The sequence below is a fragment of the Homo sapiens genome, chromosome 20, assembly GCF_000001405.40.
Source record: "Homo sapiens chromosome 20, GRCh38.p14 Primary Assembly".
Lineage (NCBI taxonomy): Eukaryota > Metazoa > Chordata > Mammalia > Primates > Hominidae > Homo > Homo sapiens.
The window spans coordinates 30,462,667-30,604,246 of NC_000020.11; the positions used below are offsets into that span (position 1 = coordinate 30,462,667).

The window sequence follows — 141,580 nt, forward strand, 5'->3', positions numbered from 1 at the left end:
CCTCAAAGGGCTCACAAATATCCCATTTCAGATTCTGCAAAAACACTGTTTGCAAACTGCTTAATGAAAACAAAAGTTAATCTCTGTGAGATGAATGCACACATCACAAAGAACTTTCTCAGAATGCTTCTCTCTAGTCTTTATGTGAAGATAGTTCCTTTTTCACCATAGGCCTCAAACTGCTCAAAAATATCCCTCTGTAGATCCTACAAAAAAATTGTTTCCAAACTGCTCAATCTAAAGAAAGTTTCAACTCTGTGAGATGAATGTACACATCAGAAAGAAGTTTGTCAGAAAGCTTCTGTCTAGTTTTTATTTGAAGACACTTCCTATTTCACCTTAGGATCAAATTGCTCCAAATATCCATTTGCATTTTCTACAAAAAAGAGTGTTTCCAAACTGCTCTATCAAAAGAAAGGTTCAACTCTGTGAGATGAATGCACACATCACAAAGAAGTTTCTCAGAATGCTTCTGTCTAGTTTTTATGTGAGCACATTTCCTTTTTCAACATAGGCCTTAAACTACTTACAAATATCTCTCTGCAGATACTCAAAACAGACTGTTTCCAAACTGCTCAATCAAAATAAATGTTCAACTCTGTGAGATGAATGCACACACAACACAGAAGTTTCTCGGAAGACTTCTGTCTAGTTTTTATGTGAAGATATTTCCTGTTTCAACAGAGGCTTCAATTGGTTCAGAAATATCTTTTTGCAGGTTATACAAAAGGATTGTTTCCAAACAGCTCAATCAAAAGAAAGGTTCAAATCCGTGTGATGAATAAACACATTACGAAATTTTCAGAATGCTTCTGTCTAGTTTTTATGTGATGATATTTCTTCATCTCCATAGGCCTCAAAATGCTCAGATATATACCACTGCAGATACTACAAAAAGACTGTTTCCAATCTGCTAAATCAAAAGAAAAGTTCTGCTCTGTGAGATGAAAGCACACATCATAAGGAAGTTTCCCAGAATGCTTCTGTCTAGTTTTCTGTGAAGATATTTCCTTTTTCACCATAGGCTGCAAACCATTCACAAATATCCCTATGCAGTTAGTACAAAAAGACTGTTTCTGAATTGTGCATTCATAAGAAAGGTTCTACACTGTGAGAGTAATACACATGTCAGAAAGAAGTTTCTCAGAATGTTCTGTCTAGTTTTTATGTGAAGATATTTCCTATTTCACCTTAGTCCTCAAAGGGCTGACAAATACCCCTTTGCAGATTCTACAATAAGACTTTTTCCAAACTGATCAACGAAAAGAAAGGTTCAACTCTGATCAAGGAATGGACACCACACAAAGAAGTTTCTCAGAGTGCATCTGTCTAGTTATTATGTGAAGACATTTGTTTTTCACCATAGGCCTCAAACAGCTCAGAAATATCCCGTTGCAGATTGTACAAAAAGACTGTTTCCAAACTGCTCAATCAAAACAAAGGTTTGACACTGTGAAATGAATACACTCATCACAAAGACGTTTCTCAGAATGCTTCTGTTTAGTTTTTATGTGAAGATATTTCCTTTTTCACCATAGGCCTCAAAGCACTCCAAATATCCATTTGTAGATTCTACAAAAAGAGTGTTTCTAAACTGCTCAATCAAAAGGAAGATTCAACTCTGTGAGATGAATGCAAACATCATAAAGTAGTTTCTCAGAATGCTTCTGTCTAGTTTTTATGTGAAGATATTTCCTTTTTCACCATAGGCCTTAAACTGCTCACAAATATGCCTCTGCAGATACTACAAAAAGACTGTTTCCAAACTGCTCAATCAAAAGAAAGGTTCGACTCTGTGAGATGAAAGCACAAATCACAAAGAAGTTACTCAGAATGCTTCTTTTTAGTTTTTCTGTGAAGGTATTTCCTATTACACCATGGGCCTCAAAGGGCTCACAAATATCCCTTTGCAGATTCTACAAAAAGACTGTTACAGAACTGCTCAATGAAAACTAAGTTTCAACTCTGTGAGATAAATGCACACCTAAAAAAGAAGTTTCTCAGAATGCTTCTGTCTAGTTTTTATGTGAAGATATTTCTTTTTCATCATAGGCCTCAAACCGCTCAGAAATATCCCTATGCAGATTTTACAAAAAGACTGTTTCCAAACTGTTTAATGAAAAGAAAGATTATACTCTGTAAGATGAAAGCACACATTAAAAAGAATTGTCTCAGAAAGTTTCTATCTAGTTTATATGTGAAGATATTTCCTCTTTCATCATAGGCCTCAAAGGGCTCAAAAATATCCCTTTTCAGATACTACAAAAGGCCTCTTTCCAAACTGCTCAATCAAAAGAAAGTTTCAACTCTGTGAGATGAAAGCACACATCACAAATAAGTTTCTCAGAATGTTTGTCTAGTTGTTAAGTGAAGATATTTCCTATTTCACTATAGGCCATAAAGGGATCACAAATATCCCTTTGCAGAATCTACAAAAAGACTGTTTCCAAACAGCTCAATTAAAACAAAGGTTCAACTGTATGAGATGAATGGACACATCACAAAGTAGTTTCTCAGAAAGCTTCTGTCTAGTTTTTATGGGAAGATATGTCTTTTTCACCATAAGCCTCAGATGGCTAAGGAATATCCCTTTACAGATTGCACAAAAAGACTGTTTCCAAATTGCTCAATGAAAAGAAAGGTTCAAATGTGTGAGATGAATGCACACATCATAAAGAAGTTTCTCAGAATGGTTCTGTCTAGTTTTTATGTGAAGATATTTTCTTTTTCACCATAGGCCTTAAACCGCTCCCAAATATCCCTCTGCAGATACTACAAAAAGGCTGCTTGAAAACTGCTCAATCAAAAGAAACTTTCAACTCTGTGAGATGACTGCACACGTCACAAAGAAGTTTCTCAAAATGCTTTTGTCTAGTTTTTATGTGAAGAGATTTCCTTTTTCACCACAGGCCTCAAAGTGCTCCAAATATCCATTTGCAGATTCTACAAAAAGACTGTTTCCGAACAGCTACATGAAAAGAAAGGTTCAACTCTGTGAGATAAATGCACACATGAAAAAGAGGTTTCTCAGAATGCTTCTGGCTAGTTTTTATCTGTCATATTTGTTTTTCTCCATAGGCCTCAAACCATTCAGAAATATCCCTTTACATATTGTACAAAAAGACTGTTTCCAAACTGTCAAATGAAAAGAAAGGTTCAACTCTATGAGATGAACGCAAACATCACAAAGAAGTTTCTCAGAAAGTTTCTATCTAGTTTTTATGTGAAGATAGTTCCTTCTTCACAATAGGCTCAAAGCGCCTCAAATATCAATTTGCAGATTCTACAAAAAGACTGTTTCCAAACCGCTCAATCAAAAGAAAGGTTCAACTCTGTGAGATGAATGCACACATCACAAAGAAGTTTTTCAGAAAGGTTCTGTTTAGTTTTATGTGAAGATATTTCCTTTTTCAACATAGGCTTCAAAGCACTCCACACATCCATTTGCAGATTCTACAAAAAGAGTGTTTCCAAACTGCTCAATCAAAAATAATGTTCAACTCTGTGAGATGAAAACACACATCATAAAGAAGTTTCTCATAATGCTTCTGTCTAGTTTTTATGTGAAGATATTTCGTATTTCACCATAGGCATCAAAGAGCTCACAAATATCCCCTTGCAGACTCTACAAAAAGACTGTTTTTGAACTGCTCCATGCAAAGAAAGTTTCAACTCTGTGAGACAAATGTACACATAAAAAAGCAGTTTGTCAGAATGCTTCTGTCTAGTATTTATATGTAGATATTTCTTTTTCAACATAGGCATCAAACCGTTCAGAAATATCCCTTTGTAGATTGTACAAAAAGACTGTTTCCAAACTGCTCAATTAAAAGAAATGTTCAACACTGTGAGATGAATGCACACATCACAAAGAAGTTTCTCAGAATGCTTCTGTCTAGTTTTTATATGAAGATATTTCTTTATCACCATAGGCCTCAAACCCCTCAGAAATATCCCTTTTCAGATTGTAGAAAAAGACTGTTTCCTAACTGCTCAATCTAAAGGATGGTTCAACTCTGTGAGATGAAAGCACACATCACAAAGAAGTTTCTCAGAAAGCTTCTGTCTAGTTTTTATGTGAAGATACTTCCCTTCTAACAATAGGCCTCAGAGTGATCCAAATATCGATTTGCAGATTCTACAAAAGACTGTTTCCAAACTGCTCAATAAAAAGAAATTTTTAACTCTGTGAGATGAAAGCATACATCACAAAGAAGTTACTCAGACAGCTTCTGTCTAGTTTTTATGTGAAGATATTTCCTATTTCATCTGAGGCCACAAAGGACTCACAAATATCACTTTGCAGATTCTATAAAAAGACTTTTTCCAAATTGCTCAATCAAAAGAAAGGTTCAACTCTGTGAGATGAATGGACACATCACAAAGAAGTTTCTCATAATGCTACTGTCTACTTTTCATGTGAAGATATTTCTCTTTCACCATAGGACTCTAATGGCTCTGAAATATCCCTTTCCATATTGTACAATAATACTCTTTCCAAAATGCTCAATCAAAAGTAACATTCAACTCTGTCAGATGAATGTAGACATCACAAACAAGTTTCTCAGAAAGTTTCTGTTTAGTTTTTATGTGAAGATATTTCTTTTTTCACCATGGGCCTCAAAGTGCTCCAAATATCCATTTACGGATTCTACAAAAAGAGTCTTTCTAAACTGCTCAAATAAAAGACACTTTCAACTTTGTGAAATGAAAGCACACATCACAAAGAAGTTTCTTAGAAAGCTTCTGTCTAGTTATTATGTGAAGATATTTTGTATTTCACCATTGGCCTCAATGGGCTCAGAAATATCCCTTTTCATATTCTACAAAAGGACTGTTTCCAAACTGCTCAAACTAAAGAAAGATTCAACTCTGTGAGATGAATGCACACATCACAAAAGTTTCTCAGAATGCTTCTGTCTAGTTTTCATGTGAAGATATTTCCTTTTTCACCATAGGCCTCAAACTGCTCACAAATATCCCCCTGCAGATACTACAAAAAAGACTGTTTCCAAACTGCTCAATCAAAATAAATGTTCAACTCTGTGAGACGAATGCACACGTCACAAAGAAGTTTCAGAGAATGCTTCTGTCTACTTCTTATGTGAATATAATTCATTTTTCACGATAGGCCTCAAAACTCTCCAAATATCTATTTGCAGATTCCAGAAAACGAATGCTTCCAAACTGCTCAATCAAAAGAAAGTTTCAACTCTTTGAGATGAAAGCACACATCACAAAGAAGTTTCTTAGAAAGATTCTGTCTAGTTGTTATGTGAAGATATTTCATATTTCACCATAGGCCTCAATGGTTCAGAAATATCCCTTTGCAGGTTCTACAAAAGGACTCTTTCCAAACTGCTCACTCCAAAGAAATTTTCAACTCTGTTATATGAATTCACACATCACAAAATTTCTCAGAATGCTTCTGCCTAGATTTTATGTGTAGATATTTCCTTTCTCACCATAGGTGTCAAACTGCTCACAAATATCCCTCTGCAGATACTATAAAAAGACTGTTTCCAACCTGCTCAATCAAAAGAAAGATTCAACTATGTGAGACAAATGCACACGACACAAAGAAGTTTCTCAGAAAGCTTCTGTCTACTTTTTATGTGAATATAATTCCTTTTTCAACATAGGGCTGAAAGCTCTCCAAATATCCCTTTGCAGATTCTACAAAAAGACTTTTTCCAAACTACTCAATCAAAACAAAGATTCAACCCAGTGAGATGAATGCACACATCACAAAGTAGTTTATCAGAATGCTTCTGTCTAGTTTTTATGTGAAGATATTTCTTTTTCAACACAGGCCTCAAATGACTCAGAAATATCCCTTTGCAGATTGTCCAAAAAGACTCTTTCCAAACTGCTCAATCAAAGAAAAGGTTCAACATGTGAAATGAAAGTGCACATCACAAAGAAGTTTCTCAGATGGTTTCTTTGTAGTTTTAATGTGAAGATATTTCCTTTTTCACCATACGCCTCAGTGGATTCAAAAATATCCCTTTGGAGATCCTACAAAAGGCTTCTTTCCAAACTGTTCTAACAAAGGAAAATTTTAACTCTGTGAGGTGAAAGGACACATCACAAATAAGTTTCTCAGAAAGCTTCCGTCTAGTTTTTATGTGAAGATATTTCGTATTTCACCTTAGGCCATAAAGGGATCACAAATATCCCTTTACAGAATATACAAAAAGACTGTTTCCAAGCTGCTCCATCAAAAGAAAATTTCAACTGTATGAGATGAATGAACACATCACAAAGATGTTTCTCAGAAAGCTTCTGTCTAGTTTTTATGTGAAGATATTTCTTTTTCACCATAGGCCTCAAACATCTAAGAAGTATCCCTTTGCAGATTGGACAAAAAGACTGTTTCAAAACTGCTCAATCAAAAGAAATTTTCAACTTTGTGTGATGAATGTACACATCACAAAGAACTTTCTCAGAATGCTTCTATCTAGTTTTTATCTGAAGATATTTACTTTTTCACCATAGGCCTTAAACCGCTCCCAAATATCCCTCTGCATATACTTCAAAAAGACTGCTTCCAAACTGCTCAATGAAAAGAAAGGTTCAAGTCTGTGAGATAAAAGCACACATCACAAAGAAGTTCTTCAGAAAGTTTCTCACTAGATTTTATATGAAGATATTTAGTTTTTCACCACAAGCCACAGAGCGCTCCAAATATCCATTTGCAGATATATCAAAAAGACTGCTTCCAAACTGCTCAATCAAAATAAAGTTTCAACTCTCTGAGATGAATGCAAACATCACAAAGACGTTTCTCAGAATGCTTCTGTCTAGTTTTTCTGTGAAGATATTTCCTATTTCACCGTGGGCCTCAATGGGCTCACATAGATCCTTTGGCAGATTCTACAAAAAGACTGTTTCCGAAGTTCTCAATGAAAAGAAAGGTTCAACTCTGGGAGATGAATGCACACATGAAAAAGAAGTTTCTCAGAATGCCTCTGTCTGGTTTTTATGTGAAGTTATTTCTTTTTCACCATAGGCCTGAATCAGCTAAGAAATTTCCCTTTGCACCTTCTACAAAAGACTGTTTCCAAACTGCTCAATCGAAAGAAAGGTTGAATTCTGTGACATGAATTCACACATCACAAAGAAGTTTCTCAGAAATCTTCTGTCTAGTTTTTATGTGAAGATACTTCCTTTTTCACCATGGGCCTCAAATAACTCCAAATATCCATTTGCAGATTCTACAAAAAGACTTTCCAAACTGCTCAATCAAAAGAAACGTTCAACACTGTGAGATGAAAGCACACATCACAAAGAAGTTTCTCAGAAATCTTCTGTCTAGTTTTTATGTGAAGATATTTCGTATTTCACCACAGGCCATAAAGGGCTCACAAATATCCCTTTGCAGATTCTACAAAACGACTGTTTCCAAACTGCTCAATCAAAAGAAAGGTTCAACTCTGTGACATGAATGGACACATCACAAAGAAGTTTCTCATGAATGCTTCTGTCTAGTTTTTATGTGCAGATGTTTTGTTTTCACCATAGGCCTCAAATGGCTCAGAAATATCCCTTTGCAGATTGTACAAAAAGACTGTTTCTAAACTGCTCAATCAAGGCAAAGTTTCAACTCTGTGAAATGAAAGCCCACATCACAAAGAAGTTTCACAAAATGTTTTTGTCTAGTTTTTATGTGAGTATATTTCCTTTTTGACTGTAGGCCTCAAAGCTCTCCAAATATCCATTTGTAGATTCTTCAAAAAGACTGTTTCCAAAGTGATCAATCAAAAGAAAGTTTCAACTCTGTAGGATGAAAGCACACATCACAAAGTAGTTTCTCAGAAAGCTGCTGTCTAGTATTTATATGAAGATATTTCCTATTTCACCATAGGCCTCAAAGGGATCACAAATATCCCTTTGCAGATTCTACAAAAAGACTGTTTCCAAACTGCTAAATGACAAAAAATTTCAACTCTGTGAGGTGAATGCACATATAAAAAAGAAGTTTCTCAGAATGCTTCTGTCTAGTTTTTATGTGAGGATATTTCTTTTTCACCACAGGCCTGAAACTACTCAGAAATATTCCTTTGCAGATTGCACAAAAAGAATGTTTCCAAACTCCTCAATGAACAGAAAGGTTCAACTCTTTGAGATGAATGCAAACATCACAAAGAGTTATCTCAAAAACTTCTGCCTGGTTTTTATGTGAAGATATTTAGTTTTTCACCATAGGCCTCAAACTGCTCAAAAATATACCTTTGCAGATTCTATACAATGACTTGTTCCCAAACTGCTCAATGGAAAGAAAGGTTCAAATCTGTGATATGAAAGCACGCATCACAAAGAAGTTTCTCAGAATGCTTCTGTCCAGTTATTATGTGAAGATATTTCCTATTTTGCTATAGGACTCAAAGGGCTCAGAAATATCCCTTTGCAGATTCTACAAAAGGACTGTCTCCAAACTGCTCAATCAAAAAAAAAGGTTCAACTCTGTGAGATGAAAGCACACATCACAAAGAAGTTTCTCAAAAACTTCTGTCTAGTTTTTATGTGAAGATATTTCCTATTTCACCATAGTCCTCAAAGGGCTCAGAAATGTCCCTTTGCAGATTCTTTGAAAAGACTGTTTCCAAACTACTGAATGCAATGAAAGGTTTAACTCTGTGGGATGAAGGCACATATCACAGAGAAGTTTCCCAGAATGCTTCTGTCTAATTTTATGTGAAGATATTTCTTTTTCACCATAGGCCTCAAATCACTCAGAAATATCCCTTTACAGATTGTGCAAAAAGACGGTTTTCAAACAGCTCAATGAAAAGGAAGATTCAACTCTGGGAGATGAATGCAAATATCACAAAGAGGTTTCTCAAAAATCTTCTGTCTGGTTTTTACGTGAAGGTATTGCCTTTTTCACCATAGGCCTCAAACCACTCATAAATATCCCTATTCAGATTCTACAAAAAGACTGTTTTCAAACTGCTCAATGAAAGAAAGGTTAAACTCTGAGATGAAAGCACACGTCACAAAGAAGTTTCTCAGAATGCTTTTGTCTAGTTTTATGTGAAGAAGTTTCCTTTTTTCACCATAGGCCTCAAAGAGCTCCAAATATCCACCTGCAGATTCCATGAAAAGACTGTTTCCAAATTGCTCAATCAAAAGAACTGTTCAACTCTGTGAGATGAATGCACACATAACAAAGAAGTTTCTCAAAAAACTTCTGTTTACTTTTTATGTGAAGATATTTCCTTTTTCACCATGGGCCTCAAAGCACTCCAAATATCCACTTGCAGATTCTACAAAAAGAGTGTTTCCAATCTGCTCAATCAAAAGAAAGGTTCCACTCTGTGAGATGAAAGCACACATCACAAAGAACTTTCTTAGAAACCTTCTATCTAGTTTTTATGTGAAGATATTTCATATTTCAAAGTAGGCCTCAATGGGCTCAGAAGTATACCCTTGCAGATACTACAAAAAAAGTGTTTCCAAACAGCTCAATCAAAAGAAAGGTTTAACTCTGTGAGATGAATGCACACATCACAAAGAACTTTCTCAGAATGCTTCTGTCTAGTTTTTCTGAGAAGCCATTTCCTCTTTCACTATAGGCCTCGGTCCACTCACTAATAGCCCTCTGCAGATACTACAAAAAGTCTCTTTCCCAACTGCTGAATCAAAATAAAGGTTCAAATCTGTGAGATGAAAGCCCACATCACAAAAAGTTTCTCAGAAAGTTTCTGTCTAGTTTTTATGTGAAGATATTTCCTATTTCACCTTTGGCCTCAAAGGGATCACAAATATCCCTTTTCAGATTCTACAAAAAACTGTTTCTGAACTACTTCATAAACAGAAAGGTACAACTCTGTGAGATGAATGCACACATAAAAAATTAGTTTCTCAGAATGCTTCTGTCCAGTTTTTATGTGAAGATATTACTTTTTCACCAGAGGTCTCAAACCGCAAACAAATATTCATTTGCAGATTGCACAAAAAGTATGTTTCCACACTGCTCAGTAAACAGAAAGGTTCAACTCAGTGAGATGAATGCAAACATCACAATGAGTTTTCTCAAAATGCTTCTGTCTAGGTTTTATGTGAAGATATTACTTTTTCACCATAGGCCTCAAGCTGCTCACAAATATCCCTTTGCAGATTCTACAAAATGACTTATTGCCAAACTGCTCAATGAAAAGGAAGGTCCAAATATGTGAGATGAAAGCACACATCACAAAGAAGTTTCTCAAAAAGTTTCTGTCTAGTTTTTATCTGCAGATATTTCCTTTTTCACCATAGGCCTCAAAACACTCCAAGTATCCATTTGCAGGCTCTACAAAAAGAGTGTTTCCAAAGTGCTCAATCAAAAGAGAGGTTGAACTCTGTGAGGTGAAAGCATACAGCACAAAGAAGTTTTTCAGAAAGCTTCTGTCAAGTTTTTATGTGAAGATATTTCTTATTTCACCATAGGCCTCAATGGGCTCACAAATATCCCTTTGCAGATTCTACAAAAGACTCTTTCCAAACTGCTCAATCAAAGGAAAGTTTCAGCTCTGTGACATGAATGCACACACCACAAAGAAGTTTCTCAGAATGCTTCTGTCTAGTTTTTATATGAAGATATTTCCTGTTCATAATAGGCCTAAAATGCTGCAAATATCCATTTGCAGATTCTACTAAAAGACTGCTTCTAACCTGCTCAATCAAAAGGAAAGTTCAACTCTGTGAGGTGAAAGCACACATCACAAAGAAGTTTCTCAGAAAGCTTCTGTCTAGTTTTTATGTGAAGATATTTCCTATTTCACCACAGGCCTCAATGGACTCACAAATATCCCTTTCCAGATCCTACAAAAAGACTGTTTCCAAACTGCTCAATGAAAAGAAAGTTTCAACTCTGTGAGGTGAATGCACACATCATAAAGAAGTTTCTCAGAATTTTTTTGTCTTGTTTTTATCTGAAGATATTTCTCTTGCACTGTAGGCCTCAAATAGCTCAGAAATATCCCTTTGCAGATTGTACAAAAAGACTGTTTCCAAACTGCTCAATCAAAAGAAAGTTTCAACACTGTGAGATGAATGCACACATCACAAAGAAGTTTCTCAGAAAGCTTCTGTTTAGCTTTCATGTGAAGATATTTCTGTTTTCACCATAGGCCTCAATGGGCTCAGAAATATCCCTTTGCAGATTCTACAAAAGGACTGTTTAGAAAACTGCTCAATCCAAAGAAAGTTTCAACTCTGTGAGATGAATGCACACATCTCAAAGAAGTTCCTCACAATGGATCTGTCGAGCTTTTATGTGAAGATATATCCTTTTTAACCATAGGCCTTAAACTGCTCACAAATATCCCTCTGCAGATACTACAAAAAGACTGTTTCCAAACTGCTGCATCCAAAGAAATGTTCAACTCTGTGAGATGAATACACACATCACAAAGAAGTTTCTCAGAATGCTTCTGTCTGGTTTTTATGTGAAGATATTTCCTTTTTCACCATAGGCCTCAAAGTGCTCCAAATATCCATTTACAGACTCTACAAAAAGAGTGTTTCCAAACTGCTCATTCAAAAGAAATGTTCAAATCTGTGAGATGAAAGCACACATCGCAAACTGGTTTCTCAGAAAGTTTCTGTCTAGTTTTTATGTGAAGATATTTCCTATTTCACCGTAGGCCATAAAGGGCTCACAAATATTTTTTGCAGATTCTTCAAAAAGACTGTTTCCAAACTGCTCTATCCAAAGAAAGGTCCAACTCTGTGAGATGAATGGACACATCACAAAAAAATTTCTCAGAATGCGTCTGTTCAGTTTTTTTGTGAAGATATTTGTTTTTCACCCTAGGCCTCAATGGGCTCAGAAATATCCCTTTGCAGATTCTCAAAAAAGACTGTTTCCAAACTTCTCAATCTAAAGAAAGGTTCACCTGTGTGAATTGAATGCATACATCACAGAGAAGTTTCCCAGAATGCTTCTGTCTAGTTTTTATGTGAAGGTATTTCCTTTTTCACCATAGGCCTCAAACCACTCACAAATATCCCTCTGCAGATACAACAAAGGACTGTTTCCAATCTGCTAAAACAAAAGATAGGCTCAACAACATGAGATGAATGCACACATCACAAAGAAGTTTCTCAGAATGTTTCTGTCTAGTTTTAATGTGAAGATATTTACTTTTTCACCATAGGCCTCAAAGCACTCCAAACATCCATTTGCAGATTCCACAAAAAGACTGTTTCCAAACTGCTCAATCAAAAGAAAGGTTCAACTCTGTGTGATGAAAGCACACATCACAAAGAAGTTTCTCAGAAAGCTTCTGTCTAGTTTTGTGTGAGGATATTTCCTATTTCCCCACAGGCCTCAATGAACCCACAAATATCCTTTTGCAGATTCTACAAAACGACTGTTTCCGAACTGCTCAATGAAAAGAAAGTTTCAACTCTGTGATGTGAAAGCACACATAAAACAGAAGTTTCTCAGATTCCTTCTGTATAGTTTTTATGTGAAGATATTACTTTTTCACCATAGGCCCCAAACGGCTCAGAAATATCCCTTTGCAGATTGTACAAAAAGACGGTTTCCAAACTGCTCAATGAAAAGGAAGATTCATCTCTGTGAGATGAATGCACACATGAAAAAGAAGTTTCTCAGAATGCTTCTGTCTAGTATTTATGTTAAGATATTTCCTTTTTCACCATAGGCTTTAAACTGCTCACAAATATCCCTCTGCAGATACCACAAGAAGACTGTTTCCAAACTGCTCCATGAAAACAATGGCTCAACTCTGTGAGATTAATGTACACATCACACAGAAGTTTCTCAGAATGATTCTTTTTAGTTTTTATGTGAAGATATTTCCTATTTCATCATAGGCTGTAAAGGGTTCACCAATATCTGTTTGCACATTCTAAAAAAAGACTGTTTCCAAACTGCTCAAACAAAAGAAAGGTTCAACTCTGTGAGATGAATGCACACATCAGAAAGAAGTTTCTCAGAATGCTTCTGTCTAGTTTTTATGTGAAGATATTTGTTTTTCACCATAGGCCTCAAACAGCTCAGAAATATCCTTTTGCAGATTTTACAAAAAGACTGTTTCCAAACTGCTCAATCAAAAGAAAGGTCCAACACTCTGAGATGAATGCACACATCACAAAGAAGTTTCTCAGAGAGCTTCTATTTTGTTTTTATTTAAAGATGTTTCCTTTTCACCATAGGCCTCAATGGGCTAAGAAATATCCCTTTGCAGATGCTACAAAAGGACTGTTTAGAAAACTGCTGAATCCAAAGAAAGATTCAACTCTGTGAGATGAATGCACACGTCACAAAGAAGTTTCTCAGAATGCATCTGTCCAGTATTTTCTATGTGAATATGTTTCCTTTTTCACCATAGGCCTCAAAGCAGTCCAAATACCCATTTGCAGATTCTACAAAAAGAGTGTTTCCAAACTGCTCAATCAAAAGAAAGGTTCAACTCTGTGACATGAAAGCACACATCACAAAGAAGTTTCTCAGAAAGTTTCTGTCTAGTTTTTTTGTGAAGATATTTCCTATTTCACCACAGGCCATATAGGGCTCACAAATATTTTTTGCAGATTCTACAAAAAGACTGTTTCCAAACTGCTCAATCCAAAGAAAGTTTCAACTCTGTGAGATGAATGGACACATCACAAAAAAGTTTACTAGAATGCTTCTGTCTAGTTTTTATGTGAAGATATTACTTTTTCACCCTATGCTTCAATGGGCTCAGAAATATCCCTTTGCAGATTCTACAAAAGGACTGTTTCCAAACTGCTCAGTCAAAGAAAGATTCACCTCTATGAGATGAATGCACACATCACAGAGATGTTTCTCAGAATGCTTCTGCCTAGTTTCTATGTGAAGGTATTTCCTTTTTCACCATAGGCCTCAAAGCGCTCCAAACATCCATTTGCAGATTCCACAAAAAGACTGTTTCCAAACTGCTCAATCAAAAGAAAGGTACAACTCTGTGAGTTGAAAGCACACATCACAAAGAAGTTTCTCAGAAAGCTTCTGTCTAGTTTTTCTGTGAGGATAATTCCTGTTAAACCATGGGCCATAAAGGGCTCACAAATATTTTTTGCAGATTCTAGAAAAAGATTGTTTCCAAACTGCTCAATACAAAGAAAGGTTCAACTCTGTGAGATGAATGGACACAACACAAAAAAGTTTCTCAGAATGCTTCTGTCTAGTGTTTATGTGAGATATTTCCTTTTTCACCATAGGCCTCAAAGCACTCCAAATATCCATTTGCAGATTCCACAAAAAGACTGTTTCCAAATTGCTCAATGAAAAGAAAGTTTCAACTCTGTGAGGTGAAAGCACACATCACAAAGAAGTTTCTCAGAATGTATCTTCCTAGTTTTTTTTGTGAGGATCTTTTCCCTTTCACCATAGGCCTCAAACCACTCCAAGTATCCATTTGGAGATTCTACCAAAAGACTGTTTACAAACTGCTAAATCAAAAGAAAGGTTCAGCTCTGTGATATGAATGCACATATCACAAGGAAGTTTCTCAGAAAGTTTCTGTTTAGTGTTTATCTGAAGATATTTCCTTTTTCACCATAGGCCTCAAAGTACTCTCAATGTGCATTTCCAGATTCTACAAAAAGTCTGTTTCCAAACTGCTCAGTGAAAAGAAAGGTTCAACTTTGGGAGATGAAAGCACACATCACAAAGAAGTTTCTCAGAATGTTTCTTTCTAGTTTTTTTTGTGAAGATATTTCCTTTTTCACCATAGGCCTCAAAGCACTCCTAATATCCATTTGCAGATTCTACAAAAAGACTGTTTACAAACTGCTCAATCAAAAGAAAGTTTCAAAGCTGTGAGATTAATGCACGCATTACAAAGCAGTTTCTCAGAAATCTTTTGTTTAGTTTTTATGTGAAGATATTTCCTTTTTCACCATAGGCCTCAAAGAACTCCAATTATCCATTTGCAGATTCTGCAAAAAGGGTGTTTCCAAACTGCTCAGTCAAAAGAAACCCTCAATTCTTTGAGATGAAAGCACTCATTAAAAGAAGTTTCTCAGAAAGCTTCTGTCTAGCTTTTATGTGAAGATATTTTCTATATCACCAAAGGCCTCAATGAGCTCAGAAATATCCCTTTGGGGATTCTACAAAGGACTGCTTCCAAACTGCTCTAGGAAAAGAAAGCTTCAACTGTGTGAGACGAATGCACCCATCACAAAAAAGTTTTTCAGAATGTTTCTGTGTAATTTTTATATGAAGATATTTCCTACTTCACAATAGGCCTCAAAGGGTTCACAATTATCCCTTTGTAGATTTTACAAAAAAAACTGTTTCCAAATCTTCAATCAAAGAAATGTTCAACAGTGTGAGATGAATGCAAATGACAGAAAGAAGTTTTTCAGAATGCTTTCATCTAATTTTTATGTGAAGATATTTCCTTTTTCACCATAGGCTTCAAAGCGATCCCAATATCCATTTGCAGGTTGTACAAAAAGACTGTTTCCAATCTGCACAATTGAAAGACATTTTCAAATCTGTGAGATGAAAGTACACATCACAGAGAAGTTTCTCAAAAAGCTACTGTCTAGTTTTTATGTGAAGATATTTCCTATTTCACCATAGGCCATAAAGGGCTCACAAATATACGTTTGCATATGCTACAAAAATACTGTTACCAAATTGCTCAGTCAAAAGAAAGTTTCAACTCTGTGAGATGAATGGACACATCACAAAGTAGTTTCTAAGAATGCTTCTGTCTAGTTTTTTTGGAAGATATTTCTTTTTCATCATAGGCCTCAAACGGCTCAGAAATATCCCTTTGCAGATTGTACAAAAAGACTGTCTCCAAACTGTTCAATCAAAAGAAAGGTTCAACTCTGTGAGATGAATTCAAACATCACAAAGAGGTTTCTCAAAATACTTCTGTCTAGTTTTTATGTGAAGGTATTTCCTTTTTCACCACATGCCTCAAACGGCTCACAAATATCCCTTAGCAGATTCTACAAAAAGACTGTTTCCAAACTGCTCAATGAAAAGAAAGGTTAAACTCTGTGAAATGAAATCTCTCATCACAAAGAAGTTTCTCAGAATGCTTCTGTCTCGTTTTTATGTGGAGAAGTTTCCTTTTTCACCATAGGCCTCAAACCGCTCCAAATACCCATTTGCGGATTCTACAAAAAGACTGTTTCCGACTGCTCAAACAAAAGAACGGTTCAACTCTGGGAGATGAATGCACACATCATAAAAAAGTTTCTCAGAAAGCTTCCATTTAGTTTTTATGTGAAGATATTTCCTTTTTTACCATGGGCCTCAAAGTGCTCCAAATATCCATTTGCAGATTCTACAAAAAGAGTGTTTCCAAACTGCTCAATCAAAAGAAAGGTTCAACTCTGTGAGATGGAAGCACACATCACAAAGAAGTTTCTTAGAAACATTCTGTCTAGTTTTTACGGGAAGATATTTCATATTTCACCATAGGCCTCAATGGGCTCAGAAATATACCTTTGCAGATTCCACAAAAGGATTGTTTCCAACCTGCTCAATCCAACAAAAGGTTCAACACTGTGAGATGAATTCACACATCACAAAGAAGTTTCTCAGAAAGCTTCTGTCTAGTTTTTATGTGAAGATATTTCCTTTTTCACCATAGGCCTCAAACCACTTGCAAACATCCCTCGGGAGATACTACAAAAAGACTATTTCCAAACTGTTCAACCAAAAGAAAGCTTCAACTCTGTATGATAAATGCACACGTCACAAAGAAGTTTCTCAGAATGCTTCTGTCTAGTTTTTATGTGAGTATATTTCCTTTCTCAACAAGGCCTCAAACGTCTCCAAATGTCCATTTGCAGATTCTACAAAAAGATGGTTTCCAAACTGCTCAATGTATAGAAAGGTTCAACTCTGTGAAATGAAAACACACATCACAAAGAAGTTTCATAGAATGTTGCTTTCTAGGTTTTTGTGAAGATATTTCCTTTTTCACCACAGTCCTCAAAGTGCTCCAAATAGCAGATTCTACAAAAAATGTGTTTCAAAACTGCTCAATAAAAAGAAAGGTTCAACTCTGTGAGATGAAAGCATACATCACAAAGAAGTTTCTCAGAAATCCTCTGACTAGTTTTTATGTGAAGATATTTCCTATTTTACCATAGGCCTCAAAGGGCTCACAAATATCCCTTTGCAGATTCTACAAAAGGACTGTTTTGAAACTGCTCAATCAGAAGAAAGGTTCAACTCTGTGAGATGAATGCATACATCACAAAGAAGTTTCTAAGAATGCTTCTGGCTAGTTTTTATGTGAAGATATTTCCTTTTTCACCATAGGCCTCAAAGCGCTCCAAATATCCATTTGCATATTCTACAAAAAGACTGTTTCCAAACTCCTCAACGAAAAGAGAGCTTCAACTCTGTGAGATGAAAGCACACTTCACAAAAAAGTTTCTCAGAATGCTTCTGTCTAGTTTTTATGTGAAGATATTTCCTATTTCACCTTAGGCCATAAAGGACTCATAAATATCCCTCTGCATATTCTAGAAAAGGACTCTTTCCAAAGTGCTCAATCAAAAGAAAGGTTCAACTCTGTGAGATGAATGTGCACATCACAAAGAAGTTTCTCAGAAAGCTTCTGTCCAGTATTTTATATGAAGATATTTCCCTTTTCACCATACCTATCAAAGCGCTCAAAATATCCCTTTGCAGATTCTCTGAAAAGACTCTTTCCAAACTTCTCAATCAAAAGAATGGTTCAACTCTGTGAGATAAATGCACATATCACAAAGCAGTTTTTCTGAAATCTTCTGTCTAGTTTTTATGTGAAGATATTTCCTTTTTCACCATAGGCCTCAAGCCGCTCACAAATATCCCTTTGCAGAATTTACAAGAACAGAGTTTCCAGACTCATTAAGGAATAGAAACTTTTATCTCTGTGAGATGAATGCACACCTTGCAAAACAGCTTCTCAGAAACATTCTTTATAGTTTTTATTGAAGATATTTCCTTTTTCACCATAGGCCTCAGAGAGCTGACAAATATACCTTTGCCAATTCTACAAAAATACTGTCTCCAAACTGCTCAATCAAAAGAATGGTTCAACTCTGTGAGATGAATGCACACATAGCCATGAACTTTCTCAGAAACTTCGGTCAAGTTTTTATGCGATGATATTTCCTTTTTCACCATAGGCCTCGAACTGCTCACAAATATCCCTTTGCAGATTGCACAAGAAAAGAGTTTCCCATCTGCTCAATGAAAAGAAACGTTTACCTCTGTGAGATGAATGCACACATTAAAAAGCAGTTTCTCAGAAACCTTCTGTCTAGTTTTTATGTGAATTTATTTCGTTTTTCACCATAGGCCTCAAAGCGTTCACAAATATCCCTTTGCATATTCTACAAAAAGACTGTTTCCAAATTGCTCAATCAAAGGAATGGTTCAATTCTGTGAGATGAGTGCACACATTACACAGATGTCTCTCAGAAAGCTTCTGTCTAGTTTTCATGTGAAGATATTTCCTTTTTCACCATAAGCCTGAAAGTGTTCACAAATATCCATTTGCAGATTCTACAAAATACTGGTTCCAAAATGCTCAATCAATAGAAAGGTTCAACTCTGTGAGATGAATTCACACATCACAAATCAGTTTCTCAGAAACCTTCTTTCTAGTTTTTATGTGAAGACATTTCCTTTTTCAACATAAGCTTCAAAGCGCTCACAAATATCCCTTTGCAGATTCTACAAAAAGACTGTTACCAAACTGCTCAATCAAAAGAATGGTTCAACTCTGGGATGAATGTACAAATCACAAAAAAAGTTTCTCAGAAAGCTTCTGTCTAGTTTTTATGTGAAGAGATTTCCTTTTTCACCATTGGCCTCCAAGTGATCACAAATATCCCTTTGCCAATTCTACAAAAATACTGTTTCCAAACTGCTCAATCAAAAGAATGGTTCAACCCTGTGATATGAATGCACACATAACCAGGAAGTTTCTCAGAAACTTCTGTCAAGTTTTTATGCAATGATATTTCCTTTTTCGCCATAGGCCTCAAACTGCTCACAAATATCCCTTTGCAGATCCTACAAGAACAGAGTTTCCAATCTGCTCAATGAAAAGAATGATTTACCTCTGTGAGATGAACACACACATCACAAAGCAGTTTCTCATAAATCTTCTTTCTAGTTTTTATGTAAAGATATTTCCTTTTTCACCATAGGCCTCAAAGTGCTCACAAATATCCCTCTGCAGATTCTACAAAACACCATTTCCAAGCTTTTCAATCAAAAGAATGGTTTAACTTTGTGAGATGAATCCACACGTCAAAAAGTAGTTTCTCAGAAAGCGTCTGTCTAGTTTTTATGTGAAGATATTTCCTTTTTCACCATAGACATCAAAGTGCTCACAAATATCACTTTGCAGATTGCACAAGAACTGAGTTTCCAGACTGGTCAAGGGAATGAAACGTTTAACTCTGTGAGATGAATGCAGACATCACAAAGCAGTTTCTCAGAAACATTCTTTATAGTTTTTATGTAAAAGTATTTCCTTTTTCACCATGGTCTCAAAGCACTCACAGATATCCCTTTGCAGATTCTATAACAACAAAATTTCCAAACTGCTCATAATTAGTTTTTAGGACCAACATGAGCATTTAGAAACACTGCTTGTGGTGCAGCACACATGTGTTATCCACACTGAAATTAGGAATTCAACAGAAGTTCATGTAGAGCCGAAAATGTGAATATTTGGGGGACCTTGGAGATGATCTAGCTCACTTTATTTTGTAGAAAAGAAAACAGATTCAGGGAAAGGACATGCATTGCCTAAGGTGATTCCACAGCTTTGGTGCAGAAACAAAACACAGCTAAGGTGATTCATCAGGTTTGGAGCAGAAACGCAATACAATCTCTGTTCTTTTGCTTCTCAGATCCAGAATTTTTTCACAATACTGAACTGCTTATGTTTCTGATTCCTTATTTTTTCTTTTTAAATTTTGCCAGTATTGTCTTACAAAGATCCTATTCTTTACCCTAAATATTTAAATTGGTTACCACTATTGTCTCTTTATAAGTAAAATTACTAGTTGTTATTATAAATGATTATTCAATCACTTTTCATTTTTGGGGGTCCAGTACAAAGTTAGTAACAAATAAACACTATTGGCCTTGGCAACCCAAGAGGAGCTCAAGTCCTCCAGGGCACATCAGGAAAAGGCTAAATGACAGCTGTGCTGGGAGTGGACAGAATACAGCTCTCATACAGACTATTGAGTATTTGATGTTTTTCAACAATTTCATTAATCTTCAGTTTTTTTCCTCTTTGAAGTGAAAGTCTGCTATGACTTTCAACTTTCTTTTGAAATAATTATAGATTCACAGGAAGTTGCAAAAGGTACAGGGATGTCTTAGGTACTCTTCACTAATTCCAGTGGTGACATCTCACATAGCCATAGAGCATTATCAAAACCTGGAAACTGACATAGGTACAATTCAGAAAGCTTACTCAGATCGCAACCGTTTTGCATGCATTCATTTTTGTACGTGTGTATGTGTGTGCGTGTGTTCTGTTCATTTTTATGTGGTGTAGATCTCTGTAACTACCACTTCCAAAGTCAAGATGCAGAACTGTAGCCTCACCACCAGGCTCCAACTTGGGATCTTTGCTGACACTCTGACACGTTTTCTCCACCCCTTCCCCTTGGCAACCCCATAGTCTGTTCTCCATCTTTACAATTTTATTTCAATAATTTATATAAATGTAATTGTACAAAATCGTATTTTTAAAGGGAAAAAACAAGTCACAGATAGTTTTGTTAGCACTGTAAAACAGTCTTTAACATTCATCTGTTTTATGTTCTGTCTCAAAAAAATGTGCTTTGTTCTTTCCCATACTTTCTGATATCAGGATAGGAAATCAATACCAAACAAAACATTTCCATTCATTTTTTCCCACAGCTTGTTTTTCACTGTTGTTACCTAAAATTTATTGTTGCATTTACTCTTTCTCTCTGTTTTCCATCACATAAAAGTAACTTTGTGTTCTTTATCTCTTCTAAGAAAACTTGGTAATGAGCCTTTAATGTGACGCCTGGACAACCCTTGTTTTGATTTTGTGTTATGGGTGTTCTTTTGTGTGATCATTCTCATGGAGAGTCCTTGTGAAGCTGGGCTTTTCCAGTGGTTTGTCAAAATGGAAATAGATATTTAACAAACCAAACACAAAATGACCTTGTTCCAGGAATGCATCATTTCTGAGAAAACACTACCTCTTCCAACTAGATATTGTGAATATTACTCATATTATCCTTTGCTCCCTTTTATTAAAACTGTATTTTTTTACACATTTGTGTAACTCGGGTAATGAAATGTGAAACTAAGTGATTGCCTACCAATTACAATTAATGTTAACGATGCTACTGGGAGGACACCCTTACAGTGGCTGTGCCAAGTCTAGGGACATGCTAGCTTTGCTAAGTTACATGAGATTGCCTACGTACTAAATGGAGGTGGGGGACGGGTCCGAGGACACGGTGGCGCTGCCCTGCCCCGAAAGGCCCAGAGCTGGAGGCGGGCGCGCGATGGTGGATGACACCACAGCGTCCAGCGGATCACCACCAGGGGCAAGCGAACCATGGGACCAGACGGGCCGTGTGGCAGGCTTCCGGCCCCGGACACACCGTGACGTGCCGGGCGGGTGGGGGGTGGGCAGGGTGTGGGTGGGCGAGGAGGACGGTGCCTCGGAGGAGTGTTGGGGAGGAGGGGCACTGGAGCTGTGGTCGGCCAGTTGCTGGGCCGCCTCCAGGGGTGGACGGTGAACCGCGGCGACCGGGACGTGCTCCGCCACCCTCTCCCCGGTGGACCCTTCCTATTTGCGTTCCTCCCCGCCCCCAACAAGCCCCCACCACCGACGACGTGCGACGATGATGGCATGGGACCTTCCACCCTGCCAGGGCCAATGAACCCCACACCATGAGCTGCATGAGGCAAGAGGGAGCCCCCAAGGGAGGAACCCAGACCGTGATGGTGGCCACGGGAACTCGGCCGCAGCCGGCTATCTTCCCTCTCTTTTTTCACTGGTGGCGGTGCTGCCCTCTCTCTCTTCCTCACAGCCGGGAGCCCCCCTTCCCCACGCCACCCAATGCGTGACCACACAGGGCCTGTTGGGGGAGGGGGAAGGGGCGGGTACAGCAGGAGAGGAGGGCGGATGTCGCTGGTCTGCACTTGGGGGAACAGAGGGCCCCGTGGGCCATGCCATGGAACAGCCGTGCACCCCGAGGAGCCTGGAGGCAACCCCGGGGGATTTTGATCGGCAAGCGACGCTCAGACAGGCATAGCCCTAGGAGGAACCCGGGCCGCAAGTGCATTCGAAGTGTCAATGATCAATGTGTCCTGCGGTTCACATTAATTCTCCCAGCTAGCTGCATTCTTCATTGACGCAGCAGCCGAGTGATCCACCACTAAAAGTCATAAAAGGTTGATTTGGCGAGGGCACTCCCAAGAACGGGAGGCCCTCCTGGCACAGCACGTCCCCCAGAGGGATTACCTCAGGCCGGCCAGTCAGACAGCAATGGGACCAGACTCCAGAGAGGGGTTGGAAGGTTTCACAATACAGGGAGGCAGTGCCAACCATGGAGGGGGGGGCAAACGCTGACACCACCCCATGGGAGCCCAGGGGTTCCCGCCCCCACAGCGCGGGGCACAGGCCACACCCGTGGCATGTGTGCAACATCACGATGGCCGCTGGATAAAGCCCCCACCGGCATCAGCGGTGACACCAAAGTGTGGCGCGGCCCCGGCTGGCCGGGGAGACGGAGTCAGCAGGGGAGGCGAGGGAGGGGTGGGCCCCTCCTGAACGGACTCCACCGTGGGCCCACTGCACCTGACCCACAGGCGGACCGGCGACCCCCCAAGGGGTCCTTAAACCTCCACGCCAGAATGCGCTAGGTACCTGGATGGCAGGGGCGGATGAGGGGGGTGGGACCGGCGTCCAGCTCCCTACCCTCGAGACCCCCTAGCGGGAAGGCTGGGAAGAGAAAGTGGGCCGGGACGGGCCAGTGGTGTGGTTTGGCAGAGGCGATGATGGTGGCAGCGGCAGTGATGGGAACCTGGCCAGCCCTGACGGGAGCGGGCAGGATGGGGCCGAGACAGTGGGACACGGCAGGACGACGGCCCCAGTGGGGAGGGCACCGAGACCCCCACCCCACCATGATGCCGAGAAATACCTCCGTGCCCACCGATGCACACATGGGGGCCACGTCAGGTGACCACTCCCCGCTGCTCACCAGGCCGGCGAGCCATCCAGCCAGCCCCATGACACGCACACATGGTTTCATCCCCACATGCCTGTCTCTCTACCACCTCTCTCCCTCCGGAGTTCTCCGGCTCTGGGGGCAGGCGGGGCCATGCAACAAACAAAGGGCAAGACCCCGCCCATGCATGCGCCACAGGGGGAACACGGTCGGCCAAGGAGGAAGGACATGGCGGCGTCTCTGTGGCTTCGCTCTTCTCTGTTAATGATCCCTCCACAGGTTCACCTACCAAAACTTTGTTACGACTTTTACTTCCTCTAGATAGTCAAGTTCGACTGTCTTCTCAGTGTTCCGCCAGGGCAGTAGGCTGACCCAGCGGGGCTGATCCGAGGGCCTCACTAAACTATCCAATCAGGAGTAGTGACCTGCAGTGTGTACAAAGGGCAGGGACTTCACGCAAGCTTATGACCCGCATTTACTGGGAATTCCTCGTTCATGGGGAAAAATTGCAATCCCCGATCACCATCGCCAATGAGGTTCAACAGGTTACCCACATCTGCCACATAGGGTAGGCACACGCTGAGCCAGTCAGTGTAGCGCACGTGCAGCCCTGGACATTTAAGGGCATCACAGACCTGTTATTGCTCAATCTCAGGTGGCTGAACGCCACTTGTCCCTCTAAGAAGTTGGGGGATGCCGACCACTTGGGGGTCGCATAACTATTTGGCATGCCAGAATCTCGTTCGTTATCGGAATTAACCAGACAAATCACTCCACCAATTAAGGCCGTGCACCACAACTCATGGAATCGAGAAAGAGCTATCAATCTATCAATCCTGTCCCTGTCCAGGCCGGGTGAGTTTTCCCATGTTGAGTCAAATTAAGCCACAGGCTCCACTCCTGGTGGTGCCCTTCTGTCAATTCCTTTAAGTTTCAGCTTTGCAACCATACTCCCCTCGGAACTGAAAAACCCAAAGGCTGGTTTCTTGGAAGCTGCCCAGCGGGTCATGGGAATAACGCCGCCACATCGCCAGTCGGCATCGTTTATGGTCGGAACTACCACGGTATCTGATTGTCTTCGAACCTCCGACTTTCATTCTTGATTAATGAAAACATTCTTGGCAAATGCTTTTGCTCCAGTTCAAACTGTGCCAGTCCAGGCATTTCACCTCTAGCGGTGCAATATGAATGCCCCCGGCCATCCCTCTTAATCATGGCCTCAGTTCCGGAAACCAACAAAATAGAACCGCAGTCCCATTCCATTATTCCAAGCTGCAGTATCCAGGTGGCTTGGGCCTGCTTTGAACACTCTAATTTTTTCAAAGTAAACGCTTTGGGCCAGAGGACACTCAGCTAAGAGCATCCAGGGGGCACCGAGAGGCAAGAAGCAGGGATGGGCCGTGGCTCACCAGCCCACCTGCTCCCAAGATTCAACTACAAGCTTTTTAATTGCAACAACTTTAATATACGCTATTGGAGCTGGAATTACCATGGCTGCTGGCACCAGACTTGCCCTCCAATGGATCCTCATTAAAAGATTTAAAGTGGACTCATTCCAATTACAGGGCCTCGAAAGAGTCCTGTATTGTTATTTTTCGTCACTACCTCCCCGTGTCAGGAGTGGGTAATTTGCATGTCTGCTGCCTTCCTTGAATGTGGTAGCCGTTTCTCAGGCTCCCTCTCCAGAATCGAACCCTGATTCCCTGTCACCCGTGGTCACCATGGTAGGCACAGTGACTACCATAGAAAGTTGATAGGGCAGACGTTCGAATGGGTCATCGCTGCCACGGGGGGCGTGCGATTGGCCCGAGGTTATCCAGAGGCACCAAAGCTGGTGGTACCCGACCCCCCGGCCGGGGCCGGAGAGGGGCTGACTGGGTTGGTTTTAATCTGATAAATGCACGCATCTTCCCCGTGAAGGGGGTCAGTGCCCTTCGGCATGTAATAGCTCTAGAATTACCACAGTTTTCCAAGTAGGAGAGGAGCCAGCAACCAAAAGAACCATAACTGATTTAATGAGCCATTCACAGTTTCACTGTACTGGCCCTGCGTACTTAGACATGTATGGCTTAATCTTTGAGACAAGCATATGGTTCTGATAGGATCAACCAGGTAGGTAGAAAGCAGCCTCCGGGACTTGCGAGGATGAGCCCCGCGTCCCAGTTGTGAGATTGGGCGCGGCAGGGCAGGCGATGGGGCGTGGGGGAGGGAGGGAGCAGCTCGGGGTGGTGGGAGGGGGGTGGTGGGGCGGCGAACCGGACATCCCATCCATTCACACGACACAACACCCCCCGACGGGCTCACCACTCCCGACCCTTCGCGCCCATGTGCGAGAAGGCAGACCGCCCGACCCGTGTGCGGCAGCCGCGAGGGACCGGCGGCCACTCATGCACGGAGGGCACGGGGCGGCCCCGACGTTTGGGCAGCGAACGAGAGGCGGACCGCTGTGCCTGGGTTCTCACCGCCAGCGGCCTCCGAGCATGAAGGCGGCCCCGCGCGGCACCTGGAGCGGCTGACTGGCCTTCGGAGGGCCTGCGGCTCCCCCACCACCGCCACTGTCGCGGCCAGCCCCCGGAACCCTCTTCCCTGCACGCACTGCAGGCAGACCCCAAACCCTCCGGGTGCCCACCACGCCCACTCGGGGTGCCGCCGACCTGGTCCCAAAGGCGCACGCCCGGGGACACAGACAACGGGCCAACCAGTGGCCGGCGGCGGCGCCCCACAAGGCAGAGCCGGGTTTGGTCCCAGACGGGGCCACCACAGCCTAAGGCGGTGAGTCGCTCGGGGAGAGAGGATCCGCGGGCAGGGTGGGGGGCACAGACGGGCAAGGCCAGGGACCGCGACGGCAAGTGCACCCGGGAGCCCGCAGAGGGGCGGCTCGGGGAGAAACCTCAGGCACGGCCGGGCCACCAGGAAAACACGGCCACGGGATCCCACCGCCACAGACACGAGGGAGGTCCCGCAGCGACCCGCCTAGGATGCCGGACGGCCCTCGGCACCCACCGAGACCCGCCTCATGAGCCCCGGGTCCCGCCATCAGGACCCCGAGGCGACCTCAGCCACAAACCCAACGCCAGGGCCACGTTGCTCGTTTCTCACCCATCCTCCAACCCGGTCAAGCTCTGGGAGACCGGCATGCCCCCCACTTGGGACGCTTCCCAGGGCCAGGCGGCCCAAACCCCGTGCCACACAAACGCGGTCGTCTGCACCGGTCGCTGCTCTGCAGGGGAGCGGGCAGAGAGCCGGCTCACAGCGGAACATGTCACAAGCCGGAATGAAAGCCAGGCACAGCCACCGCTCGCGCAGCCTCCCAACCGCTAGGACGCCGGCCCGGCCCGGCGGGATCCTCCCCCGACTCGGAAGGGGGAGGCGTGGGCCACACAGTAGGCGACGAGCTGCCCTGGGTCCCCACCGCGGAGACTGGCGGAACCCTTGCTCTCCCCCCATCACCCCATCAAGGGGAAGCGGAGGAGGGTCCTCTGCAAGCCAGTCGCTACGCAGCGCTACCATAACGCAGGGAGAGGCGGCAGGCAGGGGGATCCGGTACCCCAAAGGCACACCTCTCGGATCGCTAGAGAAGGCTTTCTCACCGAGGGTGGGTCACACTCCCCACCCGCCAGTCGCCCCTCGTCGGGCCCGCAGAGGTGCTCAGGGACGCCTAGGGAAGGGAGAGGGCCTGCGGTACCAGGAAAAATCTGCGTGCGGCAACCTTGAGCCTTCCCGGTCTGGGTGGGGGGCCTGGCCGCTGCGCGTGCACGCAATCCCCCAAGGGCCCCCCCATCCACCAGCCTCCTTTCTCCTAGGCAAAGCACCTCCAAGTAAACCCACACACAACCTGTCGGAGGCAGAACGGTAGCCCCTCGGCGGGCGGCCGGCCGGCGCACGCGTCATCTGCCCCAGCCCACCGCAATAGCTCACACGGCCCGAGTGCACCCGCCAGAGGGGAGCACGGGAACTGCGCTTGTCAGATCAGGCGGCACCCTTCCCCGCGTGGGAGGGGCCCATCTCACTCAACCGCTTCGACCCCCACACCAACGAGCTCCCTCAGGACCCACTCGTGGACATCACGGCGGTGACCGGAGGAGGGGGCGCTGGGGGTGGGAACAACACACCACCACTGGACCTCGGGCACCTGAGGGATAAGCTGGGGGGTGAAGGGGAGGAGCCGGGCGTGGTAGGCTCACGCCTGTCATCCCCGCACTTTGGGAGGCGAGGGAAGGTGGATCCCTCGATCCAAGCCTTGGCAACATGGTGAAACCTCGTCTCTAAAAAAATACGAAAACTAACTGGTTTCATAAACTGGACTCAACATTAATAAATAGATAAGTAGGCCGGGCGCGGTGGCTCACGCCTGTAATCCCAGCACTTTGGAAGGCCGAGGCGGATGGATCACGATGGTCAGGAGATCGAGACCATCCTGGCTACCACAGTGAAACCCCGTCTCTACTCAAAATACCAAAAATTAGCCAGGCGCCATGGCGGGTGCCAGTAGTCCCAGCTACTTGGGAGGCTGAGACAGGAGAATGGCGTGAACCTGGGAGGCAGACCTTGCAGTGAGCTGATATCATGCCACTGCACTCCAGTCTGGGCAACAGAGTGAGACTCCGTCTAAAAAAAAAATAATAATAAATAGATTAAAATTGAAAATTTAAAAAAAACGTAGCTGGCGGGTCTCAAATGCTCACGCCTGTCATCCCAGCACTTTGGGAGGCTGAGGTGGGAGATCACCTGAGGGGGCCAGTTCGAGACCCGCCTGATCCACATGGAGAAATGCCGTCTCTACTAAGAATACAAAATCAGCTGGTTGTGGTGACACATGCCTGTAATCCCAGCTACTCAGGAGGCTGAGGCAGGAGAATCGCTTGAACACAGGAGGTGGAGGTTGCGGTGAGCCAAGATGGTGCCATTGCACTCCAGTGTGGGCAACAACAGTGAAACTCCGTATCAAAAAAAAAAAAAAAATTACGCACTGTATTCTGTTATTTTTACTTCCTACCCTGAGAAGAATATAATATAACTGTTGTCTGTCTGCCTGCCTGCCTGCCTGCCTGCCGGTGACAGGGCCTCACTCTGTCTTTCACCCAGACTGGAGTGCAGTGACACCATTATGGCTCACTCACTGCAGCCTCAACCTCCCCTGGGTTAGGCGATTCCTCAAGGGATCCTACGGCCTCAACCTCCCAAAGTGTTGGTGTTACAGGCGTGAGGCACCGGCACCCGACTTGAATTAATACATCTGGTCTCACTACGTCTTAACCACACACCCATGAAGAACTCAAGTCAAGAAAGAGTCGGTAAGAGACTCTCAGCATTCTCTCCCGAAAACAGTGAGGTGGATGGCGGCCGTGTGTCTTGAGCTCCTGTGGTTTTAGGTGGCCACACATAGAGGAGAGATTTCCAATGTTTCCAGTGATGCGCGAGCCACAGTCATTCGGGGCATCTGAGCATGAGATGGGGTTTCTGACAGCAACTTAAGGGCCAGGAAGGGCCAGAATCTGCCAAGGCCCGTGTCCCAGGGTGGGGCCGATGGAACCCAAGGTAGAGGGAGTCAGCGGTCCACACAGAGAGAGCTCCAGCCTTAGGCCCCACTGTGCAGACCGAATCCGAAGGAAGAGAGTCCTTCATCCTACATGCCACATCCCTCCACTGAACTTGGGAGCAAATCCATTTTCCAAACATGAGGTGACTCTCACTTTGCAATGGATCACAAGGGGCTGGGCTTTCCAGAGTCAGCAGGCTAAAGAAGTCATCCTGGCTCAGCCTCCCCCAACCCCTGGTAACTGGTGAGTTTATTTTTTATTTTTATTTTTATTATTATTATACTTTAAGTTTTAGGGTACATGTGCACAATGTGCAGGTTAGTTACATATGTATACATGTGCAATGCTGGTGTGCTGCACCTACTAACTAACTCGTCACCTAGCATTAGGTATATCTCCCAATGCTATCCCTCCCCCCTTCCCCCACCCCACAACAGTCCCCAGAGTGTGATGTTCCCCTTCCTGTGTCCATGTGTTCTCATTGCTCAATTCACACCTATGAGTGAGAATATGCGATGTTTGGTTTTTTATTCTTGCGATAGTTTACTGAGAATGATGATTTCCAATTTCATCCATGTCCCTACAAAGGACATGAACTCATCATTTTTATAGCTGCATAGTATTCCATGGTGTATATGTGCCACAGTTTCTTAATCGAGTCTATAATTGTTGGACATTTGGGTTGGTTCCAAGTCTTTGCTATTGTGAATAGTGCTGCAATAAACATACGTGTGCATAAGTCTTTATAGCAGCATGATTTATAGTCCTTTGGGTATATACCCAGTAGTGGGATGGCTGGGTCAAATCCTATTTCTAGTTCTAGATTCCTTTGCCATCCCCATCAAGCTACCAATGACTTTCTTCACAGAATTGGAAAAAGCTACTTTAAAGTTCATATGGAACCACAAAAGAGCCCGCATCGCCAAGTCAATCCTAAGCCAAAAGAACAAAGCTGGAGGCATCACACTATCTGACTTCAAACTATACTACAAGGCTACAGTAACCAAAACAGCATGGTACTGGTACCAAAACAGAGATGTAGATCAACGGAACAGAGCAGAGCCCTCAGAAATAATGCCGCATATCTACAACTATCTGATCTTTGACAAACCTGAGAAAAACAAGCAATAGGGAAAGGATTCCCTATTTAATAAATGATGCTGGGAAAACTGGCTAGCCATATGTAGAAAGCTGAAACTGGATCCCTTCCTTGCACCTTATACAAAAATCAATTCAAGAGGGATTAAAGACCTAAATGTTAGACCTAAAACCATAAAAACCCTAGAAGAAAACCTAGGCATTACCATTCAGGACATAGGCATGGGCAAGGACTTCATGTCTAAAACACCAAAAGCAATGGCAACAAAAGCCAAAATTGACAAATGGGATCTAATTAAACTAAAGAGCTTCTGCACAACAAAAGAAACTACCATCAGAGTGAACAGGCAACCTACAAAACTGGTGAGTTTAAATGAGCTGAGACTGGCAAGGCCGGAGACGCTATGGGGGGGAGGGGGGTGGGCGGGGTGGGGGGTGCCTGAGGCACTGCAGAAAGTGGGTCTGAGCCTCGAGGATGACGGTGCTGCAGGAAACTGTCCAGGCTGCTATATGGCAAGCACTAAACCACTATGCTTACAGAGATGGGGTTTTCCTCGCAGAACACCTTTATGCAGAAGTACACTCAGAAGAAGCCTTGTTTTTACTGGCGACCTGTTCTTACCGCCCAGGAAAGGCCTATAAAGAATATAGACTCTTGAAAGGACACAGTTGTCCTACACCACAATGCAAATACCTGCTTGCAAAATGTTGTGTTGATCTTAGCAAGCTTGCAGAAGGGGAACAAATCTTATCTGGTGGAGTGTTTAATAAGCAGAAAAGCCATGATGATATTGTTACTGAGTTTGATGATTCAGCTTGCTTTCCCCTTCCATTGTTGGAACATGTATATTGCAAGACAGATTGGCTTGCCAAAGGATCAGAATGTTACCAAAAGAGCCTTAGTTTAAATCCTTTCCTCTGGTATCCCTTCGAATCATTATGTGAAATAGGTGAAAAGCCAGATCCTGACCAAACATTTAAATTCGCATCTTCACAGAACTTTAGAAACTGTCTGCCCAACTCTTGCAAAGCACAAGTACCTAATCATAGTTTATGTCACAGACAGCCTGAGACCGTTCTTACGGAAACACCACAGGACACAACTGAATTAAACAGATTGAATTTAGAATCTTCCAATTCAAAGTACTCCTTGAATACAGATTCCCCAGTGTCTTCTATTGATTCAGCTGTAATTTCACCTGATACTGTCCCACTGGGAACAGGAACTTCCATATTTTCTAAACAGGTTCAAAATAAACCAAAAACTGGTCGAAGTTTATTAGGAGGACCAGCAGCTTTTAGTCCATTCACCCCAAGTTTTGGGATTTTGCCATTAGAAACCCCAAGTCCTGGAGATGGATCCTATTTACAAAACTACACTAATACACCTTCTGAAATTGATGTGCCATCCACCGGAGCCCCTTCAAAAAAGTCTGTTGCCAGAATCAGCCAAACTGGAGCAAAGTCTGTCTTCTCACAGGGTGGAGATAGCCAAGAGGTAACTCCAATTCTTGCACAAACAGAAAGTTCTGGTCCATAAATAAGTACAACACCTCAGGTATTGAGCCCCACTATGACATCTCCCCCAAATGCGCTGCATCGAAGAAGTTCACGACTCTTGACTAGTGACAGTTCCACAACCAAGAATAGGAAGAAATTAAAAATGAAGTTTCCACCTAAAATCCCAAACAGAAAAACAAAAAGTAAAACTAATAAAGGAGGAATAACTCAACCTAACATAAATGATAGCCTGGAAATTACAAAATTGGACTCTTTCATCATTTCAGAAGGGAAAATATCCACAATCACACCTCAGATTCAGGCTTTTAGTCTACAAAAAGCAGCAGCAGAAGGCTTGATGAGCCTTTTTCTTGAATGGGGGAAAGGTTATTTAGCTTTGTGTTCATACCACTGCAAAGAAGCTATAAATGTTTTGAGCCATCTACCTTCTCACCACTACAATACTGGTTGGGTACTGTGCCAAATTGGAAGGGCCTATTTTGAACTTTCAGAGTACATGCAAGCTGAAAGAATATTCTCAGAGGTTAGAAGGATTGAGAATTATAGAGTCGAAGGCATAGAAATCTACTCTACAACACTTTGGCATCTTCAAAAAGATGTTGCTCTTTCAGTTCTGTCAAAAGACTTAACAGATGTGGATAAAAATTTCCCAGAGGCCTGGTGTGTTGCAGGGAACTGTTTCAGTCTGCAACAGGAACACGATATTGCAATTAAATTCTTCCAGAGAGCTATCCAAGTGGATCCAAATTATGCTTATGCCTATAACTCTATTAAGGCGAGAGTTTGTCTTAACTGAAGAATTGGACAAAGCATTAGCTAGTTTTTGAAATGCTATCAGAGTCAATCCTAGACATTATAATGCATGGTAAGTGGCAATGAAGTGTAAAGACAAAGTCTTGTTGATGGTGCTGATAGTCACTAATTTTTCTTGTTAGATAGCTCTTTATTGTCATGAATTTGGTTACTAATACTTAGGGATGGTACATACTGGTCAATAACCTCAAACTAACATGTTTTCTTATGAAATGTGTGTCTTTAACAAACTCTTAAGTTAACTAATGATAGTAGAATACCAGATCCTTATACTCAACAGTTTCAGTCTTCTACCAAACTTTTGCAGATACTGTAGTTGTGTTTTGTTTGTTTGTTTGCTTGTTTAGTTTTGTTACTTGATTTGTTACTTTTTCTTGAAACACACAAATGGTGATTGGGACAAAAAGTGCTTGGGAAATTGGAAAGGAATAGCATAATTCATTTATTGGATAATAGAAAAAAACACTGAAAAAATTCACTAGTTGCTGCTTTTTGACAGTGTTCCAGTTTATTGAGTTACTATTAAGAATTTAGTGTACCCTTTTATTTAGCAGTATCTCTCTTTTACTCTTTTGTACTTGTGTATAAGTAGACACATAGGAAATTACTACCCAGGTCATATTGTTATCAACTGAATAACATATGAAAAAGTTTGGTTCTACTTCTGCCTCAACACCATACTTACTGTTGACATTTATTGTATTTTTCTGAACTGACTTAAAAGTCTAAATATCAAGAGAAGGCCAGGCACAGTGGCTCACGCCTGTCACCCCAGCACTTTGGGAGGCCGAGGCAGGCGGGTCACAAGGTCAAGAGATTGAGACCATCCTGGCCAACATGGTGAAACCCGGTCTCTATTAAAAGTATAAAAATTAGCTGGGCATGGTGGCGGGCGCCTGTAGTCCCAGCTACTCAGGAGGCTGAGGCAGGAGAATTGCTTGAACCTGGGAAATGGAGGTTTCAGTGAGCCAAGATTACGCCATTGCACTCCAGCCTGGGTGACAGAGCGAGACGCCGTCTCAAGAAAAAAAATAAAATAAAATAAATAAATAAATAAATAAATATCAACAGAAAGTATAATTCTGAAGTCATAACTCTGTGGAAGCTTTTTTGTCAGATATGGTTATCTTTGGGGTTAATTATTATAGCAGTTGAGTTTTAACACTTGATTTGCTTCTAAATCTGAAGCATTACATTACGAAAACATTTTTTGATTTGTGAATATGTTGTTTAATGGATTATATCTCATTTTGCAGTAGTAGTTGCAGTGCCTGAAAGATTGCCAAAAAAATAGTGCTAGCTTTTGCTGACACATGTAACAATCAACTTACCAATACTGCCTTCTCTTCCGATAGCTATGTTCTCCGTAATATTTTAAGAACTCAGTTCTTCATAAGACTTGTGTTGTTTTTGATTTTTTCCCAAGTCTGATTGACCCTTGTGTTGTTCTTTTTTAAATGTGTATTGTCTGTTCAGCTATTCTGCAGGAGTCACATTCTTAAAAACCTTAACCATATCAAAAATTGTGTTTAAAGGAGGATTATTCAGATTGGCAAGCTTTTACTAGGAGGAGTTTAAATGCTGATGTATTTCAGTAACTCTAAATACTGAGCAACTTTATTCTAACTACAAAATAGATAGCCTTTCTTTATTTTCACTTTCACTATTATTAGCACCGTGTTTAACACCTTTTCTTCATCTATAACACAATTATAACGATATACAAAGCCACTCAAATAAAGCAGATATATTGTGCTTTAAAAAAAGAAAAAAAAGAAGTCATTATGTGGCACACAGTGAGGTGTGATCGAATGTAGAATCTCCAGTGAAAACCAATGAAACAGGGTCAAACCCCGTGTCTACTAAAAATAAAAAAATGAGCCAAGCTTGGTGGCGCTGAGGCAGGAGAATCGCTACAACCCAGGAGGTAGAGGTTGCAGTGAGCTGAGATCACGCCACTGCACTCCAGCCGGGGCGGGGGACAGGGCAAGACTCCATCTCGGAAACAAACAAACACACAAAGCCAATAAAGGTGTTAAGGTGTTTAACTCAACGTGTCAGGCTCAGGTCTCTTGACAGGATACATCCAGCACCCGGGGAAACGGGAAACGTCGAGGGGTGGGGTGGAATCTATTTTGTGGCCTCAAGGAAGGGTTTGAAAGATAGTCCCGCAAACGTGACGGCCTAAGGAAGCCCCTCCACCCAAGAAGCGATATTCATTTGTATCCTGTAGCCACCCACGAGGGAGAATCGGGCTCTCTACAGACCCCCAACCCCCACCCCACCCCACCGCACCCCCCGGCCTCGTGAAATAAGCTCTCGCTCCGTCAGGCTGTATTCACGCCCTGTGGTTTTGTAACCTCCAGCGTGTGTGCGTGGGTTGCGGGGTGGGGTGGGGGCGGCTGTGGACAGAGGAGGGGATAAAGCGGCGGTGTCCTGCGGATGCCCGGGACATGGGATGTGAGTGGGGTGGCCAGAGCCTAGGGAACTCATCGCCTGTCAAGACGTCTCCCCTCCTGGTCCCCTCTCTGACCTACGCTCCACATCTTCACAGTTCACTGGGGACCTTGTGGGTGGAAGTCACCATCCCTTTGGACTTTAGCCGAGGAAGGCTGGGCTCCCAAGAGTCTCCCCGGAGTTGGGGTCTTGGGCAGGCTCACAAGGATGCTGACGGTGATGGTAACAGTGATGTAAGTTGGAGGCCTCTGGCCAATGCAGAGGTATCCATTTGATCTCGGTGGGACAGGTCAGCTTTGTGGACTCACGTGCGTCCTTCCAGAGACTCATCCAGCGCTAGCAAGCATGGTCTGGAGGATCCCAGCTCCCAGCAGAGGCACTTTTTTTCACACAGAATCCTGGGCAGGAAAGTTCTCAGCAGGTTTAGACCTCCTAGCCAAAAAGCCAAAGCCACTTCTGGGATTTTTTTTCAAAGAGCCAGTGGTTCCACAATGGGCCATGGGTAGTTGTGGAAATGGAGAGAAGTGTTTGCAGATACATATTTGAGACAGAACAGACAGGGCTCGGTCACAGGTCATGAAGGACACGAGCAGATGCACATTGAGAAAACCCAGCATCCTAGGTGAACAGAGGTATGATTTTTTGAGACGGTCAAGGGAGATGCAACCCCAGATTTTAGGGTTGGATCTTTATTAATATGTAGTATCTATGAGGTATCCAAGTCCAGAAATCAACTCACCAGTTCCGTACAGCATTCGGTAGGGAGATCAAATCTGGGATGTCTAAAGTTAAGAATTCAGGCCATGGTAATGGATTAGATTAGATGTACTTGAACTTATTTTGCAAAGAAAGAGAGGGTGGGAGATAGCGAGAGCCAGAGAGCGAGCGAGAGAGAGAGAAAGAGAGAGACAGACAGAGAGACAGACAGAGACACAAAGATACACAAAGAGAGAAAGACAGAAAGAGAGACAGACAGACAGATAAAGACACAGAGAAAGAGAGAGATGGACAGAGACAGAGAGAAACAGAAAGAGAGACAGAGACAGAAGGAGAGAGAGACAGACAGGCAGAGAGACAGGCAGAGAAAGAGAGTAAGACAGATGGCAGACACACAGAGAGAGACAGAGACAGATGGAGAGACAGAAAGAAAGAGAGAGACAGACAGAGGGAAAGAGACAGAGGGAGAGAGAGAATCAGACAGAGAGAGAGACAGACAGAGACAGAGAGAGAGAGAAACAGACAAGGAGGGAGAGACAGACAGGCAGAGAAAGAAAGAGAGAGACAGACATACAGGCAGACAGACAGGCAGAGAAAGAGAGTAAGACAGATGGCAGACACACACACAGAGAGAGAGACAGAGACAGATGGAGAGACAGAGAGAAAGAAAGAGAGAGACAGACAGAGGGAAAGAGACAGAGAGAGAAAGAGACAGACAGAGGGAGAGAGAGAACCAGACGGAAAGAGAGAGAGAAAGACAGAGACAGAGAGAGAGAGACAGACAGACAGGCAGAGAAAGACGGTAAGACAGAAGACAGACAAAGAGAGAGAGAGAGACAGGCAGAGAGAGAGAGACAGAGAGACAGAGACAGAGAAACAGACAGGCAAAGAGAGAGAAAAAAACAGACAGGGAGAGAGAGACAGGCAGAGAAAGAGTATAAGACAGAAGACAGACACAGTGAGAGACACAGAGAGAGAGAGAGAGAGACAGCGAGACAGAGAAAGAAAGAGAGATACAGACAGACAGACAGACAACGAGACAGACAGAGAAAGACAGAGACAGACAGAAACAAAGAGAGACAGAGAGAGAGAAAGGGAGAGAGACAGGCAGGCAGAGAAAGAAAGACAGAAGACAGAGACAGGCAGAGAGAGAGAGACACAGAGACAGAGAGACATAGAGAAAGAAAGAGAGAGAAAGACAGAGATGGACAGAGAGAAACAGAAAGAGAGAGAGACAGAGACAGAGAGAAAGAGACAGACAGGGAGAGAGAGAGAGAGAGACAGACAGGCAGAGAGAGAGAGATATAGGCAGAGAAAGGGAGTAAGACAGAAGACACACAGAGAGAGAGACAAGCAGAGAGAGAGAGAAATAAGACAGGCAGAGAGAGAGAGACAGAGTGAGAGAGAAAACAGAGAAAGAGAGAGACAGAGACAGAAAGAGAGACAGAGAGAGGAGGAGGAAGGGCATGCTCAGGAAATAATTACACATATTTTATAATGCTTTTGATCCGGTAAACAGTGGCCGGGGTGTGCTTTGAAAACAACAACAACAACAGCAACAAGAGCAGCAGCAGCATTCGATTACGGATTTCTAGAACATAAGATGTTCTGAAGTCTAGTAAACATCAGCCGGCTCTCACTACACGTTGAGAGATTCACAAAAGCACTAATTAACAGGAGAAAACAGCAGCTAACATGTCTTGGGGAAAATATACGTCTTCCTGAAAACTGGGGATTTCTACTTCACCTGAAAAGAAATACATACGAAAAAGGAAAAACATGAACAAAACAAAACAAGCCAACAAACACGGGCCAATGCACCGTCCCTGGAAATCTTAAGTGAGCAAAGTATTAGTTTTCAGAAAGCGTTTCTATTTTGGGAAAATGCTAAGAAGGCCCAGATTAGAGCTGTGATGCCCTTCCCATTGTGAAACTATGTTGGCCGGAGGGCGGAGAAACTAAAACATCATGATAAAAGGTGATTGAGACCCAGCCAGGGTGAAGCTTTCCTAGGGAGGGAGGCCTGAGGAGGGAAGCGGGGGAAAAAAACCACAACTGCAGACCCGCCCGCTTGCCCACGCGGGTCAAGGGCTATGCCATCGGCCCAAGCTGCCTCTGGGGAAGTGGGACCGTGCCACCCCCATCTTCAAAAACGGTGGCCACTGAGTGAGGCCTGAGGCCCACCGATGCAAATGTCAGCCTGGCAAGAATGAGATCGGCGGAAGAGGTGGGGGAAGGGGAGAGAAGACGGAGGCTCACCTGGGTGGCTCCGGAAGGTTTCCAAGCAGGGTGTCGGGAGGCGGGGGGTGGGGTTTGGGGGGAACCCACCTAACTGACTCACTAAATGAAGCTAAAGGGACGTGGGTAGTGGGGGGAGCCGAGGGGCGACTTGAAAATTAAACTGACCCCTCCTAAATCTCAAGTAGAAGAGTCTATGCGCATGAAAGAAACCAACACACAAAGAAAACTAAAGCGCTGATCAAAGAACAATAGGGCCCCCGCCAGGGCAGAGGTTCCCTAGGCAACTAGGGAGAGAGGGAGGGACCTCCAGAAGGGAGAGAGAGAAACCCGTTGCCCCAGGTTCGGTGAAGTCAGGGAGACCTCCCTCCGTGTGACCTCAACTTTCAATAACAGTGGCCGCTAGGTGATGCCCGAAGACAACCGATGCCTGCAAATGTCAGTCAGCACGGAAAAGAATGTATTTATTTATTTATTTATTTAGAGATAGAGTCTCACTCACTCTACAGCCTGGGCTGTAGTGCAGTGGTGCAATCTCAGCTCACTGCAGCCTCCGCCTCCCAGGTTCAAGCGATTCTCCAGCCTCAGCCTCCCAAGTAGCTGGCATTACAGGCACCTGCCTCACCGCTCCTGACTCAGTTTTGTATTTTTAGTAGAGACGGGGCAAGGCCGGTCTCGAACTCCCAACCTCAGGTGATCCACCCGCCTCGGCGTCCCAAAGTGCTGGGATGACAGATGTGAGCCACCGTGCCCGGCCTTAACCGTTTATTTTTAAGTCGAGGAACTTATCAGGGAAATATGAGAAGTACGGACGCCACACGTGACAGAGAGAAAAGTCTGAAAATGCCCCTTGCATCCAAGTGGGGACCCGGACTCGACCTCCCGAAATCATACACCGAGTGGGGAAGCCCAGTAGGGCCCATCTGTCTAGATTCTTCTCGGCCTCTCTAAGCACCTAAGCACGCACTTCTCACTTTCATGGAAGGGGCAGGGCCTCCCCGTCACGAGGTGCCTGACAGACTGACACAGAAAGAGACAGACATAGAAAGACAGAGATGGACAGAGAGAGATAGAAAGAAACAGACAGAAAGAGAGAGAGACGGAGAGTGAGTGAGAGAGAGAGAGAGACATGGAGGGAGAGAGACAGACAGACAGACAGGCAGAGAAAGAGAGTAAGACAGAAGACACAGTGAGAGAGACAGGCAGAGAGAGAGAGAGAGACAGAGACAAAGACAAGGAAAGAGAGAGAAAGACAGAGACAGACAGAGAGAGACAGAAACAGACAGAAAGAGAGAGAGAGAGAAACAGAAAGGGAGGGAGAGAGACAGACAGAGACAGAGAGACTGACAGACAGATAGGCAGAGAAAGAGAGTAAGACAGAAGACAGACACAGTGAGAGAGACAGGCAGAGAGAGACAGAGAGAGAGACAGACAGAGAAAGAGACAGAGAGAGAAAGACGGAGATGGACAGAGAGAAACAGACAGAAACAGTAAGAGAGAGAGACAGAGACAGAGAGAAGCAGACAGACAGGGAGGGAGGGAGACAGACAGAGAGAGGGAGACAGACAGACAAGCAGAGAAAGAGAGTAAAACAGAAGATAGGCACAGACAGAGAGACAGGCACAGAGAGAGAGACAGACAGACAGACAGAGAAAAAGAAAGAGAGAGACAGGCCAGGCACGATGGCTCATGCCTGTCATCCCAGCACTTTGGGAGGCCGAGGCAGGCGAATCACGAGGTCAGGAGATCAAGACCATCCTGGCTAACATGGTGAAACCCCGTCTATACTAAAAATACAAAAAAATATAGCCAGGCGTGGTGGCGGGTGCCGAGTAGTTCCAGCTACTCGGGAGGCTGAGGCAGGAGAATGGCGTGAATCTGGGAGGTGGAGGTTGCAATGAGCCGAGATCGTGCCACAAAAAAAGAAAGAGACAGACAGACAGAGAAAGACAGAGACAGACAGAGAGAGACAGAAAGAAACAAACAGAAATAGAGACAGAGAGAAACAGACAGAAATTGAGAGAGACAGAGAGAGAGAGAAACAGAAAGGCAGGGAGGGAGAGAGAGAGACAGATAGACAGACAGGCAAAGAAAGAGAGTAAGACAGAAGAGAGACTCAGTGAGAGAGACAGGCAGAGAGAGAGAGAGACAGAGACAGAGAGAAAGACAAAGAAAGAAAGAGACAGACAGAGACAAAGAGAAAGAGAGACAGAGAGAGAAACAGAAAGGCAGGGGGACAGACAGAGAGAGAGAGAGACTGACAGATAGGCAGAGAAAGAGAGTAAGACAGAAGACAGACACAGTGACAGAGACAGAGAGAGAGAGAGACAGAGAGAAAGAAAGGGAGTGACAGGCAGAGAAAGTGACAAAGAGAGAAAGACATATATGGACAGAGAGAGACAGAAACAGAAAGAGAGAGACAGAGACAGAGAGAAACAGACAGGGAGGGAGGGAGACAGACAGAGAAACAGAGACAGGCAGACAGGCAGAGAAAGAAAGTAAGACAGAAGACAGGCACAGACAGGGAGACAGGCACAGAGAGAGAGAGACAGAGAGACAGAGAAAAAGAAAGAGAGACAGACAGACAGAGACAGACACAGAGAGAAAGAAACAGAAAGAGAGAGAGAGAAACAGACAGGAAGAGAGAGAGAGAGACAGACAGGCAGAGAAGGAGAATAAGACAGAAGACAGACACAGTGAGACAGGCAGAGAGAGAGACAGAGACAGAGAGAAAGAAAGAGACAGACAGACAGAGAAAGAGACAAAGACAGAGACAGAGAGAGAAAGAGAGAAACAGACAGAAACAGAGAGAGAAACAGAAAGGGAGGGAGAGAGAGAGACAAACAGACAGAAAGGGAGAGAGACAGGCAGAGAAGGAGAATAAGACAGAAGACAGACACAGTGAGATAGGCAGAGAGAGAGACAGAGACAGACAGACAGAGAAAGAGACAGACAAAGACAGAGACAGACAGAGAGAGAAAGAAACAGACAGAAAGAGAGAGAGAGAGAAACAGAAAGGGAGGGAGAGAGACAGACAGACAGATGGACAAGCAGAGAAGGAGAGTAAGACAGAAGACAGACACAGTGAGAGAGACAGGCAGAGAGAGAGAGAGAGACAGAGGCAGAGAGAGAGAGAGAGACAGAGACAGAGAGAAAGAAAGAGAGAGACAGACAGAGAAAGACAGAGATGGGCAGAGAGAGACAGAAACAGAAAGAGAGAGAGACAGAGAGAGAGAGAAACAGAAAGGCAGGGAGAGAGAGAGACAGACAGACGGACAGGCAGAGAAGGAGAGTAAGACAGAAGACAGACACAGTGAGAGAGACAGGCAGAGAGAGAGACAGAGAGAAAGAGATGGACAGAGAGAGACAGTGAGAAACAGACAGAAAGAGAGACAGAAATAGAGAGAGGGAGTGAGAGAAAGAGAGACAAACAAAGGGAGGAAGAGACAGAGAGAGAGAGACAGACAGACAGAGAGACACAGAAAAAGAAAGAGGCAGACAGACAGAGAAAGACACAGACAGAGAAAAACAGAGATGGACAGAGAGAGACAGAGAGAAACAGACAGAGAGAGACAGACAGATGGGCAGAGAAAGAGAGTAAGTCAGAAGACAGACACAGTGAGACAGGCAGAGAGAGAGAAAGAGAGAGAGAGAAGTCAGACACAGTGAGACAGGCAGAGTGAGAGAGAGACAGACAGAGAAAGAGACAGACAGAGAGAGACAGACAGAGAGAGAGAGAAACAGGAAACAGAAAGAGAAACAGAGAGAAACAGAAAGGGAGGGAGAGAGAGAAACAGACAGACAGACGGACAGGCAGAGAAGGAGAGTAAGACAGAAGACAGACACAGTGAGAGAGACAGGCAGAGAGACAGAGAGACAGAAACAGAGAGAAAGAGACAGACAGAGAAAGACAGAGATGGACAGAGAGAGACACTGAGAAACAGAGAGAGAGAGACAGAGAAACAGACAGAGAGAGAGTGAGAGAGAGAGAAACAAAGGGAGGGAGAGACAGAGAGAGACAGATAGGCAGAGAAAGACAGTAAGACAGAAGATAGGCAGAGAGAGCGAGAGACAGAGAGAGATAGAGACAGACAGAGAGACACAGAAAAAGAAAGAGAGAGGCAGACAGACAGAGAAAGAGATAGACAGAGAAAAACACAGACAGAGAGACAGAGAGAAACAGACAGGGAGGGAGAGAGAGAGACAGACAGACGGGCAGAGAAAGTAAGACAGAAGACAGACACAGTGAGACAGGCAGAGAGAGAGAGAGACAGAGAGACAGAGACAGAGGGAAAGAAAGAGACAGAGAAAGAGACAGAGAGAGAAAGACAGAGACGAACACAGAGAGACAGAGAGAAACAGATAGAAAGAGAGAAGGTCCTAGCCCAGTAGCGATACAGTGCTTTTTCTTTTATTTTCTCTTTCTTTTCTTTTCTTTTTTTCTTTCTTTCATTTATTTATTTATTTATTTATTTGGAGACTGAGTCTCACTCTGTCGCCCAGGCTGTAGTGCAGTGGCGCAACCTTGGGTCACTGCAACCTCCACCTGCCAGGTTCAAGCGATTCTTCTGCCACAGCCTCCCGTGTAGCTGGGATTACAGGTGCCTGCCCCACCGTGCCTGACTCAGTTTCGTATTTTCAGTAGAGACGGGGTTTCACAATGTTGGCGAGGCTGGTCTCCAACTCCTGACCTCGGGATGACAGACGTGAGCCACTGCGTTCAGTGTACAGTGCCATTTCTTAGAAATCACTCTTTGGAACACACGTAGAGATTTTATTTATTTATTTATTTATTTATTTATTTTTGTGCGGGAAGGTGGGGGGACGGAGTTTCGCTCTTGCTGCCCAGGCTAGAGTGCAATGGCATAGGGGACTCAAGGAGTCAACCTATGGCAGGGAGGACACGTCATTCTGAACGTAAGGGCCACAACGAAAGGTGGCAGGGCCCGTGCTTTTAAAGGCACGGTGGTTCAGGCCTGTCGTCCCAGCACTTTGGGAGGCCCAGGAGGGTGGGTCACTTGAGGTCAAGGGTTTGATACCAGCGTGGCCAACATGGAGAAACCCCGTCTCTACTAAAAATAGAAATATTAGCCGGCTGTGGTGGTGCGCGCCGGTAATCCCAGCTACTGAAGAAGAATCACTGGAACCCAGGAAGCAGTGGTTTCAGTGAGCCGAGAGAGCGCCACTGCACCGCAGCCTGGGTGACAGAGCGAGAGAGACTCAGTCCAAAAAAAAGAAAAGAATAAAAAAAAAAAAAAAAAAAAACAGACCCAAATACTGCATTGTCGCTGAACTTTCCCCCAAAAAGGCCAGAAACCCCCTGACTCAGGTCAAGGAGGTGGTGTTTCATTTTACTTCTCTCTCTCTCTCTCCCTTCCTCCCCCTGCTCCCCCCTAACTTTTATTTCTTGTTCAAGCATACATGTGCAAGACTGTTACATAAGTAAACTTCTGACAGGGGGGTTCAGTGTGCAGATGATTTCATCACCCGGATACTCAGCGCTGTGTCCAACGGTTTTCCTGTTTTGTTTTTTCCTGAAGCTGTCTCTCCTTCCACTCCTCCCTCAAGTAGGCTCCCGCGTCTCTTGTCCCCCTAGTTCTGCCCATGCAAGAACTCTCATCTATAAGTTCCCACTTATAGATGAGAACACACGGTATTTAGCTGATCATTGCTTTCATCTTCGGTGGTGGCGGTGAAAGAGGCATGACACTAAATCGGCCCTTAGGACTCTCCCCTCCGTCCCCACCCCGCACCCCCTTCCCACACACACCCTCATTCCTGCACCCCCTCCTCAAACGCAAGAAAGGGAGAAAGACAGAAATTAAAGTAACAGGTGAGCCTCCAAGGCGGTGGAGGCGGGGGATCTCAAAGGGTGAGCAAGCGATGGGGGTCGGGGAATGTTTTGGCTGAGCTATCGAAAATAGGGGACCCACTTTCCAGCCCCATCACACCCGTTAATCCTCAGCTGCAGCCAGCCTTTGGGTGGGGTTGCGCCTGTCAAAGCTTCTGAATGGAGAGAAGCCCAAGGCTATGGAATGCATCAGCTCCAACTCCAGGAAGGGAATAGGGCTTTGTGCATATGAATGGGGCTTTACAAGGCGGTGCCTCGGCTTCCAAAGCGATGCGCCTCGCCTCGCCTCGCCCAGAGCGAGACTCGGTCTGAAAATAAATAAACAAATATAAATAAGAAAATAATTCATCAATAAATAAGAAAGAAAGAATCAGTACAGCGGTCGTGGTCATGAATCATTCTCCGGAGTCCAGGCGTAGTGGCTCACGCCCGTCACGCCAGCACTTTGAGACGCCGGGTCAGGAGGGTTGCAAAAAATGATGAGACCCTGTCTGTGGAAAAACATTTAAAAATGAAGGCCGGGCGCGGTGGCTCACGCCTGCCATCCCAGCACTTCGGGAGGCCGGGGAAGGCGAATCATCTGAGGTCGGGAGCTAGAGACCAGCCTGACCAACATGGAGAAGCCCCGTCTCCACTAAAAATACAAAATCAGCCAGACGTGGTGGCGCATGCCTGCAATCCCAGCTACTCGGGAGGCTGATGCAGGAGAATCGCTTGAACCGGGAGGCTGAGGTTGCGGTGAGCCAAGATCGCGCCACTGCACTGCAGTCTAGGCAACGAGAGAGAAACTCTGTCTCAGGAAAAAAAAAAAAATTAAAAATGGTCTGGGCACACCGGCGCATGCCTGTTGTTCCAGGTACTGTACTCTGGAGGCTGAGGTGGAAGGATCACTGGAGTCCAGGAGCATCCACGCTGCAGTGAATGAGTTACGATGGCACCACTGCCAGGGTGACAGAGTTAGATGCTGTGTCTAAATCAGTCAATCAGATCACTGGAAGGCACTTTCTGTGTCTTACTTTCAAAGGGTGTCCCTTTAGGCCAAGCAAGCACGGTGCCTCATGCCAGTCATCCCAGCACTTTGGCAGGCCAAGGCAGGATGAAAGAAGGAAAGGAGGAAGGGAGGAAAGAAGAAAGGCAGGATGGCAGTAAGGCAGGAAAGAAGAAAGAAGGAAAGAAAGAAAGAAAGAAAGAAAGAAAGAAAGAAAGAAAGAGAGAAAGAAAGAAAGAAAGAAAGAGAGAAAAAAAGAAAGAAAGAAAGAAATAAAGAGAGAAAAAGAAAGAAGAGAGAAAGAAAGAAGAAAGAAACAAAAGGAAGGAAGAAAGAAAGAAAGAAAGAAAGAAAGAAAGAAAGAAAGAAAGAAAAGAGAAGAAAAAAGAAGAAAAGAGAAGGGAAGACAAAAAAAGAAAATGGGGCGAGGGCATATCTCCTTGACTGGTGACGGCCCAGGATACAGTGGATCACAGCTGACTGAAGCCTCGACCTGTGGGGCCACAAGTGATCTTCTCCTTATCTCAACCTCCCGAGTAGCTGTGACTACAGATGGCCATCACCACGCGCAACTCATCTTATAATGATATTAAGATTCTGTTGGGACAGGGTCTCGCTCTGTCATCCAGGCTGGATTGCCGTGGCATGATCTCAGCTCATTGCAACCTCGGCCTCCCTGGTTGGAGCAACTCACCCACCCCAGTCTCCTGAGCAGTTGTGATTACAAGCCCATGCCACCAGGCCTGGCTAATTGTTCTATTTTTCAGAGAGATGGGGTTTCGCCATGTTGGCCAGCCTGGTCTTGAACTCCTGGCCTCAAGTGATCCACCCGCCTCGGCCTCCCAAAGCGCTGGAATGACAGGCATGAGCTACAGTGCCAGGCCCAGATAATCTTTTTAATAAATTGTAGAGAAATGGTTTCATCAGCCGACGCGTGGAGGGTGGGGTGGGTTTTACTCAGCCTGCATACTGTGAAAAGAGTGAGTGTGGTTTGTGAACTAGGTGTGGAAATTGTGTGTGTGTGTGTGTGTGTGTGTGTGTGTGTAGGAGAGAGAGAGACCAATCCCACCATGAGAACCCAGAAATTGTGTTTGATTTGGGTCCCTGTCTAGTCACCTGTCTGTCTGTAGATGACTGAGGATTCCACAAATGAAGGTCAGCAGTATCTATTGAGCTGTTTCTCCCTCTCATGCGTCTCATGTGTGTGGTGGAGAAAGGGAAGAAAAGAGGTTCTGATGGGAAGTTGTCTTCACGCCTGAGTAAGCTGAAGGCAGCCTGATGGGAAGGAGGGCATCCTATGTGACATTTCCATACCTGCGCACCCTTTACAATGCTGGGGCTGCCAGTTCACCCTGTACGTCAACCCACCCCCAAGAACAGCACGGTCTGGGGTGGGCCAGTCTCATCCCATCCGGCCCACCCGGGGCATCTGGTGGAAGTCTTCGCCGGAGGATTCGAAAGCAGCGTCAAAGCGGTTCCCCTGCCGTTGCCTGGCAAAGGCCAGCTGTGGGAGGGTAGCGGGACGTGATGGGGGCATCCGCCTCAGAGCTCCCTGGAAGGTGGCAGGTAGCCGGTGGGGGATGCTGAGGCAGAGACGTCTGGCAGGATATAGATCTGGAAGCCGCGTCAGTCCTCTCCCATACCTCTCCTATGGAAAATGTCATGGCCGTGGTGGGAGCCTTGGCTGCGGGAGAAGCGGGGACAAGGGGGAGAGGGAAGGAGGCCCTCAGGAGGATTTAGCACTGAAAACCCACTCAGCCAAACTCCCTCCGTCTTTTTGGGTCCAAGGTACACCCTGGGAGACGGCAAGAGAAAAGTTCACTCCGTGCTTTTTGTCTCTTTAGTTTTTTCATCTTTTCCATTTTACAAGAGATGCTCATTTCAACAACCAGACAGTGGATGTGACGGGAGAAGTGTCAAGGCCAGGAGTTTGAGACCAGTGTGAGCAACTGAGCAACACAAGTAAGAGAGCCCAGCTGAAGGAAATGAAAAAGGAGGAGGAGGAGGACATGGGAGGCTGGGGGTGGGGGTAGGGGGGAGGAGAAGGAAAGAAAGAAAAGAAAAGAAAAGAAAAGAAAAGAAAAGAAAAGAAAAGAAAAGAAAAGAAAAGAAAAAGAAAAACAACCACCAAGAAAGTTAAAATTCTCCAATGGTCAGAAGTTCAAGACCAGCCTGACCAAGATGGAGAAACCCCATCTGTACTAAAAATAGAAAAATTAGTCAGGCATGATGGCACATTGCTGTCATTCCAGCTACTCGGGAAGGCTGAGGCTGGAGAATCACTTGAACCTGGGAGACAGAGGTTGCAGTGAGCTGAGATCGCGCCATTGTACTCCACCCTGGGCGTCAAGAGTGAAACTCTGTCGAAAGAAAGAAAGAAAGAGAGAAAGAAAGAAAGAAAGAAAGAAAGAAAGAAAGAAAGAAAGAAAGAAAGAAAGGAAAGAAGGAAGGAAGGAAGGAAGGAAGGAAGGAAGGAAGGAAGGAAGGAAGGAAGGAAAGGCAGATTGGTGAGATGCGTTTCAAAATTTTGTTTCCAGTCCCCATACTAAAAACGGAAAGAACTGACACATGACAAATATGACCAGAGCGTACTGTGCCCACAAGTGTCATCACAGCACTCTGGGAGGCCGATGTGGGATGATTACTGGAGCCTTAAAGTTTGACATCACCTCGACATGTGAGATGACACCTGCAATAATAATCATAGAAGTTTAAAAAGAGATTATGTGTGCCCAGAGCATGGAAAACAAAGCGAGAGCACATCCGTACTAAAAACAAGATGATTGATATACAGGCAGGCAGGCAGGCAAATATAGAATAAGCCAGGTGCAGTGTCTCACGCCTGTAATAGCAGTAGTGTGGGCGGCCGAGGCAGGCAGGTGAATTGCTTGAGAACAAGAGATCGAGACCAGCCTGGGCAACATGATAGAACCCCGAGCCCCATCTCACTCACATATATACATACATACATACTTACATACCTACCTACCTACGGAAAACATGAGAAACAACATAAAAGTCAACCAGTGTTGTGGTGCGTGCCTGTAGTCCCAAGTAATGGGGATGGGAGAGATCAGAGGCAGGACGACTGCTTGGTCGGTCCAAAGCGTTGAGGCTGGGGTGATCCTGGGCGACAGAGACAGAGGAAGACCCTGCCAGTAAGGAAGGAAAGAAGGAAGGAAGGAAGGAAGGAAGGAAGGAAGGAAGGAAGGAAGGAAATAAGCAAGCAAGCAAGCAAACAATGAACATGACAATGACATAGAATAACCCATGACAATAAACAAGGAAATAAGAGGGTATCAATAAAGCTGAAAGGTAATTAAGATCACAATCAATTGTTTTCTCCCCATCCCACCCCACCCCATCCCACCTCACCCCACCTCACTTAAGCTGGAGTGGAGGTGCGCGATCACAGCCCACGTTAGCCTCTGCCTCCCGGGCTTAAGAGATCCCTGTAGTCCCAGCTACTTGGGAGGCTGTCACCAGAGCCCAGAGTGAGAAGACTAGGCAGGCCCAAAAAGGAAAGAAAATAAGCAAAAATTAAAAATAATAAATGAAAGAAGGAAGGAAGGATATACATACACATGTATATGTAAATGAAATGGGTTTTCATTTAATACATATTCATACATTAAAATTAACATTTATAATATAAACATGTATTTATTATGGAAATATCCATATAGTTTTATCACTACATATTTATGTGTTTGTATGTATGTATGTGTGTATGTGTGTGTGTGTGTGTGTATATATATATATATATGTATATTTATACACAGCAGTGTGCAGAAAATAAGATTGAAGAAAAAAAGGAATTGTCCAGGCTCAGTGGCTCACGCCTGTACTCCCAGCACTCTTTGGGAGGCCGAGGTGGGCGGAAGGTCAGGCGTTCGAGACCAGCCTGGCCAATATGGTGAAATTCCGTCTTTACTCAAAATACAAAAATTGCTGTTCGCTTCAACCCTGGAGGCAGAGGCAACGGTGGCAGTGAGCCAAGAAGGCACCATTGCACTCCAGCTCCAGCTCCAGCCTGGGCATCAGAGCGAGACTCCATCTCCAGAAAAAGGAAAGAAAGAAAGGAAAAAAAAAAAAAAAAAAACACAAGACAAAACCAAAAAAACAAAAGGAGGAAGTATTACTGACTGATGGCAACAGTGACTCCCTCTTAAAAGTACCGCGGAAGCAAACAAAGTGGGGCTGAAAAAAATGTAGGAGAGGGAGTTCCACGTGGTCCCAGCTCCACCAAAGGCTGAGGCTGGTGAGGGCCACCCGCGGGTGAACGGGGATAGGTGCCCTCACATGGGTGCACCGCACCGTCCAGTGGGACCGCCACTGGTCGCCTGCTGGCCAATCTGGGACACAGGGAGCCGCCGGCTAAGTCCGGAGCTCGCGGGCAGCAGCTGGTTGACCCTGGAGGTTCCGACCGAGATGCGGACGCTCCGGATCCAGCTCATCCCAACGGGCACCCCTGCACACCGCTCGGTCCAGAGGGCCTGCTGGTCGACCTGGGACATGGCGAGCCGCCAGCTGTCTCACACCCTCAGGCGTCAGCTGGTCGACCCCAGAGGCCTGACCCAGGAGCAGCCACAAGTGGAGGTTGGCCATGTGTGGCCAAACTCCAACCCGGAAGCAGGTCGTCTACCAATGGTTTAGCACCAGGTTCCCCACGAACGTGTGTTGCATGACGGGCAAGGAGGCCGCCTTTTCAGCCACACCCTTCCCAGGAAGAAGGGCACTCTGCACCGGACCCAGTCCTGGCACATGGTGGGGCACACCCCACCCAGGGCGAGGCAGCCCACCAGCGGGGGCGGGGAACCGGCTAGCCAAGGCCAACCAAGGCTCCAGGGCGCTGATGTATCCTTCCTCTTGGGCGGGATTCTGACTTAGAGGCGTTCAGTCACAATCCAACAGACTGTAGCTTCACCCCATTGGCTCCTCAACCAAGCACATGTCTGAACCTGTGATTCCTCTCATGCTGAGCAGGATTACCATGGCAACAACACACATCACGGAGGGTAAAACTAACCTGTCTCACGAAGGTCTAAATCCAGCTCACATGCCCCATTAGTGGGTGAACAATCCAATGCTTGGTGAATTCTACTTCACAATGATAGGAAGAACCAACATTAAAGGATCAAAAAGCAACATCCCTATGAACGCTTGGCCGCAACGAGCCAGTTATCCCTTGTGGTAACTTCCTAACAGCTCCTGCTTAAAAACGTCAGAATGATCGTCAAACCCGGCTTTCAGTCTGTATTCGCACTGAAAATCACAATCAAGCGAGCTTTTCTCCTTCTGCTCCACAAGAGGTTTCTGTCCTCCCTGAGCTCGCCTTAGGACATCTGTATTACTGTTCAACAGGTGTACTGCCCCAAACTCCCCACCTGGCACTGTCCTCAGAATGGGTCAACACCCGGCCAGCATGCAGCTGGGCACTTAGCGCCAGAAGGGAGAGCCCCTCGGGGCTCACCCCCTGCCTCACCAGATCAGTGAAAAAATGATCAGAGTAGTAGTATTCCATGGGCAGCCCACAGGACCCCACCCCACCCCCTCACGGGGATAGGGGGCACCGGGGACCTCCCACTTATTCTACACCTCTCATGTCTCTTCACCATGCCAGACTACAGTCAAGCTCAACAGGTTCTTCTTTCCCCAATGATTCCACCAACCCCATTCCCTTGGCTGTGGTTTCACTGGATAGTAAGTAGGTAGGGACAGTGGGAATCTCATTCATCCATTCATGCACGTCACTAGTTAGATGACGAGGCATTTGGCTACCTTAAGAGAGCCATAGTTACTTCCGCCATTTACCCATACTTCATTGAATTTCTTCATTTTGACATTCAGAGCACTGGGTAGAAATCACTTTGCAACACCCCCCGAGGGCCTTCGCGATGCTTTGTTTAAACAGTCGGATTCCCCTGGTGCACACCAGTTCTATACGTCGACTGCTAAGCACCAGCCGAGGCGCTGCACGGAACCGCCGCCCTGGTGGCAGGGACCAGCACGTGGCCCGCCACCTCCACGGAGTGGGGAACAGGAGACAGATGGGGCCGGGGGGAGGTGGGGGAATGAACCACCCCGCCCGCCACCCACCGACACCCAATCACTCCCTGCCCGCGCTGAAATGCATGACAGCGCGGAGCAAGACAGGACACGCCAGCACCCACCGGGCTCCCCATGGGCGGCCACAACTGGGGCAATCCATGGGAAGAGCCTGGCTCGCGTCCAGAGTCACCGCCACCACCAGCTCCCCCTCACGGGAGATCATGCCCTGCCACCGGGGCCGTATAGCCACCGCCACCCCTCCTCCCCCACACGCCACCACCAGAGAGGGGGAGGACAGGGAGAGAGGGGGCGGGGGAGGGAGCGAGCAGCACGCGGGTTGGGGCAGAGGAGGGCCACGACAGGCGTCCCTGGGGCATGGGGGCGCTGCAGGGCCTCTTCCAGCGGTGGCATGCACCCAGCCCAACCGACCCAGCCCTTACAGCCAATACTTATCCCGAAGTTACGGATCCGGCTTGCTGACTTCCCTTACCTACATTGTTCCAACATGCCAGAGTCTGCTCATCTTGGAGATCTGCTGCAGACATGGGTATGGCCCTGCGTAAGACTTACACTGTCTCCCCTGGATTTTCAAGGGCCAGCCAGAGCTCACCAGATGCCACCAGAACCACGATGCTTTCCAAGGTACAGTCCCCTCTCTCGGGTCGAACCCATTCCGGGGCATCCTGCCCTTCACAAAGAAAAGAGAACCCTCCCCAGCGCTCCCACATGCTTCTCCAGGGTCAGTCACATTACCGCACTGGACGCCTCATGGTGCCCATCTCCGCCACTCTGGATTCAGGGATCTGAACCCGACTCCCTTTCAATCGGCTGAGGGCAACGGAGGACATCACCCATCCCTTCGGAACGGCACTCACCTATCTCTCAGGACCAAATGAACCATGTTCAACTGCTGTTCACCTGAGACCCATGTTCAACTGCTGTTCACATGGAACCCTTCTCCACTTCGGCCTTCAAAGCTCTCGTTTGAAAATTTGCTACTACCACCAAGATCTGCACCTGTGGCGGATCCACCTGGACCCACACCCTAGGCTTCAAAGCTTACCGCAGCGGCCCTCCTACTCCTCCCGGCGTAGACTCTGTGGGGCTGCAGGGGAGGGGGGAGGAGGGGAGGGGAGGACCCCCACCACACTCACACGGGCATACTGCCCCTGCCACTCCTGTCCACTCTCAACTGCTGGCAACAGCCGGATATGGGCCCGACGCTCCAGCTCCATCCATTTTCAGGAGTAGTTGATTCAGCAGCTGAGTTGTTACACTCCTTAGCGGATTCCAACTTCCATGGCCACCGTCCAGCTGTCTATATCAACCAACACCTTTTCTGGGATGTGATGAGCATTGGCATCGGGCATCTTAACATGGCATTCGGTTCATCCCACAGTGCCAGTTCTGCTTACCAAAAGTAGCCTACGAAGCACTTGCATTCCACGCCCAGCTCCATGTCAGCCAGCCAGGCTTCTTACCCATTTAAAGTTACAGAATAGACTGAGATCGTTTTGGCCCCAAGACCTCTTCTCGCTGAAATGTGGGCGTGGTTGGAGAGTAGCTGGGACAGACAGGAGGGTCTATAAGTGCTGGGGGTGAAGAGGTGAGAGAGACTGGTGAGGATCTCACTGAGGTCTGTGAGTTTCTAGGTGTTTCTGGGGTGTGAGAGACTGACTCCCGCTGAAATCTGGGCATAGTTGGAGAGTAGCTGGGACAGACAGGAGAGTCATTGATGGCGGGGGGTGAGCTGCTGGATGATGGCAGTAAGAACATATGGTATATTATTAATGAATGAGGTGACTGTGAAGAATCTCCAGAGGAGGACACGGGAGAGCACAATGACATGAGTGATTGTCCTGCTTGGCTAGGAAAGGGAAATGTAAAGTTGTGAAATTCTGTTGATGAGGGATGTGAGAGTGGTGAAGTCCTGTGGGATGATATAGAGTACTTCCACATCCCTGGTGAGGAGCTGCCCCTTGGGTCTGAGTTTCTGGGAGGGGAGAGGGAGAAGCTGGGTGAGACAGGCATGAATCTTGAGGAGTCAGGGCTGGGGGACCGCTCATAATCTCCCGAGACCTGTGAGTCTCTGGGGGACTCCTGGGTGCATGGGGCTGACTCCCGCACAAACCTCTGGATGGCTGGAGAGTAACTGGGAGGCACAGGCGAGTCCCTGAGGCCTGGGGGTGAAGAGATGAAAGACATAGGGGAGGAGCACTGTGAGGCTCGTGAGTTTGTAGGTGATTCCTTGGTGTGGGGGGCTGACTCCAGATGAAATCTGGGGTTGTTTGGAGAGTAGCTGGGAGACACGGGAGACTCCCTGAGAGCCAGGGGTGAGCTACTGGGTGATGGCAGGAAGAACATGTGGTATGTTATTGATGAACGTGGTGACTCTAAAGAATCCCCAGAGGAGGACACGGGAGAGCCCAATGGCTTCATTGATTGCCCATTATGGTGAGGAAAGGGAAATGGGAGCTTGTGGGATTCTGCTGATGACAGAGGTGAGTGTGGTGAAGCCCTAGGGAATGGTGAATGGTAGCTCCGGATCCCTGGTGAGGAGCTTCCTCTTAAGTCTGAGTTTCTGAGAGGGGAGAGGGAAAAGCTGGGTGAGGCTAGCATGGATCTTGGGGAGTCCGGGCTGGGGGACCGTTCATAAGAACAGCCAGACAAGATCCTACTTTTCTTAGGTGCAGACATGATTAGGAAACCTGCAGCTCCCAGGGACCCCTACCAATTTTCTAACCCGCAGAATGAAGGAGTATGTGTGTATGTGTGTGTGTGTGTGTGTGTGGTGTGAGGTATGTGCTCCTTAAGAAAATGGAAATAAACCAACCCATGAGACAGACAGACAGACAGACAGAGATTCACTTAGCCAAGTGTTCTGTCCTGTCCTCTAAATCCACTTCCAAGTCACAAGACGCTGTAAACTCCAAGTCCACGCAGAGCCCGCAAAACGCTCCGGCCGCTGCTACGCTCGGCGAAGATCTGAGTACAGGCCCGCCAGGCTGGGTTTAAATAGCCTCAGGCGCAGCCTAGCAGCGGAAAGGGCAGAGCTTCACTCTTCCTTTCCATCAGTCACCCCCAACTTTCCCAGGCTACACCTCGTAGGAAACTGTTCTCCTGATTTGATTTCATGTGCCACATTTGGGACAATCTAAGAACTTACAAGTTTTCTTGGCCAAATATATTATGAATTAAATGCACTGAAACACTGAAAACCATCTAGTGGTTCTGTGGTTCTCATGTTGTGGTTTTGACACCAGCAGCACCCTTGCAACCCTCAAATCCCGGAGATCCACAAATTTGTGTTGTAACAAGCCCTCCCACTGACCCTGATGCATGGCAGTTTAAGAATTACCTGTGTAAGCGAAAAGACTTTGAAGAAAAAGTGGAGATATGCGTTGTATAAACATTCTTTTGCTCTGGAACCATGTAGAGACTTGGGAGCCAGTTGGGTGGAGCATTCGTTGGATGAGGGTGCTCGGGTTAGGAATATCAAGGTGTGGCTCCAGATAATTCAATCATCTCATTAAGTTTCCAGTTATGCTAATCTGTTTTAAAATTCCGTTTGTGTAAATTCTTTTACTCAGACTGAGAATGGCAAAGCCTCAACCCCAATTTCCAGGGAGGGTTGAGAGCCTCAGGTTGAGTTGATCACCAATAGCCTATGGTTTAACCCATCATGCCTATAGAATGAGGTCTCCATAAAAACCCAAAAGGACTGGGTTTAGAGAGCTTCTGGATAACACTTCCTGAATGGTAGTGCGCCCCTCCCCACATGCTGGGCCCAAAATCTTTTTTCTGAATTTTTTGCAATATCCGCTATAATAAAATGGTAAATGGAAGTCTTTCCCTGAGTGCTGTGAGCTCTTCCAGCAAATTAATGCAACTAAAACTGGGAGTGGTGGAAACCTGATTTATAGCCAGTTGCTAAGAAGCACAGGTAAAATAACGTAGGGCTTCCCATTGTTGTTAGAGTGGGAGGCCAGTCTTGTGGGACTGAGCCCTTTGGAATCTCATGCTATGTCCCGGTAGATAGTGTCATCATTGAATTAGAAGACACCCATACATTGAGAATAATTTTTCTAGTCATTTGCTGTATGTCTTATTTACAATATGTAATCAAATTCTTTATCCTGACCTTATGGCACCTGGGTTGAGAACCATGATTTGAACCAAAAATTGGTCTGTCACTTTCTCAGTTTGAAACTTTATTTGGCTGCTTGGGTTTTGTTATAGTTTTTTCATTTTGTTTTGTTTCCTTTTGTTTCTAAGTTCTGGGGTATATGTGCAGGATGTGCAGATTTGTTACAAAGGTAAACGTGTGTCACGGTAGTTTGCTGAACCTGTCAACCCATCACCTAGGTATTAAGCCCAGCATGCATTAGCTGTTTTTCTTAATGCTCTGCCTCCCAAAAGGCCCCAGTGTGTGTTGTTCCCCTTGCTGTGTCCATGTGATCTCCTTTTTAAGCTCCCATTATAAGTGAGAATGCGGTGTTTGGTTTTCTTTTCCTGGATTAGTTTGCTGAGGATAATGACTTCACATCATCAGTGTTTTTTCTTATTTTAAAGAATAGTACTTTATTGAATAAGATTTATTCACAGAAAAATAAGCTTTAATCTACAATGAATGCCAGACTCTACAGCAGAAAGCAATTTTCTCAGTTTTCCACACACAAAGGTTCCTACTAAGTGAAAAAAGCCATAAAATTTCATTCACAAATGTACTACTCTGTCTCAAAACATTTCCCATAATCATTCATTGTGCTAAAACAATTAGATCAGTTATTCAGTCAGGTTAATGTATCCCTCTGATAACTGATTTTCAAAATGCTATCAATATCCACTCCCTGTCAGTCTGCCATTGTTAATGGTATACAGCATTATGGAATACAATGGAATTGATGAAGCCCATATCCACAGACAAACCATCACTTATGATGGTTTGATTTATGATTTTTCAACTTTATGATGGGTTTATTGGGATATTAGATGAGTTTTTGAGTTACACTGGATTTATGAGTATTTGACCCTATACTCCAGAAATAGCTGTATAAAGAAAAACAAGTGTACCTAATTAAATTATACTGAGTGACTTGGGAGAAACCAATAGATGTTTACAATTGATGGAGAACCAAGAAAGAAAGATAGTGGTAAATAATAACAATAACACAATTTTCCTGCAACTGTCAAGGATTTCCCAAAAATTCACAGAATGTAGGATGCACCTAAGGCATATGAATGGGAGAGGGCAGAAGGAGTAAGAGAGAAATAGGAGGAAGCAAGGAAGGAAGGAAAGAAGGAAGGACGGAAGGAAGGAAGGAAGGAGAAAACACCCGGTGATACTAAAACCAAAAAAAAAAAAAAAAATGGTTTCCCACTGTGGGTAAGACTACAATGTGGATGAATCTTGAAAATATTGTGCTAAGTGTAAAGTCAGTCATAAAGTCTCACATACTGTGCAATTTTGTTTATAGGAAATGTCCACAATATGCAAATCTATGGATATGAGGTTGATCGCTCTATGTAGTTGTTACCTAGGGCTGAGGGTCAGGGAGAGGGTTTGAGACAGAATGAGGAGTGAATAATGTTTACAGGGTTTTTCTCTGGTCGGGGGTGATAAAATGTTCTAAAATGGATTGCGAATTAAAATTGAATATGCACAACCACAAATATACTAAAAGCCACTCAATTCATGACTTTTAATGGGGGAAACTTATGTGGCACACTCTCATCGAGACCACGGCAGATGTAGTGAATGAGAAAAAGGTGAGTAAATATCTGAAAGGGAGGCAGAAACAGAGAGAATGAAAAGCCCTGTGAATGGAAGAGAGAGAGAAAAGGGAAAATCGTCCTATTTACAAATGACAGATCTGAAACTGGGGCTCACATCAACAGTGTCACTGCCAGGGAGGAGGGTCATGCTAGCCATGTCACCGGTAGTGTCGCCCGCAGGGACGCCGACATGCTGGAGGTTCATGTCAGCATGGGCTCTGGCAGCCACGTGGGCCAGCAGGAGGGTCCCGCTGCACAGCTGTCCGGTGAGGATAGCCTGGGTGGTGATATCAGCCATTACAGGGGCCTCTTCTGCTGGCAAGAGTGTGACAGTAGCAAGTAGATGGACAGGCCTGTGTGTGAGGATGGAATGCAGGAGGGACTCTTCTGCGGCTGGGTGTGGGGCCCTCACGAGAAATGTGGAGAAATGGCCAGGTAACTGCGTCATGTTGGCTGGTAGATTGGCCAGGGCTTCGAAGTGAAGGACAGTAACGGGGAGTAGCTGTCAGGCCCTGGGAGTGTCTGAGTGTAAGTGGAGATGTGTTTGGGGTCACTGAGGGATACGTGGGAGCCATCCCTGTATAGATACAGGTCATAGGGAGATAGTCTCATGAGGCCTGTGAGTGTCTATGGTTCTCCTGAGTGCCTGGGGCTGACTGCGGCAGAAATCTGGGGAAGTCTGGAGAGGAGCTGGGAGACACAGGAGAGTCCCTGAAGGCTGGGGGTGAAGAGGTGAAAGAAATGGGGGAGGGTTGCAGTAAGGTCCGTGAGTTTGTAGGTGATTCCTGGGTGTGGGAAGCTGACTCCAGGTGAAATCTGGAGATGGTTGGAGAGTAGCTGAGAGAGACAGAAGAGTCCCTGAGGGCTGGGGGTGACAACATGAGCGAGACTGGGGAGTAAGTCAGTGAAATTGGTGAGTTTGGTGGTGTGTCCTGGGTGCCTGGAACTGACTCCAGCTGGAATCTAGAGAAATTTTGAGAGTAGCTGAAAGAGACACAAGAGTCCATGTGGGCTGAGGGCAAAGAACTGAGAGAGACCAGGGAGGATCTCAGTGAGGTCTGTGAGTCTGTAGGTGATTCCGGAGTGTAGGAGGCTGACTCTGGCTGAAATCTGAGCGTGGCGGGAGAGTAGCTGGGACAGACAGGAGAGTCCCAGGGGGCTGGGGGTGAAGATGTGAGAGAGACTGGGGAGTAACTCAGTGAAACTGGAGAGTTTGATGGTGACTTCGGGGTGCCTGGAACTGACTCCCGCTGAAATCTGGGCGTGGTTGGAGAGTAGCTGGGACAGACAGGAGAGTCCCTGAGGGATGGTGAAGACATGAGAGAGACTGGGGAGTAACACAGTGAAATTGGTGAGTTTGGTGGTGATTTCTGGGTGCCTGCAACTGACTCCCGCTGAAATGCGGGTGTGGTTGGAGAGTAGCTGGGACAGACAGGAGAGTCCCTGAGGGTTGGGGATAAAGGCGTGCTAGAGACTGAGGAGTAATTTAGTGAAAGTGGTGAGCTTGGTGGTGATCCCTGGGTTCCTGGAACTGACTCCCGCTGAAATGTGGGCATGTTTGGAGTAGCTGGGACAGACAGAAGGGTCCGTAAGGGCTGGGGGTGAAGACGTGAGAGAGACTGGCGAGGATCTCACTGAGGTCTATGAGTTTGTAGGTGTTTCTGGGGTGTGGGAGACCGACTCCCGCTGAAATCTGGGAGTAGTTGGAGAGTAGCTGGGACAGACAGGATAGTCATTGATGGCTGGGGGTGAGCTGCTAGATGATGGCAGTAAGAACATATGATATATTATTGATGAATGAGGTGACTGTGAAGAATCTCCAGAGGAGGACACAGGAGAGCACAATGACATGAGTGATTGTCCTGCTTGGTTAGGAAAGGGAAATGTAAAGTTGTGAAATTCTGTTGATGAGGGATGTGAGAGTGGTGAAGTCCTGCGGGATGATATAGAGTACTTCCACATCCCTGGTGAGGAGCTGCCCCTTGGGTCTGAATTTCTGGGAGGGGAGAGGGAGAAGCTGGGTGAGACAGGCATGAATCTTGAGGAGTCAGGGCTGGGGGACCGCTCATAATCTCCCGAGACCTGTGAGTCTCTGGGGGACTCCTGGGTGCATGGGGCTGACTCCCGCACAAACCTCTGGATGGCTGGAGAGTAACTGGGAGACACAGGCGAGTCCCTGAGGCCTGGGGGTGAAGAGATGAAAGACATAGGGGAGGAGCACTGTGAGGCTCGTGAGTTTGTAGGTGATTCCTTGGTGTGGGGGGCTGACTCCAGATGAAATCTGGGGTTGTTTGGAGAGTAGCTGGGAGACACGGGAGACTCCCCGAGAGCCAGGGGTGAGCTACTGGGTGATGGCAGGAAGAACATGTGGTATGTTATTGATGAACGTGGTGACTCTAAAGAATCCCCAGAGGAGGACATGGGAGAGCCCAATGGCTTCATTGATTGCCCATTATGGTGAGGAAAGGGAAATGGGAGCTTGTGGGATTCTGCTGATGACAGAGGTGAGTGTGGTGAAGCCCTAGGGGACGGTGAATGGTAGCTCCAGGTCCCTGGTGAGGAGCTTCCTCTTAAGTCTGAGTTTCTGAGAGGGGAGAAGGAGAAGCTGGGTGAGGCTAGCATGGATTTTGGGGAGTCCGGGCTGGGGGACCGTTCATTAGAAGAGCCAGACAAGACCCCACTGTTCTTAGATGCAGACATGATTAGGAAACCTGCAGCTCCCAGGGACCCCTACCAATTTTCTAACCCCCAGAATGAAGGAGTTTGTGTGTGTGTTTATGTGTGTGTGTGTGTGTTTGTCTGTTGTGACATATGTGCTCCTTAAGAAAATGGAAATGAACAAACCAATGTGACAGACAGACAGAGATTTACTTACCCAAGTGTACTGTCCTATCCTCTGAATCTACTTCCAAGTCGTAAGACGCTGTAAGCTCCAAGTCCACGCTGAGCCCGCAAAACGCTCCAGCCGCTGCTCTGCACTGTGAAGATCTGAGCTCGGGCCCCCCAACAGGGCGGGTTTAAATAGCCTTGGGCGCAGCCTGGCAGCGGAAAGGGCGGAGCTTCACTCCTCCTTTCCATGAGTCACCCCCAACTTTCCCAGGCTACACCTCGTAGGAAACTGTTCTCCTGATTTGATGTCTTATGACACATTTGGGACAATCTGAGAACTTACAAGCTTTGTTGCTCAACTACATTATGAATTAAATGCACTTAAACACTGAAAACCATGTAGTGGTTCTGTGGTTCTCACATTGTGGTTTTGACACCAGCAGCATCCTTGCAACCCACAAACCCCGGAGATCCACAGATCTGTGTGGTAACAAGCCCTCCCACTGACCCTGATGCATGGCAGCTTAAGAATTACCCATGTAAGTGAAAAGACTTTTAAGAAAAAGTGGTGATATACGTTGTATAAATATTCTTCTGCTCTGGAACCATGTAGAGACTCCGGGGCCAGTTGGGTGGAGCATTTATTGGATGAGGGTGCTTGGGTTAGGAATATCAAGGTGTGGCTCCAGATAATTCAATCATCTAATTAAGTTTTCAGTTATGCTAATCTGTTTTAAAATTCAGTTTGTGTAAATTCTTTTACTCAGACTGAGAATGACAATGCCTCAACCCCAATGTCCAGGGAGGGTTGAGAGCCTCAGGTTGAGTTGATCACCAATAGCCTATGGTTTAACCCATGATGCCTATAGAATGAGGTCTCCATAAAAACTGAAAAGGGCTGGGTTTAGAGAGCTTCTAGATAAACCTTCCTGGAAGGTAGTGCGCCCCTCCCCCCATGCAGGGCCCCATGAATCTTTTTTTCTGAATTTTTTCCAATATCCGCTATAATAAAATGGTAAATGTGTTTCCCTGCGTGCTGTGAGCTGTTCGAGCAAATTAATGCAACTAAATCAGGAGTGGTGGAAACCTGATTTATAGCCAGTTGGTCAGAAGCACAGGTAAAACAACCTCGGGCTTGCCATTGGTATTAGAGTGGGAGGCCAGTCTTGTGGAACTGAGCCCTGTGTAATCTAAAGCTATGTCCAGGTAGATAGCCTCATAATTGAATTAGAAGACACCCAACTGATTTCCAGAGCAGAATGCATTGTGTGCTTGACTGACCGAGAGAAATCCCCAGACATGCTGTCACAGAAATCTTCTGTGTTAATTGTTGTGATATGAGAACGGAGGAAAAACAGTTTTTGTTTTTTTCACTCAGCCTAAAATGTAAACGGGTCTATTTTCTCACACTATTGAGGATCACTTGATTTACAATAAAAACGTTTAGTCTTTGATATATAAAAAGGATGTTGGTTTTCGTTTTATTGCTAACAATCAAGGTGGTCATAGTTGATGTCTTTTTGTCATTTTTCTTTTCACTGCCTTGTCATGTCTTTCACCCACTTTTTAATTATTTTATTTTTAACTAAAAAAAAATTTTAGGCCGGGCGCACTGGCTCACACCTGCAATCTCGGCACTTTGGGAGGCCGAGACGGGCGGATCACGAGGTCAAGATATCGAGATCATCCTGGCCAACATGGCGAAACCCCGTCTCTACTAAAAATACAAAAATTAGCCGCGTGGTGGCTGGCGCCTGTAGTCCCAGCTACTCAAGAGGCTGAGGCAGAAGAATCGCTTGAACCCGGGAGGCAGGGGTTGGAGGGAGCCGAGATGGCGCCATTGCACTCCAGCCTGGCGACAGAGTTAGACTCCGTCTCAAAAAAAAAAAAAAAAAAATTAGATACAAGGTCTTGCTGTGTCACCCACGCTGAACTGTAGTGGCCCAATCACAGCTCACTATAGCCTCCAATCCCTGGGCTCAAACAATTCCGCTGCAACAGCCTCTTGAGTAGCTGGGACCACAGGCACACACCACCAGGCCTAGCTGTTCACCCATTTTTCAAGTGTTCATTTTCCCCCCTTCATTGTTTTGTGACCATTTCCTCTTAAGGAAATTAGCTACTAACCGTCATATGTGTTGAGAATAATTTTTCTAGTCATTTGCTGTATGTCTTAATTGCAATATGTAATCAAATTCTTTGTCTTTACTTTATGACACCTGGGTTGAGAACCATTATTTGAACCAAAAATTGGTCTGTCACTTTTTCAGTTTGAGACTTTATTTTGCCGCTAGCATTTTGTTTTTGTTTTGTTTTGTTTTTAAGTTCTGGGGTATATGGGCAGGAGGTGCAGATTTGTTACATAGGTAAACGTGTGCCATGGTGGTTTGCTGCACCTGTCAACTCATCACCTAGGTATTAAGCCCAGCATGCATTAACTATTTTTCTTAATGCTCTCCCTCCCCTAACCCCACCCCATGACAGGCCCCAATGTGTGTTGTTCCCCTTCCTGTGTCCATGTGTTCTCATTTTTCAGCTCCCACTGTAAGTGAGAACGTGGTGTTTGGTTTTCTCTTCCGGGATTAGTTTGCTGAGGATAATGACTTCACATCGCTAGTGTTTTCTTAAATGTCAGCATATTTCTGGGACTTCATTTCTCTTTTTGCTAATGCAAATTACATGCATGTTTAAGACAATATTTGCTTATGTTTTATTTTTTTAAGTTAAAATGAAAGTCCCCATTGCTATATCAACCTCCTCTCTCTTGTTACTTTTATTTCCCTCCCAAAATTACCGTTATTAAAAATTTCACCTTAGTTGTTTCAGATCGGTTTCTATATATTTACACAGATATTTGTGTATAGTTAGGAACAGAGTTTGGGGTTTGTGTGTTTGTTTTTGCTTAAGTGGTGGACGCCTGTCATCCCAGCTACTCAGGAGACTGAGGCAGGAGAATTGCCTCAACCTGGGAGGTGGAAGTTGCAGTGAACCGAGATCACATGCCACTGCACTCCAGCCTGGGTGACAGAGCAAGACTCCATCTCAAAACAAAAACAAACAAACAAAAAAACCTGGCTCTTATTAATCCTTTTAGTCTTTTTCCATCAGGTGAACAATTATGGCATTACATTATGTTAATTTTTCCAGGTAGGAGATATTGGCCATCCTCTTATTTTTTGAGACAGGAACTCACCCTGTCTCCCAGGTTTTACTGCAATGGTGCAATTAGAGCCTCAGGCGATCCTCAGTCTCTTGAGCAACTAGAACTACAGGTGTGAACCACTGCACCTGATAATTTTCTTTTAAGTTTTTTGTAGAGTCGAGGTCTCACTATGTTGCCCAGGCTTGTCTCAAACTCCTGGGCTCAAGCTATCCTCCTGCCTTGGCCTTCCAAAGTGCTGGGATTACAGGTGTGAGCCATCTCTCCCTGCCTCTTCATCCTCTTATAAGCTTATTCTTTTGTATTCCCCTTGCTATTTACTCCTTGTTTCTTTCTGTTTAGGTATTCATCTTATTTATGAACTCTTTGTGTGTATTTTTTTCTAGGTTTTGATCTTTTTTCTTCTGTTATATGTATTAACAAGAAATTTACTTTCAATCTGTTGATTGACATTTGTTTTCATGGTGATATGTTTTAGAAAGTAATATTTCTTAATAAGATGAATTATATTGCTAAATGTAGTAATGATGAATTTCCATGCATTACTGTTGTACTGTAATAATTTTAATATGTTGATGGATTTTGTTTGCTGCTTTCCATAAAATTTTGCAGTTCTATTCATTGAGACATTTTCCTTTAGTTTTCTGGCTTTTTTTTTTGTTGCTCTGTTAGGGTATAATTTGGTTATCAAGATTATACTAGGATTTGTGGTAGTAATATAATAAGTTAAGAAGCTCCTAACAGGTTCTGCTCTCTGGAAAAGTTTATTCTAATAATCACCTCATTGTAGGTTTGTGTTATTTCTCTCTTAGAGCATTCAGAATAGATTTCCTATTTGGGGATGAACCTTAGGTTTCTTCTGAGGTTGTTGTTTTATTTAGCATTTATACTGCTTGTTAAATATATTTGCGTTCTCTATATATTCCCTGAGAATTATATTCTTCACTTCACCTCTGTTTCTTCTGCATTATCTGCTTTCCACTTTCTCTGGTTTTGTTTTGCTGCTGTATATCTGAGACATAGATAGTTCAGTGTTAAGAGCATGGGGCCAGGCTCAGTGGCTCATGCCTCTAATCCCAGCACTTTGGGAGGCCGAGGCGGGTGGATCACGTCAGGTCAGTAGTTCAAGACCAGCCTGACAACCTTGGTGAAACCCCATGTCTACTAAAAACAAAAAATTAGCGGGGCGTGGTAGCTCATGCCTAGAATCACAGCTAATTGGGAGGCTGAGGAAGGAGAATCACTTGAACCCAGGAGGCAAAGGTTGCAGTGAGCTGAGATAGTGCCATTGCACTCCAGCCTGGGCAACAAGATCAAAACTCTGTCCAAAAAAAAAAAAAAAGCTTGAGCTCTGGAAACTTCCTCTCAGTTTGTTGTACTAGATTGTTTAGTAGTTGGTCTGCCTTTTACTAGACATGTTGTTCTCTGTACCTCAGTGTCCTCATCCATAACATAGCAATATAATAGTGCCCATTTTGTAGTGTGACATGAGAATTAAATGAAGTAATACACATGAAAGACTTAGAACACACAAACCCTCAATGCATATAAGCTACCACTGTTATTACCACTTTCTTGAAATGGAAGTTAATTTATTTTCACTCTTGTGTTTCATAAATTTAACGAATGTTACAAGTTTTCCTCTGAGTATGATTTTAAGCTATTTTCCTCTGTTTTGGATATGTACTTCTTTTGCTTTTATTTATTTCCAAATGGTATGTGACTATTATTTTGATTTCCTCTTTAATCCAAGCCTGCATTTAAAGAGTGTCCTCGGGTTCCTTTCAATCTTGAGGTGAATAAATAACTTACAGAACACTCTTTATGTCCTTTTGTGAATTTAATTGCATTATGATCAATGAATGTGACCTACATGGTTTCTGTTCTGGGACATATGTTATCTATTGCATTCAAAAACTACCATTTGAGCCAGGCGAGTTGGCTCAGGCCTTTAATCCCAGCACTTTGGGAAGCTTAGGCAGTGAAGTTCAAGACCAGTCTGGGAAACATGGCAAAACCCTGTCTGTACAAAAGATAAAAAAATTGGCTGCATATGGTGGCATGCACCTGTAATCCCAGCCACTTAGGAGGCTGAGACAGGAGATTCCTTGTCTCAAAAACAAACAAACAAACAAAACAAAACAAAACCTACTATGTGTTTAACTCATGATTCTATAAATCAGTAGTTTGAGTGTGCCTCAGCCAGGCTCACGCTTGCATCTGAGTCAACTTCTAAGTTGACACTGCATATAATAGAACTCACACATCCTTGTCAACTGCACCAGCTGGGTCCTGGGGTGGGGTGGGGCCCTCAACTGGGATCTCTGCCCCACTTGGTCTTATACTTCAGCAGGTCACACACTCACGAAGTCAAAGCAGTCACAGTGGCCTGAGAGACTGAACAGAGTTGTGCATTCTGTCAGATAAAACAATTCACAATGCCAGCATTCCAGGGATGGGGGAATAGACTTCAGCTCTTGAAGAAATAAGGGGCTACAATGTCACATTGTCAAGAGTGAAGGATTTGGTCACTTCTGCAATCTCCCACAGAAAATAATTCTTGAGCTGTCATATGTAGTCTATATTTTGTTCTTCATCTTAGTTTCTCAGTGCTTTTTAATGCATGTTTGAAAACTATATTAGTTTCCTCAGGCTGCTGTAACAAAGTACCAGAAACTGGGTGGCTTCAAACAACAGAGATTAATTCTCTCACACTTCTGGAGAATAGAAATCTGAAATCAAGGTGTCAGCAGGGCCATGCTCTCCCTAAAAGCTCTAGAGAAGAATTCTTCCTTGTCTCTTCCTAGACTCGGTTTCCAGCAATCTTTGGCATCCCCTGGCTTGTATCACTCCACTTTTTGCCTCCATCTTAACATGGCAGTTTTCCCTCTGGGTGTGTCTGTGTCCAGAGTTTCTTCTGTTTTTTAGGACAGAAATCATTGCATTAAGGCCCACCCTAATCTAATGTGGTCTCATCTTAACTTGATTATATCTGCAAAGATTCTGTTGGTCAATAAAGTTATGTTCATAGGTACTGGGTGTTAGGACTTGAACATATTTTTGGGATGGGGGGGGCACACGATTCAACCCACAACAAAAGCCATGCATTTTTTTCTGGTCTTTGTGATATAAAAATTATGTATACATGAATATTTACAGCATTTTGTACTTCAAAACCTTTGTATCTTTTCATTTTATGTCAATGTCTCTGTCACTTTTGGAAAGCAAATGATGTTCTTCATCCTATCTCATTCATCCTCCTCCACGACTATTCACTAGTCCTTATTTTAAAAAAAATCAAAACCTCAGTTTCCATGATCAATCTGCAACCCCATCCCTGAAGTTTATGCCTCCTTCCCTCTAGTATCCCAACTCCAGCAATACCTTGTCCTGAGGGAAACTTCAATTCATAAACCCATGAATTTCTATGACTTTATCACACACCTCATGTTCCCATTTTTTTCTCCATACCCAATCCATAGTGCATTATAACCACAACCTTTTGTATATCCTGAGTTCCCATTCCATTATCTCTCTTGCTTTTGTGGCAAAACTCTTATCCTTATTAAATGCAAATTTTTATCACAAACTTGTTGGACATGCTGGCTCATGCCTGTAATCCCAGCACTTCGGGAGGCTGAGGTGGGTGGATCTCCTGAGATCAGGAGTTCGAGAACAGCCTGGCCAACATGGTGAAATCCCATCTCTACTAAAAATACAAAAATTAGCGGGGCATGGTGGTGGGAACCTGTAACCCCAGCTCCTCAGGAGGCTGAGACAGGAGAATCGCTTGAACCCAGGAGGCAGAACTTGCAGTGAGCCAAGATCGCATCATTGCACTCCAGCGTGGGCAACAAGAGCAAAACTCTGTCTCAAAAAATCAAAATAAACGACAACAGCAAGAAAATGTATCACAAACTTACCTGAGCAGTGGCTGGAGAAGAAAACACACAATTGTGCTACCTGGTCTTCCTCTAAATTTCAGGCCACAGACAATGAGCCAGTGCTCACTGCTTCCAGGCAATCCTACTCTATTTCTCTAGACTATTCAGCCTCCCATTTGCCGGAATGACCATTTCCCACTTTTTCATCTCTTCCCAAACATCTCTCCCTGCCCTCTTCCTCCCTCTTCCCTTCTAGCTCATGACCTTGCTTCTCCTTTCACTGAGAAAATAAAATCAATCAGGAAAAATATGCCACCTTCTACTATGAAATCTAGCAAATTTCTTGCACTGAATCCCCATATGCCTTCATGTCACCATGGCTGGGCTGTGCCTGCTTCTAACTGTAATCCCCTCAGCTTGTGCCCAAGATCCCATCTCTTCTTGACTAGTCAAGTACTCTGTTTCTGCTGCTGCCCCTTCAATTCTCCAGCGTCACCAGCATCACTCTCTTTCAGTGCATTTCCATCAACTTAGGACTTGGTTAACATCTCCAGTCTTGGTAGGCATGGAATGGTATTTGATTCCATTAGCCTTCCTAGCTACCCTCCCTCCTTTCACTGCTGTTCTTGACCACAAGTTCTCAAGAGACACTGCCTCAGTTTCTCCAATTCTTTTAAAACTCACTCCATTCATGCTTCCCACAACCTCCACATCATCTTGTCTGGCACACACATTTCCCCATAGCTGCTCTAGTTAAGATTACATCGCCAAATCCAGCAGTCAGTTTTCAGCGTCTCTCATCTTACTTGACCTACCAATAGCATATGACACCACTTGTATCATTAGTGTGGGTGATTGTTTCCATTAGTATAATGCAGCATTGTCTCAATTAGTATAATTATATTAATATGCATTAATATAAATTCTATTAATATTATTCACTATAAAGCCATGTGGGAGGTTATGATTCTACTACCACTCATACAGTTTTTGTTTTCCTGGTGTTTCTAAGTGCTTTTTTGATACATTATATATAGTTATTATTTCTCCAAGTTTTCAGTGTCTCAAATATGTTCTATAATGTATGGAGTCTACTTTTTCCAGATTCCACCTTCCTGGATCCCCCCATCTTTATCCTTCCTTGAGGGCTGATTACCATCTTGGCCTGATTACAGTCTGGTTCAGTCTCCTGGGACTTCCTTTCGCTGTGATCCAGCAAAAAATCCAGGGTTGAATTTCCTACTCCCTAGATGCTAAGTCTTCCTCTTTCTTAAATTATTACCTCATTTGCTGCAGCACGTAATCAAGTAACAGCATGAGGGTTACTTCTCCTGCACTTAAGAGTACATAAAGAGTACATAGGAGGTACATTTTCTGAATCCCAGTATTTTTCCATTTAGGCAATTTATAGTTTGCATAACTATTGCTGGGTCTAAGTTGACAATCATTTTATTTCAGAATTTTAAACAAAAATATGAATTGATGGGCAGAATAATGGATGCATATTGCTGAAGGTGCAAATTAGTGAGCTGGAAGATTAGGCAAGGGATTATTCCAGAGAGTAATGCAAGCAGATGGCACATTAGGATATGTGATGGGTATATGATGGATATTAGGAGACGTGAAAGAAGGAACCAACATATGGATAATAAGAGTATCACAAAGGGAGGGAATATACAATAATGGGGAGGAAAACCTCAAAAGAAAAAAATAAAATAAAATACCCCAGAGCTGGAGGAGAGATTTGAGATTCTAATTGAAAGGTCCTGCTGAGTGCTTAACAGGAAGAAGCAAAAAGCTCGTCAAATTAAATTATGGTAAAATTTCAGCTGATAAAGAAAAAAATCCTAAATGCCTCAAGAAAAAAAGTAAAACCCAAATATTACCTATTAGAGATTGAAGAATTAATTTGGTATCATAGTATTCATCAGTAATAAAAACTAAAAGAGAGAGAGATAATGTTTCAAAGTTATGAAGAACTGTAACTTGTGTCTAAGTATTACATGCCCAGGCAAGCCAACATTTGCTGTGAGGGAAGAATGAAGACATAAGACAAAAGGATACAAGGAACTTACCAACTTCAGACTGTCTGAAAAAAATTCTTAAGAATACAGTCCAGCAAAATAAATAAATTCAAGATAGAGGAAGATGTACAGTATGTACAACAAGCAAGAATATACAGTAAATCTTAAGGTTAAATCTAAATAATTGTTTATATGTGAGGAAAAAAGAAAATTTAGTGTTCAGATTCTAGAAGACATAAATATGGGAGATGAGAGGAGAAGAAAGGAAGAAAGCTTGTTAAAAACATTCTTGTGGGCCGGGCCTGGTGGCTCACGCCTGTAATCGCAGGACTTTGGGAGGTCAAGGCGGGCAGATCACGAGGTCAGGAGATCGAAAGCATCCTGGCTAACATCGTGAAACCCCGTCTCTACTAAAAATACAAAAAAATTAGCCGGGCGTGGTGGCAGGCACCTGTAGTCCCAGCTACTCAGGAGGCTGAGACAGGAGAATGGCGTGATCCTGGGAGTCAGAGCTTGCAGTGAGCCAAGATTGTGCCATTGCACTCCAGCCTGGGCATGGAGCAAGAGACTCTGTCTCAAAAAAAAAAAAGGAAAGAAAAAAATAAGAAAAAAACATTTCTGACCAGACTTGATGGCTTGTGCCTATAATCTCAACATTTTTTCAGTCCAAGGTGGGAGGATTGTTTGAACACAGATGTATCAGACCAGCCTAGGCAACACAGTGAGACTCTATAAGAAAATTTTTAAAAATCAATTAGGCATAGTGGTGCACACCTGTATTTCCAGTTACTTGGGACACTGAGGTGGGAGGATTACTCATGCCCAGGAAGTTGAGGCTACAGTAAACAACAGAGCAAGACCATGCATCAAAACAAACAAACAAAAACCAAAACAACTAACAGAAAACATTTTTTTAATTTGGAAAGATGATATCAACACTGATGAACTCTAATAAACTTTTAATAGAGGAATTTTATAACTTATATTTATAAAACATCTTATTATGTTGCTATAAACATGTGTGTGCAACTATCTTTTTCATATAATGACTTCTTTTCCTCTGGGTAGATACCCGGTAGTGGGATTGTTGAATCAAATGGTAGTTCTACTTTTAGTTCTTTAAGGAATTACCACACTGTTTTCCATAGTGGTTGCAGTAGTTTATATTCCCATCAGCAGTGTAAAAGTGTTCCCTTTTCAGCCCATCCCCACCAACATCTATTATTTTTTAAATTTTTTATTATGGCCATTCTTGCAGCTGTAAGGTGGTATTGCATTGTGTTTCTGATTTGCATTTCCCTGATCATTCGTGATGTTGAGCATTTTTTCATATGTTTGTTGGTTATTTGTATATCTTCTTTGTAGAATTGTCTATTCATGTCCTTAGCCCATTTTTTGATGGGATTCTTCGTATTTTTCTTGCTAATTTGTTTGAGTTCCTTCTAGATTCTGGATATTCATCCTTTTTCAGATGTATGGATTGTGAAGATTTTCTCCCCCTTTGTGGGTTGTCTGTTTAATCTGCTCAGTGTTTCTTTTGCTGTGCAGAAACTTTTTACTTAAATTAAGTCTCACCTATTTATCATTTTTTCTATTGAATTTGCTTTTAGGATCTTGGTCATCAAGTCTTTGCCTAAGCTAATGTTTTGAAGGGTTTTTCTGATGTTATCTTCTAGAATTTTTATGGTTTCAAGTTTTAAGTTTTTGATCCATCTTGAGTTGACTTTTGTATAAGGTGAGAGATGAGGATCCATTCACATTCTTCTACATGTGGCTTGCCAATTACACCAGCACCATTTGTTTGAATAGGGTGTCTTTTTTTTTCTTTTTGAGACGGAGCCTTGCTCTGTCACCGAGGCTGGAGTGCAGTGGCAGAATCTCGGCTCACTGCAGGCTCCACCTCCTTGGTTCAATCCATTCTCCTGCCTCAGCCTCCCGAGTAGCTGAGACTACAGGCCCCCGCCACCGCACCCGTCTAATTTTTTGTATTTTTAGTAGAGATGGGGTTTCACCGTGTTAGCCAGGATGGTCTCCATCTCCTGACCTTGTGATCCACCTGCCTCAGCCTCCCAAGGTGCTGAGATTACAGGCGTGAGCTACTGTGCCCGGCCTGAATAGGGGGTCTTTTCCTTACTTTATGTTTTTGTTTGTTTTGTCAAATATCAGTTGGCTGTAGGTATTTGGATTTATTTCTTGGTTCTGTATTCTGTTCCATTGGTCTTTGTGCCTATTTTTATACCGGTACCATGCTGTTCAGGTGACTACAGCCTTATGGTATAGTTTGAAGTCAGGTAATGTGATGCCTCCAGAATTGTTCTTTTTGCTTAGTCTTGCTTTGGTTCTGCGGGCTCTTCTTTGGTTCCATATGAATTTTAGAATTGTCTTTTCTAGTTCTGGGAACAATGATGGTGGTATTTTGATGGAACTTGCATTGAATTTGTAAACAACTTTTGGCAGTATGGTCATTTTTACAATATTGATTTACCCATTCATGAACATGGGTTGTGTTTCCATTTGTTTGTGTCATCTATGATTTCTTTCAACAGTGTTTTATAGTTTTCCTTGTAGAGGTCTTTCACCTCCTTGGTTAGAAATATTCCTAAGTATTTTTTTTTTTGCAGTTCTTGATTTCATTCTTAGCTTGGTTGCTGTTGGTGTACAGCAGAGGTATGATTTGTGTACATTAATTTTGTATCCTGAAACTTTGCTGAATTCATTTATGAGTTCTAGAAGCTTTTTGAAGGAGTCTTTAGGGTTTTCTATGTATATGATCATATCATCAGCAAACAGCAGCAGTTTCACTTTCTCTTTACTGATTCGAACATTTCTTTCCCTCCTTTTGTTTGATTGAGGTTGTTGTTGTTCATTTTCTTTCCTTTAGAGCAGTGATTTTCAAGGGGTTACTGTTGGGTGTTTTGAATGGATGACTTCTTTGTTGAGATAATTAATTTACAGATGCAATATGTTTAGCATTCCTTACCTCTGCATACTAAACTCATACCCCAGTCACTGGAGCAAGCAAAGATCACCCACACAATTCAAAAGAGTCTTAGGGAGGCTATTTCCTTCCTCTTTGATGGTCACTGTTCTACTTTTTCATTTTCTTTTTCTTTTTTTAGACATAAAATCTCATGCTGTCACCCAAGCTGGAGTACAGTGGCACCATCATTGCCCACTGCACCCTGAACCTTCCAGGCTCAAGCCATCCTCCCACCACAGCTGCTTGATCAACTAGGATTACAGGCCAGAGTCACTGTTCTATAGTTGGGAATTAGGAGCAGTTCCTAGATCAATTATTCAAGCACTTTCTCTTTTGTTCCTAACATACCCATTTAAGTGTGTATTTTCAGACTAAAGACAAGCTCCTAGATTAGGTAAAAGTAACATTTAAAAATAACTATAATAATAAAGAGTATATAAATAGTAAGGTAAAAAATGCTAATTTTAAGAGAAAGTGAAAAAATAAATACTAGAGGAAATCTAATGAAAAGAAAGCAGGTACAGTCAGCACTGAAAAGTAAACTCAAGGTGAAAATACAAAGTACTTAAAATGTTAATGACATTTTTGGTCCATCAAGAAGATATGACCATTATGAAACTTACACAGGGTCAGCATCACTAAATTTTAAAATCCAAAATGTTCCACAATCTGAAACTTTTGGAATGTGAACATGACACCACAAGAGAAAATTTCCACACCTGAAATATTTGCTTTCTTTCTCTTCTTTTCATTAATTGATTTTTCTTTGGTCATCTGATGAAGGCAATCTTTGCTTCTGATGGTTCAATGCACACAAACATTGTATACAAACCTTGTGAACAAAATTAATCAAATAATTCTATAAAATTAATTTCAGGGTACGTGTATAAGGTGTATAGGAAACACAAATGAATTTTGCGTTTAGACTTGGGTCTCATCCTCAAGATATCTCATTATGCATATGCAAATATTGCAAAATCTGAAAAAAATAAAAAATCTGAAACACTTCTGGTCCCAAGTGTTTCAGATAAGGAACAGACCACTTCCATACCTAATAACACGACTTTTAAAATGTAAAGCCGCTTGTATACCTAATAACACGACTTTTGAAAAATGAAGTAGGCTGGGAGCGGTGGCTCATGCCTGTAATCCCAGCACTTTGGGAGGCCGAGGCGGGCAGATCACAAGGTCAGGAGATGGAGACCATTCTGACTAACACGGTGAAACCCTGTCTCTACTAAAAATACAAAAAAATCAGCCGGGCGTGGTGGCGGGCACCTGTAGTCCCAGCTACTCGGGAGGCTGAGGAAGGAGAATGGCATGAACCTGAGAGGGGGAGCTTGCAGTGAGTTGAGATGGCGCCACTGCCCTCCAGCCTGGGCAACAGAGCGAGACTTAGTCTCAAAAAAAAAAAAAAAGAAATTAAATAAATAAATAAAGCAAATGCTATAGAGAGGAAAATGACAAATATACCATTATAGACTTTTTTTTTTAATTTTTCTTTCTTTCTTTTTTTTTTTGAGACAGAGTCTCGCTCTGTCGCCCAGGCTGGAGTGCAGTGGCACGATCTCGGCTCACTGCAACCTCCGCCTCCTGGGTTCAAGCGATTCTCTTGCCTCAGCCTCTCTGGGTTCAAGCGATTCTCTTGCCTCAGCCTCTCAAGTAGCTGGGACTACATGTGTTTGCCACCATGCCTGGCTAATTTTTGTACTTTTAGTAGAGACGGGGTTTCACCATCCTGGCCAGGCTAGTCTTGAACTCCTTACCGCGTGATCTGCCCACTTCGGCCTCCCAAAGTACTGGGATTACAGGCTTGAGCCACCACGCCCAGCCTGGGAGCCTTTTTGACATGAACTTTTCAATCATTGACAGATGCATAATGAAAAAATCTAAGTAAGCATAAATAAGCATGTAGGAAATTTAAATAGCACAATTAACAAGTCTGGTGAAAATATAAATGTATGCATATCCCTCTGATAGAGAAAACACATTGTTTTCCAATAGACACAGTTGTCACAAAAATTAACATTGTATTAGGTCAAAAACAAAAATGTTCCTGAACTCGCTTTTTAAAATTCAAGTATGTCAAATTAAATCAAGTAATCCTTCAACTTAGAGCAATATATAAGAACATCAAACATGTAAACATCAAAAGACAGAAATAAGCCAAAAGAATTGCACTGTCCCTTTATGTGCCCTAAGCTGCAATGTCAAGCTATAGTTGGATATTATTCAACCATTTCCTGCCCATTGCCTAGAGGTAGGGGTCTTCACTTCTCTGTCTAGTCTAGGACTGGAACTGCCTCATGACCCCTACAGCTTGAGGGTGCGTGGAAAACGGAATGCCAGCCAGATATTCCAAACAGAGCCTCTGCCAGCAGGACCAGGTGACCATTCCTAGGAGAGAGATTGTTCTCACCCATTATCAGGGCTTTCCTCCAGGCTAAAACTGTGGGTCTCTAATGGAATTCTTATTCAATTTTCTCACCCCATTAGAGTACCCAAAATTTTCTTTAATAGAAATCTTAATTTTTTTTAATTTTATTATTATTATACTTTAAGTTGTAGGGTACATGTGCACAACGTGCAGGTTCGTTACATATGTATACATGTACCATGTTGGTGTGCTGCACGCATTTAGCATTAGGTGTATCTCCTAATGCTATCCCTCCCCCTTCCCTCCACCCTACAACAGGCCCCGGTGTGTGATGTTTCCCCTCATGTGTCCATGTGTTCTCATTGTTCAATTCCCACCTATGAGTGAGAACATGCGGTGTTTGGTTTTTTGTCCTTGCCATAGTTTGCTGAGAATGATGGTTTCCAGTTTCATCTCTGTCCCTACAAAGGACATGAACTCATCATTTTTATGGCTGCATAGTATTCCATGGTGTATATGTGCCGCATTTTCTTAATCCAGTCTATCGTTGTTGGACATTTGGGTTGGTTCCAAGTCTTTGCTATTGTGAATAGAGCCGCAATAAACATATGTGTGCATGTGTCTTTATAGCAGCATGATTTAAAATCCTTTGGGTATATACCCAGTAATGGGATTGCTGGGTTAAATGGTATTTCTAGTTCTAGATCCCTGAGGAATTGCCACACTGACTTCCACAATGGTTGAACTAGTTTACAGTCCCACCAACAGTGTAAAAGTGTTCCTATTTCTCCACATCCTCTCCAGCACCTGTTGTTTCCTGACTTTTTAATGATCTTAAATCTTAAATGCAATAACATAAAGTAAAATAAAGCCTAAGTCCCAACAAGGGGAAATTTTCAAAAATAATCTGAAAACTTCCTGCGTTTTCTTGTTATGTTGTAATGAGTACTCCTGCAATTCCCCTATTAAGGATTCAGACAATGGTTGTTAATTCATTCTGCTTCTTCTGAGACTAGGAAAAAAATTACTGGGCTATGTTATATCGCAAGTGTAGATTATGCAGAGTCTTCATCAACAGAAACAAAACATGGTGTGGGGCGGGGATGGAACAATTTAAGTGAATTTTAATTGAAAAGTTTCGTGGTTTTAACATTAAAAGACATGCCTATAAAATAAGAACCTGTAAAAGTCTTCACTAAAATGGTAAAGTGCTCATTTCCAAGTAGTAAAATATTGAAACTTTTTCTTTTCATCGTTGATAGTGATTTAACATTTCATTACTTTATCGTTATTATGATTGTCATTATTTTAGACGAATGCATGGAAGTCAAAGGACTTCCAAATGCACTGACGTCAAAGGCTACCTTCACCCGGGTAGCCTTGCGAATGGCCACGGCTGCGCGTGGGGCTTTCTGGGGATTGTAGTCCATAGGCCTCCTTGCGCAAGCGCTGTGGTACCAGACGCAAGCTGCGGGCGACATTGTTTGGGATGCTGGGGTGAGGCCCGCCTGGACCGCGCCCCTCTCGGAAGTGTAGCCAGGAGTAGGGGTGTAGGATGTGCAGCTGTGACCCGTCCCTGTGGACTGAAGTAGGAGGAGTGGAGGAGGGGACTGGTGACCAATGATAAGGCCTAGTGGGTGGGGTAGGCTGGGGAAGTTCAGCGGCCCCTACCTACCCGGGATGGGATGGGAAGCGCTTGGGGTTTGGGGAGCGCTGGATGGTTTGGGGAGCAGCCCTGGGTTTGACAAAACGTTCATCTTCACGTTTCGTGACAGCGACTTGCGCTGTGCCACCTTGGGTCGAGGCTTAGGGTCAGTCTTGGAATGTGCATCTCTGGATGAGGGCAGAGGGGAGCTGGCTCAGGGTTTGGGAGTAATGGCTGGGGCTGTGCCTCCCTGAATGAGATGAGAGATTTGCTTAAGCAGCTTGTCTCTGGAGATAGAGGATGGCTTGGGCTATTCTCGCTCAGTTTGGTCGGGGCGATTCTGGCTCAGCACCCCTAGGTTCTTGGATGGGGAGTTGTCTTGGGTCTGAACTCTGGATTTTGGCAGCTCTGACTCCATTGGGGCATTTCTGACTTCAGGGCAGAGGTTCCGGCTTCTGGCAATAAAGAAACAACTCAGACTGTAAAAACTCTGGAGTTTAATGTCACCGAACACATTTTGAAAAGAACTGCCCCAGGCCTGGCGCAGTGTCTCACTCCTGTAATCCCAGCACTTTGGGTGGATCACGAGGTCAGGAGATCGAGACCATCCTGGCTAACACGGTGAAACCCCGTCTCTACTAAAAAAAAAAAAAAAAAAAGAAAGAAAAAAATTAGCCGGGCATGGTGGCAGGCACCTGTAGTCCCAGCTACTCGGGAGGCTGAGGCAGGAGAATGGTGTGAACCCGGGAGGCGGAGCTTGCAGTGAGCCGAGATCGCGCCACTGCACTCCAGCCTGGGCGACAGAGCGAGACTCCGTTTCAAAAGAAAAAAAAAAAAGAAAGAAAATAAAAGAACTGCTCCAAATTATTAACTCCATTCTCACCTCACATGCTGTGAGCCAGGGAGTACGGAATTTGAGTATTATAAAGCACGTGAGCAAATGTAAGTTGTTAAATTACACTCACCAAATTTGAAGTTTGAACGCTCTCTGTATATTTGATAAAGTTAGAGATTTAGTGTTAATTATTTTAGGTGTAATAGCAGCATTTATTACATTTCTGATCGTGTTTCTGGACAATTTCAGTTCCAGATTCAGCTGCACTTTTCCTCTAGGTCTTCATTCCCTGAAGAGGTTGATATGGGCATCTGGTCTCATTCCTGATGTATTCCTCAGATCAGAGTAGTTGTCAGGTTGAGGGATGAGAAAGGCATTTGTGTGAGAGAGCTGTGTGGACTTTGGCAGATAGGGAAAAAACAAGAGTCCTGAGGTGCCACGTGTCCCATGCCTTTGGCTCCCCACCTTTTCCACCCTGCTGTCTGCCCTGAAAGGCCACCATTGCCTTCTGGCCTTGCTTGTCTTTGGCCAGTGGGAAGTCTCAACAGGAAAGTTTGGAGAGAGAAAGAAGTGTGAGTTGGAGGATCTTGTCCCCCAGTTCTCTCTCTGCAGGATTGTCACAGATTAGCTGCCCTTCTAAACAACAGGTCATGGTTTGGGTGGCCCTGGCCACACAGTCCTCTCAGTTCCAGGCTCCAGGGACTGCTCCCTCCCCTTACCTCTTAAGGCCCAGGTATTATAATGGCACCTCCCTGTCACTTCCCAGGATAGAGCCTTATCCACTCTGATTTCCTTGCCCCCAGCCAACACCATCGTAAGCTGTCTGTTTATTAAACTCCCCTCAAATTTGAATGTGCCATCTGGTTCCTGCCATGGCCCATAGTTGATACAGGCAGGGAGTGTCTGAAGCCAGAAATTCAGGAAACCAAACCCTCAACCATATATGTGTGACTGCATGTGTGTAGATGTGTGCTTGAAAATAAATCTGTCCCATTATTGGCTCTTAAGTGAGAACGGGTACTGGAAGTAGAGGGTGAGTTTATGTCTTTGCACGTGCGTATAATGTATAATATCCAAGCCAATTCTGTTTGTGCATTTGTTAATATTAAGAAACATTGATTGAGTGCTTGTTAAATGATAAGATCCTTAGCAAGTACAGTGGATAAAAGACTACAGCTTGTTTTTTTGTTTGTTTGTTTTTGTTTTGTTTTGTTTTGTTTTTTTTAGGATTTGTAGTTTTTTGACAGGGGAAAGGAGGAGTGTTTCCTTGGTAGGTTTTAACTATTGTAAAATGATGTAATTCATGCTGTATTAATAAGTTGAACATTCCTTATTTTGGCCTTTATTGGAGCCCAAAATAAGAAGTGATTAATGATGTCTCTTAAAGGTATTAAAGGAGAGAAAAAGAGTCCAAGGATTTACCAAAAAGACATTTCATATTCTATTAACCTGATTCTATAACCCTGTGAGCTGCAATTCAAAGGGTAACCAACAGACCAGTGCCAATAAATGATATTGGTCTGTGACCAGATAATTTGAGAACTTGATTGTAGATGTTTAAAATTTTGTCTTATTGATTAATATAATAATAACAATTGGGCTTTAATTTGCATACCTTCTTAATTTCCTTTTTCCAGTAATTTCTTTTTACTGTATCTTACCAAAATATCAGTCTGTGACAGACTGAAAGTAACGGTAATAATAATATAAAAACTAGTCCTTTATCACAGATAGTGTGAGAAGCACTATCTGAGAAGGCAGAAACGTGGTTTTTGGCTTTTATTTTTTAATCTTTGGAGTTTACACAGTGCTTAAAGTGGCAATTTTATACAGTAAGTTTCCCCACAAAGGCGAGAGGCAATTGAGCTTACAGCTTTTACCAGATGGAATCCCAATAAAAAATAAACAGAACACTCAAATTGGGTAATTTGAGAAGAGCTTAATAAAGGGACAATCTATAAAGTTGTAGGCAGGCTGTGGTAATCAACAAAGGGTATTGCAATATTTCAGAGCTAGTGATAGCAGGGTAACTTACTGCCTTTAGGACTGAAGGGCTAAGGGAGGAGGCAGTCACTAAAATGTGAAGAAAGATTTATGGGATGACAGCTGCCTGATGGTGGCCATGACCTTTGGTCAATGGATATGGAGCATAGCCATTCCACAGCAACCTCTAGGGAAAAACCTGGGGGAATAAATATTCTGACTTCACTCTTGTCCCTTCCCTGGATCTCTTGCTGGCTTTCCCCATTGGCTGAACCCAACTGGAAGCTAATTGGCAAGGGAATCCACTGATATTAGCAGAACAGGAAGGGACTTTAGTGTATATGAAGTGGCAAGCTTAGAAGGTCTATCTATCTACTTTGGTCTACGTGCAGTCTGAGAACATGTACAGTTCAGTATACTGTGAGCATTTCCAGAGCAGAGGATGTGTCTTATATGTCATAAGTGTGTCATCAATATTTGCAAAAGCAAGGGATAGAATGGGTGCTGGAGAGACAGTTTAGGAAGCCAAGAATCAAGGTGTAGATGTTTAAAAATTTGTATTATTGATTAACGTGATAATAAAAATTGGGATTTAATTTGTATATCTTGGCTAATCGCAAGTTCTTTAGACCACAGGCCTGGCCATACAAGATCAAGTCTTTCATGTGAAAGTGGAAATAGCAGAAGGTCCCTGTCATCCTGAGATTGCTCTCTTTTTTTTTTCCTTTTTTTTTTTTTTTTTTGGAGACAAAGTCTGTCTCTGTTGCCCAGGCTGGAGTGCAGTGGTGCAAGCACAGCTCACTGCAGCCTCTGCCTCCCAGGTTCAAGTGATTGTCCTGCCTCAGCCTCCTGAGTAGCTGGGATTACAGGTGCCCACCACCAAGCCCAGCTAATTTTGTATTTTTAGTAGAGACAGGGTTTCACCATGTTGGCCAGGCTGGTCTCGAACTCCTGGCCTCAAGTGATCCACCCGTCTCGGGTTCCCAGAGTGCTGGGGATTACAGGCGTGAGCCACTGTGCCCAGCCCTGAGATTGCTCCCTTACTCAGCAATTCTGGAGCCTTTTTTCCAGCGTAATTCAGATGTAGATTATGTCAGTTCATTCACAAGTCTGAGAAAAGGAAAAAATGTGCAGGTTTTGACCCAAAAGCTTGAGGAGAGAGATAGGAGTTACACAGTGGTCTGAGATTGAGGGACTGGGGACAAATCTAGGGAAGTCTTGAGGAGGTGGGAGTTCAGTCTGTTCAGAATGAGAAGAGATATCTAGGGAGAGAAGAAATTGTGAGAAATTTGTACAGATAAGGAAGGAACCAATGTTCATTTATAACTTGTTGAATCCATGATCTCATGGATTCTTTCTTCTTTGCAGTTCTGCTTTTCCAGAATCCTGCCCTTTCCAAAAGGAAGACAGTATGATTAAGTTCCAGGTAAGTTAAGGGTTTCTTTCTCTTTAAATATACTGTTCATTCTGAGGAACCAGCACTTCTGTTTTCTGAAAGGTGGTCAGCATTTTTTGAGTGACTACTATGTATTAGGTACTTCATCTTGCTCATCATGAGTTTGTGAGGCAGGTGGTTTGACTCCCTTTATAGAAGTGAAGAAACAAACTCACAGATTTCAAGATGTCTACTTTGGTGCTACTCTAAGTGTGGTTCGTGTACCAGTACCAGTCCATGAACTGCTTATCACTGCCCCATGAGGGAAAAAGAATCAAGACTAAGTTCAGAAGCTTTTATAGCAATTTGGTGTTGCCGCAGCATCTGAGTGCATGGGCAGCATATACATGACCATACTCTAAATGTCACTGGTCTCGTTCGATAAGTAACAAGATTTGAATGGGTATGTATTGGTCAGAATTCAACCAGCAAGGCAGAACCAGTAAGAGATATATATTAAGAGATTTATCATAAGGAATTGATTTATATGATTATGGGGGCTAACTAGGCAAGTCCAAAATCCACAGGGCAGTCCTCAGGAAGGGTGGGCCAGAACTCTTAGACACAGACTGAAGCCCCTGTCTATGGGTGGAATTTCTCCCCCTCCCAGGGAAGCCTCAGCTCTGCTCATAAGACCCTTCAGTTTTTTGAGTCAGACATACTCAGATTAGTTAGAATAATCTCCCTTAAAGTCAACTGATTATGGACTTTAATCACATCTACAAATTATCTTCATAGCAATACCTAGATTAGTGTTTTATTCAATAACTGAGGACCGTAGCTTAGCCAAGTTGCCACATTAAAAAGACCATCACAGTGTGGAGGAAGGATTTTCTTTTAATCATGAAAAAAATTAATTATGAAAATACACAAAAAGAACAAATGGTATTATGAGGCTCCATTTGCAGTACCCATCATGAAGTTTCAACGATTAACTTATTGCCAAAGGGATTTGCTTAATCTCTTTTTCAGTTTTTTCTTTCCCAGAGTATTTGAAAGAGGCATGGTATTTACACTGTATTGGTTTTTCTCTGAGCACATCGCTTTTGTATAGTACCTTATTATATATGCAGCTAAAATGAAAGAGCTCACACTTTATCCTTCTGCCTGGAAACCATCTTGCCCAAGTCCAAGATTCATTAGGTACATTTTCTATCTTCTAAATTACAGCAACAGTTTACCAAGTGTTCACCACTACATCACCCAGGTCACCATTTTTCCAGCCTCCTATAACAGTGTCCTCAATGGTTATGGCCTGGACCTAAAGCCAATGCCATGAGTATTTGGTAGCACTCTGCTGGTTTTGGTTAGCTTGGGTGTGTCCTCATAGTGAAGACAGAGTTACAAGAGAGCAAGTGAACGCGTGAGATCTGTCAAGGCCCAGGTTAGAAATGGCACATTCTCACTTCTGCTTCATTTTGGTAGCCAGAGCAAGTTACATTGCCAAGTCAAAACTAAAGGGGTAAGAAAACACACTCTGGTCCTTTAGTGGGATTGGTGAGCATGGAAGAGGATATTTCTAAACAGCAATCTAATTTACCACATTCTCTATGTATTTCAGTATATATTTCCTTAAAAACTGACTAATGAGATAATCAATAATTATTTGGTATTATCTAATACCCAGACAATAACCAAATTTCCCTGATTATCTCAAAAAATTTTTAACAGTTGGTTTGTTCAAATGGGATCTTACCAAAAGTCTATACTATCATATAGTTGGCTGTTGTGTCTCATAATCTCTTTTAATCTAGAGAAATCTGCCCCTCTACTTTATTCTCTCCTGCTATTGACTTGTTGTAGAAACCAAGTTTGGTATCCTGTGTTCTTTCCTACATTTGGAATGCATTTGCTTGCTTCCTTTTGGTGTCTTTCAATGTGTTACTCTATCCACAGTATTTCTTGTAAGTGGAAGCACCAGATGCTTGAATAGATTCAGGTTCAAGGTTTTACAAGAATACTTCATAGATGGTTATACAAGAATACTTCAGAAAGGAAAATATTTATAGATTTTTGCAAGTGTTTATTCGTTGAAAAATTTGGTTTCTTAATATTTTGGGGCTGTCCTTGTATCTGCATCCTATGACAATCGCTGCCTAGGATTCCTACAAGGCATCCATCCAGCTACAAGGGTGGTGGAGAAATGAGTGTTTTGTTTTCCCAGGCTCTATAGTTGAGGCAGAGAAGGGAGAATGGGGTGTAGGCTGGGTGAACCTCTATTCCTAACCCCTTCTTCCTACGTTGGAACACCCCAAGCAGACTTCAGGGTATCTGTATTTCCTGAATGATTAACTCCAATTCAATTTTGTTGCCTCCCACAGAAGAAGGCATACAGTAGTGTTACAGAGAGAGTGATGCTATTAGGACAACCGTGCTGACTCCCCTAGATTTTGTTTTTAATCATTGTCAGATTTTGGTAATTGGACAATTGTTAGGAACATATTCTTTGTGAAGTTGTTTGTAACTGCTTACAACTTTCATTTGAAAGTTCTGCATTATTTAGAGATGCAGAGTCTATTGAGAGAACATATCTGTAAATACTTAACTCTGAGCAGTGTGATATATGCAGCAATAGAAATATTTTACATAAAAATTGTTTTCTTGATTAGGAGATGGTTATTAATATCAGATTATTCCCCACATCCTTTTATTTTGAGAAATTTCAATTTATCAGGAAAATGAAAGAATAGCATAATGTGTAATCTTCACCTAGATTCACCAATTGTTAACAATCACCCATAAACATATGCATAATATACATATATACACACACATATCTATATTTTATTTTGATGACCCAGTTGGGGATAAATTGCAGGCATGATTATAATTCATTCCTAAATATTTCAGCTTGTATCTCCTAAGAGTAAGAGCATTTTCCTACATTTCCACATTACTGCTAACATACTCGAGAAATTTCACATTGATACCACTATTTTTTAATACCTAGTTGATATCCAAGTGTTCTTAATTATGCTAATAATCTCCCTTTTCTCTATTGTGTTTTTTGAATCTAGGAGCCAGGCTTTTAGTTACCCTGTCTTCTTAGTTCCTTTTAACATGATAAAAATAGATTAATCTGCCATGAAAAAGTGAAAATACCAAATCTTGGTGTGTGATGAGAAATGAACTCATGGAACAGTACTAGACTTGTGTATCAGCACAACACCTTAGTATAGATTTATCTGTGCCTATTTCCTGGGCCATATTTTATAATTTGATTCATATTGTCCTTTGGGAATCCCTGATCCAATAGGATTAATGTCCTTATGAGACAGCCTCAACAGAGCTTGCTCTCATTCTCCCTCTGCCATGTAAGGACACAGTGAGAGGACAGCTGTCTGCAAGCCAAGAGAAGAAACCTGAATGAAACCTATCTTGGTGGTACTTGATCTTAGACTTTCCAACCTCCAGAACAGTAAGAAGTTAGTTTATTTTGTTTAACCTAATCAGACTGTGGTATTTTATTAAGGCAGCCCAAACAGACTAAGACCAGTCATTTGTGTGGATGATTGACGTGGCATGTGGTTGATGTTTTAGGAAAGGGCGACATTCAAGGACATAGCTGTTATCTTCACCAAGGAAGAGCTGGCAGTATTGGATAAATCCCAGATAAACCTGTACCAAGATGTGATGCTGGAAAACTTCAGGAACCTCATCTCAGTGGGTGAGTAACTGAGCATCAGACCACTGGACCTGTGTCCTGAAATCATCATTTCAAACCACATAGAAAACTCCAGTTAGATCACAAAGAGAAACTTTGACCACTGGAAAGAAAACACCTAAGAGATGCATGTGCAGGTTAGAACCCTGCAGTTAATGAGCTTTTACAGATCAATGTGAGGATCTGGCCCCTTGTGATGGGTTTGTGAGGGAGCTCTCCCCAAATCTCATACCCCTGGCCTGTGGGCATTCAATGCAGGTAGTAATCCCTCCCTCCCCTAATCACACATTTAGGCTCTCATTCTTTCCTCATATTTCTCAGAATGAGACATAAAATTCACACATCACCAAGAGCCTTGATCTATTGGATGCTTCTGGAGAAAAATCAATGTTTATCCAATGTTTTGGATAAACCAGTGTTAAAGGAACAAAGGGAGAACTTTGATTTGGTTGGCAGTTACAATAGCCAACACTTACTGGTATGTAGTAAGTGTAATCTAAGTGTTGGCTTATTTGATTACTTTTTGATAAATATCTAACCTCATTTTCATTTCTCAGAGGTTCATATACAGTTATGTGCTACCTAAGTTTAGTTTATGAGATAGAGATATGGTTTGGCTATATCCCTACCCAAGTCTCATCTTGAATTGTAGCTCCCATAATTCCCATATGTTGTAGGTGGGGCCTGGTAGGAGGTAACTGAATCATGGGGCAGGGGTCTTTCTCATGCTGTTCTTATGAGAGTGACAAGTCTCATGAGATTTGATGGTTTTATAAATTGGTGTTCTCCTGCACAGGCTTTCTCTTTGCCTGCCACCATGTAGGATGTACCTTTGTTCTTCCTTCACCTTCTGCCATGATTTTGAGGCCTCCACAGCCATATGGAAATATGAGTCAATTAAACCTCTTTCCTTTATAAATTACCCAGTCTTGGGTATGTCTTTATTAGAAACATGAGAATGGACTAATACAGATAGTTACTGTTATTATCCCCCTTTTATGGACATATTACTCTGTTTTCACACTGCTGATAAAGACATACCTGAGACTGGGCAATTTACAAAAGATAGAGATGTATTGGACTTACAGTTCCACATTCCTGGGGAGGCCTCACAGTCATGGTGGAAAGTGAAAGGCACGTCTTACATGGTGGCAGACAAGAGAAGAGAGCTTATGCAGGAAACCACCCCCCCTTTTTTTTTTTAAGAGTCTGGCTCTGTAGCCAGGCTAAAGTACAGTGGTGCTATCTTGGCTCACTGCAACCTCCAACTACCAAGTTCAGGCAATTCTCCTGCCTTAGCCAACCCAGTATCTGGGACTACAGGCATGCACCACCATGCCCAGCTAATTTTTGTATTTTTTAGTAGAGACGGGGTTTCACTATGTTGGCCAGGATTGTCTCAATCTCTTGACCTCATGATCAACCCACTTTGGCCTCCCAAAGTGCTGGGATTACAGGTGTGAGCCACTGCGCCCATTCAGGATCTCCCTTTTAAAAACCATCAGATCTCATGAGACTCATTCACTATCATGAGAACAACACAGGAAAGACCCGCCCCCATAATTCAATCGCCTCCTACCAGGTTCCTCCCATGACACATGGGAATTGTGGGAGTTACAATTCAAGATGAGATTTGGGTGGGTACACAGCCAAACCATATTATCCCACCCCGGCCCCTCCCAAATCTTATGTCCTTACGTTTCAAAACCAATCATGCCTCCCAACAGTCCCACAAAGTCTTAACTCATTTCAGCATTAACTCAAAAGTCCACAGTCCAGTGTCTCATCTGAGACAAGCCAAGTCTCTTCCATCTATGAGCCTGTAAAATAAAAAAAAACAATTTATTTACTTCCTAGATACAGGGCAGGTACAGGCATTGTGTAAATGCTGCTGTTCCAAATGGGAGAAATTGGCCAAAACAAAGGGGCTACAGGCCCCATGCAAGTCTGAAATCCAACGGGACAGTCAAATCTTAAAGCTCGAAAGTGATCTCCTTTGACTCCATGTCTTGCATCCTGGTCACGCTGATGTAAGAGATGGGTTTCCATGGTCTTGGGCAGCTCCACCCCTGTGGCTCTGCAGAGTATAGTCTCCCTTCTGGCTGCTTTTGTGAGCTGGTGTCGAGTGTTTGTGGCTTTTCCAGGCACACGGTGCAAGCTGTCGGATCTAGCATTCTGCTGTCTGAAGGACAGTGGCCCTCTTCTCACAGCTCCACTAGGTAGTGCCCTGCTAGGGACTCTGTGTGGGGGCTGTGACATGTGGGAATTATGGGACATGACACTTGGGAATTATGGGAGTTACAATTCAAGAAGAGATTTGGGTGAGGACACAGCCAAACCATACCAATGGATGAAACAACTGAGTCACAGAATTAATAACTTGCCCATGATCACACAGCTTATAAGAAGAACTAGGATTTGAGCCCTCCTAATCTGGCCCTAGGTCCTGTGTTTTTAATAAATAACCTGGTGAAACCAACGTGTAATCTGTAGACACAGGACCTTCTACATAAATCTGCATATCCCTGCAGTTGTTTCTCAAACTGCAGGATAAAACCCTCTTGATGAGTCCTGAAATCAAATTACTGTGTCATAACTAGCAATTTTTAAAAAGCAAAATAGATTAATAGAGCAGAAAACAGAAGAATTTATCAAAATGCATTGCACATCATATGTAAGTATCAGCTGATAAAACTTCTGTTTTAGTGAGCAGTCGGTGTTGATGTCTGTGCCTATTCCTACTGAGTCACAATGCTGATTTTATTGTGGGTTACAATCAAAACAATTGGGAAACCACTGCTTAGAACCCATTTGGGGCAGCTCATGGTCTCCCTTTCCCTGATACTATCTTATAAACTAAAGTCACTTTCAATAAAACAACCCAGAAAGGACCTTGAACCAGAAGCGGTATCCAGTGGGACTTGACCATGATATTCATGCCATTTTGAAACCCATCTTAGGGTCCCAAAAATATGATCATCCTCTTCTGCCTCAGCCCCCTGTTTGTTATATACCACAGTCTTGCTTCCCTGGGTGCCAGGCCATTGACAGTGCCACAGTATCTGTTCCCCATTCTCAAAGTCATGGCTCTTTGAGATTCTGCAATAACTTAAAAGGTCAGAACTTAAAGAAATGGATTATAGTATCTGAGTGGTCTCTATCTTTTCATGAAGATAAAGAACCTCGGGGAAAATAAAAAGGATGTCTCTTAAAGCTTGTCTCAGAGGTTTACATATGCATCCCCGCACAACGCCAGGACCACATTTCACAATGTTTATCCCTATTTCAATCCCCATTGCCGTTTTATCCCCATCCCCTTAAGGCTCACCATGTACAGTTGTGCAGGTTGTACACAAACATACATGATAGTCCTCCATATGACAGTGATGTGAAGGAAGGGAAGCCATCAGGAGATAGGACTTACTTGTTTCTGAAACCTCTTGTGACCCTTTGTGTCCCTTACTCTGCCCAACATATAAAAAACACTCCATCAATATGTATTATTTCTATACACACATATACTACATAAAATGGGAGCCTTTCCCATACCTTTTGTAGCAAGATTATTAAAGTCTTTTTATTGACCACTCTTATAGTGGGGAGGTGAATTTCTTCCTTCATAAATTTTTCCTAAGATTTCCTTTTATTCTTTTTTGCTGTGTGGGGGTGGAAATGTCTTGCTCTGTCACCCAGGCTGGAATGCAGTGGCACAATCTTGGATCACTGCAGCCTCTGCATCCCAGGATTAAGCAATCTTCCAACTTCAGATTTCCAAGTAGCTGAAATCATAGGCAAAACAGAACCAATTTTCAATTTTTTTGTAGAGATGCGATCTCACCATACTGCCCAGCCTGGTCTTGATCTCCTGAGCTTGAGTGATCCTCCCACCTCAGCCTCTGAAAGTGTTGCTATGACAGCCATAAGCCACTGCACCTGGCCAAGATTTCTCTTAATTTCCCTACAATACTTGATTTCTAATTGGCAGCTCACAGGTTAGAATTACTGTGGCTCTGTTTCCCATGCCAATAGAAGCCAGGGACAACTTCCCACCCCATCATATTTCATTTTCTCAAAACCTCTGGACAGGTGATTCACAAATTCTCTTTCTTCTCATGGGAGACGGGATTAAAAACAACATTTTGAATCTTCAGGGAACGGGGTTAAGTTACCTTTCTCAAGAAGTGCTTCATTGCTGGCAGATTTGGAAACAAAGGATCCGGGATTTAAGTGTGAGTCAGGATTATATCATGAACCTTCAAGAACAGTGTTCCCCACATTTAGAAGATGTTTCCCTCTGTGAAGAGTGGGCAGGCGTGTCTCTTCAGATTTCTGAAAATGAAAACTATGTAGTAAATGCCATTATCAAAAATCAAGATATCACAGCATGGCAAAGCCTGACACAGGTTCTTACTCCAGAATCTTGGAGGAAAGCCAACATAATGACCGAGCCCCAGAAATCTCAGGAAAGATATAAGGGAATTTACGTGGAAGAGAAATTGTACAGACGTGCTCGGCATGATGAGAGCCTCAATTGGACCTCATGTGATCATCATGAGTCCCAAGAATGTAAAGGAGAGGACCCTGGTAGACACCCCAACTGTGGGAAAAACTTGGGTATGAAATCAACAGTTGAACAACATCATGTGGTCCATGTTTTACCACAGCCTTTCACATGTAATAACTGTGGGGTGGCCTTTGCAGATGATACAGATCCTCGTGCCCATCACAGCACTCACCTAGGAGAAAAATCTTATAAATGTGACCAGTATGGAAAGAACTTAAGTCAGAGCCAATATCTTATCATTCATTGTAAAACCCACTCAAGAGAGACTCCCTATGAATTCCACGAATGGCCTACAGGCTGCAAACAGAGCTCAGACCTTCCCAGATGTCAGAAAGTCCCCTCAGGAGACAATCCTACAAATGTAAAGAATGTGGCAAGGGCTTCAGGTGCAACTCCTCCCTTCACAACCATCATCGAGTCCACACAGGGGAGATGCCCTACAAATGCCACGTATGTGGGAAAGCGTTTGGATTTCGGTCACTTCTTTCTATTCATCAGGGAGTACACACAGTGAAAAAGCCCTACAAATGTGAAGAGTGTGGGAAGCGCTTTGAACAGAGCTCCAACCTTCTTATCCATCAGAGAGTCCACACTGGAGGGAAGCCCTACAAATCCAGTGAGTGTGGCAAGTGCTTTAGTTCAAGCTCCGTTCTTCAAGTCCACTGGAGGTTTCACACAGGGGAGAAACCTTATAGGTGTGGTGAGTGTGGAAAGGGCTTCAGCCAAAGTACACACCTTCACATTCACCAGAGAGTCCACACAGGGGAGAAACAATACAAATGCAATGTGTGTGGAAAGGATTTTGGGTATAGTTCTGTTCTTCACACTCATCAGAGAGTTCACACTGCAGAAAAACCATATAAATGCGAAGTGTGTGGAAAGTGCTTTAGTTACAGTTCATATTTGCACTTCCATCAAAGCGATCACACAAGAGAGAAACCATATAAATGTGATGAGTGTGGTAAAGGCTTCAGTTGGAATTCAGATCTTCATGTTCATCTCAGAGTCCACAGAGGACAGAGGCCCTATAAGTGTAAGGCATGTGGTAAGGGCTTCAGTCGTAATTCGCACCTCCTTGTCCAACAGAGAGTGCGTATAGATGAGACACAGTACACACATTGTGAGCATGGCAAAGACCTTCTGACTCATCAAAGACTACATGAGCAGAGAGAAACATTATAAACGTAGTAAGTCAGGGTTAAATTAGGAAAACAAGCCACACTGTATTCCAGATAACAGAGGCTTACTCAGCCTGTGGGAGGGCTGGGGGAGCAAAAGACAGGGACACTGCCATCAATAATGTCAGCCTGCAGCACTGGAGTGTGCCAGGCAAGGGTTGTGGATTTCAAGAACTTCTGTGAAGCTCCCATCAACTGCTGTATGCTACAATGGCAAAGTAGGTTACTCTTGACAAATGGGTGGTTTGTGGTAGTGTTTGTAGTTAGAGGTCAAATTTCCATTAAAGGGTGTGTCCAGGAAGGAAATTCTAATTGGGATGATTATGGTAAGGTCTTCAGTTTAGCCAAAGTCCTGAGATTTTTTTTAGTCCCCAACAGAAAAATACTCTCTGTATGAAGAACATTCAAAATTGTGCTCAGAAATGAAACTGATGCTCTTACCATGAAAGAACATTAGTACTCAGGTTTTCCATGAGATTCTCTGCACAGGCGAGAAGCTCTACAGAAGTGGCATTTGAAGAGTGTGGTAGAGGCAGTGCTGTGTTTATCACACTGGTTCCATTTCCTTGCAAATAGGAAGACTCTATTTCCCAGTAACACTTGCAGTTAAGAGTGTGCCCATGTTTGAGCTCTAGCCAATGGCGTGTGAGCAAAAGTGATATAAGCCACTTTCAGGTCTAGCCTTTATAAACATCTTCAGGCTTCTCTATTCCTGCCAAGGTGACCTTTGAGGCTGCTTATTCCAGACTGCATTGATAGAAGGTCGCTATCTGATCTGTTTTGGATTTCTTTTTAGAGTAAGAAATAAAAATTCACTGTGTCTCACCACTGAGATTTTTGGTGGTTTATTTGTTACTGCAGCATTGCCTAGGCCATCCTGACTAGCATGGAGGGATTTTATAGCAATATGTTTCATTGTCAGTGGAGTCCACATACAGAAGAAACATTGTAATTCAGAGTTCAAAGCTTTTAAGTCTTTAAGGCTAGATGTGGCAGTGCAACCATCTAAAATGGTATGGATGGGACTTCTCCAGTGATAACCTTCATTCATTGGTGTGTACACCAAAGAGAAATGTTCAAGATGATATAGCTGTGGTAAAACTTTACTGAAAAGTACAACCCACAGACGTAAGAAATCTCATACAATAGAGAAACTCTGTAGTGTGGGAGCTGAATAAGTTTGATAGCTCACACCTTAAATGTGATTAAAAATTGACTAGAATAGGTGTTCTGTGGTTAGTCTTAATAAAATTAATTGAATAAAACTAACATTTACTAAAGTGAGCAACAACATGTAAAAAACCAACAGTGTTCATTGCAGACTGATGCAGTCTTCTTCTCAGCAGACTTGTATAATAATGGGTTTTTAAAGGGTGCTCTTTCTGTCAGCTTCCTACCAAAATTGTCATTTAATTGGGGATAATAGATGAATTCGAGAGGAGATCTCATTGCTTTTTTTTTTTTTTTTTTTTTTTTGGAAACAGGGTCTTGCTCTGTCATCCAGGTGGCTGGAGTGCAGTGGCCTGATCATGGCTTGCTGCTGAAGCCTTGAACTGCTGGGCTCAAGTGATCCTCCTGCCTCAGCCTCCTGAGTAGCTGGGACTACAGGCATATACCACCATGTTCAGCTAATGTTTTCTTTTAAAAATTTACTTGTAGAGATGGGGTCTTGCTTTGTTGCCCAGGTTAGTCTCATTCTGGTTTCAAGCGATCCTCCTACCTCAGCTTCCCAAAGTGCAGGGATTACAAGTGTGGGCCACTGCACTCAGCCCACAATGTCTTTTATTTTTTCTTCAAAAACAATGTCCTTTTCTGTTTTAATTGACTTATAAGTTTCTTCATTTGGATCATGGTTTATTCCTAGTTTTTCTTGCATTATATTTTCCTGCCAGTTATAGTTTGTAAACAGAACAGCCATTCAAGTGCAAATAAAACCATCCCTGAAGTGTCATTTTCTTACTGAGCAGGTGGATAAGAGTGAAATATTTTAAAAATTCTGTGTCAGTAGAAATGAGGAAATGAGTGTTCTTACATAAGTTGGTGGGGGAAAAAAACAGGTACCAAGTTGCTGGAGAGGATCTTGTCTATATGTATCAGATGTACAATGTGCATTGTCTTTGAGCCAATGATCCTGCTTCTCAGAATGTATTTTTAGGATGTAATTACATGAGTGGAAAAAGATGGTTTCAGAAAGAAATATGTTCTAAGAATTTTGCAATAAGAAGACCATAAATGACCTGAAGCTTCATGTATAAGAGATTAAGTAAATTAGGGCATCCCATATAATGGAATAACATGGCTCCATCAACAATGATCTAGACCTATAAAAATGTCCACATATTATTGTCCATGTCCACCACATACTCCAGTCCTCCTACTTGCAAACAGTAGGTTAGAGAAAAGATCTGGGATACACATTATCCCAGGAAGCTTTTGGGGTTTAGAATGGGTGCAACATTCCCTCATGACAGAATTGGCCCTCAGCCTTGGTCGAGGTGTCCCAGGCAATCCTCCAGTTTGGCCAGGAGCAGCACTTGCATATCACATTAAGCTTTTTAAATATATGATGCTAACAGGATTGTCTCCCTACTTCATAAAATTGTTTGCTTTTCCTCTTGTAACAAAGTAGCATGGAAAAAGCAGAAATTAGTCTAGCTCCCAATCAGTGGGAGCCAACTCATTTACAAATATAGATGCAGAGATCCTAAATAAATATGAGCATGTCAAATCCAATGATTTGATAAAAGCATAACAGACTCTGCTCATGTATAATTTATCCTAAATATGCTTATCAGCTTCTGCCTCATAACACACACAAGAACTGAGTAGCTCTACATACAAATTTATTTAGCTCATGATGTGTGAGCTGGCAAGTTCAGTTCGGCTTAGCTGGGCAGTTCTGGTGTGGGACATGCTAGATTATCTTAACTGGGCTTTGTACATGCATCTGCATTCAGCTGATGGCTCATCTGGGCCTGGCTATTTTATGATGGTCATAGATGAGACAACGAAGTTCTCTCTGTCATCATGGTCTCTCATCATCCAGAAGACCAATCTAGGGTTGGTCCCATAGTGCCAGGGTTTCAAGAGCAAAAGCTGTGATCTCTTAAGGCCTCATCAGAGAACAGGCTCAATGATACTTCCACCACATTCTAATGATTAAAGCAAGTCACAACACTGGCCCAGATTCTTGCGGTGGGATTAAGACAAGATAAAAAATGTTGAGACGTAATCATTGGAAGGAAAAAGAAGGTACTATTTTTATGTTAGAGAATAATGTTATTTACTTATAAAATTCAAATCTGCCTGTAAAATTTGACCAATTGAAGTATGTTTTAAAATTATCAGTTCAAAAAATTGGTTTCATACAAAATTGGCACATGAAAATTCATAGCATTACTATTTAAGAGTCTTTTATAAAATGTAGCCAAAATGTTTCATTCACAATAACAATTGTGTGCAAAGACCAGAATTCTCCAAAGGTAATTCTGGGAGTTCCCTTTGGGATGCCTAGGTGAGTAGCTATCTGGAGCCTCAGACTCCCACATTCTTCAGTGGGAAAAGCTTTACATGAGCTCAACTTCCTAGCGGCTTTCTCTTTCTGATGGGAGGTGTTAGAACCTGGCTTTCTCATGCAACTTCTGTGAAGCTCTGACAACTAAAGCCAGATTGTCTGCTTTAGTCAATCTGTTAGATCAATTAGTCATTTGATCTGACAACTAAAGCCAGATTGTCTGCTTTAGTTAAGTAGTCCAGATTACCTGCATAGTCAATTTGTTCCCTCACCAACATGGATGCCTTCACAATTGCTCTTTAAGAAGGATAAAAAGATAGGGGTGAGGTGTGGTCTATCTCCTGCTTCACTCAGGCCCTGGTGCTTCCTCAAGTGGTGTGAGAAACTGTGGTCCTGTGCGTTCTCTTCCAGACCCTTAGCTTATATATTTTCCCTATAAAACTTAGTCCTAATCCCAGCATTTTGGGAGGCCGAGGAGGGTAAATCATGAGATCAGGAGTTTGAGACCAGCCTGGCCAACATAGTGAAACTCCGTCTCTAAAAAATTAGCTGGGCATAGTGGCAGGCACCTGTAATCCCAGCTACTCAGGAGGCTGAGGCTTGAGCCCAGGAGGTGGAGGTTGCAATGAGCCGAGATCACACCACAGCACTCCAGCCCAGGCGGCAGTGAGAGACTGTCTCAAAAAAAAAAAAAAAAAAAAAAAAAAAAGAAGTCCCTTATGTGTGATGATAAAATTTGATGAAGAGCAACATTGGTGGACTTACACTACCAGAGATCAACATTTATTATAAATGTTCTATAATTAATACAGTGTAGTATTAGCTCAGGAGAGAAAAAATAGATCAATGGAAAAGAATAGGGAGTCTAAAAACAGATCCACATGTATACAGTGAGTCAGTTTATCAGCCTTGAAATACGTTGGAGAAATAATAGTCATTTAATAACTGATGCTGGGTTCACTGGCTACTTAACACTAGTTCTTCATACAATTGCAGGCAATAAATACAAATAGCATGCAGCTGGCAGACTGGGATCAGTGGCTATGCCTCCACTAGACTGCCCATAGAAGCACATAGTAACAGCTACCAAAGGTGTCTGATCTGTCTTGTCTTTTTTTAAACTCATTTTGTTCAGGTATAATTTACATAAAATGCAGACTTTAACTACATTTGTTTTAACAAATGTACATATCCTTGTAAATAATGCCCATTCAACATGTTAAACATTTTATTTACCCCAAAAATTTCCCTTGTGCCCCTTTCCCTTCATTTCTTTCCAAAAAAGGATATAATCACTGTTTTGTTTCTATCACCATATGTTGGTTTGCCTATTCTTGAACTTTATATAAATGAAATCATACTGTAAGATACTCTTGTATTTGGCTTTTTTTCATTCAACATGGTTTTCTAAATTAGTAATTTATAATAAAGAGTACTGCATATTTTATTATTGTTTATAAATTGTGTTCTAAAAACATTCTATGTTAGTAAAATTTATAGTAAACTTCTATAATGTACATACTTTTCTTTCTGGAGAGCCATTTATTAAACATTTATTAGCATACCACTCACAGAGGAGATGTAAGCCCAGAATTGGCCTTTTTCTTCTGAAGTCAACTAGCTTTGAATTAGAATGTAACATTAGTTATTATTCCTCATTCCCCACTCATTCTCTGTATCTACTTCCCTTATTTTTTTCTTTTATTTTTCTGCAGACACTATGGTTACTTAAGTGTCTACTTCTCTTTTTCTGCATGTCTTTGAGTGGAGACACTGGTCACCTTTGTTTCCCACTGTCTTTTCAAAGGTGTATGTTAGGGAACAAAAATATAGTGTCTCCCTCTGGAGCAGTAGATTTGTTTATGGCCCACTCTAGTGAAGACAGTGTCTCCCTCTAGGGTGAAGGGCAGTGGTTTTATTCCCACAGGCTATCATAAAAGATTCAGGTTTCCTAAGCTTAGGGTTCTATCCCTACAACACAGCCCGCTAGGCCTGTGGCACCTGGCCTTCCATGTCACTCTGTGGGATTAGAATGCCAAAAACCATTGCAAAGAATGACACTCTGGCTACTGCTGTGGTTGTGGCTAATAAAGTCCTTTGTCTCAGAGCCAGGAGTCTTTTGTCTTGTGCCAGCATCTGTGAGACTGTCAGGCTAACTTGTGAGCTCATAAATTGGTTACTTTCAGATCCTTGGTTTTTGATGGAAATAAATGTCTCTTAATCTTAGAGGCAAACTAGAGCTACCTGGAATGCTTTCAGCTTTTTACAATTTTTTACTGGTGAAATATACATAACATGAAATTTACCATCTCAACCATTTTTAAGTGTATAGCTTAGTAGTGTTAAGTACATTTACATTGTTGTAAAACCAGTCTCCAAAACTCATTTTATCTTGCAAAACTAAAACTCTATCCCATTCAACAGCAACCCTCAATTTTCCCCTGCTCCCAGCCACTGGCAACCACTATACTTTGTGTCTCTATGCATTTGACTTCCCTGGGTCACATAAATGGAATCATACAGTATTTGACTTTTTTTTTTTTTTTTTTTTTTGAGACGGAGTCTCCCTCTGTTGCCCAGGCTGGAGTGCAGTGGTTCCATTTTGGCTCACTGCAAGTTCCGCCTCCAGGGTTCACGCACGCCATCTTCCTGCCTCAGCCTCCTGAGTATCTGGGACTACAGGCACATTCCGCCATGCCCGGCTAATTTTTTCCATTTTTCGTAGAGACGGGGTTTCCCCATGTTAGCCAGGATGGTCTCGATCTCCTGACCTTGTGATCCGCCCACCTCGGCCCCCTAAAGTGCTGGGATTACAGGCATGAGCCACCATGCCCGGTCCAGTATTTGCCTTTTTGTGACTGGCTTATTTAACTTAACATAATGTCCTTAAAGCTTATTTGTGTTGTAGAATGTGTCAGAATTTTCTTCCTTTGTACACTTGGGTTTCTTCCACTTTTCGGCTACTGTGAATAATGCTGTTATGAACATAGGAGTACAAATATCTCTTCAAGACCTTGCTTTCAATTCTTTTGGACACATACCCAGAAGTGGAATTGCTGGATCATATGATAATTGTATTTTCAATTTTTTCAGGATCTGCCATTCTGTTTTCTATAGAAGCTGCCACCATTTAACATAATGTTTTTAAGTTCATTTATATTATTATGCTTGTCAGTCTTCTTTTTGTGTTCAGAGTAATCAGGAAATTACCATAGTTTGCCCATTCTCACGTTGGTGAACATTTGTTTCCAGGTTTTGGAAATTTTGAATAAAGCTACTAAGAATATTCTTGTATTAGCGTTTTTGCAGACATATGCTTTGATTTCTCTTGGGTAAATACGTAGGAGTTGAATTGCTGTCATAAGCTAAGTGTATGTTATCTTTATGAAGAATTGGCTGTCCTTGTCTATTAACATAAAGAATGAGGTACTTTATTGTTCACTTAAAATCTTTATGTGGTTGGGCTGTGTGGGGTGGCACATACCAGTAACATACCTGTAGTCTCTGCTACTGGGGAGGCAGAAGGATCACTTGAGGGCAGGAGTTTGAGGCTATTGGGTGCTACAATCGTGCCTGTGAATAGCCACTGCACTCTAGCCTGGGCAACTTAGCTAAAAAAATTTATGTGGTTAAAATTTCAATGTGTTTATGAAATTTTTGTATAATGATTTTTTAAAAGAAAACTTTCCCATACTCCCAGGCACTAATTATTTTCAAAACATGAAGAATATGTTTTAAGTGGTGTCAGGCACAAATCTAATTTTAATTTTTTCTAATTGGATAGTCAAGGCTTTCAACATTTATTGATGAGTCCCTTTTTTATTTACTGATCTTAAAGGTCACATTTATACTACACTAGGTATATCCATTCCTGGAGTCTCCTATCTTTTATGTTTATCACTGAAATCTCTGACCTTTTTTTTTTTTTTGAGATAGAGTCTTGCTCTGTCACCAGGCTGGAATGCAGTGGCACGATCTTGGTTCATTGCAACTTCTGCTTCCTGGGTTCAAGTGATTCTCCTGCCTCAGCCTCCTGAGTAGCTGGCATTACAGGAGCCCGCCACCATGCCCAGCTAATTTTTGTATTTTTAGTAGAGAGGAGGTTTCAGCATGTTGGTCAAGATGGTCTCCTGATCTCATGATCCACCCACCTCAGCCTCCCAAAGTGTTGGGATTACAGGTATGAGCCACCATACCCAGCCCATTTTTGTTTATTCTCAAACCACTATCTCACATCTTTAAGAATGATACTTTTGGTAGAAGGCAAGTAACAGTGAATATGCTAAGTGTATGTTTAACTTTACCATTTCTAAAAATGACTATACCACTTTATACTTCCATTAGCAGTCAATGCAAGATCACTTGTTCTACATGCTAACCAACACTTGGGATTTTTAGTCATTGGGATTATTTGTAGTGTTATCTCACTGTGGTTTAATTAGCATTTCCCTGATAAGTAATGATGTGGTTATCAGTCATTTTATCATGTGCTGATTGGTCATTTTATATCTTCTTTGGAAAAGAACTTTTGAAAGTTTTGCTTGTTTTTTGTTGGTTTGTTTCCTTACTGTTGAGTTGTAAGATTTCTTAATATAGCCTAGATACGAATCCTTTCTCAGATAAATACATTATGAATATTTTTTCCTAGTCTTGGCTTGCCTCTTCATTTTGTTAATGTTTTTAAGAGAGTAAGTTAATTTGATGAAGTTCTGGTTTATCTTTTTAAATTAGATTTTGTGCTCTTTTTTGCCTACCTATGAAATCTTTTTTTGCCTATCCCAAGGTTTTGAAAATGTTCTCCTATATTTTCTTGTATAACATTTGTAGTTTTAGCTTTTCATTTAGGTCTGTTACCTATTTTGAGTTCTTTTTGTGTATGATGTGAGGTAAGTGTTGAGGTTCATAATTTTCGAATAGGTGTCCAGTTGTTCTAGTGCTATTTTTTGAAACAACTTTCCCCCATTGAATTACCTTTGTGGCTGCACTGAAAATAAACTGATCATATATACTTGGCTGTATTTTCTGGAATCACTTCTGTTCCACTGATTTATATAGATATTGTTAAGCTTTTGCTATGTCTTGACTACAGGAGCTTTAGAACAAGTTTTGAAATCTGATACTGTTATTCCTCTAATGATGTTCTTCCTTTTCAAAACAATCTTGACTATTCTAGTTTTTTTAGTTGGCTGTTTTTTGCATTTCAATGTAAATCTAAATATTAGTTTCTGCAAAAAGCCTGCTCTAAATTTGATTGATACTGTGTTGACTTTATAGATCAATTTGGAATTCTGGTTCTGGGTAAGATGGAGTAAGCCAGTGGCTGGGAAATTCTGGCCTAATGGTTAAATATGGTGTATTGACTGTTTTTGTATGCCCCCATGAAGTAATAATGGCTTTTACATTTTTTATTGAGACAGGGTCTCACTCCATCACCCAGGCTGGCTCACTGAAGCATCAACCTCCTGGGATCAAAAAATCCTCTTACCTTAACTTCCTGAGTAGTTGGGACTATAAGCATGCACCGCCATGTCCAGCTAATTTTTTGCATTTTTGTAGAGATGGGGTTTTACCATGTTGCTCAGGCTGGTCTCAAACTCCTGAGCTCAAGCATTCTGCCCTCGGCCTGCCAAAGTGCTGGGATTACAGGTGTGAGCTACCATACCCAGCCTACATTTTTAAATAGTCAAAAAAATCAAAAGAAGAATATTTTATGACATATGATAAGTATGTAAAATTCAAATTTCAGCATTCATAAATTTTGGTTGAAACACAGTCATGCTTATTTGTTTACATATTGTCTATGGCTGTTTTCCTGTTATATTGGTACAGTTGTGTACTTATGATAGAGACCATATACAATGCTCTCATCACTTCATACTGCTACTCAGTGTATCATAAATCACAGTAACACAGTTATTACAAGTTAACAGATTTTTGAGTGCCATATGTATCACTCTCTATGATATTTTATTTATTTTGCATATTCGTCATGTCAAAACAAGAAGAGAAAATCAAATTTTGAATGTCGTGCTTTTAAGGTATAGTAAAGTGTGGATTATTTTGTTAGAGAATCTGACGGCTGACTATTGTGTTTGTTATGCAGTGACAGCTGTACAAGAAGAAAAATTATAACATTAATACTGCCAGATTAAAAACTTATCCCAATATTTCCAAATCACAGATAATTATTGCCAAAAATAAAAAAATTAAAATGGAATATTTTATCAAAGCAGAATTACTTTTATGAAATAACAAATGAAAATGAGGCTATAACCAAAGTAAGTTTTAGAGTGGCTAATCTGTTAGTCAAGCAAGAAAAGTTATTTACTGATGATGAGTTGGTCGAATCGTATTTTGCAGCAGCTGAAGAAATGTATCATATAAATTTGTCTAAGACTATAAGCCTTTTGACAAGGACAGTTTCTTAAAAAGTTGAGAACATTGGGAGCAGCACTGATAGTCACTTTAAAAACAAGATCATAAAAAATTCCCAATTATTGTTGCCAGTGATAGTGAAAATTTATCAGCCATAAGTGAACACAAAACAAAACAAAACTGAAAGACAAAATTATAAGAAAACTAAAATGAGAAAAACAGAGGATCAACAAATTTCTATTGCTACTTTGTATTTACCTCTGGGAGCCAAGAAACAATGCAACTGGGCTTAAGACCATCACTGAGGTGTACTTTTCTGGTGACAGATATTACCTGGATTTGTTACATGAATCTATTTGGCATCTCTGTGGGACCCCCAAAACTGTTAAAAAAGTAATTTTCAAAAAATAAAATCATAACTCTTACACAGGTATGAAAAGACCAGCTAGGGAATGATAAACTATTTGCAAATCATGTATGTGTAAAAGTCTTGTATAGAGAACATATAAAAACTCTCAAAACTCAATAGGAAAACAATCCAATTTTTTAAGCTAAAAGATTTAAACAAGCACTTCACTGAAAAAGATATACGTATGACAAAGGGGCACATGCAAAGATAATCAACATCATTAGTCATTAGGGAAATATAAATCAAGACCACAATGAAATATCACTACACATCTATTAGAACAGCTAAAAAAAAAAAAATAGCAACAATGTCAAACTCTGACAAGGATGTAAAGAGACTGGAAGTCTCACAAATTTCTGTTGGGAATGTAAAGTAGTAGAGCCACTCCAGAAAACAGTTTGACAGTTCCTTAAAAAATTAAACACATCCTTACCATACAACCCCATAACTTCAATCCTGGACATGTACTCCAGAGAAATGAAAACTTACATACACAAACAAATGCACACAAACCTGTACATGAATGTTCATAGTAGCTTTATTCATAATGGCAAAAAACTGGAAACAACCAAAATGTTCCCTAATAGGTAAATGTTAAACAAATCGTGGTACATCCATACCGTGGAATACTACTCAGCAATAAAAAGGAATGGACTATTGATACACACACAACTTAGAGGGATCTTAAGATAATTAAACTAAGTGAAAAATGTGAATCTATTTTATGGTTCTAGTTGTATAACATTCTTGAAATGACCAAATTATAGAGATGGAAAGCAGATTAGTTGTTTCTAGATATCAGGAATGGTGGAAGGGAGGGGACTGGGTGTGACTATCAAGATGTAGCAAGAAGGAGGGCTTTGCAGTGATGGAATAGTTATTTATCTTGATACAAGTGATAAAATACAACTACACATATTCATGGTATCAATATAATTCCCTGGTTTTGATGTTGTATTTTAATTAAGGACAGTATAATCATTGGGTGAAACTGGGTGAAGGGTACGTGGGACCTCTTTCTACTATCTTTTCAATTTCATATGAATCTGTGATTATTTTAAAATAAAATGTTTAAAAAATAATTGGATGCTTAGGACCTCTATAGAGGATTTTATTTATTTCTGCCAGATTTAGAAGCAATACAGGGTCAGGGATTTAGTTGACTTGGATTTGGGTTTGAATGCCTGCCAAGTTGGGCCTACTTTCCATTCAACTTTACACCTAGGATGCAGTCCTTTGGTGTTCCATACACAAAACCCAAGTGATTTTTTTTTTTTTTTTTTTTGAGACGGAGTCTCCCTCTGTAGCCCAGTCTGGAGTGCAGTAGTATGATCTCGGCTCACTGCAAGCTCTGCTTCCCGGGTTCAAGTGATTCTCCTGCCTCAGCCTCCTGAGTAGCTGGGACTACAGGTTTGCGCCAACACAACCAGCTAATTTTTGTATTTTTAGTAGAGACAGGGTTTCACCATGTTTGCCAGCATGGTCTCAATCTCCTGACCTCGTGATTTGCCCACCTTGGCCTCCCAAAGTGCTGGGATTACAGGTGTAAGACACCACGCCCCAAGTGATTTTTTAAACCATGGTTATCCACCCCATCTTTGGCAGGTCCTAGACTCCAACTATCAGCTTCTCAGGTTTTTACCTTAAGGAATTGGCAAATTCCACCTCAAACTTTTTTTGAGATAAAAGTGGTCTCAAATACCTAGCTTACCTTAATGGATTTTTTGCAGAGACAAGGTCTCACAGCATTGCCCAGGCTGGTCTCAAACTCCTTGGCTCAAGCAATCCTCCCACCTCAGCCTCCCAAAGTGCTGGAGATTACAGGTATGAGCCATTGTACTCAGTCTAGAATCTGATTTGTTATGATGGTTTCCATATTTTAATCTGTCTCTTTTTGCACATATGCTGTTATTTATTTTTGTCTTTCTCTTCAGAGGGAAACTTGCTGAGGATTTGCATTGACTTTAGTTGAAGAGAATATGGTTTTTGTTTCCAATATTTCCAGTCCCTTCTATGAAGTATTGCAAAAACCAATAACTTGTATTTAATCTAGACTTTACATCAAATTTCTACTTTACAGAACATTTAAAAGAGCAGAGGAGAAAATATGGGGATGCCTTTAGACAAATCCAGAATTTAGACACCTAATTTGACATTTTTATTTCCCCAACAGTTCAAGGAAATAAAAAATGGTGGTGGTAGTGCTGTGTGTGGGAGGGTCGGGGTGGGGGCACAGTTTTAGAGTAAATGACTTCTTGGTGAGATAACAATCAAATAAAATGGATCAAAATATTCGGATAATGACTGGAATAAACCAGCTGTAAAAGTACTTTTCCCCCAAAAAACAGGATTCAAATTGGGATGCATATTAGATAATACTAAGAATTGTTAATTTTATTTCATGAGGTAACGATTTTGTGGTTATGTTAAAACATCATTATTTTTAAGTGATACAAATAGTATTGGGAAGGGATAAGGCCAGGAATCTACTTTAAAATATTTCAGTAACAAAATTCAATAGTCATAGATATTGCCTGTATGGCAAAATGTTGGGAAGTGTTGAATTTAGGGTAGGCGCATTTGGTGTTTCATGTTATCATTTTCTTTTTTTATTTTTCTTTTTTGTTTTTGAGATGGAGTCTCCTCTGTCAACCAGGCTGGAGAGCAGTGGCGCGATCTCAGCTCACTGCAAGCTCCACCTTTTTGTGTTAATATCGAAAGTTTCATTAAAAAATTTTTTTCCTGCCCAGAAGGAAAGTGGTAAGTACATACTTCCTGTAGTTTGACTTGTTATAGTTATCTGGAGTCCGTCTCCCATCTCAACCTACCCACCTCTTCCTGAATAACCGTAAATTCACATGGCTTAAACAGATTTGTAGAAAAGATACGTTTATGTTAAATATGTGAGGTCAACGGGCAACAGAGGAATAGCCAATTTGAAGCCTGATTTGAACGCAAAAAATTTCAAGACAGGAGCCATTTTCCATATCATATTTTCTAAATTTCCTGCCAGTACAGCTTCCTTCATTTTTCAGATACAACTTGCTCTTTCTGTGCTTGATTTCAAGACTGATTTGTCCTTGGAATTCCTTGTGGATTCTTGGCATCTTGAAATCAATTGTCCGTGCCAGATAGCATAAGCAGAGGTCTAGATGAGTACAGGCACATATAAAGAGGCAACGGAGTTAAACCACGTCTGAGATTCCATATTCCTTAAGGTTATGTCCAGTGGACAGCCCAACTCCCTTTTAGAATCTTGTTTCTTCTCATACTCATCACTTTTCCGCTAAAGTGTGTTTCTTTTCATACTAAAACCTTCGCTTTTATCCCCAAATAGTTATATTTTCTTTATATTTCCACATGCTCGTTTTTTCTTGAGGAAAAAAATTACAAAAATAAAAAGCCCAAGCGCTCATCGCGCTAGAGAAGTGACCTTCAGTTTGAACGCCCTGAACCAACAGAATGAGCTGCAGGAAGGCGGAAGCACTAGCGTGCTGGGCATTCTGGGAACTGTAGTCGGAAGTATTTTCGCCCAGGCTGGTGGAGTCCTTGTCGTCATTCCGCTTAAACATTCTGGGAAGTGTGGGTCAGACGTTTCATATAGTCGACAACACTTCCTCTTCGGGAGTACAGGGTGTGGCCCTCTCGTGTGACTCCGGACTCTGGGAAGTGAGTCGCAGGAACTTCCGCTCCAGGGAAAGTTGCGGCCATCATGCTGCATGTGAGACTTGAGCCCCAGCGACGCTTCTGCGCCTCCTCAGCCTGGATGAGGGACCAAAGATGGTCAAGGCCCTCTGTCTTGAGGAGGAAAAGTGGCAGCCGGCGGAGGATTAGGATTGGAAGTGTTTGCGTTTCCCTCGACTCAGTAGAGCTTTCTAGTGTTAGGGGATGTTCCTGAATCCCGGGTTGGGGAATGAGGCAGGGTCTTGCATCATTGGGTTTGATGGTTTCTTGGGTCCTGTACTCCCGTAGCCCTTCTGTTGGACCCACCAATCAGCATTGCCGCTTCCTAGGGAAGTTTTTGTGGCGTTGGAAATATTGTGTAACTTGATCGTGTTGGTAGTTACATGTCTGTACATATTTGTTAAAACTCATTGAACTATACACTTAACAATAGTAGACTTTATAATGTATGTACATTGCACTTCAATAAATGTGACTTTTTAAAAGTGTCTGGAACTTTATTTTTTTTAAGTGGCAGGACCTCATTACAAGTAAGTTCAGAACTAAGTTAGGACTACTATAATCCTGCTAGCACCACCCTCATGTAAACATTTTCATTTTGGTTTATTTTATACATATATAGATATTTGCTTTTTATTAAATAATGTGTAAATTTTAAATTAGTATTTCAGTTAGTAATATACCATAAGTTAATTTTGCTGTTTCCCACATTCTTCATAAAGTTCATCTTTAATGATTGTGTTGTATTGAATTGAGTGAATGTGCACTTGTTAAACCTGGGCATCTGGGATGTGTTTAAAAATTATTCTCATAATTTTATATATATATGAAATGTTTTACAATTTAAGAGATATATGCTGACTTCCATGCCTCTGTTCATCGTTTTTGTCTATCCTACTTGGGGTACTCATTTCCATGGTCATACTATAGGCCTTAAATTAGCAATAGCTGCAATCCCTCCATAGTCTCCATTTAAGGCATTACACTCTGCTCTACATATTCTCTTGCCAGATCTTCCTGTGGTTTACTGTGATATTGACTTCATCAATTTCTACAATTCATTGATCCTATTGCATTTTCAATATCCCTTATTCATCTCATATCCTCAATACCAACCATATCTTTTCTCTTCTTTCTAGTATAAACAGAAGACTTACACTTACATCTAATTGTTCAAAATATTGTCCTATGACAACCGTAGACTTAAGGAACATTAAGAAAGTATTTTGATTTTCCCCCATTATTTTATAGAAGAGACATGCAGGGTCAAAGGGATTATGAATGGATGCTCTGTGAGCCAGTCAATAGCATATGTCCCAAAGGCTACAGGTTAAGTATATTACCTGGCCCAGCAGCTTTAAAATCATCTTTTGGTCTCCTACTCTAGACAGCAAACTTCAGTTCAGGCACCAGTGATGCTATTATGTGAGGAATATTGACTTGCCTCTGTTTTTGTTTTTAAATAACATCAGATTTGGTATCAGTTATCACTTAAAAGTTATATGTGAGACACTTTCTCAGTGTATGTGACCTTGGCTGGGAAGCATTGCTTTAGAGGTGCAGAGATCAGAGATCAGATAACTTTGATAACTCGGTATGTGCAATGGTAGAAGTATTTTAAACATGCCATGAAAGGGGATATTTCAATTCATAGCATCTATTTTTGGGGAAAAGGCTCCCAAATAGTATTGGCTCAGTCAGTCAGATCACTTGTTTGGAGATAGGGTTGGTAATATGACTCTATGCACTGTGCATACTCTTAGATTCAAGGGTCCCATTCAAGGAATTTATATTATGGTAGCACTCATTTAAAGATCAAGAAAAAATGGACATGGGTGTTCACTAAAGCATACTTTTGTGAACCCAAAAGTATGTGAGACAGGTCTCAATCCATTTAGAACATTTAGTTTGCCAAGGTTAAGTACGCACCTGTGACACAGCCTTAGGAGGTCCTGACGACATGTGCCCAAAGTGGTCAGGGCACAGCTCGATTTTATACATTTTAGGAGAAATCAGGCATCAAACAGTATGTTTAAGTTATACATTGCTTAAGTCCAGAAAGGCAGGACAATCTCAAATGGGAGTGGGAGCTTCTACATCATAGGTAGATAAGAGACAAACAGTGGCATTATTTTGAGGCTCTGATTAGGCTTTTACTGAATACAAAACTCACACGTGAGAGGTGGGTAGACGAATAGTGACTTAGGTCTTAATGTTGCTTAGTGAATATGCATTATTACAGAAACAATAGGTAACAGGAAGCAATCAGATATGCATTTGTTTCAGGTGAACAGAGGAATGACTTTGAGTTCTGTCTGTCCTTTGTCCCACACCTGTGAAGATAAGCTATCAATTTACATTACCAGGGTGAAATTCAACAGAAATGCTTTTGGATAAAGATGTTCAGGCCCACAGGGAATTTCCTTGTTGACAAATTGTGAAGGAGGTATGTAGCTTTTTCTTCTTTATAGCTATCTTATTAAGTAATAAAATGGGATGTTTGCCTGACACAGTTCCCAGCTTGACTTTTCCCTCTGGCTTAGTGATTTGGGGGTCCCGAGATTTATTTTTCTTTCACATTTTGCAAGACTATGGATGCTTAATAGGGTGAGATTAGCAATTGAAAGAGAAAAAATTTTGATTCTTAAAATCTTCACCCTTTCCCTCAAACTCTTTGAACCTTGTTCTTCTTCTAATGGACATTTGTGTGCATGATTGAGGTGTAGTATCTTAGGTGCTGTAGGAAACAGTAATATTCAAGAATGTGCTGTGATCTGCACTAAGGAGGTGATGCTACTGAACAAGGCCAAAATAAATCTACCTATGGAGAAGTATTCTTGCCGAAAACGATGAACCTTAATCTCATCTGCTCTCTAAATCTAAATTGTAGTTTACCAGAGCCACAAAAGATATTCAAGAAAATGTTAAATGGCAGCATAATGAAACATTTTTAAAAATCCAGAATGTGGGACATCTTACTTGACAACTGAACTGATGTCTTCTATAGGCCAAAAGCATGAATTTAAAGTGGATCAAAGGGGGGATACTCTTCCATATTCAAAGAGACTCAAGAGAGAAAACAATCACATGCAAAGAATGGGTATTTTTGAGATGACTGGAAATTTTGAAGTTTCGTTTTGTAGGGTATAAAATAATATTAAGGAATTATTAACTTTCTTCAGTGTGATAGTTGTATTTTTGTTATATTAGAAAATGTAATTCTTTGAAGTATGCATGGGAGTGTTTAGGGGGAAAATAATACAGTGTCATGATTTTGTTTTAAAATTACAATAACAAAAGGGCAGAAAGACAATATTGATAGATAAAGGAAGTGTGGCACATGTTGAAAATTGCTGAATCTCGGTGATGAGGTGATGGAATACTTCACTCTTTACTTCTATTAATGTTTGAAATTTTTCATAATATAAAGGTATGAAAATGTTTAGTTCTTGTCCAGAAGAAAAGTGGTAAGCAGAACCTTCGTGTATTTTTATTTGTTGGATTTTCTGGATTTGCGTCCAACTGTCAATTGACTCACCTGAATGAAATACAGTTATTATTGTATTTATGATAATAAGAATAGGGTGGAAGTGGGTGATGTGATATTTGAACTTGAACAAAAAGAAATTTCAAATTTTTATATATTTATCTCTTTTCATATTATAATAATTCCTCCACATGAACACACCTCCTTTCATTCACTTCATGAGCCATGTTTTATAATGAACAATTAAAGTCAAGGAACACCCAAAAGCTTTTGCTGCTTCTGCTTTATACTTTAATAAACTTTGCATGACCTTCTTGTGGGTCTTATCATGGAATGAATAGCTTATATCTGATAACACCGCCAAGAGTTCTAGATGCATCCAGCACACATGGATTAAAGTAGAAAATCCAGTCAAAGTAGGTTTGAGATCTTGTGTTCCTTACATTCGTGCCCCGTTTCTAAGTTCTGCATTTTTAGCTCACACATATCTTCCCCTTTATAATTTATGCCTCCTTTTCATTTCAAACTGTGTTCTCTACTAAAGGGAATTGGGTGGGGGACAGGGTGGGAGTGGCGTTCAAATACACTTGTTTTGTCACATGTGAAAGAAAAAAAATGAGAATAAGGAAAAAGAAGGCTGAGCTTGACCAGTGAGATAGAATGATTCGGACTGAACCTAGTTATCCAAAATAAAAAGGGAAACGCTGGTGAGAAGCGCTACCTGAAGAGGATTCTGGAAACTGGTCCAAAGGATTCACGGCGTCAAAACCACTTCTGTTCCAGGAAAGGTGGCTTTAATGATTGGGCTTCTGGGGGAAATATTAAGTATAAATTAGAATCCTGTTTTTGGAGACATTTTGGTTTAAAGAAGACAGTGCTGAGTTTGCATTCTGCTCTAGAATTGTGTGACATACAGTCCAAATTCAAACGGTAGTAGCCAGCCCTCCGCCAGAGAAAGGCAACGACATTGCCAATTCTTTGCGAGGATTCTGGGAGCAGTAACCTTGGAGCTCTGTGTAGGCGGCCAGGCTTCTGCTACAGGAGGGCGTGGCTGTGACGATTATCTCATTGGGGATTCTGGGGTTATAATCCAGGAACTGTGGGTAAGTACAGTCACTTCTGCTCCATGAAAGTGAGGTCATCATTCGTTTCAGGAAGTTGAGTGAGGCCTGAGACAGCAATGTTTCGTTTAGCCTGGCGGTGGCCCTCCTTGTCTTCAAGAAGAGCATCCGTGGCTAGCAGTGGAAGATGGGGTTGGGCCCCAGGTGAGTGACCCTTTGTCGAGTTTGCAGAATTTAGTCTTGGCGGGTTGAGAATCTCTTGTATTTTGTGCGCTCTGTTCCTACTCCAGGACTGACCAGGCAGTTCTGCCACCTTCTAGGGGTGTGAAATTGGGAAGTAATTCAAACTGTATGTGCCTAGCATTCCTTTTATGTAACATGAGGGGAATAGAAGTACCAAACCGATGCAGTTCAGTGGAGAATTAAATGAGATAGTCACAAGTAAAAGGTGGTAAGTGTGGTTCATTTTATTAATTTTCTTTTAATTTCCCGAGAAGCCCCAGTTACCTAAAAGCTTCTGTGAGCCTGGGAAGGGATCAGAGTTCCACCTGCAGTGCTATTTTGCCCCTTCTTTCTGATCCTTACAGGAAGCAGGACGATTCCTGGATTCCCTTTTTAAAAAAGTGGGGGTGGGGGTGTGGGGATGGGGGTGGGGGGTGGGGCGGGAATCACTCCAGGCTATTGTATGGGGATGTCCTCTGTGATTCGTGCAGGAGGGAGACATAGTTCTGGTTTCTCGCAGATGGTCACAGGAATGAGGAAAGAATGACTCTTTGGCTCCTAGCAGCAGAATCTTAACTGAGTATGACTTAGCATCCTTCTTCTTGCTGTGTCATCTCTCTTCTCAGGGCAGAAGATATTTACGAATTAGCACATTCTGCTAGCACATCTGTGGGAAAAGGTAGGAAGGAAGGAGGGAGGGTGGGAAGGAGGAAAGAAGATCCACTCCTTATACTGGAAAAAAAGGAGCAATATACTTTTCCTCAAAATGAGAAGTCAAGCCCAAAAGAATTCTGTACAGACCACCTTAAAATAACATCTTTCAAGCCTGTCTGCATGATTTAGTTGCTTCTTTTTTTAAAAAAAATTAATTTATTTTTATTTTGTAGAGACACGGTCTTACTGCGTTGACCAGGATGGTCTCAAACTCCTGGCTACAGGCTATCCTCCTGCCTCTGTCTCCCAAAGTGCTGGGATTACAAGCATGAGCCACCAGGCCTGGCCCAATTGCTTCTTAACAACTTACTATTCTTTGTTCACTACAGTGTATACATAACTGACTTTTTCTTTGGAGCTTCATTTTGTAATGAAGGCTCTGGTCACATGTAAGACTTGTATTAAATAAATTTGCCTGCTGTTCTGTTAATCTGTGTTATGCTAATTTAATTCTTGAGCCCAGCTGGGTCCTGGAGAGGATAGAGTGAAGTTTTGTGGCAGCTACATAAGTCAATGAAATTGGAAACAGAAAAACAATCTTTAAAAATCAACAAAATCATAACCTTATTCTTTGAGAAGATCAATATAGTTTATAAACCTTTCAACTGACTCACCCACAGGGAAAAAGAAGAAAACAAAAATCAGGAGGGAGGGAACGTTATTACAAATTTTGCAGATACTAAAAGGATTATAAGGGAACATTACAAACAACTCTTTGTCCATAAATTCATCAATTTACATGACATGGAATATTGCTTGAAAGGCACAAACTACCAAAGCTCACTCAGAAAGAATGGATAACCTAGATACTTGCGTGTATGTATGTGTGTGCATACATACAATTTTTACACACACACACACACACACATATATATATGCACAGTTAATTTTTTCTATCTTTTGTAGAGATGGGTTTTTACCATGTTGCCTGGGCTGGTCTTGAACTCCTGGGCTCAAGCGCTCTGCCCACCTTGGCCTCCCAAAGTGCTGGGATTACAGGCTTGACACACTGCACTTGCCTGGCCTGATATATATTTCAAAACTGATTTAATAGATAAAGCCTTCCAACAACAACAATAAAAAAACCAATATTGAGATGAATTCATTGGTGGATTCTACTAAACATTTAAAGAGTAAAGATGTGAATTTTAAATAAACCCAGAAACAAAAAGAGAAGGGAACACCCACCCACCCCCAGCTTGTCTCATGAGGCCAGCGTTAATCTGATAATACCAAACAAGACAAAGAAATTACAAGGAAAGAAAACTACAGATGAATATCCTTCATGAACTAAGTGAAAAAATCCTGAATACAGTAGTACCTTGGTATCGGTGGGGAATTGGTTCAGGGACCCTTATGGAAATCAAAATCCGTGGATGCTCAAGTCTGTTATGTAAAATGGCCATAATATTCTCATGTAACCTTTTCATATCACCCTGCATACTTCAAATTATTTCTATCCCTACACAATAAAAATGCCCTGTAAATAGTTGTCATACTATATTGCATTTTTTATTTGTGTTATTTTTATTGTTGTGTTGTTAATTTGTATTTTTTTCTGAATATTTTTGATCCCTGTTTCATTGAATCTGTGGATGCTTCTGTAGTATCCACTGGCATGAAGACCTAGATGACAGAGACTGAGGTGACCACAGGACCTGGAAAGTGAGGGAAGAAATCCTGGGAAAAAGATGTCAAGCAAAGAATTGCCCCTTATTCTACATTAAACTCTGCCCAAATTTCAGACTGACTGACACCCAGAATGTATAAAGACTTGTACAATTCAATATTAAAGAGCCCAACATCTCAATTATAATGGGCAAAATTTGAACAGTTACTTTACAAAGGAAGACATACAAATTGTTAATATAGCCTGTGAAGAAGTGTGACATTATTGGTCATCAGGAAAAAGCAAATGGAAACTGCAGAGAGATGCAACTACACAACCACCAGAATGGCAGATATTAAAAATAGTGATAGCAGGCCAGCCGCGGTGGCTCACACCTGTAATCCCAGTACTTTGGGAGGCCGAGGTGGGCGGATCATCCAAGGTCAGGAGTTCGAGACCAGCCTGGCCAACATGGAGAAACCCCATCTCTACTAAAAATACAAAAATTAGCCAGGCATGGTGGCAGGTGCCTGTAATCCCAGCTACTCAGGAGGCTGAGGCAGGAGGATCGCTTGAACCCAGGAGGCAGAGGTTGCAGTGAGCCAAGATCATGCCACTGCACTCCAGCCTGCATGACAAGAGTGAAACTCCATCTCAAAAAAGAAATATTAATAACAGCAAATGCTTATTAGGATTCAAAACAATCAGAAATTGCATATATTTTGGGAGACAGTGTAAAATTAATCTTTTGGGAGATGATCTGGTGTTTTCTTAAGCAGTTAAACACACCAAGCAATTCTAATCATAGATATTTATTCCAGAGAAAAGAAAGCATATGACCACAAAAATACTTTTATAAGTATGCTGCAGGATCTTTATTCATAAAAATATTTAGACAATTAAAATGTAAGCAAGTTTCCAAAGACATATATTCATGCAATAGAACATCACTCAGTAATAAAAAGGATCAAATAACTGATATGTGCATCAACATGGATGGATCTGAAAAACACTATATTCAGAGAATTGTAATGCAGAAGAGTTCTTACCGTATGGTTCCATATATTTCATATTCTAAAATTAGTAAAATTTATGGTGAAAAAGTGGAACAGTGGTTGCCACTGGGGGAAGGGGTTAGAGATTGACTGGTAAGTGTCATGGGGGAATCTGTCGGGTAATGCTAATGTTCTGATGGCTAAGTAATAAGTAAGATAGCTAGATGGATGACTAAGATGTAAATGTTGCTAATTTTAGAATTTAAGCTGAGAATATATGGGTGACTACTGTATAATTCTTCCAACTCTTCTTTATGGTATAAAATTTCAGAGCTAGGCACAGTGGCTCCTGCCTATAATGCCAGCACTTTGGGAGGTCAAGGTGGGAGGATCACTTGAAGCCAGGAGTTTGAGACCAGCCTGGGCAACATAGTGGGACCCGATCTTAGCAAAAAAAAAAAAAAAAAAAAAATAGCCAGGTGTGGTTGGGCACACCTATAGTCCCACCTACTTTGGAGGCTGAGGTGGGAAGATGGCTTCAGCCCAGGTGGTCAAGGCTGCAGTGAACTGTGATCATGCCACTGCACTCTAGCCTAGGTGACAAGGTAAGACCCTGTCTCAAAAAAATTTTTTTTAGTAAAATATTGAGAAAAACCTAGTTTTGAGTGAAAAATTTTAACAGAGTTTTATAACACAAGATATATATATATGCATCCGAAATTCCATACATTTGCCAAAAAGACATACCAGCAACAGGCACACATTAAACAGATCGACCTGGCTACTGATGCTACAGGGGAGAAAATGAGAGTGGGTAGTGGGGGATATAATGGAACAAATAAATAATATCTGTTTGTTTTTTTCTTTCTATTTTTAATATGTATGCCGTCAAACATTCCCCTATTCAAATAAATGATAGTTTTATGTTCACATTTTATTCAGTATTTCTATGTAAATAAACTAGGAAGACGGTCTGTGGAAGCTTTATCTGTGTTGTTGCCAAAGGTCTGTAATATGTCTTGAAGAATATTTTCCAGAAAGAATTTAGAAGTGATTCACAACTGAATCTTGTATGCCAAGAATAGTGCACATGAACAAAACATTCTCTGACCATAGAAGGATCAATCTTTTCATTTCAAAACCCCAGAGATTATTTTTATATTTTATTACTACTTTTAATGTTGCAGACAATAATTAAAATGAAAAGCTTATTTTTTCATTCCTTTGAAATTGACTCAATTCTTTAGTCTTCAGCCTTGCCATTAAAAAAAATTTTCAATGTCTACAAGTGCATCTCTAGGAGTCTCTTCCTCCTTTTTCTCTTACTCTTCCTCTCCTACTTCTCCTCCTACACACCCTGGCCTTCCACCCACTTCTCCTCCATCTTCTTCTCCTCCTTCCAATATGTGATTTTGCCCATTTGGATAAATTGTTTATTCTCTCTTAATGATTTATTTATTACAATCTGCTTCCTTCTCTAATCTTCATTTTTTCTCATTAGCTTATAAGATACACCTGATCAATATGTTCATATCCATTATAGAGTTTCTCATTATTTTTAGTCCTTCCCTCTAAGTTCTGAAAAAAGTTCTATGCCATATATTCAGTTTCCTTTGAAACATATCATTGATTTTTTAAAAAATACTTTATTTTAAGAGCAGTTTTAGGGTTACAGAAAAATTGCAGAAAAAGTATTAATATTTCCCATATGCTCTCCTTTCCCCTGCCCAGTTTCTCCTATTGTTTGCATCTTGCATGTGTGTGGCATATTTGTTACAACTAATGAACCAATATCGACACATTATTATTAACTAAAGTCTGTGGTTGACATTAGGGCTTACTCTTTGTGTTGTACATTCCATGGGTTTTGACAAAGCATAACATCCTATATCCACCATACCATATCATACAGAATAGTGTCACTGCTTAAAAATACCCTGTACTCTACCAATTAATCTCTCTGAACCTCTAACAACCACTGATCACTTTACTGACCTTTAGTTTTGCCTTTTCCAGATTATCATATAGTTGAATTACAGTATGTAGCTTTGACAGACTGGCTTCTTTCCATTAACAATATGAATTTAAGGTTATTCTATGTGTTTTCATAACTTCATATCTCATTTCTTTTTATGGCTGAATAATACTCTATTGTATTGATGTACCATAGTTTGTTGGTCATATATCATTGATTTTTACAGATTGAAATATCACTTACATTCAGAAAAGTGTCCAAATCATAAATATACATGTGAAAGTATGAACATAAAATGAACAGCTGTATAATCACCACTCACAACCAAAAATGGAGCATGGTAGAATTGCAAACACCCCACTCTCACAGCATCATGATGCTTTCTTCCCCAGGAAAAGAAACCGCTACCCTAAGTTTTAAGGTTCCCTTGCTTTTCTTTATATTTTTACTATTTAATTGTCCAAAATCATCCTACTGATGAATTTTGCATGTCTAATGAACAAGTGGAATCACGCTGCATCTACTGGGTTTGTCTAGTTATTTTGCTCAACATATTTATGGGAGTCATCATGGTATTGCATGTACAGCTAAAGTTTGTTCAATGTCCTTGCTCTTACCTTGTGTAAATAACAAAAAATATTTATCCATACTATCATCGATAGACATCTGAAGTATTCTCAGTATGTCATTGTGATGAATGATCCTGCTATGAACATTCTTATATGTGTATTTTGGTACACATTTCTTATGGGTTTATACACTGAGTAGATTTAAGTGTCATAAGAAATGCTTTTCAAATTGTGCTCTACAATCCACCAGCCTTAGATTGTTGCATGTAGTGGGAGGTATAGGTCAATTTCAGTTTTATTTCACAATATTCAATTTAACAGCAACATGTGTTGAATATTTGCCCTGTTCCCATGGTGCTGCAGTGCCACATTTGTTGCAGATCTGAAGTCAACATGAGCATGCATATAAAATTCAAAAGATCTACACATAAAATATTAAAATTAATTAGATTAGTTGGCAAGATTGCAGGATAAAGGAGCAAATGTGGTATTTAGTAGAAATGGTTGGAGTGGACATCATTATTTTGTTCCCCATCGTAGAGGAAATGTTTTCAATATTTCACTATTCCTTTTGGTATTTGTTGCCATTTTTGTAGATCTTTACTATTGCTTAGTTGCCTAAATTTTCTTATGACAAATGGGTGATTAATCAAACTTTTTTTTTTCTGTTTCTGATACCTAGGTCATGATGTGTTACCCTTTTATATATGATTGGCAACATTTTGTTTAGGATTTTTGAAAGTATATTTATGATGAGATAGACCTGTCATTTTCTTTTTCTTTCTTTTTTCTTTTCTTTTTTTTTTTTTTTTTCTTGAGATGGAGTCTCACTCTGTCACCCAGGCTGGAGTGCAGTGGCACGATCTCAGCTCACTGCAATCTCCACCTCCCAGGTTCAAGTGATTCTCTTGCCTCAGCCTCCCAAGTAGCTGGGAATACAGGCGCGTGCCTCCATACCTGGCTTTTTTTTTTTTTTTTTTTTTTTGTATTTTTAGTAGAAACGGGGTTTCACTGTGTTGGTGTTTGCCAGAATGGTCTGGATCTCCTGATCTCATGATCTCCTGATCTCATGATCTGCTCGCCTTAGCCCCCCAAAGTGCTGGGATTACAGGCATGAGCCACCGTGCCCGGCCAGACCTGTCATTTTCTATTGTAATGAAGCCTCTCACAAATTTTGTCAGTGTTATTATAGTGGCCTCATAAAGTTAGTTGGAAAGTGTTTCCTATTTTGTTATTCTGAGGAATAATTTTGAGATGAACATGGTTTCTTCTTTAAATATTTGGTGGAATTCACTGATGACACCAGATTTCAATGCCATACTCTTTTATCTATGGATTACTTAAAAGTGGTTTAATTTCCAAACAAGTTTATAATTTAGGGTCCACCTAGAAGATAGAAACCTTACCAATTATTTGAAAAGAAAAATTAGCATATTGTAGAGTTGGTAGCTAGATTTCTGAAAGAGCAGAAAAAGAACTCTGGGCCAGATGCTGTGGCTCACGCCTGTAATCCCAGCACTTTGGGAGGCTGAGGCGGGTGGATCACGAGGTCAGGAGGTCTTGAGACCAGCCTGGCAAACATGGTGAAACCCCATCTCTACTGATAACACAAAAATTAGCTGGGAGTGGTGGTGCATGCCTGTAATCCCAGCTACTTGGGAGGCTGAGGCAGGAGAATTGCTTGGAGCCGAGACGCAGGGGTTCCAGTGAGCCGAGATGGCACTACTGCACTTCAGCCCGGGGAACTGAGCGAGACTATGTCAAAAAAAAAAACAAAAAAACTCTAATATATGATGGAAGTAGCAACTGCAGGAAGTAGCAACTGCAGCAAGCAGCAACCACCTGAGGTCTGAGGAAACAAAGTGAAGAGACAGGAATTACTAAAACTTAGAAGCTTGGAGGAAGGTCATGCTCACCTGAAACTCAGACCTCTAAGGAGAGGCCAGTGTTCAGCTGGCTCTGCTGTCTCTGAGCTCAGAAACAGGGCCCTGCAATTTTAGCACTTAGACATCTAAGGATCAGTCTTTGGGAAGCTGTTTAATAATGTTTATAAAGAGCCATGATGAAATAGGTATTCAAGTGTTAGAAAAACTGAAAATTAGGCAGTTGCTACAAGAAAAAGTACTGCTGGCTGGCAGGCACAGGATACAGTATATCTCCCTGCCCCCACCACCCCTATACTCTTCTGCTAATAGTTGCCGAACACAGAACCAGATTGGGGGTGTAGAGGTCGGGAAAGATTGGCTGCAGACTCCCCCATTCCAGCCCCATAAAGCAGAGTGAAGAATGGTGGGTTTGGAGATGAGACAATATTTATTAAATGCACACATGAATCATTTAGTTGTATTTTTATTGATTTCTAGCCAAATTTCACTGTATTCGAAAACATAGTATTTCAGTATTTTGAAATCCCATATCATTTTACTCATTTGTACAAATCTTATGTGCGCCTGAAAAGATGTGCATTTTAATTTTTGCTAGAATCTTTCTTTCCCCCAGCTTCATATAGGTGTCAAAAGTGCTGCAGAGATTCTAGGCTTTTCAGATCCTAGACTAGACCATCATCCCCAGGAGAAAAGTAGCCCCAAATGCATGACTCTCCCAACTGTTTCTGAATTTTGGCCCACCATTTCTCCATTATCTTGTCTTTTGATGTCTTTTGACATTTAAAAAGTTTGCTCACCTTTCCTCTGCTACATGTTTGTTCCAAATCACTCATTTTATTATTACTAGAAGTGGAAGTATACAAAATATTATTCTGTCCCTTTTATTTTTAAATTTTCATTTTTTCAAAAAAATCACCTATTATCAGATTGATCCTCTTTAATATGTAAACCGTATGGATTTTCAAAAACATTTCCTTGGAAAGGAGTTAAATAAAGAATCAAATAGTTTCATCTCTTAATAGTGTCTTTTAAGCCACTGAGCGTTTTCACAGATTGGTCGTTATGTCTTTTTATTTTCCTCTTCCTTTTCTGGATTGAGTGAACCCATTCACCGTCTTCCCTGAGTCATCCTCCATAAGACAACTTACAATATTTGCTATATCAAGAGCAGGGTGAAAATAGGTGATAGATTTTTCTCAAAGAAGAAAAACATTTCAAGGTTTTACAAGGGAGTTATCCCTTCCCATAATAATAACATTTTGTCTGTATCAGTACAGCCCTTCTATTTGCCTTATGACTTGCATTTCATCATCAGTAGTTAAAGCAGAGGAAACGTGGGAACCACTTACTGTTTCTGCTTATGGCCTCATCAACGGTTGCATCTGTTTTTTTTTTGTGGATTCTTGGCATCCACGTTCTTGTGGATCTTGCAACAAACACATTATGGTAGGTAGCAGCAGCACTATCAGTTTCAGACGCGTCCACACCAAAATGGAATAAAAAAGTAATCCAGTCAAAGAAAGGTTGAGATCCTGTATTCCTCAAATTCGGTGTCCAGTACAAATCAGCCCAATTTCCTTTAAGTACCTGCATTTTTAGCGCACACATCCCTTCCATTCTGTAATTCTTTTTTTTTCTTCCTGTATTGCAAGCTTCTCCGTTCTCTCCTTTGTGGGATATTTTCTTGGTAGGTAGGTAGGAAGGTAGGTAAAGTCCGCTTTGGTTGAGTTTATTTGGGTTTGTGTAGCGTTTGAAGAAAAATAAATTCAAACTCTAGGGGGAAGGGAGTAGAGCTTGACTAGCAGTATAAAATTAGATGGCTAACCAAAAGAGAATAGTGACTATATAAATACTGACTATCCAAACGAGAAAGAGACGACTTAAGGGGAAGTGCTGCCCTGCAAGAAATTCCGGGAATTGTCCAGAAGATCCACAGGGTCAGAGACACACGCGCCAGGAAAGGCGCCTTTCATGCACGGTCCTCTGGGGAAAACAGAGAAATATATATAGGAGCTCTCTGTCTTTGGAAGCATTTCGGTTCCAGGAAGGGAGAGTTAAGGAATTCCTCTGGGACAGGCACATGTGAAATATGATCCAGGCTCTCCGCTTGGCACCCTGCACTTGCGTCCTAGGCAGGCAGAGAGTGGAGAGTTTTTCTAGGAATTCTGGGAAGTGTAGTTTGGGAGCCCCGTGTAGTCGTGTAACTTCCGCTCTAGGAGGCTGAGGCCGTCTCCCTGATCCCGTCGAGAATTCTGGGAAGCGTAGTCCAGGAGGTCTCAGTAGGGAGAGCCACTTCCGCCCAAGGTACGCTAGGCCGCGGCCTTCTTTCCTCCCAGAAAGGTGACCCTCCCCGCCCTGCGTCCTGCTCCTTCCGTCCATACTGATGTTCGTTTTGCTGGAGGCCAGTAGCAACTGGACAGTAGCCCTAGGGGAGGAGAATCCACCTGCGGCGAAGGGTGGGATTTGTTTTCTTTGAGCCTTCTCCAGTGTGGGGCAGCTGGCGCATCTCCACTTAGCGCAGGGGGTCCGGGATCCTACATCTCAGGGACTGGGGATCTCCTGGGTTCTGTACTCCCCCAGCCCTTTCCCCTGACCATCAGCCAGCTCTGCCATTTCCTAGCAGTATAATAAAAGGCGAGTATCTTAATCTCTCTGCCTATGTTTCTTTTTCTTTAAAATGGTACTAGTATCTATCTAATGGAGTTCTTTTGAGAGTTAAATAAAAAGGCTTGGAACAGAGCCTGACAGATGGTAGAAGATGGGTCTCTTGTTATTAGCACTTTTTAATTTTCTGAGAAGGACTCAGTTCCCTGAAAGCTTCTGTGAGCCCAGGATGGGGTCAGAGCTCCAGCTGCAGAGTATCCCTGGCCCTTTTCTGATCACTGAGAGATTTTTCTTTAGGAGAGGATCACTCCGGGCTGTCTGGGCAGTCCACTGTAATTCATGCAGGAGTTCTGATTTCTCCCATCCTCCTTTCCTTCTTTAGCCTTGACTTCTTGAAAAAGGCTTCAGGGAGAAGGAGGGAATAACCCTTTGGCACTTGGCAGCGGAGTCTCACCTGAGTAGTACTTATCATCCTTTCTTCCCAGGGGAGACGATATTTCCTTCATTCATTGGCAAATTCTGCTCGAAGATGCCCTGATATTTGTTCAATAAATGCAGAAACGGATGAGGGAGAACTTGGGCATGAGTAATAAAGATAGTATTTAAACATTGAGTGCTGATCATTCTAAGAGTTTGATATGAATTAACATATGTAATCCTCACAAGAGCCCTTTGAGGCTGGGTTGGGTGCCACCATTCCCATCTTAAAGAAAAGCAAAGAGACACACAGCATAGATGGTTTATCTTTAGGTCACCCAGGTGGTAAGAGCCTGAGCTGAGATTTGAATTCAGATAGTTTCCATCCATTGCCTTAGTTCTTGATGTGTTTAGTGTCAGCTTCAGAAGACATGTTTGGATTTTTCTAGAGGACCGTAAAAGCGAGGTTAATGAGCTTTGAATTTTTTATTTTTTTTAGTTATCTGTAATTTAATTTTATTTGAAATATTTACGTTCATATTCTGATTATATAAATGATTGCATATTGTAAAAGATTAAGAAAGTATAGAAAGAGTAAAAGAAAAAAATTAATTATGCTAACCACAAGATATAACAATAACAATATTAATTCAATGTTTTCCTCTTCCAGTAGACTTCTTTTTGGATTTTTACCCACGTTTAACCAAATAGGCTTCATAGCTTTTATTTTTCCCTTAAGTTTTTACTATGGAAATTTATAAGCATAGCCAAATGTAATATGACTAAAATAATTCTGTGGAAGCATCACCCAGCTTCAACCTTTGTTAACATTTGCCTGTCTCGGATCAACTCCATGCCCCTTTTTTTTTGGTTTCAGTATTTTAAACCAAATCTCTAACATCGACTTAGTATAATATTGTTTGATTGATTGTCATAATTGTCAAACATTGATGATCATAAATTGCTTATATCCAAGACCGTGAAAGGGAAATGCCAGCAGCTACTCTAAGGTTTTCATTCGTTGCAGCTTACAGAATGGTCCTTACTTGAGGACGCTAGAGGACGCAAGAGAGTTGTACCTTGGAGAAGAATGGTGCTGAATTTTGTGTTCCAGTATAGAGTTTGCCTTGCCTAAGTCTTATAGCTCTTCGTTTCTTATTTATCTTTATCTAATCCATACACTGAAAGTTCTTCTATTTCTGGGACCATGTCATATTTTTCTCTATGTGTCCAGGACATCGTACAAAGTTGTTAAGTGTTTATGGTTAGAGTAGCTACTCAACAGACAGCTGGCATCAAGGATTTGCAGTGTAGAATTGGAATTAGGTATCAAAATAGAATAGAAATAACCCCTGGATATATTCCTTAATCTCACTTAATATTGGTAGGTTATATAATCCACCAACTATTTCAGAGTATTGAAGAGTTGAAGAGCAATGATTGGTTATGTTTCGATAATCTAAAAAAAAATCCCTGGAAACAAATTGTTAGAAATGATAACAACATTTATAGACCATGCCTTATAACTAAGATTGTGTTTCCAGGTTTTTAAAACAGGTTTTTAAGAAATGTTTCTACAGTAAAATAGACTATTTTGTTATTTTTGGTGTACAATTCTATTACAACACAGGCATAGTTTGTGTAACGACTACCGTAGTCAGAAAAAGAACATTTCCATCACCCCAAAAACTCCGCTCATGTCTTCCCTCATAATTACCCCTCACCATACCTGTAACCACTGGCAACTACCATAAGCACTAAAACTCTACAGCTTTGTCTTTTTGAGAATGTCATATAAATGGACTGATGCTATATGTAACATTTGAGACCGGATTCTTTTACTCAGCAAATTGCTCTTGACATTCACCCAAGTTGTTATACGTATCAATACTTCATTTCTTTTACTTCTGGTTAACGGAAGTATCCACTTTATGGATATATCACAGTTCATCTATTCACTGGTTGATAGACTTTTCCCCCCACTTTTTGGCATTTATCAATAGAGCTGATATAAACATTCATGTATAGTTTTTTTGTGCTTATTTCTGTAGCATACGAAGCCAGGAGTATGTTTACTGGGTCATATGGGAAATGCATGTTTAACTTTATAAGAAACTGTCAAACTGTAGTATCTGTACCATTTTGCATTCTCACTAATGATGTAGAAATTTCCAGTTTATTTACATCTTCATCAGCACTTAGTATTTTCCTTATTTTTTTATTTTAGCCATTCTAAGCATTGTGAGTTTAATTTACATTTCCCTAATGGCTAATGGTGTTCAGCAGATATTACTTTTTTGTTGTTGTTTCTTTGCCATCCTTATATCTTCTTTGCGGAAGTGTCTGTATGCATGCTTTGCCCAGTTTTACATTGGGTTATATTTTTCCTATTGTTGATTTTTGAAAGCTATTTATATATTCTGGATATAAGTCCTTTTTTGGATGTGTGATTTGCAGATATTTCTTCTCAGCCTGTAGCTTGTCTTTTCATTCTCTTAATAGTGTCTTTTGCAGAACAAAATTTCTAATTTTAATGACATCTGATTTATCGATGTTATCTTTTTTGGATTGTGCTTTTGATGTCATATCTAAGAAGTCTGCCTAGCCCCAGGTCATGAAGATTTTCTCTTGTTCTAGACGTTTTATGGTTTTACACTTAAATCTGTGATCCATTGTGAGTTAACTTTTTAATAATATGCGATGGTTAAGTTGGGGTTTATTTCTTTACATGTGAATGACCAACCATCCCAACACCACTTGTTTGGGTTTATTTCTGTACTATGTTCTGCTAAATTGATCTATGTGTGTATCTCTTCACCAGTACCAAGATGTCATATTTACTGTAGCTTGATAGTAAATCTTAGGATAGTTTGATTCCTCCAAATTTATTCTTTTTTTTCCAAAATTGTTTTTAGCTATTCTGGTTCCTTTGCCTTTCCATATAAATGGAATGCATACCTTTCCATGCATTTTAGAATCAGCTTATTTATATCTACCCAAAAATTCAGCTGGTATTTTCATTGACATTATGTGAAATCAGTAGATCTGTCTTTCTCACATTGAGTTTTCCAGTTCATTAATATAACAAGTCCGTTCATTTAAGTGTTCTTTAATTTCTTGCTTTAGTGTTTCATGATTTTCTGCATACAGATCTATACATGTTTTGTTTAGACATATGCCCAAGTATAATCAGCCAACTGGTCTTCGACAAAGTAAACAAAAACATAAAGTGGGGAAAGGACACCCTTTTCAACACATGATTTTGGGATAATTGGCGAGCCACATGTAGGGGAATAAAACTGCATTCTCATCTCTCACCTTATACAAAAATCTACTCAAGATGGATTAAGAACTTAAACCTATTTTCTGAACTATAAAAATTCTAGAAGATAACACTGGATAAACCCTTCTAGACATTGGCAAAGGCAAGGATTTCATGACCAAGGACCCAAATGCAAATGCAATAAAAACAAAGATAAATATCTGGGACTTAATTAAACTAAAGAGCTTTTGCATGGCAAAGGGAACAGTCAGCAGAGTAAATACACAACCCACAGAGTGGGACCCCTGACCCTGACCCTGAACCCTAACCCTGACCCCTAACCCCTGACCCTAACCCTAACCCCTAACCCTAACACTTAACCCTAATCCCTAACCCCTAACCACAACCCTCACCCTCACCCTAACCCAACCCTAACCCCTAATACCTAACCCCTAACGTCTCTTAACCCCTAACGCTAAACGTTGACTCCTAACCCCTAACTCTGACCCCAACCGCTATCTCCAAACCCTAACCCTAAACTTAACCCCTAACCCTAACACCAACCTTAACCCTAGGTTCGTTACTACGTTGGTATTGACTATGTCAATGTTGATTATTATGATCGCTGTCTTAGGACTGCACGGCAGCGAGGGGATTGCGGATCTTATATTAATATTTTTGTATTGAGGCAGTGCATTAGCATTACAGGTGCTTGTTACATGAGCAATGGGGGTGTCATATTTTGGGTGTCATTTCTGCATTAGGAATGCTGCATTTGTCTTCTGAGGCTGCGGTGTGGATCTCGCACTGCGGCCGCCTCGCCTTGGCTGGGGAGAACCTCGGTGGGCAGGATTCAGAGGGGATTTTGGTTTCCCGTTTTCCACACTGAACCCCTCTAACTGGTCTCTGACCCTGATTATTCAGGGCTGCAAACAGGAAGGATTTTATTCACCGTCGATGCGGCCCCGAGTTGTACCAAAGCGAGGCAGTGCCCCCAAGGTCTGTGCTGAGCAGAACGCAGCTCCGCCCTCGCGGTGCTCCCGGCCCGCCCGCCCGGGTCTGTGCTGAGAACGCTGCTCCGCCTTCGCTGTATCTCCGAAGTCTGTGCAGAGGAGAACTCAGCTCCGCCCTCGCGATGCTCTCCGGGTCTGTGCTGAGGAGAACTCAGCTCAGCCCTCGCAAAGGCCCAGCGCCGGCGCAGGCGCAGGGGCAGGGAGGCGCCCAGCAGCGAGGCAGGTGGCACCACCAGGGGGCCCTCAAGCCTGGCGCGCACGCATTCCAGACGACACCCAGACCATGCTCCGCCGCCTGGGCGCCCAAGCTGCAGTCGCCCTCTGTGTGCAGGCAGCAGCTGCCTAGCAACCCCCGAGCCCGCTCGCGCTCCCAGCATCGCAGAACCAGGGCCAGGTATCCCAGTGGCTGCGGCCAAGCCAGGCGTTCTGCCCGGCGGCGGCGGCTGCACAGGAGCCAGAACTGAGAACCCGCCGCTCAGCCCCACTCGGGGTGACTGCCGAGTGCCCGTGCCAGCGGCCCCGATCTCCCTCAGATGGAGGAGTGGGCGAGAGGCACGGCCTGGGGGCCCTCAGGCTGGGCGCGCTGGCGATCCCAAGGCCGACCAGGCCATGCACCTCCAGCCCGCCTGGGCACCTAAGCTGCAGCCGCCTTCTGTGTGCAGGCAGCAGCCTCCAGGCAACTCCCGAGCCCGCCCGCACTCCCCACATCTCGGAACCAGGGCCAGATGTCCCTGTGGCTGCGGCGAAGCCAGGCGGTCTGCCCTGCAGCAGCTGCACGGGGGCGGGAACCGGCCCTCAGCCCCATCCCGGGTGGCTGTAGAGGACCCCTGGCTGGAGGTCTCGAGCTCTGGCAGAGGAGGACCCGGGCGGGGGCAGGGTCTGGCGGGCTCTCAGGCCAGGGGCACTCGTGATCCAGAGGCCGCCCAGGCCATGCTCCACCACCTGGGCGCCCAGCTACAGGCGCCGGGCAACTTCCAAGCTGGCTGGCGCGCCCAGCCTCGCAGAACCGGGGCTAGATGTCGCCGTGACTGAGGCCAAGTCAGGCGGTCTGCCCGGAGGCGGCTGCACCGGGGCAGGAACCGACCCTCAGCCCCATCCCCGGTGGCTGCAGACGGCCCCTGGAGCGGCCCCGATCTCTCTTCGGAGGAGAAGAGGGGCGGGAGTCACGGCCAGGGGGGCCCTCAGGAGGGAAGGGATGAGCGCCTGCGATTCCGGGAAGTCCCGCGCCAGCCCAGGAGAACCCGCAAGCCAGCGGCGCCTGTTTCTCTGTGTGATTCTTTGAGGAACCACCAAACTGTTTTCCACAGCAAGTGCATCATTTTCTGTTCCTAGCAGCCAGTTCATGAGGGCTCCAATTTCTCCACCTCCTTAGCAACATTGATTTTCTGTGTCGTTGTTATGAAAGCCTTACCAGTGGATGCAAAGTGGCATCTCATTTGGGTTTTGTCTTGCATTTTATTAATGAATAATGGTGTTTAGCATCTTTTCTTGTCCTTCTTAGACATTTGTGTATCTTCTTTGAAGAAATGTCTATTCAAGTCCTTTGCCTCTTTTTTAATTGGGATCTTAGAAATTCTGTTGTTGAGTTGTGGGATATTAAGCTTTTATCAGATAAACACATTGATTTTAGCAGATACATATTTTCTCACATACTATGGGTTGTCTTTTCACTCCCTTGATAGTATCCTTTGATGCATAAAGGGTTTTTATTTTGATTGAATCTAATTTACATGTATTTTCTTTTGTTATCTGTGCTTTTCTGTCGTATTTCAAAATACACTTAAAACTCAAAGGTCATAAAGATGTACTGTGTGTTTTCTTCTAAGAGTTACATATTTTTAGTCCTTACATTTAAGTCTTTTATTAATTTAGAATTAATTTTTGTATATACTGCAAGGTAGGGGTCTAACTTCTCTCCTGTGCACTGACATCCAGCTGTTGAAGAGACTGTTCTTTCCTCTCTTGACTAGACTTGGCCACCTTGTTGAACAGTCATTGACCATATATGTGAGGACTAATTTGTAGGATCTCAAATCTGTTCTATTGTATTGGTCTAAAAGTCTATTGGTCTTATGCCAGTACCACACTCTCTTGATGACTGTAGATTGGTAGTAGGCTGTGAAACTGAAAAATGTGAATTTTCCAATGTTCTTTTTCAAGACTGTTTTGTCTGTCAGATCCTTTGAATTTTTGTATGATTTTAGAATGAGTTTCTTTGTTTCTGCAAAAATGCCTTTGGGATTTTGATGATATTGCATTGAATCTGTAGATACTTTAGATGGTATTGTCATCTTAACAATATTGTCTTACAACCCGTGAACACAGAATGTCTTTCCAGTTATTTCCACTCTCTTTATTTTTTTTCAGCAAAGTTTTGTGTATACCACCATGGTTACATTTATGCCTGAATAACTTATTCTTTGATGCTATTATAAATGGAATTTTTAAAATGTTTTCATAGTTATTTACAACTAAATAGAAATATAGCTCATTTGCCTATGTTTGTTTTGCATCCTGCCTCTTTTATTAGTTATAAATGGTTTTGTGTTTTGTTTGGAGCTTTATACCCATAAGATCATGTGTAGATATAATTTTACACCTATTTTTTATTTCTAATGTAGATGCCTTTTACTTCTTTGTCTTGCCTAATTGCTCTGGCTAGAACTGCCAGTGCTACATTGAATAGAAGTGGCAAATGCACCATCCTTGTCTTGTTCTAGATGTTAGGAAAACAGCTTTCAGTGTTTCATCATTGATCATGATATTAACTGTTGGGTTTTTGTACATCCCATTGTCATGTTGCAGAAGATCCCTTCTATGCCTAGTTTACTGAGTATTTTTATTATAGAAGGATGTTGTATTTCATCAATGTTTTTTCTGCATCAATTGAAACAATAACATGCTTATTCATTTTAGTGTTACAGTATATTACATTGATTGATTTTTTATATGTTGAGCCACACTTGCATTTTGGGGATAAATCTCAAAGGGTGATAGTTTACAATCCTTTGATTACGCAGTATTGCTGCTAGTATTTTGCTAGTATTGCTAGCATTTTGCTGAGATTTTTGCTTATATATCATAAGGGATATTGTGCTGTAGTTCTCTCTTTTGTGCTCTCTTTGGCTTTGGTATAAGGATAATGCTGTTATCAAAAAATGAATTAGCAAGTATTCCTTCTTCATATATTTTGTCAGAAGAGTTTGAGAAGAAATGGTATTAATTCTTCTTTAAATGTTAGGTTGACTCAGCAGTTAATGCAGCTATTTGGTCATAAATGTTTCTTTGTTAATCGCTTTTGATTACTAATTCAATCTCCTAGGTTATAGATCTGTTCAGATTTTCTCTTTCTTCTTGAGCCACTTTGGTAGTTTGTGTCTTTCTAGTGATTCATCCATTTCATCCAGGGCACCTAATTTGTTGTTAGACAGTTGTTCACAGTATACTCCTGTAATCCTTTTGTAGTTCTGTAAAGTTGGTTGTAATGGCTCTGCTTTCATTTATTATTTTAATAATTAGTCTTCCATCTTTTGCTCAGTCAATATAATGAAAGGCTTGATCTTTCAAAGAATCTTTTTTGGGTCCAACAAATGTATACCTTCTGTGTATTGATTTATGTATTCCCCTGTAATTTCTCCCTCTCTAAAATGGAAAATCAACTGCAATTCAGCTGCTTTGCATGCAGTTTCTCAGGACTCCTTAAACCTGTGATTCACTGGGCCACAGTCATTCATATAAGCTCAAAATAAGCCTCTTTAAAATCCCTCAAAGAGTTTGGTTTTTCTTCTAAAATTTTGTAATATAAATTATACGTAAATCATGGTAGTTGGCATTTTTCCACGCATCATAAGTTGTCTCACAGTGACCAAATGCAACTTGCAGAAAATAATTGGATATTATCTTCAAAATAATAGCAATCTTACTTCAGATGTTCTTTATCCAACATAGATTTAATACCTAAGAGATAACCTATAACATAAAGATTCATTAATTATGTCATCTTCTCCACCATTATCCATGATGATCACATACTTTGGAACTTATTCTATGGAGAATAGCCTAAAGTGAAGTCATAATAATGATACATTGTTATGCATTATCTGTCTTCTTCTTCTTTTTTTTTTTTTTGAGACACAGTCTTGCTCTTGTTGCCCAGGCTGGAGTGCAATGGTGTGATCTCAGTTCACTGCAACCTCTGCCTCTGGTGTTCAAGTGATTCTCCTAACTCAGCCTTTCAAGTAGCTGGGATTGCAGGTGCACACCACCATACCTGGCTAATTTTTATATTTTTAGTAGAGACGTGGTTTTGCCATGTTGGCCAGGCTGGTCTCAAATGCATTATGTGTCTTCTGAGAGTGGTCAGGGGATTCACTCTAGCTTAATTGTCACTTCTTACAGTGAGTGCTGAGGTTTGTATTAAGATTTTACATTTTGAATGTATTTATTAGGACCTGATTACACTCTCTTACGCTCTGACCAAACAATATGAATTCTATAAATTTTAATTCTATATCACTTCTCCAGGTACATATCATATTTTCCAAGACCCATTATTATTTTCATGGTGGAGCTACAAGATTCAGCAAATAGTCATATAGAATATACTTAAGTTCAAGATTCTGAAAAAAATAATACTTTTCTATTATGATATCTGCATACTTGCATGCAATATGTATATGCAATACTTTATAAATACACTAACTTTTATCTATTATTTATCTGAAGTTCAAATTTAACTGTGTCTTTTGTTATCTCTCAACTCCGATGCATGGGAACCTTGGTGTTCTTCTGTCCAAGCTTAGCTCCAACTACCTCCAGAGACCCATTGGAGAAAGACACCAGTTTTTGAGCCAACTACTACAATTCTTATAATGTGGATACCATTGTGTCTTAAAGTCAGTTTTTTTCTTATTATTCTTGTGTCCAAAATGACGGTAAAACACAAACAATATGACTGTGCTGATACGTGTTGGTGGCACCTATTAATTATTTGGTTCTGGCACTGAAGATAAATATGTGTATTTATGAGATTAATCTTTTAGCTCGAGAATAACAACCACTTAATAAAATATACAATTTTGCTTTTATAAACTCAAATTTAGATTAAATTTTTTTTCAAGATGATGGATTAGAGACTTAAAGCATGCTTCAGCCACATGGACATAGCACAATAGTGCATAAATGTCAACTCTCTGAGCTTTAATTTAAGAAGAAGAATAGGAATCCACCAGAATCATGAAGGACACACCAGATCCCAGGAAGGAGAATGGAGGCAAACTGCCCCCATGATGGCATCCAGCTAATAAAAGTGAGTGAAGTACCAGTAAGTAAAATGTATTTTAAATATATTCTAAATATATATGCAATATATGTCTATTCTAAATATATATGCAGCCAACATTGGAGCACACAGATTGGAACACACCCCAATGACAGTGTTAGACAGATCATTGAGGCAGAAAACTAATAAAGAAATTCTGCATTTAAATTCAATGCTTGACCATTTGGAATTACAATACACTTCATTCATCAACCACAGAACATACACTGTAGTATCATCTGCGTGCAGATGAGTATACTGCTCAAAGCGATTTACAGATTCAATGCTTTTCCTATCAAACTACTAATGTCATTTTGCACAAAATAGAAAACATCTAAAATTTATATGGAACCTAAAAGGAGTCTGAATAGCCAAGCCAAAGCAATACTAAGGCTAGAGACATAGGCTAGAGACATCATATTACATGACTTCAAACTATCCTAGAAGACTATAGTTATCAAAACAACATGGCACTGGTGGAAAAACAGACACATAGACCAATGGAACAGACTAGAGTACTAGAAACTAAGGCCACATGCCTGCAACCATCACATCTTTAACAAAGTTGACAAAAGTAAGCAATGGGAAAAAGACTTTTATTTAATAAATAATGCGGGGATAACTGGCCAGTCATATGCAGAAGAATAAAACTAGACCCCCATATTTCACCAAATACAAAAATTAACTTAAGATGGATTAAAGAGTTAAATGTAAAATCTCAAGTTATAAGATGCCTAGAAAAGTCCTAGGAAATACTTTTCTTGCTTTTTTATTTTATTTTATTTTATTATTATTATACTTTAAGTTTTAGAGTACATGTGCACAATGTGCAAGTTAGTTACATATGTATATATGTGCCATGCTTGTGTGCTGCACCCATTAACTCATCATTTAGCATTAGGTATATCTCCTAAAGCTATCCCTCTCCCCTCCCCCCACCCCATAACAGTCCCCAGAGTGTGATGTTCCCCCTCCTGTGTCCATGTGTTCTCATTGTTCAATTCCTACCTATGAGTGAGAATATGTGGTGTTTGGTTTTTTGTTCTTGCGATAATTTACTGAGAATGATGATTTCCAATTTCATCCATGTCCCTGCAAAGGACATGAACTCATCATTTTTTATGGCTGCATAGTAGTCCATGGTGTATATGTGCCACATTTTCTTAATCCAGTCTATCATTGTTGGATATTTGGGTTGGTTCCAAGTCTTTGCTATTGTGGATAGTGCTGCAATAAACATACGTGTGCATGTGTCTTTATAGCAGCATGATTTATAGTCCTTTGGGTATATACCCAGTAATGGGATGGCTGGGTCAAATGGTATTTCTAGTTCTAGATCCCTGAGGAATCGCCACACTGACTTCCACAATGGTTGAACTAGTTTTCAGTCCCACCAACAGTGTAAAAGTGTTCCTATTTCTCCATATGGCAAATAATTTATGGCTAAGTCCTCAAAAGCAATTGCAACTAAAACAAAAATTGACAAGTGGGAGTTAATTAAACTGAGAAACTCTTGCACAACAAGAGAAACTATCAAGGTAGTAAAGAGATAACACACAGAATGAAAGAAAATATTCACAAAGTACGCATCTAACAGAGGTCTATTATTCAGAACCTATAAGGAACTCAAACAAATCAACAAGCAAGCAACAAGTAACTCCATTAAAAAGTGGGCAACAGGACATGAACAGACACTTCTCAAAAGAAGACATACACACAAGCACCCAACAAACATATGTAAAAGTGCTCATCATCATTATTTATTAGAGAAATGCAAATCAAAACCGAAAGGAAATACCATTTCACACCAGTCAGAATGGCTTTTTTTGAAAAGTCAAAAGAAAAACACATATTGGTGAAGATTTAGAGAATAGAGAACACTTATACACTTTCTGAAGGAATGTAAATTAGTTCAGCCACTGTGGAAAGCAGATTGGGGATTTCTCAAAGAACTGAGAGTTGAACTACCATTCAACCCAGTAACCCCATTACTGGGTATATACCCGAAAGAAAATAAATATCCTACCAAAAGGACACATGTAGCCATATTTTTATCACAGCAGTATTCACAATCACAAAGACATAGACTTAACCCAGGCGTCTATCAGTTGTGGTCTGGATAAAGACTCATGGAATACTATACAGCCATAAAAAACTCAAATTTATGGCATTTGAAGCAACATGGATGCATTGTTTCCAGCAAACTAATGCAAAAGCAAAAAACAAAATACCGCATGTTCTCTCTCATAAGTGGGAGCTAAATGCTGGGTACACATGGTCATAATACAGAGGGGCGGGAGGGGCCGGGACTGGTGGCTCACTCCTGTAATCCCAACACTTTGGGAGGCCAAGGTGAGCAGATCACCCGAGGGCAGGAGTTTGAGACCAGCCTGGCCAACGTGGTGAAACCCCGCCTCTAATGAAAACACAAAAATTAACTGGGCATGGTGGCTGGCGCCTGTAATCCCAGCTACTCGGGGTTCTGAGGCGGAAAGTCGCTTGAACCCGGGGGGCGGAGGTTGTAGTGAGCCAAGATCGCGCCACATCACTGCAGCCTGTGCGATGGAGCAAAACTATGTCTCAAAAACAAAGAAAGAAAGAAACAAAAAAAGAAAGAAACAAACAAAAAAACAAAGAGGGAGGAGGGAGGGAATACAGATTGATTAAAACTATCGATTGGTTAGTGTCCTCTCTACCTTGGTAATGAATTCATTCATTTAATTCATAATTCATTCATTCAATTCATAATTCAGTTCCCCCTGAGAAAAAAATATTCACTTGTCATTAAAATCTCTCTGTATCTTACTGATTTCAGATAGAAGTTAAATTTCACCTTAATAATAGACACAAAAGAACTAGTTAAACTGACAAAAACTAATAAACGTTTGCTCAAATTTACTGACAGAGTCATGGGTACTTCATATAATAGTAACATTCTACCAGTTTTAAGTAAAATAAATAAGGAAACAATCTTAATTTCATCGCCTACCGGGAGGGACGTGCCCCTGCTCCCAGGTGAGTGGGACCCTGCGCTCTGGGCGGGTTGCGCCCCGGTCTCTGGCACCTCTTGTTGGCAGCGTCGCCGTTTCAGGCACAGGGCAGGTATGGGGGGCAGGCAGCGGGCCAGGCCCAGGCGACTCCTTTGCCAGGGGCTGGGCAGGTGCGGAGAGGGGCGGAGCTGTGCTGCCCTGGGTGAGGGAGCCTCCCGCTCTGGACGGTTCGCCGCCCCTGCCCCAGGAGGGCGCTGCAGGAGCTGGGTGGGGAAGGGGAGGGACGAAGGGACGCAGGCCAGGCCAGTGGCCCCTTAGACCTGGGTGATACGGGAGGGTCTGTGGGAGACCAGAGAGGACCCGGAGCAGAAACAGGGAACTGATACCTCTGGCTGAATATTTGTCTTCTTGCTGAAGTTTGAAAGTCAGTTATTTCATTAAAGTTTAATTGTATTATAAAAATAACAACTATTAAAAATTCCGTGTAGTCACTGGAATGATAAATTTTGGTGCAGTTTCAGCATAACAATCTTTGGAGTTTTTAGATATTCTAATTGTTCAAATTGCGGCCATGTTTCAAAATATATGCCATATATTGTTATGGCATCCACCCCTGTGTCCCTGTGTCCCGCATCCGCGTCTGTGTCCCTGCCGGCTCAGGGAACGAGCTTCTTCCTCCTTCTGCAGACTCAGATCAGGCCGTCCTCCCTCCAGCGCCTGAGGCGGTCATGGGGACAGCCTGCCCTCGAATAGCCCGATAAAGCCCAGCCTGTGCCCTGTGCTCCGCGTGGTGTCCTGGCTCGTGCCGCTCAGAGCCCCGCAGAAAGCAGTGTGACAGGTGTGGAAGGACTCAGCACCAGGCAGCGGTGAGCGGATGGATGCTCCAGGGATGTGGGGCTGCTGGCAGTCAAGAACCCATTGCCAAATTCCATGGCATAATTTTGGATATTTTTCCCTTATATTTTTGTGTAAGGCTTTCAGACTTACACATTTTGAGTTTTTAAAAAAATGTAGTATAAACTACAATTCTGACTTCTATATTTTACATGTTGATAGCAAGTCTTCATACCGTTTTTTGTTAAAGGGGGCTATTCCCTCTCCATAGTTTGGCCTTTGCACCCTTGTTGAAGATCATTTTGACTATATATACAAGGCTTTTGTGGAGAGGGGGTTCTCTATTATTTACTATGTCTACATGTCTTGATTTAATACATTTCTTTTTAGATTTTATCCTTTTTACTTTTTGAGACAGGTTCTCTGTCATCCAGGCTGGGGTGCTCTGGTGCGACCATGGCTCACTGCAGCCTTGCTCTCCCAGGCTTAAACAATCATCTCACCTCAGCCTCTGGAATAGCTGAGACTACAGGTTCATGTCACATTGCCAGGTTAATTTTAATTTTTTTTTTTTGTAGCGATGGGTGTTCTCACTATGATGCCCAGTGTGGTTTGAACTCCTGGGTTCAAGGAATCCTCCTACCTCAGCCTCACAAAGTGCTGAGCTTACACGTGTAACTCATAGTGAATGAATAAACAAAATGTAGTCTGTATATACAATGGAATATTATTCAGCCTTCAAAAGGAATGAGGTCCTCTTACATCCTACGATGTGGATGAATCTTGAAGGCATTATGCTAAATGAGAGAAGCATGACACATAAGGACTAATGCTGTATGATTCCACTCATGTGAAATGATAATATATTTATAATAGGTCTATCCAAAGAGACAGAAAGCTGACTAGTGGTGCCAGACAGTGGGAGGCAAGAGGAATGAGGAGTTACAGTTTAGTGGGTATGGAGTTTCCTTTGGAAATTAAAATATTTTGAAGCTAGATAGAGGCAATGGTTGCATAGCATTGTGACTTTATTAAGTACCACTGAATTGTTAACTTTAAAATGATTAATATTATGCTATGTAAATTTTAACTCAATAAAAGAGAAAAAAAAAGAACTTGCCCTTTTGAGAGTGACATCATCACCATGGCCTTCACCAACATCACCATCGCCAACATTGCCACACCATCATTATCAACTCCTCAACCACTATCATCACCACCACCATCATCATCATCACCATCACCAACATTGCCACACTATCATTATCATCACCACCTCAACCGCCATCATCATCATTACCGCCACCACTATCATCATTATCATCACCATCACCAGGTGAGGTGAGACAGGAGAACTGCTTGTACCCAGGAGGCGGAGGTTGCACCATCACCAACATTGCTACACCATTATTGTCATCATCATCTCAACCACTGTCATCATCACCACCACCATCACCACCAACACCACCATGCCAGCATTATCACCATCATCTCAACCACTATCATCACCACCAGCACCATTATCACCAACATGGCCACACCATCATTGTCATCACACCCATCACCATCATTATCATCACTATCACCACCATCATCATCCTCCTTACTATCATCATCATCGCCACCATCACCACCATCACAAACTCCATCATCACTAACTCTGCCTGAGCACTCACTCTGAGACAGGCAGCATGCCAAGAACTCTAATAGCATTGTTTTCCAACAACCCTGAAATAATGGGAATTCTTATTATTAGCCTTATTTACCAGAATAGGGAAATTGAGGTATGAGAGGTTAAGTGCCTGCCCATACACAGAATAGTCTCCTTATTCATTCACTGGGGATAGTACTGCCCTTGCCCTTGGGACATTTACACATGCAACTGAAGCCAGGCAAAGAGATGGGTGGGCCTGGCCCAGAGAAAACACTTGTTAGACAGCGTGAGCTGTTTTTATTAGTGCCCAATGTATGAGACTAACCCTCAGGCCACCATGGTCTTGGGCCCTAGACGAGTCTTCTCTTCTACAGCCACCACAGTCCTGAGTTCTGACAACAGAGCATGAAGCCCAGAAAAAGATCTTGGCAAATTGTTTTTGAAAATATGAAATTCACTCTATCTTAGAATACAAGCTAAAATAAAGTCCATGCAGTCCAAAGAGTCAAATGTAAAAGAAAGGCCATTGGCTGGGCACAGTGGCTCATGCCTGTAATCCCAGCACTTTGGGAGGCTGAGGTGGGTGGATCATGAGGTCAGGAGATCAAGACCATCCTGACTAACACGCTGAAACCCTGTCTCTACTAAAAGTACAAAAAATTAGCCAGGCGTGGTGACACACGTCTGTAATCCCAGCTATTCGGGAGGCTGAGGCAGGAGAACTACTTGAACCAGGGAGGTGGAAGTTGCAGCGAGCTGAGATCGCACCACTGCACTCCAGGCTGGGCGACAGAGTGAGACTCCGCCAAAAAATTAAAAAAAAAAAAAAAAAGCCATAGAAAGCACAACGTGAGGGAATACTTGTCTGCTCTGCTCTCAGGGTGCAAAGTGACTTTCTTTATAAAGAAACAAACAAAAATTGGAAGGAAAGTCAGCAAGAACATTGATGGATGAAAATCATGCTCCAAAACACCAAAACAAACTTTAAAATGCACGCTATGAAAAATATTTACATCGAATATGACAAAGTGTTAATATTCTTCCTTCATGAAGTTTATACTAAAGGTGTCTTCCTAATGGAAGTAAAGGCCCAAAGCCAGGAACTGGACCAGGGCACAGCACTATGGCATGTGAAGAAGAGCTCAGCAAAGAGGAGGACAGGACAGGGCTGGAAAATGTCACATGCACTGACCACAGTGCCATGTATACCTCAGGTTCTCATCAGTGACACCAAGTTTCAGTCACATGCAAAGACTTTTGTGGGGCTGGATGAGCTGGGAGCTGAGGACAGTCCCTTCAGCACCATCATTATTCATTTCAAAGACACATATTATACTACATTGCCCTGGAGGGGAGCCAGTTGAGCTCTTGCAGCCCAGAAATTAGACCCAGAATCCACACCATATGTCAGACCCCACATCCATGTGAGACCCCAAATCCACATCCACAGCCACATCCACGCTCCATGTCCATGCCCACATCCATAGTCACAGCCATGCCCCATGTCCACACCCTCACCTGGCCCCCAGGCTGCTCCAGGCTGTGCTCTCACTGCAGCATCTGGAGCAGATGAAGCCACAGGATGACCTACACCACGCTGACCTGGTTCTGCACCATCTCAGCAGGGCCTCACACACACATGGCTCATCACACACCCCTACCTGCCAGGCCTTTATGGGTTGGTGCTGACCCTCAGGCAGAAGGTCAGAGGTCAGACCACCAAACTCAGAGTAGAACAGACAGACTCAGTGCTCAGTTAGCAGGGCCAGCACTCCCTGAAACATGCCTGTTCTTGGGACAAGACTTGGGGTGAGGGGCTGGAGTCACCAGGATCCTCACAGGGCCTTTGGACAGGAGCCCACCTGAAGGATTCGCTCTCCAGGCTGGAGTTTGGAAGTCCAAATGGGTCTCAATGGGCTAAAATCAAGGTGTGGGCAAGGGCAGCTCCCTCTGGAAGCTCTAGGGAGAATCTGTCTCCAACTCCTCCAGTTCCTAGAGGCCACCTGCACTCCCTGGCTCCTGGCCCCTTCCATGTTCAAAGCCAGTGATGGCCAGCCGAGCTCTCACAAACATCACCCTGACTCAACCCTCCTCCTGCCCTCCTCCCCTCCTAAGGACCACTGTGAGGACACTGCAGCTGTGCAGACATGCAGGGCAGCCTCCCCATTCACAGCTGGGTGAACAGCCCCAACTCCATCCACAGCTTCCCTTCCTCCTCTCTTGCCATGCAACTTAAAGTTGCAGGATTAGGACATGAGTGCATTCAGGGGCTGTTATTCTGCCAACCGAGCTAAGGAACACACCTCAGCATGACCTCAGGCTCAGCATATGGACAGGCTGGCTGTGCCCTGTCTGGACCCCAAGCCCAAACTTCATGAGGCCCCAGCTGTGCCTGTGAGTGCAAGGAAGTCCTAGTCTCCTCAAACTCCATCCCTCTGGCATCCCAGGCCTCACCTCTCCCTCTGATGTAGCAGGGACAAGGTGCCAACAGCCATGGTGAGCCAGTGACTCAGCACAGGAAGGTCAGGTGGGGATCTGGTCCTCACACCTGGCCCCGCCCTCCATGCAGTGCCCGCTTGTGTGGCTCCAGGCTCTGGGCCAGTGTCTGTTGCAGGATGCCCTGCCCTGGCACAGCCAATACACTTACACAAGCAGGGGCCCCTTGGGGGCTTCCTGCTTCCAGCACCACCCACCCCTGGGACACCCACTGGGAGGATGAACTGGGTGGCACAGGTGACAGGCCTCACCTTGACCAGGACAGCCACCTGTCAGTCATTTGCTGCTTTGTGCAGGAGACCCCAAGAGACTGAGAGAAAAGAGAAATGGTCACAGTGGGAGGGTCCTTCTGCTGCCCAAATAAGCTCAGAGAACCAAAGGCCTCAGCACCCCACCACCACCTGGGTGACAAGGCCAGAGGCAGGGGCTGCATCCGGGTCCTGCCCACTGGGGGGTGACAACCGGGCTGCCCCTCCTCCCCCACCAAAGCTGAAGGAAGTGGACCCTCCACAGGGATCCAGACCAGATCCCCTGCTGGCACTGATCCTACATCTGCATCACTGCTCCAACCCCCACTGCCTGTGCCACCAACCGTGACAGTGGCCACTTGGCAGGTGAAACTAAGTCTCAGGGCTTTCAGCTTGGTTCTGTCACTAGCTGTGGTTATATGTTGAGGAGACAGCACCTAACTCCTGGGGCTGCTGCTGGGATTCAGGGCCCCGACTGTGCATGCTCCAGCACACTGAGCTTCATTGGGGCCATTCTGTCCTCACAGGAGGGGCTGTTTGCTGACACTGGGCATGTATTTTATTGTATCAGAATTAAGACTCTCTAAATGCCCCCTAAGAAATTACTTGGAAAGTTGGCAAAATGAAAAAAATAAGAGAATAATAATAGCTACAGAAAAATGGAAAACATTTTCCTTGCACTAAAGCTAGGAGCATAAGACACTGAGAATCTGAAGGAGACTAGGTAACACCAAAACAGTTACAGCATCCCAAGGCCATATTAGTGGATAAGTTCTTATTTCAGAGACAAAATCGGGCACACACTTCCCATTAACACAAAACCAACCTCACCTCCTCACTAATGCAGAGTGGGCAATTCCAGATGTCCACGTGCTTGTGGGCTGTGGGTGGCTTTCCTTGCATCTCAGCTGGCAGATGGCCTATTGCGGAACTTTATGATCATGTGATTTAATACTTAATAAACTCATATATATATATATCTTCTATTTGTTCTGTCCCTCTAGAGAACCCTAACTAATACAGACACCAAAGGAAATGGTCAAGAAAAAGAAAACAGAAAGGGGTCGGGGGTGGGGAGCGTAGAATTCAGACACTTCCAGAGGCTCCACAATTGTCTCTGAGGATCTCTAAGAAGCCTGTCTGCTCTCTAGGAAGTCAGCCCGCTCCCCGCCAAACCTGCACTCTCTCCCAGGTTCTGGTCTGGCTGCATAAGATCCTCAGGCAAGGGTGGCCCCAGAGGGCTAGTGGCTCTCCTGAGCTCTTCCCACAGGAATCCCCGCTCTGCAGACAGGACACAGTGTCTTTCTCATGGGTGACATGGAATTATGAGCCCAAGCATGCCAGTGACATCCCTGCTCATGGAGCTGTAGCCCTGTTGCGGGCCACAGGGCACTGCCCCCCATGGGACCTTGAGTGGGCTGGGTGCTACCTTCAGAGGGTCTGGAGGATCCAGCACAGAAGCCCAGCCAGGGATGACTGACACCTGGCCCTGGCCCCTGGCTCAGAAACCCTCCAACCATGCCACCATCCAGACAAGGCCAAGTCTAGAAATGATCTCCTGATTACAACTGGATTATATTCCTGGTTTCTTCTATTGTTGTTAAGAACATCTGTTTAATGTAAACCATAATTTTTGAACCTGATTTTGACATTAAAAAAAATTGGCTGGGTGCGGTGGCTCACACCCGTAATCCCAGCACTTTGAGAGGCCGAGGCGGGCGGATCACCTGAAGTCAGGAGTTCGAGAACAGCCTGGCCAACATGGCGAAACCCCATCTCTATTAAAAATACAAAATCAGCCAGGTGTGGTGGCACATGCCTGTAATCCCAGCTACTTGGGAGGCTGAGGCAGGAGAATCGCTTGAACCCAGGAGGTGGAGGATGTAGTAAGTTGAGATTGAGCCATAGCATTCCAGCCTGGGTGACAAGAGTGAAACTCCATCTCAAAAAAAAAAAAAAATATATATATATAGGAGAAATAACAAAAAAGGAAGTGGCCTCTTTCATTACCAGAGGTGAGGCAGACACACAGAGCCTTTGCCTTACTTTGCAGCCCTCTGCAGCATCTGGCACTGGGTTCAAGGCACACTGTTGGAGCTCACATTGGTGTCAGGCACACATTCAAGCTAGAAATGTCCCTCTGGCAAGGCTTATCTTTTAATAATACAAATCCACAATGCAGGTGGGGCTGCAGGGCAGGCACTCTTTCCCTTGTAGTCAGGGGACTAAGTTGGGAAGGTGTTTCCTATAGCCCAGCAGTATGTATCAAAAGCTTTAAAAAGATTTGCACCCTTCAGGCCAGTAATTCCACATTGGCAAATCTATTTTAAGGCAAAAAGCACAAAGGCACCCAAAGATTTATGTTAATGTGGTTCCTCCCATGGTTATTTAAAATAGCAAAAATTAGGAACACCACACATCTCTAGCCAGTAAGGGTCAGGTAACCAGGAAATGATGTGCTCATGTGATGGAGTATTACACAGCCATTCAACAATGAGTTGTACAAGTTTTCGAGTTTAGAACTTTACAGTCTAGGCAGACACTAAAAACTACAGCCCTTTTTTCCATGGTACTAGGCAGCGGCCACGTTCTTCTTTCCGTTATACTTTTCTGTGCTTTCCTAAATCACAGAAAATGAGCATGTGTTCCTTTTATAACAAGCAACAAAAGTCCTGCTTTATTTTTAAAACCAGAATGGCCCCCAACAGCTCCCTTCCCTGCTCATCTCTTCCTGGCTTTCCTGTGTCCTGGTCCCCTGCAGAGAAGGCCTCCTGAGCCATCAACCCTGGAAGGAGGCTGAGGATCCCTGTCTCCGGACCAGCAGGCAGATGGATTCCTGGTGTTTGGAGTCCCCCAGGTGTCTCACAAGGAACCTGTGGAGAGAGGGGAAGAGGCCAAGTGTTAAGGGGCTAACAGGATGGCAAAAAAGGCCTCCCAGCACAACACATGGGGCATCACCTGAAGCCTGTGACACCCAGTGCACGCAGAAACCCTGGGCTGTGATTGCCACCAACAACTGTGTGACAACAAGATGTACACAACTTCAGTGAGTCTCAGACTCCTTCTCTGCAGAGAGTGGATCATCATATCCAGTAGAAGATCAACGACTAAAATACTGGAGGAGTTGTATGTACCATGCCTACTACTGTGCCTGGTACATAGCTGGTGCCTGTAAGGATAGTTTACTACTTGTCATAGTTATCATCACCATCACCATCGTCATCACCATCACTGCCACCATCATCATCACCATCACCATCATCACTATCATCATCACCATTACCATCATCAATCACTATCACCATCATAATCACCATCATCATCATCACCATCACTGCCATCATCACCACCAACATCACCATCGCCATTTCTATCACCATCATCACCATAACCATTTGTATCACCATCATCACCATCACCATCATCATCACTATCACCATCTCCACTACTATCATCACTATCACAATCATTATTACCATCACCATTATCACTGTCATCATTGCCATCATCATCACTATCACCATCACCACCATCATCATTACCATCACAATCACTACCATTACCATCATCATCCTCACCACCATCATCATTTTTTTCTGCTGGGCTGGTGGACCATGACCCTAGCTTTCATTTCTGGCAGGGAGTAGCTGAGAAAGCACGAAACTCCACAGAAAACAGAGAATCTGCGTGGAAAGAATGTTGACATCTCTTCTCTCTTCCCAAGTGTACCATGTCCACACCTCCAGGAGCATGAGCTGAGTGGACCCCAGCTCAGCCCCTTCCTGTCTTTAAAGAGAGGTTGGAGGGGCTGGGCAGCCTCTGTCCAGCTGGGCTGTGCCCCCATGTCACCCAAAGTTTCTTCTTCCCTAGCCATGATGCCTTCATTTGCACCTTCCCTGTGCTTCTCTTCAGCAGGAAGGGCAGCCAGAGGGAACAGAAGCTAGCTGGGACCCTCCATGTCTGCCCCGGGGACACTGCTCCAGGAATCTGGAAAATGCCCTGCTGCTGGGAGAGGAAGTGAGGTCCACCCTGTGCTGCTTAAAGAGCCTGTGCTGCTTAAACTTCTCAATTTGTCACGAAATCCACAAAACAAGTGGGTGATGACCCTGTAAGCCAATGTCACTCACTCTAGAGGGATGTGGCCAAGGTCTGAGGTAGAGGGCAAGCCCTGACACCATGTGCCTCTCCCCTCAGCAGCCTTGGGGCAGGTAACTCAGTGCCTTCCTTCATCCAGAAAGGGGACAAGGAACCACCTACTCCACAGGAACTTGTGAGGATGAAACAGCAAGAAAGGGATGTGTAGAGGCAAAAGCACCAGGTCCACCCAGCAGCCAGGAGGAGAGGGACCAGCCCAGGAGCTGACAACCCATAGAGATTTCTGGTCTGAAAATGTGGGCCAGGTGCGGTGGCTCTTGCCTGTAATCTTAGTGCTTTGGGATGCTGAGGTGATATCCTTGTTTTTTGAGCCTAGGAGTTTGAAGCCAGCCTGGGTAACACAGTAAGACCCTGTATCTATAAAAAGTACAAAAATTAGCCAAGAATGGTAGCACATGCCTGTAATCCCAGCTACTCAGGAGGCTGAGGCAGGAGGTTCGAGGATTTCCTCGCTTAAGCCTTGGTGTTCGAGGCTGCAGTAGCTATGATTGCTCTACTGCACTCCAGTCTGGGAGATAGGGTGAGACCCTGTCTCAAGGGAAAAAAAAGAAAAAGAAAATCAGAACCTCAATCCCCACTGGCACCTACTGAGTCAGAAACTGTTCCTAAGGACAAGCCAGGCCTGGGTGCCACCGCAGCACAGCCTGTTTCAGGGCCCTTGGCCAACCCTAAGTACCCTGTCACTAATTACCCAGGGTTCCCCATGACCCATCAGGGCTATAACTTCTGTTACAGGGGCCACAGAATCCCATCTAGAGGAGCAGCCCAAATGTGTGACTCAAGTCCCAGAGCTGCCTTCTTGCAGGCCTCTTTGCATGCAGCCATGGAGTCTGTGCTGAGGTGCTGGCTTTGACTAGCTTCTCCGGGAATTCACTTCTTAACTGCATTTCTAGAATATATTTGCTCAAAGAAAACCCCAAGCATGACCGATGGGAATCACATATGGAGCAGAGCCACCTGAACTGTGGAGGTAAGTCACTTATCCTTCACGAGCCCTGGTTACTCAGCTCTCAGGCAAAGTGCTTTGCCAGGCACATCTCAATAGCCCCAGACAGCTAATGCTCTGTGACCAGGAAGCCTAAGGGCCTGGCACCAGCTGTGCCTGCTTATAGATGAAGTGGGGAAGCCCTGGAGTTCCCATTGGCTCCATCATTCCACGGGAAAGATGCAATTAAAGTCTCCCATCTGTGAGCAAACAAGAGCATGTCAGGGCTGGCTATGGCATGGGCCTCAGAGGAGAACTGGCCCTCCTCACAAGCCCACAGAGACACTGGTGGGTGGGGGACA

The 141,580-nt window shown here is 42.6% G+C and overlaps 3 long non-coding RNA genes and 7 pseudogenes across 4 annotated transcripts; 6 read left to right on the forward strand and 4 right to left on the reverse strand.

Annotated features, from left to right (window-relative positions):
• LOC110467523 (RNA, 5.8S ribosomal pseudogene) lies at positions 22,259–22,410 on the reverse strand (annotated as a pseudogene).
• Positions 23,422–28,637, forward strand: LOC102723618 (serine/arginine repetitive matrix protein 1-like; annotated as a pseudogene).
• Positions 23,456–25,308, reverse strand: LOC110467535 (RNA, 18S ribosomal pseudogene; annotated as a pseudogene).
• Positions 28,638–30,306: 1,669 nt separating the features above from the next.
• Positions 30,307–32,221, forward strand: CDC27P4 (cell division cycle 27 pseudogene 4; annotated as a pseudogene).
• On the reverse strand, positions 49,270–51,848 carry LOC110467526 (RNA, 28S ribosomal pseudogene; annotated as a pseudogene).
• Positions 51,389–68,517, forward strand: LOC105379481 (uncharacterized). Its single transcript, XR_951069.2, has 3 exons — positions 51,389–51,486; positions 57,705–57,706; positions 68,506–68,517. It is a non-coding gene; the product is annotated as an uncharacterized LOC105379481 (long non-coding RNA).
• On the forward strand, positions 74,937–93,820 carry LOC121676924 (uncharacterized; annotated as a pseudogene).
• LOC102723636 (zinc finger protein 285-like) lies at positions 74,941–93,761 on the forward strand. Of its 2 annotated transcripts, NR_172079.1 has the most exons (6): positions 74,941–74,993; positions 75,580–76,083; positions 77,204–77,246; positions 79,328–79,385; positions 82,935–83,061; positions 90,285–93,761. It is a non-coding gene; the product is annotated as a zinc finger protein 285-like (long non-coding RNA). The 2 variants fall into 2 exon arrangements; NR_172078.1 differs by lacking the exons at positions 75,580–76,083; positions 77,204–77,246.
• LOC107987280 (uncharacterized) lies at positions 107,780–117,437 on the reverse strand. Its single transcript, XR_007067755.1, has 2 exons — positions 116,650–117,437; positions 107,780–108,219 (listed from the first exon to the last, which is right to left on the reverse strand). It is a non-coding gene; the product is annotated as an uncharacterized LOC107987280 (long non-coding RNA).
• A 5,407-nt stretch (positions 117,438–122,844) lies between these two features.
• On the forward strand, positions 122,845–124,393 carry LOC105379482 (translation initiation factor IF-2-like; annotated as a pseudogene).
• Positions 124,394–141,580: the final 17,187 nt, after the last annotated feature.